At 42.1% G+C, this 144,179-nt stretch overlaps 1 protein-coding gene across 2 annotated transcripts; it reads left to right on the forward strand.

The window, feature by feature from the left end:
* The first annotated feature begins 31,802 nt into the window (after positions 1-31,802).
* Positions 31,803-99,151, forward strand: RAMP3 (receptor activity modifying protein 3). 2 transcript variants are annotated; one of them, XM_074146588.1, is made up of 5 exons: positions 31,809-32,002; positions 51,460-51,510; positions 54,199-54,331; positions 60,242-60,391; positions 96,726-98,073. In XM_074146588.1, exons 1-5 carry the CDS (start codon positions 31,951-31,953, stop codon positions 96,979-96,981), a joined length of 642 nt encoding a protein of 213 aa, XP_074002689.1. In that variant the 5' UTR covers positions 31,809-31,950; the 3' UTR covers positions 96,982-98,073. The 2 variants fall into 2 exon arrangements, with proteins under 2 accessions (XP_074002690.1, XP_074002689.1); XM_074146589.1 differs by lacking the exon at positions 60,242-60,391 and having other exon boundaries at positions 31,803-32,002; positions 96,726-99,151.
* The last annotated feature ends 45,028 nt before the right edge of the window (positions 99,152-144,179 follow it).

The following is a 144,179-nucleotide window of genomic DNA, read 5'->3' on the forward strand; positions in this document are numbered from 1 at the left end:
AAACATAGGAAGCACTTTTTTACTGTGAGAGTAACTGGCACAGGGTGCCAGGGGAGGTTGTGGAGTTTCCATCCCTGGAGGTATTCAAAAGCCATCTGGACACAGCCCTGAACAAGTGGCCCTGCTTGATCAGTGAGGTGGGACCAGATGACCTCCAGAAGTCTCTTCCAACTTCAACCGTTGTATGATTTTTTTCCCCAAGATTTTCAAGAATACAATAATTTAAGAATTTATAAGATAAAGTGGAACACAATATTTTACATCCTTAAAGCTAGTTATTTTATAAGTGTTTGTGTATTTAGTTTTTTTGCTGGTACACTTCTACAAAAGCCTTTTCTGTCTTTTTTTTGGTTTACATTTATTCTACATTAACCTATTCATAGTTGTGAAAATTATTTTAATGTGTCATTGCTATGCAAGTTATTTATCAAATGTAAGTCTACTTCCAGTATCAGTCCCAAAGAACTGTATTTGTATTATTTACACAAAAATACTTTTTTTCTAAAGCTACGCTTTTTAAACATCTTTTAACGTGTTGCTCAGCACTGAACTAATTACTAAAATATATAGCCTTAATAACAACAGCTAATAAAATAGGCAATTTATTCAATAAATATACATAAATTTCTTTCATTTGAAAATAATGTAATCAGAATAAGGAATGGAAAGTAGTAAACTCAGGTTGAATTGAAGATATAAGGGGAAATGTGAAATCCCTTGGGTGCTTTCCCTGGCAGAAGAAGGGGAAAATAGAGGCTGAAAGCAAGGAGGACTGACCAACACCATGTGCAATTTGCTTCAGATGTCTTTTTGGCTGGCCAACCAGAAAACCTGCCATTGGCTAAGGCTTCGCCTTAGAAGGTTATTTTTCTCAGTGTGGCAGAGGACTAATCTTTTCCTGAGTTTGATGTGATTTGGGCTTCTGTTGCAGCTTTTACTGTTTGGAACCAATTTTTCTGCATGGTTAAATTTATTCTTTTGAAATTCATGGTGCCTGTTACCTCAGCATCTCAGATTGGTAGATATGTGATGGCTCAAAAGCTGAAGGGCATGCCAGGAGCATTCAGTTCAGCTGCAAATAGTGGCAGTTCCTGCTTCAGTTTGGCATGAAGGTGTTCCTTGACTGAACAGGCAGATGGACTAAAATACTGGTTCTCAGATACACCAAACCTTACAGAAGGGATTGTGAGTAAAATCTAAGAGGGTTTTGAAGAGCATTCTGTTCTGACTGAGCCTGTGCCACTGGCAGAAGTTACAGTGAGCTTAAATAGATGAAGTAGTAAGAGTTTGCTATTTCAGGTCCTTTTGGGTGCATCTACTTTACTGTTTTAGTCAAAATGTAGAGTTCACACATTTTTTCAAGTGAATCTCCCAACTGTGCCCCCTTACTGCACTTCAGTTCCCGTTGTAGAACGGTCTTAAAGCACATGACTCGGATTGCACTGGGAAGAAACAAAGCTGGAAGACGTGTCTAGATGAATATCTCATGAGAGTATCTGATGCCAGCTGGCATTTGATCCATAGGATCAGGCTAGCACTAAGTAAAACTCCTGAAATGTGTGTAGTGTGGAGACTGGGACCTTACCTCCAGCTGTTTCAGCCATTGGGCCATGCTGCTCGGTGATGCAGTCTACATTTTAGGAGTGGATACATAAAACCTCAGCCCACAGAGGTAATCTGAGAGGTTGGTAATGTCTACTGGGAGGGGAGGAAGAATAAAGCAAGTCTGTTTGTAGGTGATATGGATCTATTTCCATGGGGGTTTTGGGGTAAAGAGCTTGCTTTAAGTGTTAAACCTTAAGTTTTTAAACAAAGGAATAATCTGCTTTCTTCATGCGTTTGGAGAAGCAGGACTTTGTGTACATTAGTTGTCAATGACATTAGCATTTAAAATTCGCTTTTCACATGAATGGCTGTGAATATTGGCTGACTGCTCCATGGCAGATACACCACAGCAGAACAATGAACAACAATGAAGATACAACAAAGAAGAACATTGTTAATACTTTTTCCATTGCTGTGTTTTCTTGTCCTGTATACCTTTAGCTCTCTTCTGGTTTGGATTTAAGATATTTAAAATAGTGACCTTATTACATTTTTAAGTATTTTTTTATTATTTTGATCAAGCCTCAGCGTCAGGACAGGCAGAAAAAGCTGCCCATAAACATACTTAGATATACCAAATACCAGAAATAAAAATAAGAGGAGAAACATATGAAAGAATACAAACTCAGGTATTGGAAGGTTTATTTTCTCCTTGTACTGGGAATTGCTATTGTTATTTTATTCACTTTTTCCATCATCTTGGTTAGCGTAAGCCAACTTTTTTATTTGTGAGAACTAGACACCGATTTCAGTGTCTGATTTGACCTTCTGGTACCTGTGGAGATGACTGGGGAGGCTTTGTTCCCCAGGGTGTTCTGCTTTTATGTGGCAGAAAGCTTTTTCTCTCTGCTGTTGGTAGCACAACTCCTCTGCTTGAGATACTCAAATGCCAGTGAAAATAAGAAGCTTCTCAGGAGCCTGCTCATGAGGTATACCGAGTCCTACCCTACTGCTCGTAGGGTTGATGGGGTGTTTGGTGATAATTTTTGAACCAGAGCACCTGATCCGTCTGATTTAAAGTAGAGGAAAGCAAGTGTTTATTTGTAATGTAATTTAAGGAAACATGTTGCAGCTGATCAAGATTTGGGGCTGGGTGTGTTTTTGAAAGTGGAGCACAAGGATAATGTTTTGTTGTCATTACTTGCGCGCTTGCTCAGGATCCTTTGGTGCCTCCATTCCCTTGGGCTCTGGCCTGTGTGGAACATCAGAGGACAGCTCCATGGCACCAGTCCTCTGCTGAAGCCAGAATGAATGAAGCCAGAAACTCACCAGCACAATTAGGCTGGGGGTGCCCTGCCTGCTTCCAGGAGGAAGCAGGAGCCTGTCAGAGGGGTGGGCTCCCCATTTTGCTTGCTATTCCATGCAGGGCTCTGTCTTATCAGAAGTAGCATTGTACTCAGATGTGGGCAGAGAACATTAAGACTTCTGTGCCCTTCCTAGACAGCATTTTTCTAGCTCCTTTTAAGGGTAATATTAAAACTTCAGACTTACCAAGCTATTGATTGGTTCCGGCTCAGTTACATTAATTTGCAGGGTTTACACTGCACTATCCTTAAGAAACAGTTACTTTAAAAAGGGTGAAAATGGTAACCTTAGAGATGCTTATGTATATGTACTGAGTTTAGTTGTCCTTGCATTTAAGCCTATTCATACTTTGATACAAATAATTTATTTTTCTTTTTTGAGTTTCTGGGTGAGTTAAGGAGAGAGAAGACCATTGTTTATTAAGCGTGGTACACAGTGTGTTTATTTTCATCCCATGTTCTTAACTTCCTCTGGCCAAATCTAAGGCAAAAGTAATGACAGATGTCATATATATGCCACCTCGGCCTCAAAAAGGCTGCCCATGAGTACCAAAGGGGATTATGTGTCAATGAGAGGGCTTTTTACAGCCAGCATCATGGCTGAAATCTTGTGCTCTTTTGGACTTGTGGTGAGTTCTTGCTGTAGCTCTATTCTTCATTACGTGAGAATAACTCCAGACACATCAGCTGAACTAAGAATATTACTGAGTCATTTACTGTTGGGACTTTAAAAATTTTTTTCCTAGTGTGCACACTCACTAAATAAATGTGTAAGATTATGCTACCTGAAGTAGACATCTGTATAAACCTAATGCCAGTCAGAGTCATAACTGAATATACCAAGGGGTCGGTATAGTTTTAATTAGGAGCATATTAGGCTAATAGTTAAGAATCATGTAATTGAATTAATTATATCAGTTTTCCAACCTATTCTGACATCACTCTGCACATCCAATTAGTGCTAAAACCTGAGCTAGAAACTACTAATGACTTCTATGTGTTAAAATTGAGAGCGTGTAGGTGGAAATTTTAAAACATTTTTCCTGCTGAGGTGTAACTTGTTTCTCTAGGCCTTTCAGTGCTGTGTATAAACAAACAAAGTAGTTCACTGCATTATTTAATTTAGAAGACACCGTTTATTCATCTAAAGTTGGAGACGTTTGAAAGTATCAGTGTATTTGACAATTAGACCCATAGCCTGTTTTGTTGTTTTAAAAGGTAATCTTAGGAATACCTAGTTTTATCCAGCAAGGATGACTAGAGTGAGTTATCCCTTTTGACATGAGGGGTTGGACAAAATTGTATGGTTTTGCAGGTAAACAGGGAGTTGAGGTTAAAATCTAGTTGTCTGAAAACTTAAAAAGCAACCATCGCCTTTCAAAAAGGAACGTGTGAAGTCACACACATTCACTTGGGTCACACCAACCCCCTGCAGCGCTACAGGCTTGGGGCAGAGGGGCTGGAGCTGCCCGGCAGAAAAGGACCTGGGGGTGTTGGTCGACTGTGGGCTGAACATGAGCCAGCAGTGTGCCCAGGTGGCCAAGAAGACCAACAGCATCCTGGCCTGTGTCAGGAACAGCGTGGTGAGTAGGACTCGGGAGGTGATGGTCCCCCTGTACTGGGCACTGGGGAGGCCCCACCTCCAGGGCTGTGTCCAGTTTTGGGCCCCTCACCACAAAAAAGACATTGAGGGGCTGGAGCGGGTCCAGAGAAGGGCAACGGAGCTGGTGAGGGGTCTGGAGAACAAGCCTTGTGAGGAGAGGCTGAGGGAGCTGGGGGTGTTCAGCCTGGAGAAAAGGAGGCTGAGGGGAGACCTTCTCGCTCTCTCCAACTCCCTGAAAGGAGGGTGTAGCCAGGGGGGGTCGGTCTCTTCTCCCAAGGAACAGGCGATGGGACAAGAGGAAACGGCCTCAAGTTGTGCCAGGGGAGGTTCAGATTGGAGATTAGGAAAAATGTTTACATGGAAAGGGTTCTTAAGCCTTGGAATGGGCTGCCCGGGGAAGTGGCTGAGGCACCATCCCTGGAGGGATTTAAAAGACGGGTTGACATAGTGCTGAGAGACATGGTTTAGTGATGTGTTGTTGTGGGGTTTTTATTGTTTTGTTTTTTTTTATCAGAGTTAGGTTGATAGTTGAACTAGATGATCTTAAAGGTCCTTTCAAACCTAGACGATTCTATGATTCTAAGTCCTGAACCCTAGGGTAAAAGTCAAGTCTTTTGGTTCCTTGTTCCCCTAGATAATCAGTTCTGTCCAAAAAAACCCCTTTCAAAGCTTCTTTTCAGAGCTAATTGCCCTTTGGTAAGCCTGTGCCTTCTTTTTCCTTCTTTATTGTCTTTACTGCTATTTTCTTCCCCTTCTCCCTTGACCCAAACCTGCACAAAGCAATATCCATGACAAGAGATGACAAAACGCTTGCATGTGTTTGGCATGTGCTTTTATTCTCATTGGGACATTTGCTGATCTGGTGTTGCCAGACTCTCTTGTTTTATGAAAAATATTTCTTTCAGCTCTGGAAAATACAGGAAGTGGTTATCTCTGCAGATCCACATATCCAAACTTTAGGAAAACGCTGAAGGACCAGGATTAAAAGCATTTGTTTCCTACCATTCAGTTTTATAAGCATCATTTTTAAATCTAGAAAATCCGGTGTCCAGACGAAGATATTTCTCCATCCCTTAAGAAACCTAAAAACCTCTTTTTGATTTCAAGAGCCCTTTCAAGGTAGGAGCAACTCTTTATATGTATCAGCTGAAGAATCGTTGGAAGCTCCATGCTGTTCTAACACAGTTTCCACTCAGCTGTGGTGGTAACAGATTACAGCAAATTGTCTTGCACTCAGTTTTCCCACAGGAAATCTTTGTGCTGTATTTGAATCAGGAAACATTTTATGAACACTTTTAATCCACAATGTGCCAAGAGGTAGGAATGGTGATGTATTCCATGGGAGATGTCTACAATCTCAGCTAGTGTGACTTTTATCTTCCTCTACACACCTGTTTCTTACCCCTAATATTTTCAGCAACATGTTTTTGCAGTAACATTTCAGTCTTTTGTTAGGCTGTGGCCTTGTGCTCTGAAAATGTTTAATAATCTTAATTTTGTCCCTCTTGACAGTAAACAGGTACACATTACTTACTCTTGTACTCATAAAATTCAGTCAGGAATAATCACACTTGAATGAATTTCAGGAATGAGAGATGCTTGGAAGCTTTTTATTGAAAATTGAATTGCTGTGCATTCATCTATGAATGCAGGTGAATACGCGAGCATACAGAATACTTTATGGTATTAGTAGATGGAGTCCAGAGCAATGTGGTTTCCCTCAACAATGTCAAAGCCACAGCGAAACTGAAAAAAAACCTCCTTGAGTAATGAGTACCACCTTCTGGCACTGAAGAATTACGGAAACACGGAATTGTCAGAGTTGGAAGGGACCTCTAGAGATCATCTAGTCCAACTCCCCTGCTAAAGCAGGGTTGCCCAGAGCACATCACTCAGGGCTGCATCCAGGTGGGTCTTGAAGATCTCCAGAGAAGGGGACTCCACAACCTCCCTGGGCAGCCTCTTCCAGGGCTCTGGCACCCTCACCGGAAAGAAGTTTCTCCTCATATTTAAATGGAACTTCCCATGTTCCAGCTTGTGCCCGTTGCCCCTCATCCTGTCACTGGGAACCACTGAAAAGAGTCCGGCTCCATCATCCTTCAACCCACCCTTCAGATACTTATAAGCATTAATAAGGTAATGAGGTAAGAAAAAGCTGAGTGGCCTTAGGAGTATCTCCTAGAGGTAATATCAAAAGCTTGCATCTTTTCTTGCATGTAGAATGTATTTTCTAGTGAAAATAGGGTTAAAAGGCAGGATACTGAAAGAGAATGATGACCAGAATTTGTGTAAGAAAAGGAGAAATGAGAAAACCAGGGGGGTGAAACCTGGGGTCGGGGTTGAGGACATGCCAGTAGAGGTGGGAAGCCATACCAGGAGGGAGAAGCACGAGGCCTGCAAGGGTCTACAGGTTTGTTAAGGAGCCTGTGAAAGCAGAGAGCCTCACAGCCAGTGAGGGAGAAAACTTAGTAGGCTTTCCTATGGGGCAGGTTCCTGAAGGAAGTGCAGTGTTTAATACATCATTACTCCATCCAAAATGATTCCTGCCAGATACATTTTTTTTTACTTTTAACACCCCTCTTTAGTCTTTCCATCCTACTATTCTGGTAGAAATCTGGTTTATATAGACTATAGTTATATATTCATAGATATATTCATGTCTATGAGTCTATACTTTGGCTATACTGTTCATGTACATTATAGCCAAATCTGGTATGCTTTTGTTTTGAGAAGAATTCCTTATAATTTTGCATAGGTATAATAATATACTGTGTTTAGCAACCTAGTTCACAGATCAGTGCCATCTGTTGTTAAGATTGCCTGACTTGCACCTAATAACTTGTGCTGCACTAACAGTTCACCGCTGAAAAGAATTTTTTCTTGTTTATTTTTATTACTTATCTTGTTGTAATGAACCCATCCTTTATCACAGTTAATGGTGTGCAGATGGATGTCATCATGCTACTTTGCTATTAAAACCATAAATAATAGAGAAAGTAATGATGTTATGATAGTAGCTGAGCAACTGCATCTCAGCTTTCTATTATACTTTCCTGTGTTTTTAGTGTGTGTGTTTATTTTTATGTCTTAAGGCAAGTTTATTCTTTACTGCAAAATTTCCAGGCTATGTAATTTCTGCGTTCTCATCACTATTTTTTCCAGTTACTTCAGTACTTTCTCAGCCAACACTTCTGTAATGCTTGACCCCATATGTTTTGTGTTCTGAGGCTGTTTAGAAAAGGAAGCCAAGGGACTGCAGATTTCCTAAGCCAGTTTTCTGCCCTTGACTTTGTTTGTATACATCATGGTTTTAGGCAGATACGGGCTAAAATGCCACCCTTACTGTAGCCGTGCAGCTTTTTGAGTGCCTTGGAACATGGGCAGAGCAAACTCCTGTCTGGCTGCAGGAGACTGCGTAGGCTTTCCCTGTTTGGAGACCTACATATTAGATCAAACTTCCCACAAAAGCAGGGCCTGGAACCAATTTCTCCTGCATTTTTATGAGTTTTAGCTTCCAACCCAGACTTAAATGTGCAGCTCCGTTCCTAAAAAAAAAGTACTGTATAAAATCATGTATTATAACGAATTATAGCTAAGGCTTTCTTCTTCTCCTCTTGTCTTCTTTATCAGGTTCTTCCCACACTTAAGGCGTTAGCTCCTCCATTTCTTGAAAAGTTGTTCATGACCAGTAGCCCAAAACATCCGACCCTGCTATTATGTCCAATATATATCACCTCAATAATGGATTAGATATAGTTTGCAGAGCTGACATATTGACGTATTAGCATTTAGCTTGCTGTAAAATATCAGTGAGCTCTTTGTAAGGTCTTTTAACACGCTATTAGCACTAGATGTAGCTGCAGCTTCTGGCTGTTTTCCGGCCTGTTCCCTTTATCAACAGGAAGCGGACAGCACAGGAACTAATGGGTGTAGATTGCAACAAAAGGAAAGTCGGGTTAGATTTGGGGAAAACCAGCTTTTGTGATAATGATATTGAAGTATTGAAAGAGACAGAAGGTTTTGAAGCCTTCATTTTTTGATGTCTTTTACAAATGTGCTATAAATATTGTGGTTCCTGCCTTTGGGTACCAGAGAGAGAATTGGATCTTCTGGATTCCAGCACTGTGATTTTATTGTATTTTAGGAGGAAAACTTCTGTCTTGTGGGTTTTTTCCACCTTTTTAAGCAGTTACAGTAGTTTACAGAGGGAAGGAGACAAGACAGCGTTCATTAGAAATAGTACAATACTGTGAGTGGTGTGTATGAGTCTGATAATCTGTCCTGTCCACATTGGTAGCCAGACTCTGTTTAAGCAAGTAATTTTCAAGAAATAGATTAGAAAGGTGTATGGGGTAAGACTTTCATATTGCTTAGTGTGGGCATTTTAAAACAATGTTCGAAAAGATCAATGTGACCACTTCTTTGGGATGCAGGGGTATTTGTCAGCTGATCAGAGCTGAGTTTTTCCACTGTGTTTTGACCTGGACATACCTGTGTCATAACAAAATTCTGCAGCAGTTCTCGCCTCGAGGGGAAAGTCTGAACTCTTCCCAGGTAACCGAGAAAGTATGTGCTTGGCAACATAAGTAAGGCAACTAATCATTGTGAAGGGCAAAATAATGACTCCTTTCTTTGATTTATCTTATGCCAAAGTTTACTTTCACATCATCGATGGCAAGTCTGAAATATGTTATTGAATATATTTGGTATCTATGGGGAGAGTAAAGCAGAGGAAGAAGGGGAGGATAAGTTCCCTCTTTGTAAAATGGGATGGCAAAGCTGTTTGAATCAGACCCTACAGGTGAGTCTAATAATTACTTACTAATGTCAGTAAGCACATTGTGTTCTATTTGGAATCATGGAAAGATCTTAGGGTATTTTGTTATATATTTGTTCATAATACATGAGCAAATCTTGGTCATTTAGAATAAACAGGTAAAGCTGCACTAAGGTGTTTCTGCTTGCAAACCTTTAGTGAGTTACTGAAGTGCTACTGCTCTTTCCTTCCTGTAGGGAAAGACTAGAAAACCCTTTGTTAAGCATTATGGGTTTTTTTCTGCCTGCTGGGCTTATTTATTTGGTTCTTAATGATGTTCATGGTGTAGACTGAGGCCCAGCTCTGTCATAACGAAGCAGCTTTTCAGTCAGACTCTGTTGTAACCCATGTTTTCAGAGCTATCACAGCAAGGCTTTTTCATCAAGAGGAAAAGGACTTCTGAGATGTTGCCCTAGAGCGTCTTTTCTGTACCGTGCTTGGGTGCAGCAAACATTTATTAGGTGTGTATATTAAGTTTATATTGCTAACAATCTCTGCTTTAAGCCTTTCCTAAGTGTTTAAAGCAAAATATACCTAGTTCCATTGAGCCACGTGTTTCATTATCCACTTGTCCCATCATAGCCCCAATGCAAACGTAACACTTGAGTCTTGAGAAGGCAGGCCAAAGCAGTTGGGTAAGATGGCAAAAGTTGAGTAAGTATAGCTGAGTGCTCCAAGATTGGTGCTGGTAGCCAGTGGGAAACCTATAGCTTAGACAACTTTGTGGTAATTCAAATGGTATGGTAATTTATGGTAATTTTAATGGTATGAAGCTGCGGCAAGGGAGGTTTAGATTAGATATTAGGAAGAATTACTTTACTGAAAGAGTGGTCAGGCACTGAAACAGCCTGCCCAGGGAGGTGGTGGAGTCACCATCCCTGGAGGTATTTAAGAAACGTGTAGACGTGGCTCTTCAGGGCATGCTCTAGTTGCCCGGGATTGTTGGTTTGTGGTGGGGTGTTGTGTGTGAGGTTGTGGGTGTGGGGTTTAGTTGGTGGGTGCTTTTTTTTTTTTTTTTTTTTTTGGGGGGGGGGATGGGATTTGTTGTTTGGTTGGTTTTGTGTGTTGTGTTTTTTTGTTTGTTTGTGGTTTTGTTTTTTTTTTAATGTGGTTGGACTCGATGATCTCAAAGGTCCCTTCCAACCACTAAGATTCTGTGATTCTGTGAAATAATACCAAATAAGCAAAATTTTTAGAAAATCAGTTTCCCACAGGGACATAAAATCCCTTGGTTCCCAAGTAAAAAAAAGAAAATGCATTGTATTATTTTTAACTGAGGGAGGCAGGGAAGAGTTTACTGAGGAAGACTGTAAGATGGCCATGTTGATTCAAAAACTCAGTTGTCATTGGCCCTGCACTGATCATGTTTTTGCACTAAAAGTAGAGATTAGTCTGGGAACTGCACTCTGGGATTCAGAAGAAGCTTAGAAGAAAGGCTTTTTGCATCTTCTCTTGTAAATGATTTGCTGCATGACTCAAGGCTGGTTGTGTGACCTTCTGGTTAGTTTATCTGCCAGCAAAATGCGTATAATACTAAATTGTAAGAATAATGTTAATAATTTTAATTTGAAGCCCTGACTGTAACAGGAATTTTCAGAGCAGAAAACTTAAGTATGTTGTATCCATGCCTCGATTTCATTCACTTTTTATTCTTATCTCAACATGTACTTTTCAGACCTGGAATTCCATCAGATTTTTAGACCTCAAGCTTTCTGGTCATCTACAAATGTACTATTTAAGAGTACAGAGACCACTCTACCCCAGGGTACAGGGTTCAGGGACAGAATCCTTGCAGGTTTTTTTTCTGATGCTGTACCAGACTGATTACTTCATTGGCTTCTAGCATTCTTTCAGAGTTTGAAACAGATCTGATAAAAAATGAGTATCTTTCTGGTTTAGCCACTGCATGGTACTGCACGGTTCTGGCATCCATCACCTTGACAGCTATTCTTTGGTTAGTCTAATTAAGTATCGGTTAGACCTCTAGGCTCATCAGTGGAAACAGTGATTCGTGTTTCCTGTGACATGATTGTTCCTTTTTCTCTCATGCAGTCTAAGTGGAAATTCACTTTTCTTAAATCTCCCCACTTAATTCTCTTCACTGTTTCTTATCTCTCTTTATAATTCTGTTTGGTTTGTTTCTTTCTATTAGATTTGCTAACAGGTTATGTTTACTTCTCAGCTTTCTGAACTGTTTCAAGCTTTTTGCTGATCGCCCTTTTTTTTTTTTTGTGTGTGATAGTTACTTTCCTCTCTTCCCCTCCCTGCCCTAATTGCTGCTTTCACTGTCCTCTGCTCAGTTCTCTTACCTGCATACTTTTCTCAGCTGCTCCGCTGCATAGGCACAAGGCCTGCGAACATCTGTTAAATAGAAAAATGTGCTGAGTGAACCTTACTGTCTAGCAGGTGAAGGAAACAGACCACACACGGAGTTACTTGTTCATGAACAGAAGCGCCTACTTCTTTGCGCTTTTTGTGAGCTACGTGATCTTGTTGCTCTGAATTCCTGTCATCGGTTAATTATCATTATTTACTCTCTGCGTGCAGCGCTCCTTGTTGGAAAAGCTGTTTCCATCAAAATCAAAAGTCCATTTGAAAACTAGATCCTGAGATACATATTTTTCCAAATGTGCACATTCACCAATAAACGTGGGAGTTAAAAAATAAAAATGAAAGAAAAAACTACCTATTTTTTTCCTATAATTTTACTAACATTGAGATGCTAAAACTTGTGCTTAACATAAAAGTTATTGACAGATAATTGGAATCAGTGACTAAACCCCCAAAACTTCTAGAGGCACTTATTCAAAAATTATTCTGGTTTTCTTAATTTCTTTGCTTTTCATCTTTTTTCATTTAGTATTATCATTGGACTAACCTTGATTTAGTCAGTTTTGAAAATTGATCAATTTTACATGGAGTCTCTTGTCCCTGTTACATTGATTTACAAACCACATATTATAGCTTTCCCATCACTCTTCTCCTTAAAAACCTTTCTTCTACAGGTTGCGTGTCATTTTTTTTTCCTTAATCTAAGCAGAGCCTTTCTTCAAGCTCAGAACCTCATGGCTTTCATCTTCAGAGTCTTTTATATTCTTCCAGTCAGACTCTTTGTTCAGAGAGTCATCTCGGCTTTTGTTCAAGTGCATATCATAAAAGAAAAATGGAAGTCACCTAGTCCAATTCCCTCACACTATTGTGGCATTGTTCCCTAGTTAGTATTTTTCAATACTTCGTCTATTTTTAAATATCAAAAGATACAAAGTTGTTAGTTATTTGTATTAGAAAATTATACAGTAGCTTGATAGCTCCATATCTTCTTCACACTCAACCATTTTTTCTAATTAATGCTATTTACATATTGTACTTCTAAATTTGCAAGAACTGCAAGAATCCTCTTCTTTTCCAATGTTTAAAAATATTCTTTCTCGACCTATAGCCACGACTTCATGTCTGCCTCTTATACTCATCTTTTTCAAATATCCGTGGTCTGTTTTTTGTCACCAGAATTACAGAATTGGTGGAACACTGGAACAGGTTGCCCAGGGAGGTGGTTGAGGCCCCTTCCCTTGAGATATTCAAGGTGAAGCTCGACGAGGCCCTGGGCAACCTGGTCTAGTTGGGGGTGTCCCTGCTGACTGCGGGGAGGTCGGACTAGATGACCTTTGGAGGTCCCTTCCGGCCTGGACCAATCTATGAATCTATGAATTAGTCTTTTTTGTGGCCTCTGTTTAAAGCTTTGTCTTTGTTAATTGTGATGGATTTGAACAATTCTCTCCTGCTGCAAATTTCGCTATTGTCTCTAGTACTTTTAGCTGTATGGTATTCAAGTTTAACACTTTTTACTTAGCAGTCCAATCCAATATCTGTGGAGGAGACTGGATTGCTGTGATCATCAAATTAAATCGACAATTCCCACAATGGGAATGAAAAATTAGTATGCGTGCTGCATTTTGAGATCCTCAACAATTTGCAAGAGAATGTGGAAGTGAAGAGTAAGATAATGATCCACTTCTGGGGGGGACCAAGACCCCAGGAGGAAGAAGAAGCTTCAGTAGGTCCTCCCTGCATGTGTGGTTTCCTCTCTATTTGCCTCCAGAATTTATGAACCTGGCAGGACTTGCCTTGAAAGATCCCTTGCCAACAGCTGTCTTGGGATCTGCCTGCAGAGCAGCCTGTTACAACGTAAGGGGTCGTTCTCTCCGGGGACTTGTGCACCCTTCTGTTGGATAAAGTCCCCCCCTTGTAAAAGTTGAGATTTCTACATCCAATCTAGGGGATAACACAGTTTGAAAAAAAGAGAGAGATTTTCTGATTTTTCTTTTGTAAACTTCAGAGAACTTCAGGACAGCTGGGACACATAAACCAGGAGTCCCCTTCCATTTCCAAGTTCTGCTGAACTGGATGAAGACACGGAATTTTGTGGTAGTTGTTGCCTCAAAGAACAGGCTTTGAAACCTATGCCTCTGTCAGAAGAGGACAAGGGACGGGGAGGTTTAAATCAGAGTGCTTTGATGTTTCTGCAAACATTGGGAATGTTCCCTCCTTCTCCCAGAGGCACATTAGAAAGTTAGAAGTTGGGACAATGTTAGGGGGCTCTTGGAGGAAGAAAGCTGGGTATGTTAAGTTGTCTTTAGATAAATGGATCCGATACCACTGGAGAGTCTGGTGAACCTTTCTGGAGTTCAAGGGAAAATACCAAATGTAGGGCCAGAGCAGGAGAGCAGGTTCAGAGGTCAGAGCAGGAGAGCAGAGCTGGGAGATGTGAGACTGCTATAGGACTAGAGCTGTAGACGTGTTGAAGGGACAGGGCATAAGCTTACATCAGGTCAGCTTGCAGTTCTGGATTTTTCTTCACTAACCCTCTGTACTCGGGTTAATTTAAAAAGAGTACCTGATGGACTCTACCTGCGCTGGACTGGGGATGAGGGGAAAAAGAAGCCTCAGAAGCTCCCAATGCATTTGAATATTTAAAAATTATGAGGGTTGTCCCTGCCATTGCTAATGACTTACTGTGTCCTAGAGAGCTGTAAGTGTGCCTGTTTCTTCCATTCTCATGCTGTTTACAGATGGGAGTTTTTAGGCTGCTGTCTGCTTTGATATCTCCATGTTGCCACATCTCTCTCTGTGATTTCATCATAGATATGAACATATGCAACTTTAAAAAACTGAAAAGATGGGATTTCATAAAACTCTTGATTTCTTTACTAGGTAAATGGTTAGCTTTCCCAGCCTTTAAATGCCCTCTGCACAGTCCTTGAATTTTAATGAACTGACCTCTTGAACCCAGATGTTTTGGCTTTTCACTTCTGAAGCAATTAATGTTCGTTACCAAACAGGGATGCTGAAATGCCTCTTTCTCTGAGGGACAATCTCTATTTGGAAACGTAATTCGTTGCAGCAGGACGTTAATTCTGCCCCTCTTTCCTCCACCTTTCTTACTTGTTCAGCAGTACAATAACACTTATAAAAGAAAAATACATTAGAACAGAACAGAACATCATAGAATGGAACAGAATTTTCCCCCGGGGCCGATTGGCACTGCTCCCCGGGGGTTTTTTGCCTTCCTCTGCAGCATCGAGCAGGACCACTTGTCAGGGCTCCTCCTCTCCCCTTTGGCCGGGTTCCTGCCTGCTGCTCGTGCACCACGAAGGTGGCCTCTGGTGCCCCGCAGCTGGGGGGAGGAAGGCTTTTTTCCCCCCGAGGTGGCCCAGCAAGCGTCCCCGGGGGTTTTTTGCCTTCCTCTGCAGCAGTGAGCAGGGCCCCTCGCCAGGGCTCCTTTGGGCCGTGTTGGCCGGGAGCCCGCTGCTCCTGCTGCACCAAGGTGGCCTCTGGTGCCCCGCAGTCGGGGGGAGGAAGCTTTCTAGAGTGCCAGGCGGGCCCCCAGGGTGGCCCCCGGGGGCTGCTTCTTGTCCTCTGTAGCCCTGAGCACAGCCCCTGGCCAGGGCTCCTGGGGGCCCTTTGGGCCGGGCTCTTGCCCGCTGCTCTGGCACCTCCCGGCCACCGCTCCTGCCCTGCCTCTCTCGGGCTCTCTTGCCCAGTGCAAGCTTGGAGCGGGAGCCAGCTCTGCCCTCCCCTTGGCTCCGTCTCCCCAGGGCTTCTGCCTTGGCCAAAACACCCTCTGCTGGGAAGGGCTCCGGCCTTGGGGCACCACCGGGAGCTGCCGCTTTGCCCCTCTCCCTGCCTGCAGTACAGGCACAGGGCAGGCACCAGAGCGCTCTTCATCCATCGCTGGCCAAGGAGAACAGCAGGGGAGCAAGTTTTGGAAGGAAAAACTCTGATTGTCATTGCTATGTGTCCTATTTGGAAAATACCTCATAGTACCACACACCTCTTCATCTTCTTCTTCTTCTTTTGTGTGTGGTCGGGCCCGATCCTCATTCTTCAGGTTCTCACCCTTCAGGAGACAGGGGCTGCTTGGCCTCCGTTCCTCCTCCTACTTTCTGCCGATCTGTGATTTGCCATTGCCAGGCGGCAAAGGACGTATTTCCAAACTAAACCGCAGAAGAGCACATCCGCCTGCTCCTGGCTACGCGCGCGCATTGCGTTAGTGCTTGTGAGCATCGGCTCAGAAATGGATTCGGGAAAATGCAAATAAAATCCTGTTTCCGCTTGTAACCTTTGTGTGATGTGTTTTTGGAGCTGTGTGATGTGTTTTTGGAGGCCTCACGATCACTCTCCCTTGCACTCATGGGGGACTTCAACTTCCCAGATATCTGCTGGGCCACTCTCTATCATCTTTGAAAGGTCATGGAGAACAGGAGAGGTGCCTGAAGACTGGAGGAAGGCCAACATCACTCCAGTCTTCAAAAAGGGCAAGAAGGAGGACCCTGGGAACTACGGACCAGTTAGTCTCACCTCCAGCCCTGGGAAGGTAATGGAGAGACTCATGCTAGATGCCCTCTCCAAACAAGTTGAAGAGCGGGGGGTTATTGGAAGTGGGCAACATGGGTTTACCAAGGGTAGATCATGTTTGACCAATCTGATCGCTTTCTACGATGCTATAACTGGTTGGTTGGATGAGGGGAGGGCAGCAGATGTCATCTACCTTGACTTCAGCAAGGCTTTTGACACAGTCTCCCATAGCATCCTCGTTGGGAAACTAAGGAAGTGTGGGCTGGATGAGGGGACAGCGAGGTGGATTGAGAACTGGCTGTGTGACAGGACCCAAAGGGTAATGATTAATGGAGCGGGTTCAAGCTGGAGGCCTGTAACCAGTGGTGTCCCCCGGGGGTCAATACTTGGTCCAGTCCTGTTCAACATATTCATCAGCGACCCGGACGAGGGGACCGAGCGTATCCTCAGCAAGTTTGCCGATGATACCAAACTGGGAGGGGTGGCTGACACCCCGGAGGGCCGCGCTGCCATCCAGCGAGACCTGGACAGGCTGGAGAGCTGGGCAAGGAAGAACCTCATGAGGTTCAACAGGGAAAAGTGTAGGGTCCTGCACGTGGGCAAGAAGAATGTCAGGCACCAATACAGGTTAGGTGTGGACCTGCTGGAGTCAAGTTCTGAAGAGAAAGACCTGGGAGTCCTGGTAGACAGCAAAATGACAATGAGCAAGCAGTGTGCTCTTGTGGCCAGGAAGGCCAACGGAATCCTGGGCTGCGTAGGGAAGAGTGTGGCCAGTAGGTCGAGGGAAGTCATTCTCCCCCTCTACTCTGCACTGGTGAGGCCACAACTGGAGCATTGCATCCAGCTCTGGGCTCCCCAATTCAAGAGGGACAGGGAACTACTGGAAAGAGTCCAGCGAAGGGCGACGAGGATGATTCAAGGATTGGAGCATCTCCCTTATGAAGAAAGGCTGAGAGAGCTGGGACTCTTTAGCCTGGAGAAGAGAAGGCTGAGGGGAGACCTTATCAATGCTTATAAGTATCTGAAGGGTGGGCTGAAGGAGGAGGGAGCCGGACTCTTTTCAGTGGTTGCCAGTGAGAGGACGAGGGGCAAGGGCACAAGCTGGAACAGAGGAGGTTCCACTCAAATATGAGAAGAAACTTCTTCACAGTGAGGGTGCCAGAGCCCTGGAAGAGGCTGCCCAGGGAGGGTGTGGAGTCCCCTTCTTTGGAGATTTTCAAGACCGGCCTGGATGCAGTCCTGAGTAACATGCTCTGACATGCTCTGGGCAATCCTGCTTCGGCAGGGGAGTTGGACTAGATGATCTCTATGGTCCCTTCCAACTCTAAAAATTCAGTGAAATTCAGTGAAAAACTCACGACCTTCCAGGCAAGCGTTGGTCTCCTTCTTGGAGTCATCGTGAGTGTAGGAAATAAGAGGGAATCCTTGCACTACGCTAAGGCCAGGGTTGTGCATGGCAAGCTCTGACCTAGGGCTGAGGGCTCCATCCAGGAGAGCCGCTCTCTGCAGGGCAGGTCCCAGGCCCATCCAGGAGTCAGGGGCAGAGACAGGCACGCCTACACCATCCCTCTGGCAGGGACTGAAGGCCCCAGGCTGAGCTGAGACACGTCCCCTGGGCTCTTGGCAGGAGACGGTGGGGCTGGGGGTCCCCGGGAGGCCAGTCCCAGCCATTGAACGTGTTGTGTGGAATGTGTTCAGGTACCTTAAGTGGCGGGGCCCAGAACCGCACACAAGACTCAAGGTGGGGAAGCACCAGCGCTAAATACAGCAGGAGAATCGCTTCTTTTGACCAGCGGGTCACGCTGTGTTTGATGCACCCCAGGAGCCCAGTGCTCTAATCCAGCCAGATCCACAGGAAGGACATGGACCTGGTGGAACAGGTCCAGCGGAGGGCCATGAAAATGATCAGAGGGCTGGAGCACCTCTCCTATGAAGACAGGCTGAGAAAGAGCCGGGGTTGTTCAGCCTGGAGAAGAGAAGGCTCCGGGGAGACCTTCTAGCAGCCTTCCAGTACCTGAAGGGGGCTACAGGAGAGATGGGGAGGGACCCTTTATCAGGGAGCGTAGAGACAGGTTGAGGAGTTACAGTATGAAATTGAATTGAGGGGAGATTTAGATGAGATGCTAGAAAAAGTTCTTTCCCGTGAGGGTGGTGAGACACTGGAACAGGTTGCCCAGAGAAGCTGTGGATGCCCCATCCCTGGAAGTGTTCAAGACCAGGCTGGATGGGGCTTTGAGCAACCTGGTCTGGTGGGAGGTGTCCCTGCCCATGGCAGGGGGGTTGGAACTCGATGCTCTTTAAGGTCCCTTCCAACTCCAACCATTCTCTGATTCTGTCATCCCTCTGCAAGGCCTCCTGTCCCTTGAGAAAGTCAACAGCACCTCCCAGCTTAGTATCATGAGGGAACTTACTGACAGTGCGTTCAACTCCTGCATCCAGATCATCGGTGAAAGGGTTGAACGGAAATGGCCTTAGAAATGAGCCCTGTGGAACAGCGCTGGTGACTGGTCACCAGCCAGATGGAGCCCCCCTCACTGCAACCCTCTGAGCCCTGCTCTGGGAACCCACCCATCCCACAGCTGGACAACTTCTCCAGACGGATGCTGTGAGGGACGGTACCAAAACCTTGCTGAAATCCAGAAGAACTCCATCCACTGGCTACCCGTCACCTACCAGGTGGGCGACTGTACCGTAGCAGGCTATCAAAGCGGTTCAACAGGACTTGCCCTTTGCGAACCCACGTTGACTCTGCCTCATGAGTGCATTATTCTTTCCATGTCTTTCTGGAGCATCCCGTAGGACCTCCTCCATCGTTTTTCCAGGAACTGAGCTTAGACCAACAGGCCTGCGGTTTCCTGACTCTTCCCTCACGCCCTTCTTCTCGACTGCGATAACGTTGGCCACCTTACAGTCAGCGGGGACCTCTCCAGACTCCCAAGACCTCCCAAGGCAGGTGGCTGAGAAGGTGCTGAAGTAACCTCCGCCACCCCCTTCACTGCTCTGGGGGGAATCCCATCAGGCTCCACGGAGCTATGAACGTTCAGCTGAGACAGCTGAGTCCTCACAATGTCAGCGTCCACAAAGGGAAAGTCCCTGTTCCCACAGCCCTACTCCTGCCACTCAGGGCACCAGGCAATGAGAGCCTCCTGGATGGGAGCTCTGCAGAGAGGCTACAGCACACGCGTCTCTGGGCTGCAGGCTTGCTTTCTGCCCTGGCCTCAGAGCAGAGGAACAGCCCCACGTTTGTCCTTGGGAGCTGAGTGGCAGAGGAGGTGGTGTGCGGGACGCCCAGCAGCTGTGCCCAGGGCATGGCCACCAAGGGGGTGCAGGGACAGCCCCCTGGGCACAGGCACTGCCTCGGGGCCAGCACCCCAAAGGCTTCCTCCCAAGGACGCTGGCCACAGGGCTGCGGGGTGGGGCTGTGCAGGGGGGGCCCCGTCACCCCCACGTCACAGTGCCACCACCCGGCAACGCAGCAGTCACAATGCCCCGGCCAGGATAAAAGGGAGCATCCTCCTGTGTCCCGCTGGCAGAGCTGGACTGAGGGCAGCCCGAAGACATCCAAGAGGAAGGCCTTGAGGAAGCACTGGAATTACCTGGCAGGGGCTGAGGGAGGAAGGCTGGAGACATGGTCAAAGCCCACCTGATGGAGCGATGGATGGATGGATGGAAATCCTTTTCAGCTGGAGAGCAGTGACAAGACCAAGGAAATGCCTTCTGGAGGAGCACTGGAGAACTCCCTGTCCTGATCCACGGAGCCAGGGGCAGTAGCCGTAAGACATAGGATGCAGAGGTGTTGCCAGGGGTCCCAGTGCTTTGGAGCACCCACTGGTGCGTTGCCAGGCATGGAAAGGGTTCTTGCCCCCAAGGTCGATCAGGCCAGGGGAACGCGGCCACTCTCGGAAGCCCCTGAGATGGCTCCAGGGTGATGGAGAACAGGGCTTGGGCATCTCCTGGGAGGAGGCAGGACCAGCCTGTGGGACGAGGAGGCAGGTCTTGCTCACTGAGGGAGGAAGACCAGAAGCTGGACAAGGCTCCTGGAGGTTCTCTGCTGCAAGGCCAGCTCCCAGAGGAGCCATGTTCAAAGCGCATCTAATGGATGGGAATCCTGTCTCAGCCTCTGAGGAACAGACACCAGCTCCATAGGAGATGAGAAGGATCAACACCTGGAGGTGCCTGAGGCTCTCAGGCCTTTTCAGCTGGATAATCAGTGGCAAGACCAAGAGAATGCCTTCTTGAGGAGCACTGCAGAGCTTTTCCTCCTCATCTCCTGCAGAGCCAGGGGCAGCGGCGGTAAGAAATGGGATGCAGAGACATTGCCAGGGGTCCCAGTGCTTTGGAGCACCCTCTGGTGCCCTGCCAGGCACGGGGAGGATTTTTGCCCCAAGGTCGATCAAACCGGGTGCCTTTGGCCACTCTCGGAAGCCCCTGAGATGGCTCCAGGGTGAGGGAGAACAGGGCTTGGGCATCTCCTGGGAGGAGGCAGGACCAGCCTGTGGGACGAGGAGGCAGGTCTTGCTCACATGCTCAGGGAACAGCCGATCGCCAGCGCTGGGGTCAGGAAGGAATTTTCCCCCGGGGCCGATTGGCACTGCTCCCCGGGGGTTTTTTGCCTTCCTCTGCAGCATCGAGCAGGACCACTTGTCAGGGCTCCTCCTCTCCCCTTTGGCCGGGTTCCTGCCTGCTGCTCGTGCACCACGAAGGTGGCCTCTGGTGCCCCGCAGCTGGGGGGAGGAAGGCTTTTTTCCCCCCGAGGTGGCCCAGCAAGCGTCCCCGGGGGTTTTTTGCCTTCCTCTGCAGCAGTGAGCAGGGCCCCTCGCCAGGGCTCCTTTGGGCCGTGTTGGCCGGGAGCCCGCTGCTCCTGCTGCACCAAGGTGGCCTCTGGTGCCCCGCAGTCGGGGGGAGGAAGCTTTCTAGAGTGCCAGGCGGGCCCCCAGGGTGGCCCCCGGGGGCTGCTTCTTGTCCTCTGTAGCCCTGAGCACAGCCCCTGGCCAGGGCTCCTGGGGGCCCTTTGGGCCGGGCTCTTGCCCGCTGCTCTGGCACCTCCCGGCCACCGCTCCTGCCCTGCCTCTCTCGGGCTCTCTTGCCCAGTGCAAGCTTGGAGCGGGAGCCAGCTCTGCCCTCCCCTTGGCTCCGTCTCCCCAGGGCTTCTGCCTTGGCCAAAACACCCTCTGCTGGGAAGGGCTCCGGCCTTGGGGCACCACCGGGAGCTGCCGCTTTGCCCCTCTCCCTGCCTGCAGTACAGGCACAGGGCAGGCACCAGAGCGCTTTTTGTGCATGTTATGGTTTGAGAAACCCATAACAATTTATTGTCATTTAGACAATTATTCTATCACCTGATGACCCCTCCCCACCTGGGAGGGGGAATCAGAGAAAATAAGGAAATACGAGAGTTGAAATATAAATAGATGTTTTAGGATAAGATTAAATAATTAACCATTATAATAAAGAACCAGTATCGATCCTGATACTAATATAAGATATAGAAGAATTATACTCAGCCGCTTATATCAGCAGGAAGCTGTGCACTCCCAGCAGGCACAGCCAGTGTGGGACCCTGCGAGTGCCGTGGCTTTCGGAGGAAGGGAAGGGCTCAGGGGTCCAGCACTGGGGCAAGGAGTTCTGTGGACCGCCACCATCAAGGGAGAGAGAGAACTCCTCAGCAAATTTTGTAATTTATATTGAATGTGACAGTCATGGTATGGCAGCTTGTTGGCAGCTTGTATTCCTTTACTTTTTTGTTGTTGTTTGTTTTCTGCAGTGGTTTGATATTTTGTGATGACGTATATAGAGGCAGCTGTGTATTGAACGTGTCTTGAAGCAAATTGATGTTCCAACTGAGCATTTTTCATACTGGAACACTGCTTTTTTTGGCTTACCTTGTGAAATTCACAATCTTTCTACCTGAAAGAAGGAACACAAGAAAGAGAAGTCTCACAGGAGCACACTTCTCCTGCAGGTCACAGCTCAGCTTGTCACACTCAGTAGCTTCAAAACAAGAGTTTGTCCTTCCTTATGTTTACTTCCCTTCCCTATCCTTCCTGTATGCTTACTCAGGCTGAAACTCCAGAATTCCCACGGCATGTATATTGAAGCAAATTGATGTGGCCCCATCACTTCATGACTGTACCGTGAAGTTCTTTAAGTACTGATGTTCAGTGCATCTGACTGAGCTTTTAAAGGGGTATGCAGAGGATGTAGTGAGGCTTGGCCAGTTCCTCTATTGGGATGTTGTGCTCCAGGTTAATATAAAATTAGGTGTATGGTGCCTTATTCCAGGATATCAGCACCGAATGAGCTCAAAATCTAGCTGCTCGACACAAGGGAAAACAAGAAAATAACTTTTAGTATATCCTTACATAATTTTTGGTCTAAATCTTTTCTTTCCCACATTGTTTTAAATAAAAAAACACTAAGCTTTTTTTTCAAAAATATATTTGCACAGCAGAGGGAGCTGAAATTTCAAAAAGTATATTCAGTGTATTGTTTCCTGTAATGATGAGAAATGTGGGTGGAATAACGCATGAGGTTTTACCATTGCATTTCTGGGAGGTGGTGGACATTTATCCCAAGCTGTTCAGTGAAATGAGTCAGAGGATTTTAAGTCAGTGGTCTTAATGGTCTTGCCTGGGAGCACCACCATGCAGAATGTAAGACAGCAGAGGAGCATGAGGAACATGCTGCTCAGCCATATATTTTGAAGCTGATTTTATTAAGCTACAGCTTACCTTGATGCTGTTTATGTTCAGAAATACTCATTTAATGTAACAATTTAAATGAGATACATATATGTGTAAGAGAAATTTTCCATTTACTCTTTTATATCTTGACAATTAAATAATCTTTCCAGATTTTTTTAAGTGTTAGGTTTTTTTTCTTTGTCTGTGTATTTTCATTGCTGTCACACTGGTTTCAGTCAAGCCTGAGATTCACTCCATCGGAGCTGCCAGTATAGAGGCGTGTGTACTTGCCCCTAACCCTTTTCTGTGAAAATGATCCAGGTTAACCTTCCATTCTCCCACCTCCATAGGATTAAACTATTTATGCTAAGTGCATTTTGATAAAACGGGGCAAAGGAGAGGCTCTATGTTTAGCTGGTCTGGTAGATCTGGAAGAAAATATAAACCAGTCTTATCTCTTGCCTTCCCAGAGCTAACGGCACCACGCACGCTCTAATGAAAAAGTCCCTCGATCAGTGTTTCTTTCCAGCAAACATGGGAATGATCAGGAAAGCCTCCAAAGAACAAAATGCCCCATTCTTTTCACTGTCCTTTGTCTGGGCTAGAAAAATGACCTACCTGGCAGCATCCCTACTCCATCCTGTCATTTTGGAGGCATCTCTGAAGATGTGCAGAGGAGCATGGGGTGGCTTCTCTGCTCTGCTGAGGGCAGAACCTCTTTTGAGCAATTTTGGGGGCCTAGCAGTCTAATTGCAGAGGGGGGCCAGCTTAACCTGCCACCTTTCAGGGCACGTCTGCTGCGTGGCCTCCCCTGGATAGGAGCAGCAGAGTAGAGCAAAGGGCAGAGGAGGTGAGGGCTTTGAAGGATCTTATAAATGAAGACAAGAAGTTTGAACAAAGAAATTTAAGCAGGAGGATTTTCTTAATGTAAAGAGCTGGTGAGAGCATGTGAATTGATGGCAAAAGTGGTTATTATGAACTGAATTAATAGGGGATGTGATAGAACAAGAGCTCTTGCTGCATGGACAGTCACACGTCGGGCAGGGGGAGAGGAAGGCATAAAAAAGATCAACACTTTGATTTGTGACCTTAAAGATGAGCTTAAATTTGTGAGCAGCATTTTGGAAAGAGAAATCACGACTTTTACATCAGACGCATGCTGTTTTTACATGTATTATTAAAAGAGATGGCTTTATAATCTATTATTTAATCATCGTAAATCATTCATTCTTCTGCTGTTTCTTTGCAGGCGACTGCAAGAGTGACATTTTAGGCTGTTACCACAGGGTGTCTCTCACTGGTAGAGTTTGGCATCCTATCCGATATGACCCATATCTTCTCTAGGCCGATAATTACTTTCTCTTATTAGGTCAAGATAATTCACTTCAAAGGCTTTCTTTGATTAAGAAAAATCCATTAATATGATCTCTGGATAATATTAATGCTTCTTTGCTTGAGTCTTCTCAGTGTTTGGACAGACATTTTTCTATAATCCATTAAGGAAGATCAGTGCCTTTTGAAGTTTACTTTAATGGACGTCCTTCTGTCAAACAGTTAATATTTGCTAGCTTCCGGAGTGAATTAATTGAGAAAAGTAAATCTATATGATATTATTGCAGGAAACATCGGTGCCCATCTCTTACACAGACCCATTTAATGTAAATGCATGGAAGTGTCCATCTGAGGAACAGTCTTGTTCTTGGGCTTTCTGAGCCCATTCCACAAACTGTCACAATGCTACCCAAAATGCTGATTTCATACTCAGCAAAACAGACAAATGAAAGAAATGTTCAGGAAATTGTGATCTTTTTGATCTTTTTATTAACTTCTTCCAGGAAAGGAAGAAATGTTACAAGAAATCTGTTAAAGGAAATGTATTCCTTTAAGAGATGGAATTGCTGTCTCAACCCATGAAAACAGCTTTCCTCACAAGCTCAATCATAGACATCTATTTTATTCAGAATTAGAATAGCAATATTCTGAAGAGTAGACAAAAAATAACAGAGATTGTTCCGGTAGAGGAACAGTTGGGACACGTGCACAAGACAGAGCAAGTTAAAAATATTTGGAGGTAATACTGTCTTTTAAAAGTAGTTGCCTCATTTATGGCATGCACAGGTATTTGGTTTTGGTTAAATGTTTATGCTTTTTTTTCCACCCCAACATGTGCTTTAAGCACTTTTGGGGGAGTATAATCATATTTTTGTTTTGGGTTATTCTGTTTGGGGCTGAGTTTGAAACCCCCATTTATTTGAACCTCTGATGGGTAATTGAGGCAAATGACATGCAACGCCAGTGAAAAAAACCCTTCCTTGTGTGTGTTCCACACTGCTTGACTTCACTACAAACTTTAAATCTTGGTTTGGCTTTTTGGGTGGGGTAGACTTCGGATTGTCTGATACCTCTCGCTTCCCCTAGTGCAGCGCTGTACTTTTTACGCTGGACTTTGCTTCAATTATTTGTGTTAACCTCGCCAACCACAAGCAGTAAATTCCACCTGAAATCATTGAGCTGCAACTAATTAATCAACTGGTTAATACAGTAGATGGAGATGGTGAGTGTATATGCGTGCTGGTGGAACACCACCTGCTGTGCCTGTCATCCACTTACTCACATCCTTCCTCTGATTTAGAAATCTCAGGAGGCAATGGTAAAGATAGCTCGCCTTTGGAATATTTTACATCTGTATCTACCAACAAAATAGCTGCCTATCTCACTTAATCTAAGTTATTTAAAGTACCCATGCTCACCTATATTAGTAGTTCACTTCCTTTCCGTGGAACAATTAAATGTCCAGTAAATTTAACTTGTTATGGGGACTAATGCTATCTCATTTTGTTGTTTCTGACCTTTTCTAAGTTGAAAACAAAAGGGGCAAAATTAAGAAGAGGTCCTGTGTAATATTTCACTGATACTTCCATGAGATGCAGTAATATTGTACTACTAGAGTTCAAAATGGTGAGAGATTCTTTCAGCAAAACAATTAAATATGAAGGTCTAGATATTCTGTTAAAGGTAATTATGAAGAATAAAACCTTCATGAACAGCGAACACTTGAAAAGAGAATCTTTTTTCTTTTCTTCTGTGTTTTATATTTTTATTTGAGGATAGATACTATTTCATGTAACTAACATAGACTTTACTTTTCTTAATAATAGCTGGAATTTCCTTAAAATGTAGGTTAAATCTCAGTGAATCAGAGATTGAGCCGCAGCCGTTTCAGCAGCACACGCTGCTGTTTGATGTAGAGTGAAGACAGCAAATACTACCAAGATGAATCTTCAACTTCCCACCCGTGTCCTGTTCTTATTTTTGTGCTGCTCCGGATGTTTGAGACACATCATTTTCTCAAATGAGAGCTGCGGTCATTTGGCACACTGAGCTACGCTCTGTCCTTTGGGGTCAGCAGAACCCGAGCAGATGCCGTCTTTTCTGTAAGTGCAATAAACCCACTTAAACTTTTAATTGACGCACTTGTAAATGCAAACAGTAGCTTCACTGCTACGTGAGGGAAATAATTGGTCTCCCTTATTGAAGTCATTTGGAGGGAATCCTGAAGCTTGTGAAAGTATGTACTCCAAGGGTGAAAAAACCCTCATGAATGCATGCATTTGAGAACCCTGGAAAGATCTGTGACAGTGATGGAAAACATGAGCAATGATGTGTCTCTGACACGTGACCTTTCTGTCCTCCCTCCCCCTTTTCCAATGGCAGTGACGATCAGTGATGTGCTTTAGGTACACCGCCAACGAATTTTCTCCAAGTTTCCCATTAAGAAGGAAAAGTATTTACCGTGCATCGCTTCTCGGTCAGGGAAAGGGAGGCAGCACTTGCAAAGCGAATGGATGAGACTGGGGAAGCTCTCTGGGTCTCGTCCTCGAGTAATGGCAGCCGGAGCCCTGCACCGTGGCAGGGCAAGGGAAACCGGGCAAGCGGAACACCCTTCGGCAATCTTTGTGCCGGGTCGACGTTTTATGCAATTTGTAGCAAATGCTGTGAGATGTGTCAGTGTAAAGAGGTGTTAAGCGATTTGTGCGTGAACTGGGGTTGCCTCGGGGCTTTAAAGACGGCAAGATGAAAATAGGATGATAGAAGTCTAATGGTGTGAATGTAACAGCGAGTTCAACTCAGCCTTAATGAAACCACGGGTTCTTTTAATTTTCTATTTTAGGAGAACTAGAGTAGGAATTAGGACTGGAGAAAATTAGAAATGTTATGTATTGCACTCATTTTATGCCTCCAAATAACCTTTTATTTACTATGGCAATATTTTCCATTTTATATAGTGCTGCATTTTTCCACGGAATGGAAATTTGTGGAATTTCCCACCTGAGAAGCATCTTAGGATCTACCTTGCTCAGCCCTAAAGACAGTTTTTCATACACCTAAGAAGGACAATTAATCTATTTTCACGCTAAGGAAATGCTGGCTGCTTCGTAGCTGCACAGATCAAAGCTCACCTGTGGAGTCAGAAATCCTGGGCTCAGACTGAACTCGAGCAGGCTTTGCTGCTTGCTGTTGCAGGTGGGTTTACGGTGGTGCCGTGTGCTGCTTCACCGATCTCTGCAGAGTTAGCTGAGTATCGAGGGTTATAAAATGACCCTTGAAGATGCTCTCAGATGGCTGCAAGAGTACTGATGACTCAATACTGTAAGATTTCAGACTTCAGCTCTGTAAGATTTTCTATCAAGAGAAATTGTAACAGCATTTTTATTTCTGAAAAGAGAAATATATGTGTGTTTTCCATCTCTCTTCTTGTACCTCTCTGCCTGATTTTCCAAGCTGAATTATTTCTCAGAGACACAACCATGTATGGAGACAGCCTACAATATTCCCTTGCTGGCATTTCCCAAGCTGCTCAGACAGCCTGTCATGAAAAAATAAATGCATTTTCTGAGTAAAAATTCAGGGCCTCTAGAACATAACTGACAGTGAAGCGTTTAAAACCCCGTAAATTAATTTTGACTTTATTTAGTCTAGAAGGAGTAGAGCCTTGCGCACATTTTGCTAATGTTTACATTAAAAATGAAGGCATGATTTGTTTCCCACGCCTGGGCCAAATTACGAAGACTTTCTGTTACGCTAAAGCTTCTGCCTGATGTGCAAAAAGAAGAATAGCCACACGCGACAGGAAGAGATCACAACGTGTCTGACACACAGTCACCAGCAGCCTTGGGATGCTCCTTTTGATAAGAGAAAAGCAGCTGGGAATCAGTGGGAGACCCCAGCTCTTACAGATTCATACTCATGTCCCTTGTCAAGTTTTCCATCCTAGAAATTAGTATGGAAACAAAATAATTGAATTTTCTGGTTCCTTCAGGGAAAGGCCACGTGTTGTGCCAGTGGAAGGGCTGTCATGTCATAGCTGGTTATGCAAAATTAAGCAATCTTAGAGGTGCTGAACACTCACAGCTTGTCACCTCTGAAATGGAGTGCAGTTTGAAACATGTACACACTGTTTAGATGCTTGGCTCTGATCACGGGAACCCTGCTGAGGTCGCAGAGCACATTCACACGTGGCTTTAAAAATGCAGTTTTAGAAGGCTGGCAAAATATTTGTGTGCTCCCCTAATCTATGTCTGCTCTTATGTAAAAAATGAAGATCTTTACATACGAAAATGTCCTTTTTTTCTCACCCTCTGGTTCAGTTTGTACAAGCATAAAGAATTTCAGGTTATCAAATTTGACTGACTTAAAATCAATTTGGTTTTTATGTGCAGTCAGTATACCACAGCGTGGCCTTTGAGTCACAGGAAGTCACAGGAAGAAGCCATTTTTTTTAATGATGTATTTTTTAGCACGTTTGTACATTTCCTATATTGATGGTAAAAAGACAGGAGAAGAGATTGGTGTGGAATTACACAAGCATAAAATAAGGGAGGAAATAATTTTAATGACCTGCAGATGCCTTTTAGTTTTTTAAATTTCTGGAGCAGGAAAGGCATGCTCCTAGGAGCACTGAATGGGAAAGATGACCTACTTTAGTTTAAAACCACAGATGGGCTGAACCTACTTTTTCAAACCTCACTTTAGCAAGAAATACCATTAAAATGTGGTCTTCATGTATCTTTTATACAAAATTGTTGTACTAGGAAAAGGAGAAGAAAACTTTCTGTCCAACACTGGGCAAAGTCTCTCCACACAGGCGAGTGGCTGCTCTGTCCGGGCTGATACTTGAGGCGGCAAGGGAAGGCAATGTTGCTTTCCATAGTCTAAAGTCTTTGGCATTTTAATAATTTTTTTTTTTTTAAGATTTTTTTTTAGTTTCTGTTGGATCAATTTAACCTCTGGAGCAGGAGAATTTATTACCTTATCTCGCACTGCCCTGAACACTCTAGTACTCATAATACTTGTCCTGGATGGCTTGCCTCCTTCCATCTCTTCTCATCTCAGACTCCTGGGAACTTTCCACACTGAAACAACTACCTACCTGTCTATTGCTATCAATTTTTTTTTTTTCAGTCAGGGGCTTATTAGCAGATTTAAGTTTTCTAAAACAATGCCTGAAATAATGCGATTGCGGCACTGTCTGCAGGGTACCTGAAAAAGGGTTAGTGTGATCGCTGGAGGTTGTATGTTTGGAAATTACAGCAGAGTATGGTTTTGAGGCTGTCGTTACTGCATGTTGTCGGGGATGAGATTCAGAACTTTGCACAGCAAAGGGCATTTACAGCATTTTTTATTTTAAAGGGAACTGGATTTCTACTACTGTGTAGAGACATGATGCTGCTAAGGCGGAGTTGCAGCATAGAAAGGTTTGCAGCCTTTCTAAAGTCAATTTGTGGGCATTACTGCAACAGAGAGGGAGAGGCAGTCTTAACGAGAAGCTTCAAACAGCCACAGTTTGAACCGTCCTGCTGATGGTTCTAACACTGTGACAGTTTTTTTCAAATGCATCTGTGAATCAGGCTTACTCACTTTAGATCACGTTGCTGAAGATAACACCTAGCACAGCTGGCTTGTGATTCAATACAACACTCTAAATTAGTGCCTTTACCTATAGATTTTAGCTATTGTTCTGCCTCAAAGATACTATTTGGACCTTCATACTACCTGCTACAAGCATAAAATAGGAAGTGCTTGCTGAATCTTGATAGACGGAACCTGTAACATTCACTTGTAAGATTTGTGAGTTTCTCATCTGAAACAGGTTAAGAAAAAAAAAATACAAGAAAAATTGTCAGCATTATCTCCATATCCTATGCGACAAAAAATGTTGCCTGTATACTGTATATTGTATAATATACTGCATCTTGTTTAATGTATAATCATAGAATCATAGAATTGTCCAGGTTGGAAGGGACCTTTATGATCATCAAGTCCAACCATCAACCCAACACTGCCAAAACCACCACTAACCCACGTCCCACAGCACCGTGTCTACACGTCTTTTGATATTGCATACAAAGCACAATACGCCCTGACCCTCCTGAAGATCAGTCTAAATTCTTGAAAATGCTAATTGTAACTTCAGATATTGCCAGTAAGAGAATCTATGAGGGCAATCAAGATCTTACTGTTAGGAAGGATGCTATAGCAAGTCTGCAGCATATGCGCCTTCACGCTTGCCACTTCACTGTAGTTCCTTCTGGCAGGGACAGCTTGCAAACACTCCTTGCAGAGCACAAGCGGCAGCCCCTCCGCTGAAGGATGATCTCCCTGAGCTATGGTTTATTTATGGTTTGTGGTATTTTGCAAGATTTGCTTTCAGCTAAGAGGAAAAAGCGGCACCCACACGATAAGGAGGTTCATTAATAACTGACGCGCTTAAACGTCTGCAAAGCTATTTCGACGCTGTGGATTCCCAGCCTTCTCTGTGGTTTCCCAAGTTTTCCATTTCCTTCAGCCTAGGTAACAGCATAAATCAGAGTTTGTGTATGGAGCAGTTGGCTTTCGAAGGCACGTGCAATATGTAGTTCTGCTACCGCTGGGGTCCCGCTCTCCGAACGAGTTTGGAAGCGCCGTGCTACACAAGTGTACCGGGTCAATGGGAACAACCTGACTAACACATAAAGTACACTTCGTTCTTGTGTATGGCATGAAAATATTTTTGAAATTTAAAGTTTTATGGTACGTTTGGCCTTTAACAATGGCAGTGACTCAATGTTACTGAGTTAACAGTTACTGAGGTGGAGTGTCCATGTACCTAGAAACATACTCTGGCGCTTTACCGCTGAGCAGTACAATTATTTTTAGCTAAGAAAAGGCTTCTTTAGCAGCTTCTCAGCCTGATGTTTCTTGCCGGAGATGGTAATTTCCTAGAGAGAGAGCTCCAGGAACGCAGCTTTTAAATACTGATGAAAATGAGGAGCTGTACCATTCTCTAAAGGGAGCCACGCGGAGATTAAACGGCAACACGAAAATACATTAAGCGGTTTCTTAGAGCTCCTGGCTGCTCGGCTCCGGCTCCGTGCGGGCTGAGGCTGGCTGCCCGCCCGCCTTCAGCGCTGCAGTAGGTGGGCTAACGCCCCGCTGCCGTGCGAGCCAAACGGGAAGAGCTGCAGCGGGCTCAGGCGGGGGGGGGGGCCCTCCGGCCCCTCGTCCCTTCACCCCCGCGGGGGGTGGGAGTCTGCTCCGGCTCCCGGGGAAGGGGACGGGGGGGGCGCCGGGGACCAGAACCTTCCTCCTCAAAACACCCTCCCGGCCCCGCGGGTCGGGGGAGGCGTCCCTCTCGCCTGGGGGGGACGGCAGCCCCTGTGTGCCCGCACAGGCACCCTCCCGCGCACACGTGCACGCTCACGTGCCCGTTCACACGCACACACATGCCCACGCGTGCACACACACACTCACACGTGTACTCTTCCCGCGCGTGCACTGCCCTCCCTCCTCCCCCCCCCCCCGGCCCGCCCGGCCGCAGGGTCCGCCCTCCCCCCCCCTCGGCGCTGGAGCACCCCGGGGGCGGGGGAGCTGCTCCCCTCCGCCCCCGCCGCCGCCGCCGCGGCCCCGGGGCTGGACGCCGAGGCATGAAGAGGAGCCTCCGCGGCGGGGGGGCTGAGGCGGACCCTGGCCCTGCGCGGCTGCGGACCGGCCGCCCCATGAGGGCTCCGTCCTCCGCGGGCCCTCGTCGCCGCCGCCGCCCACGCCGGGATGGAGGCGCCCGGCTGCCGCCGGCGGCAGCTCCCCGTCCTGCTGCTGTGGGGTGAGTGGCGGGGGGCTGGCCGGGGGCGGCCCGGCAGCGTGCGGCGGGTCTCGCCGCTACCGCCCCGGGACGCCGGCGGCTGCTCGCCGGGGGGGGGGTGGGTGGCGGGGACCGGCCGAGTATCCTGGCGGCGTGTGCGCGGCCCCCGCGGGCGGCGGTTTCTGCCGGTGAAGCTGGGGAGACGTGTGAGCTTCCCCCCCCCCCCCCGCTCCCTTTGCGAGAGCATCCCTTGGGGAGGGGGATTTTTTCCGGGGGTCCCTCGCGGGGATTGCCGGGGAGCAGGCAGGCAGGGCCTTGCGGGTGGGTCTGGCCGCGTCGTGGGGGGGCTGCGGGGGGCTGTCGTCCCCCGGGGCTTCTCCCTCCCGAGCAGAGCGGCGGCTTCGCGAAGCGGGCGTTTGGGCAGCGCGGGCCGGGCGGTGGGTCCAGCCCCCCCCGTCCTGCCGCCGGGGGGGAGCCCCGAAAGGCGGCACAGGGCGCTCAGCTCCCCAGGAAAAAAAAACATCTTACCGGTTTCTAGCTTTAGCCAGGCTTCCCCTCTCGGATCCCGAGTCCGGTACCGGGGAGGCGGGTTTGGCCGCTGGGGGAAGGTTTTCTGCGGCCGGCGAGGCGGTGATTCCCGTTAGAGGGGGTTGAGTTCCAGACGGGCGGTTGTAAAAGCGCAGATATCCTTCAGATCTTTCACTTAATATAAGAGTAACTACTGCTAGGAAAAGCGGGTTTTTTTTTCCTTGTCGGGTAGGTTGCGGACTCCCGGGTTTAACGCGTTGGGGCTGGGTCAGAAGTTGCTGGGACAAGTCAGTTCTGATCTTCTTCACTCAACAGTAAACCCAGACGCGTAGTCAAGTCCTCAGGAGTCACGGATGGGGGAGAATGGGAGAACGTCAGGCCTCATACTGAATTTCACTGAATTTCACTGAATTTTTTTTAGAGTTGGAAGGGACCATATAGATCATCTAGTCCAACTCCCCTGCTGAAGCAGGATTGCTTAGAGAATGCTACTCAGGGCTGCATCCAGGCAGGTCTTGAAGATCTCCAGAGAAGGGGACTCCACACCCTCCCTGGGCAGCCTGTTCCAGGGCTCTGGCACCCTCACCGGGAAGAAATTCTTCCTCATATTCGAGTGGAACCTCCTCTGTTCCAGCTTGTGCCCGTTGCCCCTTGTCCTGTCATTGGCAACCACTGAAAAGAGTCCGGCTCCATCCTCCTTCAGCCCACCCTTGAGATACTTATAGGCGTTAATAAGGTCTCCCCTCAGCCTTCTCTTCTCCAGGCTAAAGAGTCCCAGCTCTCTCAGCCTTTCCTCATAAGGGAGATGCTCCAATCCCTTAATCATCTTTTAGAAGATGATCATACGTTTAGAAGGTTTATCTGAGGACTTTATAACTTTGCTTGCTAACTTTATGCCCCTTCTCTTTACAACGCTGGTAAACGTTGGACATCTTCCTGTGAAAAGATCCACAAATAAACGCACAGTTGTACTGGTAGCGTTCAGTAGCATTGTCTTGACCTGGTCTGTCAAAAGAATGACATGTCGGTAAATTTTGTGATTCTCTGTGTCTTGAGGACTGCTGAAATCATACTTTTTTGCTATTTCTCAGCTGAAAAGGAATAAAAAAATGGCCAATACCTGTCTTGACACGTGAAAGATTTACGTGAAAGAACTTGGGGAACCAGGCAGTAATCTTTTTGTATGGAGAGATAATCCTGATGTTCTGTGACTTTTACAAAGCAAAATTGCTCACTGGAGATTTATTTTCAGAGAATGAGTGGAGTGAGGGACAGTGTCCCTGTAGCTCAGAAAGCTACAGAAAGACGTTTTTCACCAGAGACACACAGGTAAATCAATTGTGCTAGACATTTTTGACTGTGCTAGTTGCTTTCTTAATAGAATAACACAAAAAAATTTATTTTTAGGATATCTGTTTACTAATAATGTATTACTTCTGCTTGCAATTGGAAAGGGTGGATATAATCAAGAACTAATGATATTAGACTAATTTCCTAGTAGAAAAGACCCGAAAGTTTTATGATGTGGAGTTGAGGTCTTTAATAAGGAAAGCCTTAAGTGGGAGAAAACTGAAATTTTTATTTGAGTAATGCAAACACACTTCAGTTATTTCGGCAGGATTTTTGCTTGAATTGAATATGCTTTCCTCCCTTTTACCTAATGGCTTCTTTTGATTAACCAGAGACCCGTGACCTCTCTCGTTAAGGTAGAGCTCTTGCCAGGAGTCCTCTGTGTTGGCTTTCACTGAATCCAGTGGGAAGCCTGTCTGGGTGGGGACCAGGACCGTACTTCTGTAACCTCAGACCACTGCCTGCTGCATAGCTTTCTGTCTGGGGCTCTTGAAACGTTATCACTATGTGGAACCGTCTGCTGGGCTGTCCTTCCTTAGCGAGGATGGCAAAACCTTCGCTTGCTGGAAGCTCAGTGATTAGAGAAGTTGGATTTGCTGTGTGTATGGAGGAGTGTGTGTCTGTATTGGGGGTAAGGAATGTGTGAACTGAGGTACCCGGTACACAGGCACGTCGTCGGTAGTGTTTTCCCTATGAAATGCTGATAACATCCAGAATGGGGTGAGAGGGAGAGCTGGAAACACCAGCCGTCAGGTGAAATCCTCTGTGCCTTGCCTAGCAGAGCTGTAGATAGGTAGAAGATACCTACTTACTGCAAGAGCAAAGCCTCAGAAATAATGATGTATTTACCACAATGCCAGAGTCTTTTGTTTCATTTCTATGTATGGAAACTGAGGCAAGGAGAAATTTAAGGTCTTGACCAAGACTTTTAGCAGACTGACTAGGTCTTTTACACAAGTAGCTGCTGTTTCGGCATCCCTGTCCAAACATTTGCTCCTTAATCCTTTACATAACAAACACCTGCATTTCAGTGGTGCTTTTCGAGTATGAGTTGAAAGATGCTACCAGAGTAAAGCTGGATATTTTTTTAAATTCTAGAGGAATCTTTCTCAGTATATGTGTGTATCCCATAGAGAGAGAAATGCTGTGATTCTTATCTGGAGCAGTTTTTCTATGCAGATTTCAAAGACTGTCTGTAGTTGTTCACTTTTCATAATTTTGTTTCACAGCAGTTAGAGAAGCTTATCATTTTGTCCAGAGGTGAACAAGCAGACGGTTGGAAAGCTGGGAACAGAGCCGAACTCCAGGCTCCTGTTCTTACTTCCCATTTTAAAGACCATATCTCATCCTTCAAACAATCATGAAAAATCTGTGTATTAAAGGCTGTATTCTGTAAGGTCCCAAGCTCGCCTTGGTGGAACACAGCATCTGTAACTCCTGGGGAGTTTGGACTCTAAAGAGGAAGAAAAACAAGCAGGGAAACAATTTTATTGGGTTAAAGTTTGAAAATCAAATAAGAGTTTTTTCCATTGTTTTCTTATGAATATATCATGCTGTTCTGCAGCTGCAAAGGGAAAACCATTTCTTCCCATGAAGAAAGGGAAAACCATTGTGGGAGTCCTGAATTTAATAGACTTAGACGAGTGTGCGTGTAAAACAATAAACCTTTGGAAGGCAGAACATCTGATTTTGAGGAAGACCAGAGAGTTTTAACAAAAACACTTCTCTACCAAAACTTTGCTTCATTTTCTAAAGACACAATTTTCAACAGCAGGCAAACAGGAAGATGGTCAGCAGACCCTGTCAACATCCATCCTGAAAGCAAAGCACCAAGTGTAAACGCAACCTCTGTTCCAACTCTCTGTTAGATCCAGACATCCTTCCCACCATCCTTTACCCTTTCTCTGTCTCCTGATCCCTTTCTTGGGAAGATGTTGCCTTTTCCCTGAGGTCTGCACAGACAACAGGAGACAGGTTCGTACTATGTGCACTGGACAGGGTGAACCACAGTATTTTCTGTCCACGTTCCGTTGTCTGTGGTGGCTGCAGTAGAACTGCAGGTGGTAGCACAGATCATCAAATGCCATCTCCAGCTGGCGTGGTCCCTGCAACCAAGAGGAATGGCACTCGGTGTTTGAAGGTAACTCCAGACTGAGGGTGGGAAGGAAGAAAATGGACTTTCTGATTTACAGCAATGAGATCCAATCCTGGAAACCATTTAGCTAGTAAACTCTTGCTCTTAAATTAGTCAGATTTTCCTACCTACATAATATTTAGGGCTTTTTAATACCTTTGTGGTCTGAGGCCTTAGCTTTTAGCCACAGTTTGTAGCCAAACTGTGAAGCAAACTGTCTGAGGCTGCAAACTGAAGCTAGAAATATATACTGAGGGAGACAGGTACTGCTATAGGTACAGGTACACACGAACCACGAGATTTTAAGGAAGGGGTCTTGAGCGTGACGGGGTTGGTTCAAGGGGAGCTCTGAGAGGTTTTGCATATTAAGTTGTATTTAAACACTGCAGCACCGGCATTATTTGTGTGGTTTGTTGTTTCAGTTTCTCCCACCTCTCTACTGATAACAGAGATGATTCACGGCTTGGAGGCAAACGAATGAAATTCCAGTTACTCCTAGCAAGGAAAGAAATACCGCGAGGGGGTCCTTTACAAAAAAAAAAATTGCTGCCCTCTGTGTCTTTGCTATCGGAATTATTGCTTGAGAGAGAGGTATGAAGAAAACAAACCTTGTTCTCATTTAGGGCTCATAAAGAGATTAATTTTCACAAACATAATGAAGCCTGTTTTAATTCACACCTTTTTAGTTCAGCAAAAGCTGTCGCATGAACCATCTTATTTCAGAATAGAAGCGTAGAAGTGTATTATTTTGTGTTTTATGAAAACAGCCTGTGCTTTTTTCCTAAAATAAGAGTCTCTTCACAGCCAGGTTTGCATTGAGATAAACTGGAAAATATAAATTAAAAAAATGACGTTATTTTAATGTGGCTGTATATGTAGAACAACCTAAAAAGCTGCCTGAAGAACTTTTGAGTCGTCTGGGAGGAACGTGTGTGGGTATGAAGAAAAAAAGGAGAAGGAAAGCGGAATTGCAGAAAGCCAGCTTTTCCACAAGTTTTTAGGCTTGATCTCTGTTCGTATGCTGGCGTCCCTGAAACTAGTCTGAAAAGAGGAGGCAGCTTCGTTTTTCATTAAAGGCTTTAACAGAAAGTGCATTGGTGCTGTTAGAAATGCTCTGAAGGCTAGAGAGCGTCCCAGCCTTCATCTTGAGAGCAGCTTGATATGACCTACCATATTGTCCTGAACAAGGGGTATGTCTGCGTAACAGCTGGTGGCCTCAGTTTATCCCACAGAATACAGAATTTTTGTCTGTGTGAAGCCTGATTTATGGCCTTCTGCAGATGGGGTGTCACTTGCTCCACCTATGCTCCAAGCCAGGGAGACTGATGTGAAGAGGACAATGTGATAGGCACTGTTGGGGCGCTAGCACAGCACCGGGCTAACGAAAGCACATCTTGTTCACATCTAACCGGATCGAGCTGAGTAAGCAAAGGACTATGTAGAAGCACCGCACCCTACGCTAAATTATCTGTCTTATTACTTTCACACCCTAATAAATGTGACTAATTTGCCCTTATTTTGGAGAGTATGATCTGGGGAAAAATTCTTCAGGCGGTGCGAGAGGAAATACTGTAATTCACATTGGCCACTAATGACTGTCACTTCTTACGGGAATTCAGAGTTTTGTTTCCAAATGTTGGAAGCAACAGATTTGTTTTGCATCCCCTTTGTGCACAGAGAGATTGATGCTAAAGACTTTAATCTTGGAAAATATTATTGCATTTTTGTTGTCTTAAAATACATAGTTCAGAATTTGACAGGGTGTGCTGTTCTCAGTCTGTGTGGCTCTCTGGCCTTCTGTAGAAAGGAAAAGAGAGTTTGCAGCCATAGGATATTGCAAAGAGACTAGGAGATGCTGGGATGGAAATGGCACCTTATAGAAGTCATTCAAGTGCTCATCAATAGGATGCAAAGCCCAGGTTTCTTCCAAGACTTAAGCTCTTGGACTTCAGCTTTGGTCTGCAGTCTCTCTTGCTCACCCTCTGCACACAGAAGAATATCTTCAAGGCTGAGATGAAGGTGTCCTCCTGATGTGGCGGTGCAAAGGCCACGTGAGTGCTCGCAGTCAGTCTCATTGTCTGAAGAAATCCAGCCGTCTCTGGGGTACCCGGTCATGTTTGGCAGCATTGGAGTGGAGGGGCCCTTTGCTCGAAGGGTGTCTCATCCTTGGCATCAGAGCTTTGCTGCCTAGTAGCCACATGGGGCTGTGGAACAGTTTTTCTCTTCACAGTTGTTTTTGGCAAGTTGCTGCAAGTGTTGCACTGTCCTTCCGCGCTCCTTGAGTTCATGAGCTATTCCAGCCTTACTCCTCAAGGATCTCCATGTATCAAGAACATAACTTGTGCACTTTAATGTTACAAGGGATTTCTTTAAATGTATTTAGCAACACGTGATGCATACTTACTGCGATACAGCATTAAGCTTACGTGTTCAAGTGAAATAGGAAAAATAAATTTGTTTTGGCTTTCAATTTGGGGACGCTCAAAGCTAATATTTCCGTAGAAACATTGATTGTCATACAGTATGTGTGAAATCTCCTCTATTCCTTTTTTATTTTTAGAAAAGCAGATCAATATATAGTTTTGTTATAAGCTAAATACGTACTTTGAAATAATTCAAAGCTGGCACTTACTGCATCATATTAAAAAATCAAAGAAATCTCCTTCCTTATTTTTGAACAGTGGACATAGGCTGGACCTGCGTTCAGGTAAGCCACCTTTTGCCATTAGTTAATGTTGCTGCAGAACATATTTCCAGGGGTGTTTTTGGGGTGGGAAGTGTTCTGCCTTAAAATACTTTGTGATGTACAATGAAGTAGAGATAGTGTTGCTGGAATAGCCATTGGTCCAGTTTCTCTGTGACTAGCTCTAGTGTAAACCAGAAACACCAAGACGGAGCAATGTGAAGGAAAGGTCAAAGGAAAATTAAGGTCTATTTGTGTTTTTCTGCATTTTAAGATTTTTGGAAAGAAATGTTAATGCTCTGTTCTTGCATTTAATTAAATATTTTTAATAGTGGGGGGCGGAATCTCCCTCTGTGTAGTAATATAACATTTTAAGCCTGGTGCTTTCAGTGAGTTTTAATTAAAGTGGATTCCAACTCCTCTTTTTCTTACCCTTCTGGTGTAGCAGTACAGACCAGGTAGCATACGCATTACAGCACCCTAAGGATGTTTGATCCTGTACTGGTCTGCTGAAGATTTTGGCTGTTGCCAATATGCCTTAGACATATTGGGTTTTCTTTTCCTCCCAGCTACTTCATACTTTATAATGCAATGAGTTAAATAATAAGTGTTGGCAAAAGTAATCCAAAATAAACCTCCTGCAGGAAGTGGAGAATTCTTCATCACTTGCAGTCTCGAAATCTACACTGGAAATGTTTATGAAGAATGTCCTGTCTTTTGAGTAGGCATTATTGGTTTGGTGCAGAAATTATTGGAAGACTTTCTTTACCTTTCTCATACCTCTGCATGATCCGAGGGATTCCTTTTGGCCTTGGAGTGTATTACTCCACAGGCTTCTAAAATAAAGATGTTTGTAAGTTTGTGAGGAAAAGAATTGGCACATGCAAAATGAGAGGGAGGGAAGTCCTTGTTTTTCCCTTTCAACTGATTTCTTGCATGAGCCGAAAGTCCTGAGGAGGATTTTCCTCAGACTTCAGGGTGAAAAAAGTTCACCCCAGTATGGCAGCAAAGCTTTAGAAAATTTCAGCCCAAGAAGAAGCTCTCCAAAACTGTGAAAGCAGTCAGGTTTAGATAAACTGTTTTGCGGCTTCATTCATGGTGTTTGAGTTAAACAAACCCTTTTGTCCTACAGATCAATAGAGAATAACAAATATTGGTCAGATTATGTCTACACTTGCCTTTTAGTTCCCGATTTTTGGGTTGAAAGATCTCAATACACAATGAAGTGGCTGGAGGTACATGGAGCGCTCTTTTCTTTAAGCCAGGGTGAGTTAAAGCTTCACACTTACTCCTCAGGGCATCAGTAAAGAGTTACAAAAAGCCTCCCATATAAAAAGGCAGGGAGGTTGGTTTTATGCAAAACTAAGCAGCCAGCTCTAATGCTACTAATAAAAGTCCCAGTTACAAAAGAGAAGTGTTAGCCTAGGAGACAGTTGCACAGTAATAGTTAACTCTGATGCCTATTTTGAATAGTAGGACATAAATTTTTTTGCAGCTGGCTTTATGCAAATGTTTATTTGTATAACCCCCAAAAGGAGCTTTCACTTTATTCTTAAGTTATTGAAGGCATTTTTATTATTTATAGTGTGAAAGCTTGAGAAAAAGCCTCTGTGAAGAAGATTTGGATAGTGACCACAATAGGGTGGCTGTGCAGCAGGGAACTCCAGGCTACTCATCAACCATCCCGGAGCTCAAAAGTGTGCAGATCTGAAGGTCTTCATAGGACCCTGCTCTTCAGGGTTGGTCATGTTCATGTTTCACCTGGTTCCACAAATAGCGATGAAGGATTTTTTTCTGCACTCCCCAGCAATTCTCTTAGCTGAAGAAGAAATATGGTTTAACATTTTTCTGTACAGCGTTTACTTTTTTTGGTTTTTCCGTGCTTGTTAACTGGCACATTCCTAGCACAGTCTTCATTTCCCCATGCAAATGTAAGCACTGCTGCTCTGCTGTTGCTGAAAAGTCTTTTGGTCTTGGGCTGGTTGAGAAAACAAGGTCAGACATACTACCCTCTTCCTAAATTTTCTTATTAAAATACTGTCATGAAAGAAAAATAGGACAGAGATTACTAACGGCTGTAATGAAAACTTTAATTCAAAGGTTTTACTGTCTTGTAACTTTATGTATGCCTTTGTCGCTGTAAGTTTTTTATGGAACACTTACTAGTAAATGCTTTGTTTGTAGTATCTAAAAGATGCGTAGATGAGGTTTAGGGTTTAGGAGTGGACTTGGCAGTGCTAGGTTAACAGTTGGACTTGATAATCTTAAGGGTGTTTTTCAACCCAAACAATTTTATAATTCTATTACTCATGAGTAATTGTAATCCAAACTTTCAGTACAGTGTTAATGTTTGAAGATTGTAGATGGTGGAAGGAAGAAAGAGAAGTTTAAACCTTTCACTGTCGTATTCTCTTACTCTTTTAGTGGCTCATGCTATTTGAAAAACAAACAAAAAGAACTGTTTTAAGAAATGTTAAATGAAAAAAAAATACAGAAAGTGCAAACTGAGAAGCACTGGGTTCCCTGTGGGCAGCCAGGTGTGCCCTGTGTTGCCAGCTGGGCAGTGTGCCTTAGGAGGGGATACCTGGGAATTTGTGCTCCTCTGGGGTTCAGTCTTGCTCCTGAGGTCCACTGAGAGTAATGCTTTACTCCAGGATTGGCCTAAGTAATTTCCTATGCGAGTCTGGTACTGTGCAAAGTTTTTTTATGTGGATATCCATCCAGGGAAAATTGCGGTGCGCAGGGATCGTCCTGCCACGCCTGGCTGGCAAGGATTCCTTTTCACTGTTTATTCCTTGGAACACAGATGCTATCGTGATGAGCCAGGCACACCTACTATGAGCAGGAACATAGACAGCAGTTTAAGTAGACATATGAAGCTCTGAAATTTTGTTAGTGCTTTATTGGTCTTGTGGGTTCTTCATGGCAATATGTAATTTAAAATATTCTGTGAATTCATGTGAAAACACGACTCCACTGAAATTATGTTGACGTAATGACTCAACATGGTATGTAACAGCATTAGGAGCCTGCAAGAGGAGTATGTAGAATTGAGAGAAGGTGGATGTGCCGAGTGGGGATTTCTGTTGTCTGGTCAGAAAGGAGAAAAAACAAAACAAAACAAACCCCAAAAAACAAACACCCCCCCCCCCCCCCAAAACAAACAAACAAAAAACCAAAAAACATTTTCCCAGGCCTTCTGTGATGGCAATATCTTGATTTAAATGTTCTACCTGTCAAAGGAAGAAGAAACTTTTAATATCTTCAAGTATCCCATGGTTTTAAACACTTCCTCAGGAGGGAGTGTGCCGTGACCCTCGTCTGTGAAACCTTCACGGGTCATTTCCCCTTCCCAAGGTTATTTAAAAAAAAAAAAAAAAAAAAAAAAGAAAAAAAAGAAGTTGCTTGGTTTCTCTTTTAGGCTACTCCACAGGAGCAGATTAGAGTCCTTATTTGCCTTGAGGGACTGCTTTTTTTACACTCGTTCATAAGTGGATAGATACAAAGCCAGTATTGTGCTGACCTTTTGTTTCCTTATTATAGGGAAGCCTTATGTCACATCACATTTTCTTTTGTGTTTCTTTTTGACTAGTGACAGGCAGCTGGGTTACGATAATGAGCACATATTGGATCAAATATGAGCTTCCAGGTGATCGGGTGGTACAGCGTCAGACTGAGGTCCTGGTTGTGGATGACCAACTTCAGTGACTGTCACAGTTGATGTGCGGGCTGGGTGTGCGTGTCTCTCTGCAGTAATTGCAACCTGTCTGGCCTTTTGCGGGGAGTAAATCTGAACTGTGCTGCCTCATTTGTTGATGTATCTTTGCTATGACTTACACAACAGACACATTTCACAATTATCTTTTAGCCAGAGAGAGATCGTCATGTTCTTCAGTTGCTTTGGTAACACTTTATGAGAGGAATCGGTAGTGGAGAGACAGGGGTCCTGGCACAGGACTGCTGCTGTGGTCACACTGTACTCAGCGTGATGCTGGTTCCTGCTTGTAGCCTTAGACAAATGTCTTACTGGTTCTGTCATTATTTCCGTAGCTGATGTGAAATGGAGCCTGAGTAGCTGTGTGTCACTAGACTGTAATGAACCTGAAGAAGTGCAGATGTTTAGGGGGTGAAAAAGAGATGTTCACCTCCTCTTGCTAGAAGTGTATTTATCTGTAATCAAACATTAAGAGCTATAATCTGTTTGGTTTAGAAACTATATATTTGTATGACAACCACTGTATCCCAAGACCCAGAAGACCAGGTCTCACAGGCAGAAGTTAAATGACAACAAGGAGCACAAAGCCTTTGGAAGGCCTGCAGATACATCCCGAATAACAATCTTTTCCCTAATGTCTTGGAGAACATGTACAGAAGTGAATTCAGCCCGAGATGGTTTGGGTTTGTTAGGAAAGCTGTTCTGCTCATGTCCACTGGCTGTAGCAGCTCCCGAGGAGCATAGTTCTCTGGAACTCTCTTCCAGCCACCTTAAATCAGGTTGTGGTCCCCACATTGTTGCTGAGTATAATCTTTAAACAGTTGCTAATGCCACAAATTTCTTTCTACTCTAGAAACTAAGGAACTCCTCATATTCTTCAGTTTTGCTCTCTGGAAGGACCTCGAGTCGGGCTTTCCGTCAAGGAGCACGTTTGTCTGTAACACTCATCACTTCACTTCACTTATAACACTTCAAGCAATTGATTCCGCTCTTGGAATATCTGTGTCATCCACTGTCTGAAAGTCAGTGGCTGTGAAAAATAACATTTTGAATTTCAGTTGCACAGTGCTTCATCAAAAACATAACGGGATAGAAAAGAGGTGAAGAAAACGTTATGTGACATTTCAGGTTGAGTCACACAGCTTCTATTACAATACAGATCTTAGCATTTGGGCAATTGCTAAGTAATCCTGTCCCTAAGTGTGTTGTTGAACTGGTATGGTTAAATTAAATATTTATTTAATAAATAACTAACTGACATATAATAATTAAATAAATATTTAAATAGAACATACTGGTTATATATTTACTTAAATACAACATAGTAGTTTCAACCGAGTAGCAGAAAACCCATCCAGCACCTCTGGAAGTAGACATAGGCTGTTCAGAAATTGTGAAGTATTATTTATATGCTGCCTGCAGTGATTTAAGAACTTCATGAAGGAATGTAAAGGACAATTATTTGTATTCCTGCTCTGAAAAATTCCCAGTTGAAGTATGGATTCAGAATAATCGTCACATTTCTTTGCAGTCACTGGAAAGCTGGGGAACTCTGAACCAACGTGAGACTGAACAGTGGATGCCTTCAGTAATGCTCCCTGTTGAACCCTAACTGACGAAATGAAAAAGCTTAAACTGCTTCCTTTTGTGCTTTTCTTGCTTTGCAGGAAGAAGACTCTAATGTCCAAAATTGTTTGTTAACTGCCTGAAATTACCAATTCAAAAGCAATAATATAATGCCCCAAACTGTCATTAAAGTACAGCACTGAACAGCTCTTTTAGTTTTGAGTATTATGTTTCCATGGCTAATATACATCTTCCATATAGCTGACAAGAAAAAAAGTATTAAAAAGGATTCCGCCTCAAAACAGGAGATGATGCAAAGCTGACTTCTGTGTTACACTAGCTTTTTAGATAGGTTCTTGGACATAGGGATAGATCTGTCAACAGGTTTACCTTGCTCCTGCCTCTCCGTGTGCCGAGGCATGTTTTTTTTTTTTCTGGGCCAATTTTGAATGCAAGTAGTGTATTTATTGTAATCTCCTGTTTATTCCCAACATCCTTCCTTTGTGTTGGGTTCCTGTCATTGCTCAACTCCGTGAACTTCAGTTGCCTCATTTCCTTGGCTGCTTTCACGCTATGTGATGATGTTCTTACGTCCTGTCCCCCCCCCCCCCCGTCCTGCTCCTCTTATACGGCATCCTGGCCTGTATCAGGAATAGCGTGGCCAGCAGGAGTCGGGAGGTGATCCTACTGGGCACTGGTGAGGCCTCACCTGAGGGCTGTGTTCAGTTCTGGGCCCCTCACTACAGGAAGGACATTGAGGGGCTGGAGCGTGTCCAGAGGAGAGCCACCAAGCTGGTGAGGGGTCTGGAGAACAACTCATACGAGGAGAGGCTGAGGGAACTGGGGGTGTTCAGCCTGGAGAAGAGGAGGCTGAGGGGAGACCTCATTGCCCTCTACAGCTACCTGAAAGGAGGGGGTAGAGAGGTGGGTGTTGGCCTCTTCTCCCAAGGGAATAAAGACAGGACCAGAGGAAATGGCCTAAAGTTGCGCCAGTGGAGGTTTAGATTAGATATTAGGAAGAATTACTTTACTGAGAGAGTGGTCAGGCACTGGAACAGCCTGCCCAGGGAGGTGGTGGAGTCGCCATCCCTGGAGGTATTTAAGAAACGTGTAGACGTGGCTCTCCAGGGCATGCTCTAGTGCCCGAGATTGTTGGTTTGTGTCTGTTTGTGGTTGTTGTTTTGGGGTTTTTTTTGGTTGTTTTTTTTTCTTTTGTGGTTGGACTCAATGATCTCAAAGGTCCCTTCCAACCATTAAGATTCTGTGATAAAGTGTCAAAGGGACAGTTAGTAGCTGAGAACAAAAGTCGACCTGCTGAGCCATGTATATTGTAGTGAGGGTTATTTAAAGATGGGCTTTAGTTTTTCTACCAGTGGCATTACTGTTCCTTTTTGTACTTTTGCAATAGCTTGTAGACTTGAACCAGTGTGGTCATTCACGTTAGCTTTCTCTCTGAGGGTGGGCCACCTGAGAAGATATGTTTCATTTTCCCTATAGATACATGCATGCATTTCACTGTGTAACAGGTAGAGGTATCCAGCTGGACCAGTTTCTGAACGATCTTCATTAAGCCTGGGTGGAAGGCTGTGCTTTGCTGGCTGCTTGCTGACGTGCTCTCAGGACTCAGTGCATTAACAGTGCCCTGAGCTGGGTCCCCCTTTGCCCCCATGTATGGGCTGGGTCCCCCATCATGCTCTGAGCTACACCATAAGTGGTCCCGGATTACTGGCTGTTTTCCTGTATGTGCGCTGGACCTATGTACCGGGTCACCTTGTACCATCCCATCCCATCCCATCCCATCCCATCCCATCCCATCGCCTTGTCTCTTTCTGCTGCTGTCTGCACTCCCTGGTTCATCCCCTGCAACATTGGAGCTGTTGGTGGAGCCTGTTTCCCACCCGTGGCTCTGCCCATCCTGGGTGGCAGTGCTGAGGGCACCCCAGCTCATCACCAGTAATCTTTTTTTTTTTTTTTTTTTTTCCCCTGAATGTGTTTCAGACTTTTTCATAGCAGAAGTTTATGCTTTGCCCATCTATATAAGCAATTTCATGCTAAATTATAACTTTGTTATCTCTGTTGAAGGTTTAATGTCCTGGTGTGGTTAGCTGGAATAAGAATATGGCTCAGAGAAGCCATTTATCATTTAAAAAATAACCCGGAGCTGCAGTTTGTGGGTGTACAAAGTAGGCCTATAAGGCCAGTAAGGATAAAAGCTTAGATCCTTAAGCACAGTCTGTGGCAGGGGGAGGACCAGCCAGCTCCCTACAGCACTTGAGCAAGGTGTCTTGTGTGGCTGTTGAGCCATACATTGCTTCAAGCTTCCACAGCCCTGTAGGTAGCTGTCTGTGTTAAGACTCTTCTCTCTGAGTTGCAGGCGGTGGTAACTCAAGGTATGTCAGTCGGCTTCTTAGCGGGCTGAGATGGTCAAATCTCAGTAGGTACTTTTTTATACTAGCTAAGGATCAGCCCCTTTTCTCCTGACAGCTGGTATAGCAAACCTTGGCTTTTAGCTGGAAGGACAGAAATGGTAAGTTTTTTCACCTGTTTCTCATACTGTCAGGACCAGTTTCTGCACTCCCAGTTCTGTGGCCATACGCTGTCTTGGTCCACCTCTGCCCTTCCTGCCAGCAGTGTGCTCGAGGAGGTGATACAAAACTGTGCCCTAATATGATGCAAAATTGGAACAGAGAGATCACAGAATTCACGGAATGATATGGGGTTGGAAGGGACCTCTGGAGATCATCTAGTCCAACCCCCCCGCCAGAGCAGGTCCTCCCAGAGCAGGTTGCACAGGAACGTGTCCAGGCTCGTTTGGAATGTCTCCAGAGACAGAGATGCCACCACCTCTCTGGGCAACCTATTCCAGTGCTCTGCCACCCTCACAGGAAAGAAGTTCCTCCTCATGTTTACGTGGAACTTCTTATGTTCAAGTTTGTGCCCATTTCCTCTTGTCCTGTCACTGGGCACCACTGAAAAAAGACCGGCCCCATCCTCCTGACACCCATCCTTGAATTATTTATAAGCATTGATTGGATCCCCCCTCAGCCTTTTCTTCTTTAGACTAAAAAGACCCAAGTCCCTCAGCTTTTCCTCATATAAGAGAGATGCTCCAGTCCCCTCATCATCTTTGTAGCCCTCTGCTGTCCCCTCTCCAGCAGTTCCCTGTCCTTCTTGAACTGGGGAGCCCAGAACTGGACCCAGTGCTCCAGATGGGGCCTCCCCAGGGCAGAGCAGAGGGGGAGGATGACCTCCCTCCACCTGCTGGTCACACTCTTCCTGATGGCACCCCAGGATGCCATTGGCCTTCTTGGCCACAAGGGCACATTGTCGGCTCATGGGCATTCTATTGTCCACCAGGACTCCCAGGTCTTTCTCCTCAGAGCTGCTCTCCAGCAGGTCAGCCCCCAACCTGTCCTGGTGCAGGGGGTTATTCCTCCCCAGGTGCAGCACCCAACACTTGCCGTTGTTGAATTTCGTCAGGTTTCTCTCTGCCCAGCTCTCCAGCCTGTCCAGGTCTCGCTGTATGGCGGCACAGCCTTCTGGTGTGTCAGCCACCCCTCTCAGTTTTGTGTCATCATCACATGCCTTCATGTGCCTTTAAAAAGTGCTTACTGACAGTATTTGGCTGAAGCTAGGCATAGAGATTATGCAGGGAAAAAAGTGAGTTTGATAAAATATATTTGAGCAAACTGTTTTGTCTTACAGTCTTATTATCCAAAGGAGGAGGGCTCAGACATTTGTGGGACCTTTGTCAGCTTTCCCATCAAGTTTCCCATCAAGATACTCTGAAATGTCTATACATTCCTGCCAGAAAACCTGTAATGGTATAACTTGGGGTTTATAGAAGAGATTGGTGAATTTAACGTGATCTTTAATACTACTTATGCAACAGGTAACCTTATGTGACATTAAAATAACCAGAGAAACATTGGTAGACTTCTCTTAAGATTGACTTGTTCAGTATTTAGAAACAGATTTATAAAAGAATTGTGGGTAATAAGATTTGATCAATATGACTAAATGACATTAATAGAGTATTAATCTCTCTCCCATGTTTCCAGCAAATCATAGGTGCATGACTGCAGAGCAACAGTTGCCATTTCAAACTACAGTTTTTATTGCTTTCATGAACCGTATGTCAGAGCATTTCTTGCACAGAATCAGTAAAACTTCAGATTCTGCAGAGAGGCAGGTGTTTCTTTAGTGCATAACTTCCAGTATAGATATGATATCCTGATATATAGTTAAAGATTAGATGATGATGATTTCTGTAGGATTTTCCTTTAAAGGATTTTCTTTAAAAAGAGGTGTAGAAGTAGGGTCTTGACATGAGGTTTAACTTGAGGTCATTATGTATTTTTTTTTCTTATGAAAAGTATGATTGATAAAAATGTGGGTTTGAATCACAGCCATCACAGATTTTGAAGAATATACGTAGGATTACACTGTTGTAATTGCTGGTGAAAAGCTGCATACACCAGTCAGGTAAAACAAGAATTATTTGATATCTGTATTCTGTGAAAGCATTGGAGCCGCTCAAAAGGGTTACTACCCTGTCAGTAATTGCAGCATTCTGAAGAAATGTTCAGGCAAGGGTAAATAATATTCTAACATTTCCCTCATATACTTACACAAGGTTTTCAAAAGTATTTTTAAAAAGTGTTTGGAGGAACGTGCAGTAGGAAGAACACACAGAAATTCAAATACTGCTTCAGATTTCTGACGTATTTGCAGTACAAGGACTTTCAGTGCTACTTTTAAGCCGCTGGGAAAAAATACCAGTGAATAATAACAGTATAACAGAAAAATAATAATTGAGAAATATTTATCCATTTCGCAGAAAAACAGAAGTTTATATACTTGAAAAATTATATAGGACAGTTACCATCTCATGTATCCCAATAGGGAATTTACATATTGCTGTGGATCCCATTCTGAATTCCCTTTTTAATGTCAGAGGAATGCCTGTTTACAAAAGAAGAGTAGAGGGCAGATACTAAGAGGCTGCAGTGAAGGTCTAGGACCAGATTTTCTTTTTTTTTCATAGAGAACATTTAAAGTAGGTTGTTAATAAAAACTTGTTTTTTTCTTGGTTTTCTTATTTTCTGTTACTTTATCCTATTTTGCTTATCTTTTCTTCTTTCTCTTTCAAAAGGCTCTTCAAACGTATCTTTCCTCATCTTTCATTTGATGATGCTTTCCTTCACCTCTTGCTCTGGCTCCAAACTGGTTGGTCCCTTCGCCTCTGATTCCGCTAATGCTAGGGTCTGTCATACATGCTGCTACAGTAAATGGAGAAAAGTTAAAGGCCATTGAGGTGGTCCGTTATTAACATGATTTAACCTGCAGGCTACTAGTGCAGTCAAACAGAACCTGCTTTTCCCTCCCTTAAATGTTGGTTTATGTAGGAGTGTATGGCAACTGTTTATTTGGGGATCGTGGCAACACCTCCAGCACTGTGACCGCTTTCCTTCCTCTGTGTATCCTCTAAATGAGATGTGATGGCATCAGCCTTTCAAGAAATAGGCTGAACTTGCTCCTTCTTAAAAGAACTGCTGGAAAGGTCATACTTTTTGTATAAACTATCACAGCCAACAAGCTGTGGTCTCCTGAGTAAATCTTTATTATGAGTTGAATATCTGGGAATAAAGAAAACAAAGAGGGGTGGGCCTGACACCCCAGGTGGTGGTCTGGATTGTTGTTTTATCCTTCTCTGAAGGTGTCTGGACTCTTCTGTTTGAGGATAGGTGCAAAACATCCTGTGTTACTTTGTTATGAGCAGATCAGAAAATGCGAAAAGTGCATTTTCCTGTGAGCAGCGGGATTTGTGAGCACAAAGCTGTAAGCCTTTATTTGGTACTTGATTTATCACAGCTTCCCTGCCTGACACTGGGATAGTCACTCAACCTCTCGTCTGTAAAGCACGGACATGTTTTGTTCTCTTACTGGTTCTCTTTCATTGTAAATCCTGTCTTACTTGCCTCACCGTGGTCTTGTGAAGATTACTGCAGCAATATCTATGAAGGATCTAGAGATCAGTGATAGGAATTGATAGAATAAGAATTGGAGGTGCAATCTGTGGTCTTCAAGGGGAGCGTCTAGGACACCTATGTGTATCTAGACTTGATTCCTCAGAATCAAGTTTGGCTTCCTCGTAAAGTATGCACTTTTAATTTGAGCTTCAGTTTTCTGCAGTTGATAAGGTGCATTTTCAAGTGAGGATTAAAGAAAAAAAACTGCCCAGGGACTATAGTATATTTACTACTATAACAGTTAATAGTCTGGAAAGAAAAGTGCTCTATTTGTGAAAGAGAGAGCCTTCAGAGTGTATAATGGAGTTTCAGCTCTGTAAGTTTGGGTGCAACAGAATTTTCTGATACTGGATTCCTGCTCTTCACAGTTTCAGTACATTCTGGCTCATTAGTAACTAAGACAGAAGTTAATGCTTGTCTGGAAGAAAAAATATATTCCTTAGAAGGATTTAAATTCTTCTCAGATGTACGTACACAACAATTTGCAGTTAGCTCAGTTGAGAACTTGGCATATCTCAGTTAACGCACAGTCCATATCAATATGATTGGGACTGATACTCTGCTACATACATCTTGATTCATCTTACTGGAGCAACACATAGTGTATAAACAAGGAGGCACCCATCTGTGTGAAATGAGTAATTTCATTTCTGATGCAAGGTCAACACTATAAAGATGCCAGCAATTTTTTTTTTTCAGTGGTACATCAAAAATAATTGAACCCACGTCCCTCTTAGCTACATTTACAAAATCCTACATGTGGCTGGAGCTATGCAAACACAGTAGGCTTCTGTTAATTTAGTCCCTCTGGATGTACTGCAAATTGCTGATCAGAAAACTCCTGTTGGTATAGTCTGTGTCCATTTGGGTACTGTTCTGACATACCTCTGTTAGCGTACTGTCTGCGTGAGAAGCTTACGGGTTTTGAATGTAACGTTTTTCAAAATGTATGACTTTACTGTGCAAAAGGTGGAGACCATGAAACGCAGCATTACATTTCTAAATGAACAGAGTACACATTTATGATTCTGTGCTTGCTTAATTTTAATAGCAAAAGGATATTTTTTTTCTACGCTTTAGAATGTGCATTTCACCTACATTGTGAGTGAATGTGTTATCTTCTCCAACTTTTTCACACTCAAGAAGCTTAAAGTAAAAATTTCCCTGTCCCTAATCCTTAACGTTGGAAACTACAGGAAAGAGTGGTGTGGATGGACCCATAACAACTCTGCATGACTCAGCCATTTAAAGGATAGAGAAACAGAAATTTAAAAACGTAATGTTTTCTAAATGTTTATTTTCCCAGACACGTTCTTTAATAAAACCAAAACTAATGTTTGAATGAATGTTTTGAGTATTCTGTTGAAACCTAAATTATGCTGAAGCTTGCTTGTATCTGCACTAATTCTCTTTTATAATAGTATGGAGTTCTCTAACTCACCTCTGGTTTTTGGGTTTTTTTTTTCCTAGTTAACGGTCTAATGATGCTTGGATTCGGTCTAATGATGCTTGGATTCGCAGGTGAGATTTACTTCTAAAATTCAAACTTAAGTTTCTGTTTTATTAATGGCAGCATTGAGCCAGCTTTCATCCTATCTCATTTCAATTGGTCAACCATCACACATTTTTTACAACTGATCTTGTCCATTGACTGTATGAACAGAGAGTTTTGTAGTGTTTTGTAAAGGTCAGTCTCAATGTGATGGTAAAATTGCAGAATTATTCATAATTTTGAACCCCTTTGGTCAGGGATTTAGACAGAAACTCTTACATTATCAGATTGTTCTTGTCAAATGACTTTATCAGAGCTTTTTCTATAACTCTGTGAAATATTGAAGCTCTAAAGACAACCAACCAAAAATACCAAGGCCATGGAAAATCCTTTTAAACACCAGTCTGGGAAGGGGCTGGAATAAATTGTCAGCACACATGACGTAATGGAGGAGAAACTTGTATTCTGTTGGATTTATAGGGTTATAAATCAAGTGACAGCTGGCTATTCAGGTAAGGCAGCTTTGCCTAACTTCTGTCAAAGCATTGGTATAGGGTTTGAGTTGCCAGCTATGCAACTTCCATACCTGGTTTTGAATTCTGCCCAGCTTTAATGTTCATGTGCAGATCTAGCTGTGGAAAGTAGAACTGCTACAGCTGCCAGATGAGTTGGTGGGGATGCTTACGTAGACAGGGTCCGTGCTGTCACGTTAACTTCCCAAGGACAAAATTACACTGGCCTTGTTTTGTAGCTTTCATCATTTTTTCACTGGTCATTAATTGTAGTTGTGATTTTTATTGTTTTTTTCTGACATGGACGAAGGCTTAGTGTCAGCTCTGAGAGCTCTGACAGTGAGACATGACAAAGAAGGTAGGTAGAGTCAGATCTCAGCGAGTCATCCATATGCCTGGAGAGGTTTGTGGTCCATATGAAATAGTAGGCTTGGAGTCGCAGGTGTGGCGTAGGCTGTCCAGATATCAGCCTGCTGCCATTGGAAAGTATGTGAAAGCAAAGTAATTTCTTTGGTCAGATGTGACGGCTATCTCTCATTTGGCACATGGCATCACTGAGTCGTTGATTGCCCCAACTAAAGAGCTGGCTGCAACAGCAGGAGTTAAATTGCAAAGCATTCCTGCTTGGGCTTCAGAGGAGCCATCTCCTTTGTGGGTAAGACACTTAATGTGCACCTGAGCCTGTTTTACAATCACATGCCCCATTTCGAATGGAGATGTTCAGTTTCTTCTTGACAGCTGGTCATGACGTGAAGCCTGAAACCAGTCATTTTGCCTTAAGTTTTTTGGACCAAACAGTGAGGAACAGGGCCCTGTTGAGAGCGAGGGCTGCGCCTGACTTATTCTATTCAAGTGAAGGCTTGCATGCCTTTGACCTCACTTCGCCTGACAGTCACCATGTAAAATTAGAACTGCCAGCTCTTTCAGCAGTGATGGGATCCTGCTCTCAAAGTAACTAATAGAAGAAAAAGAAATACCTCCTCTTACTGTTGTAAATAGGGTCTGAGCGAAAATGTAGGTTCAGAAGAAAAAGGTGCAAGACCTGACTCTACTTAGACGTCTTTTTTCTATGATTAAAAAAGGACAAAGTGGTCTGTTCTCCTTGGCTTTATTCTTAAAAAAAAGCTGTTCCTCCAGAGTTCTCAGGAGGCTTGCCTGACACCCCCTAAGAGGTTTGTTAGGGTTGCAGTTTTGTTCAGGTGAATCCTTCTCTCAGATTTGTACTGCTGTAAAGAGAAGAAATCACAGTTGTTTTTTTTTTTTCTGACTAATTTAATTTAGGCATTTGTATTAAATATGTTGACATGCATATTCTTACAGGTAATTTTTAACGTTTTACAAAATGTATGCATTTTGTATATAGAAGAGCAATCAAAACAGGGCAATTGTAAACATAAGGCAAGACATTTAACTACTTAGTCAAAACGAAGTGTTTCAGCCTTATTAAAATCAAATGCTTTAGTTAGTCTGAATAGATTTTTTTCAGACTTCAAATTTTATAAGAAATGTCAAAATACTATCTTTGTATTCCAATGAAGGCGTGGGCTGAATGAGAAAAACCTTTGACTTTGACTCTAAATATTGTGGAGTTGCCATTACAGATTGCAAAAGATAGATGGTTACTCAAGTCAAGGTTAACTCTTTCATTGCAAGTAGCTGTATGCGTGTAACATCAACATCAGATAATGGTAGATAGTTCCTTTTATTATATACTAAAGATATACTACAGAAAGAAGCTTAATTGTGACTGTGGGATTTTGAACCCTTTAGCTGGGAAGATACACAAATGTTTCTGACATCCAAGTTCATTTACAGTCACATGGTTCAATGGGACACATCTGTATAGGCTTGAGAAGTGCTTCCTACACTGAAGTATATGATCAGTAACTCCAATTAGCTTTTAACTATAAATGCAAATGGGCAATAATAAGTTAGTATTAGTAGAGGCTAAGATTAGAAAAGTGACTAGGTAGGTTCCTCTGTGCTCTGTCTAAAAGATGATACTATATATGGTAACCTATAGTATGTGATATTATGTTTTTAATAAATTTACATAAAGGTATATTTTATCTAGAAAGTTGAATGTTAGGTTTGCAACATAATAGGTGACAAGCAGAATTATGGGAAGGAGTTTGTGAGTGATGGGTTTGTCTGCTTCTTCTAAATCCCTGTTTGAGATTTAAGGTGCTTTCTGATTTTACCTAGGTGCACGTCAACAGACTAATCTCTGCAATGAATCTCTCATGTTAGAAAAGTTGCCTGCCTGTGGAAAATCCTTTGAAGAGATGATGAAGAAAGTGGACTCTAAAAAGTGGTGCAACCTGACAGATTTTATCACGTAAGAGTTAGTTTTCGTTTTCATTGTTCTCATCTTATAGCGGTGTTTGTCCTTTAAAAACAGGGTCACCTCAAATACCAAAAACACTGTAATACCTGCATCCCTAATGTATCCCTCATGCATGTAGAAGATTTGTGTTCCAGATAAATTGAAATCCTCCTGTATTTGGTTGCCAGTTGCAGAGGGCCAAGCTGTAGTTCTAAAGTCCCTGCAGTATGGCCACACATACACAGAGAGACCCAGCTCCTAACTCAGAGTGCACAATATAGAGCACTTTAATGAAAACTAAGCAGTGAGCTACCCAATACTAGCTGCTATTGTTTTTACCTCAGACAGTCGTGTTTGTATTTAATTGATATTTCTGTGCATTTTAGGCAAATGTTACTTAAATGAGTTTTTTTTACTGTGAAACCACTGAAGCAATGTGCTTGTAGAATCACACTATTCTGGTTTTTTCTGTTGGTAGCAATGCAGTTCCCTCCTCTGATTTCCTTCTTTCATTAAGATGACAGGAATGTTTCCTCATACACTGTTTTAGAAATCCACCTCTTGTGTCAAACTGCCCTGTCCAAAGGTAAAATAATTTGCCCTATTGGAACTGCTGCAGTTTGTTTCTCTGCCTGCCAGATAACACGGAGAGACTCAGCAGCACCCGTTTTGTTTGGATGTCTAAAATACTGCAAGAGTAACAGTAGTGAGGGTGGCAGCATTATTTTCTTATCTCTATTCCTGTTCTGTAGTTGCTGGGAGGTATTTAAACATCTCTCTCTAAAGCTGCACACTTCAAAGTCTCCTCTGGAGGAAACTCACAGGGCATGTGTAAGTGATGGCAGTTTTGGCTTTGTGGAGCATCTGCTTCTTCAGAGTGTGTCTGCTCATGCATAATGCTTAGTTTTCGGAAGCGCTGAGTACCCTCTGCACCAACTGAAATCAGAGGAAACTGCAGGTGTTCAGCACTTCAGAAAACGAGACTCAAGTGAATTGGCTCTGGTGTGGTACAAGCCAGTCTGAAGCAGAACATCTTCCTGGATCTGAATCCGCGCTGGTGCTGTTTTTGAGGCTCTGAGGCAGAGGAGCCACAAGCTAGCTGTCACCACACCTGTCATGTAATAGCGTCATTTAGCCCCGGATATGTTCTTGTCTCATATCATCATTGGTCTTGTCTCCTATTTAGTATCACCCCATGCGATGCATGTTGATAATGTTTCATAATCTGAGAGCATATTAACAATTTAGATGCTATTCCTTCTTAGAGCTCTAATTTGCACACCTTAGATGACTTTACAACTATGCAACCTTTAAAAAGATAGTTTCTTAAAACCGATGCACTGGAGTGAAAGAGACACTCCAACCGTGGGGAAGAGCAGAGGAGGTAAGCTTGCAGAAATTTCATTCAAATCTGACAAAGAAACGTGTGTATACAAAGGAAAAGAAAATCCTTGCAATGCAGATACTGCTAAATTTATTTAACAAATATCTGTACGTTATGGGGCAATAATTTTAATTTTGCAACTCATCTAGGTATAGGTTGTTTTACTTATTGTGAAGGAAGCACTGTAATTTTGCTCCATTTGATCTTCATTACAATTATATTTTAATCACAAAATAGAATTCTTTGCTGATATCTCGTTCATATTGGTAAGTGTCCTGCAGCGACTCCGCTTGCAGCAGAGAAAGGCACCTACAGGAGTCCAAATATGCAGGTGAAGAAGCAGGCAGCTTTTCACAAACCTTGCACTAAAATTTCTTCAAGAGTTTAAATATTTTGGTGCAAGATTATTCCAAGATTTGGAAGTAACTGAAGTCTCTGAGTTCTCTTCACTTTCAGTTAGAGTGAAGAATCCATGTTGCTTTTATCGTTTCTGATTGCATTTACTATTTGGTGTCATTTTCATTCCCTGTACAAGAAAATTCTTGCCTGTCTAGGAGATTGTTTTGTCTGAAGAAATCAGTCAGTCTGAGGCTTTGCTCATTTTTCCCCATATGCAGTACCAGAAAAAGAATTCCAGCCTCTTCCAAAAGAAGTCTTTTACATTTTTACATCTTACCGTTTTGTAAAACTTAGTTCTCTCAGATTTCAAGCTCTAGCTTAGGAGAGGGTAGAGGGCGAAATTTGTTTTGGAATTTATTTCCTGAATCAAGTATTAATCAAGAATTATCAGTCTGATTACAAACTTATCTTAAGGGTTCATTGCACTGAAGAAACAGCACATTTATGTCTACCTTTAAGAATTTTACTCTTTTGGGAACCGATAATGTGATTTGACGTCATGCTTTATATAAGAAGCATATAGGCTAATTTCTTCCAACTTATTGGAGGAATCCTGACAGATGGCACTGAAACACTCCTTTATTTGGAGTATTCTAACAAATTAATTCAAAAACCGGGATTTCTGGCCACGGTCACTTACAATTCAGATATTTAAACCTGGTAGTATTAGTTTAGCCTGATTTTACATCTAGCCTCCAGCAGTAAAAATTAGTCAACCTGGATCAGATAGAGGGTTTAAACTGAGAGATTTGTATGAAGGAATCTGTTTCTTCATACAGTAATTTCTGCATGATACTTTTCAGTTGCAAAGATCTTGCAAAATTTGGCTTTGTATCTTATATTAAAATGTAACTGTTTATGGAAAAGTGCTTCTTTTCTAAATGCGTTGTTTTCTGGAGGAGTTTTAGCTCTCCAGGGTAAATGGCTGTCCTCGGTTACGGGATTGTAAATAGCCATTATCTACATTGCTTCACTCTTTGACCAAACACAAAATTGTGAAAGAGATTTCAGTGACTTCAATTTGCTGTAGCTTAATTATACTGTAAGATTTTCTGTCAGTTCCTTTACTTGTTTCTTAACTTTAATCTTAACAAACTAATTTTCTTTAAAAAGCAGCCTTTTGACTGATTTTGAACAGTCAAGTTCTCTCATGTTTGGCAACCGGTACTGGAAACCAATAGAAGAGCTTTTTCTTGCACAGCCGATATTGATCTTGCTGGAAATGTCTAATGATCACATATAAACCATAAAATTTCAGGTAAAGTTTTACGGAAGCAATATCAAGAGAAAGTTTCCCTATTATTTTTCACATTTTTCTGTGAGGATTCATATAGAAATTAGGATACAAATACTCTGCGTCCCAAGGTATTTGAAGGCTTAAATATGATGAGGCATCAAAGTGGCATTTTAAAATATTTTAAGTTGTTTAGATGTCGTGGGTTTCAGTGGTTATTGCTTGGAGACTGGAATATGAAGGGCAACCTGAAACACCTTACAAGAAAGGTATAAACTTCAAAAAACAGCTGGTGACATTCCTTGACAAAAGAGGAGGGAATCAGCTGTTCACAGTTTTGTTGATGCTTTTAGGCTATTCAGAGGGAGCCCTGGAAATGAAAATGCGACTCAGTGGTTTAAATGACAGGAAATTATGACATATGGCAATTGAACAAGTAGAAACTGAAGTGTGGGTGAAAGCTATGGGGAGTTATCAAAAGCAAATATACTTTTCATTTGCCAGAAGACTGGAAATTACAGAAAGCTTTTTATTCTTAATGTGTAGTATTTCTGTTATTTTATATATATTTCATAATAGCATTTAAATTATATATTTTTGTATTTTATATATATTATATTTCTGTATTATTTTTTTAGGATTTATCGACTACAGCTAAATATGTAAACTTTGCTGCTATCCCCAAACCTAAGCCCATTATTCATGGTCAGATTCTTTTCACCATGCTCTGTGTGATAAATGCTGGTCTGGTTACAATGAGACTGTAATCAAGAGGCCAGGTATGACTAATTACTGAAGCAAGTGGCCAGGTGAAGATGGGAGTACCCAGAGCTGTCTTACATGAACCTGAAAAAATGTTGCTTGTTGTAGTTGCGTAGATTACTTTCTATTCTTAGCTAATGAAAGGATTTTATAAATACTTCTAACTAGATCCTGGAAACAATTTATCTAGAACAGTCTCTAAACAAATCCCCGTGTCTCTCCCAGCCCTAACCCCTATGGAAATATGGGACTGAAATGTATTCATGCTGGTTCTCAGTGGCTCGTTAAGCTTTTGGTCTACTCCTAAGCACTGGTATCTCCTCTCTCTTCTGCGTCCCTGTTTTCCAAACGTTTTTGAGTGTAGTTACTAGCATTTCAGTAATTTAGAGGTCAGAAAGATATCTATAGCCATCTGGTCTGCACTGTCAACTAATACAGGCCATACAATCTGCCCGCTAACCGCTATCTTAAACCCTGTAAAAGTGAGTGAGTATCTTATGGGAAGGCATCAACTCTTCATTTAAAAAGATATCAAATTAGTATTGATCTATTACATCTGTAGACACATTGTTCCAAAGGGTTCACTGTTCACAGTCAGAGGAAAATGTGTCTTATTTCTCATCTGTTTGCCTGACTCCAGTTCCCAGTGATTATACCTTCTTATGTATTTCCCTGATACGGTAAAATTCCTTCTGTTGTCAGAAATTCAGAAATCCTTTTTTCCCAATTAAATACAACCAAGTCACTTTTAAGTGATCTCTCAATCACTTTTTTTTTTTTTGGTATAAATTAAGATCAAAGTTTTATGGCCTGTCATGATAATACATGTATTTCAGACTTCTTGAACCCTTTGCAAGTTTTGGCAGCTTTTCTTTTGGAGAGCAGATTCCAGTCTATAATTTAATATTTCACCCAGAAGTAGTTTGCGTAGTATTATGTACAGACTCCCTATTTTTTCCTCTAATCCTACTGGTATTAGATTACTAATTCAGCACTTTTCTTCTGCCAAAATATTTGTGTATTGCATTAACCCTCCTAGCTACCTGGTAATTCCAAGAGGACATGGTCTACAAGCTGTACGTGATTTTAAGTCCTTCTCAGAGAGACTTTTAAGCGTGATGTACATTGTTTGTTTCTGGATCTATCATCTTGCTTTCACCAGTGTTAAAAGGCACGTGATTTAGATAAGCCCTCATTTGTAAGTCATCCAAAACAGTCTGTGTAACTGCACTTACATCTTCTACTTCTTCTTCACCATTTACTATGCTGTTAGCATACTTAAGCAAAAATCATTTGCCTCACTTGATTGATTAAGATATTGGCCAAAACTTTTGCAATTGCCCTCTGTGAATGGCAATTGCTTTTTTATAGTTCCATTTATTTTTAATTCAAGGGCTACCATGATTTTTAATAAGTTTTTTACCAAAATGTTTTAAACAAAGTTTGATAGAACACTCAGTCTTTAAACATGAATGAATGAAACAGTGATTATAAGGAAACGTGGTATCTGCTCATGGAAAAGTCCCAAAAGATTAATTTGAAAAAATCCATAAGAATGTCGTTTGGAGTCCATATATGCATTACTGGTTTATTGGCTTCTGTGAGAGCAAACACTATAGAGGTAAGAAATGCAGATCTATGGCATGTCAATACAAAAAGCTTTATTACCAATGTGTACCAAAAAAGACACATATGTAAAGAGCTTTGATTAATTAGAAAGTTTTAGTTAGTATGTCATATCAAGTCTTGTTAGGTTAACTTTAATCTTTGCTATTGCTTACTGATTTGTATTCTTGCGCATCTTGTCACTCCAACAATCCTCTCTTAAACTGAGTCTCCACACAGGTAGGTCACCTTGGAGTTGTCTAAGGAGCGTGTCCCTGGACTAATTTCTCACCTAAGCAAAGTGTGGAGTACTTTTCTTTAGCTGAATCAATACATGAAATAACAGTTGATAACTTAATATCCAAAACATGGTGCTTATATGCAATTTCCAGTGTGTGAGTCCTTTAAACGTTTCCTGAAGGGACAGACTAGCCTCAGTAACATTTACTTACTGTTGAGCTGAAATGCAGGATTTGATCGTTAGCTTTGGTTTAGTCAAGTGTCATCTATTTCAGTGTAAGGCATTCTGTTATTTCAGGCCAATACTACTGTTGCAGCAGTCACATAACCTGCTACCCTGGGAGCTCCCGGCTGATCATTCTGTGTTTGCCAGCCAAGGAATAGCTTTGGATCAAGAAGCCAAGGGTGAAATAGCAATTTGTGTTTTGGAAGAGACTTCTAGCAAATCGTATGTAACACATCTGACTTTTCTGTTTCAGAAAAATAATTGATTGTTACAGATGGCTTCATTCAATCCCTACATTTCTTTTTACCTCATCAAGCCTGTCTTCGTGGTCCAGAGAGCCCCTAATTTGCTGTGAGGCAGTGGTTGTGTGGCACTGCTGTATGGCAGCTGGAGCTGTTTTTTCCGAAGCTTTAAATTTGAGTCCTTAGCAGAGTAGTAGAGGGCAAAATTTTTCTTTAACTGTGTCTGAAGCTGATTCATTGCAAGTATGTGTGTACCTGGTGGAATTCTCTGCTTTACTGTGAGCATGGTCCAAGGTCTCTCCCCATGCTGAACAACTGTTTTATTTTCTGTACAGCCTCAGTGTAGTATTCCCAGAACCCTTTACATCAAAGATGAATTATATGAACAGAAGCAGTAGGCTTCAGTCCTATTGAAGGTGAGGAAGGAGTCCACCCATGTTCTGTACAGATGTTGAAGATTTGAAAAAGGAATAAGGAAAAAAGATGTCTATGACTAGAGCCAAATTTGATCTAATCTTCTGGAAAAATAATCCTAAAGCTGTTGCTCAATTTTAAAGTCAACGGGAGTTTTGCCTGTTACAATTTGGCCAAACTAAACTAAACTAATCATAAAAGTGCCTAGTTTTCAAAGAAACATAGTAAAATATTCAAGAAAAGAAAGCCAGATGACATTAAAATCAATGGGAAGACAAACTGTGGAAGAAACATGTGCAATCTAAGATGAAATTATATTTCCCTAGCTCTTAAAGCTTGGAGCTAATAACATCTGCTGGCTGAGTGTGTATGTAAGAGCCCTCCAAACTAAGTCATTTTCTTGGTCAGTTGTTTTTTCATCTTCACCATTGACTGCTGCAGGAAGACTGATCTAGATGGTGACTGGTGATTGCATCCAGCTGCTAATGTCAAAACATCTGTAGAATAAGAATGTACTGTGAAAATCTCAGACAAACCACTGTGTGTGTTTTGCATCTAAGGTGAGGCACTGATTCGCGTGAGCTAATTCGTTCCCACAGTAACACATCTCACAATTAGAAAGCAAGTACCTTTGGCTCATTCTTTTCAACATTATCAGAAAAGCCTCAGTTCTGGATTTTTTCATGTGATTTTCTCACACGAAACACAAACTGGAGCTGCCTGGAGCTGGAACTTTGAGTGAAGTTCCCGCTGACTGGAAAAGGGGAAACATAACCCCCATCTTCAAAAAGAGAAAAAAAGAAGACCTGGGGAACTACAGGCCGGTCAGTCTCACCTCTGTGCCCAGCAAGATCATGGAACAGATCCTCCTGGAATCTCTGCTAAGGCAACTGGAAAATAAGGAGGTGATTGGTGACAGACAACATGGCTTCACCAAGGGCAAGTCATGCCTGGCAAACTTGGTGGCCTTTTACAATATTGCCACAACATTGGTATACAAGGGCAGAGCAACAGACGTCATCTACCTGGACTTATGGAAAGCGTTCAACACTGTCCCGCACAACATCCTGGTCTCCAAATTGGAAAGTCATAGATTTGATGGATGGACCACTCAGTAGGTGGCATCACTCAAGGGGTTGCAGTCAATGGCTCAATGTCCAAGTGGAAGCCAATGATGAGTGGTCTTCCTCAGGGATCGGTACTGGGATCAGTGCTGTTCAACATCTTTGTTGGTGACATGGACAGTGGGATGGAGTGCACCCTCAGCAAGTTTGCCGCCGACACCAAGCTGTGTGGTGCTGGAGGGAAGGGATACCAGGTCCCAGAGGGACCTGGACAGGCTGGAGAGGTGGGTCTGTGCAAACCTCATGAAGTTCAACCAAGCCAAGTGCACGGTCCTGCACCTGGGACACAGCAATCCCAGGCACAAATACAGGTTGGGCGGAGAATGGCTGGAGAGCAGCCCTGCGGAGAAGGACTTGGGAGTGCTCGCGGATGAGAAGCTCAACATGAGCCGGCAGTGCGCGCTGGCAGCTCAGAAAGCCAACCACATCCTGGGCTGCATCAAGAGAAGTGTGGCCAGCAGGTCGCAGCAGGTGATTCTGCCCCTCTACTCTGCGCTCGTGAGACCCCACCCAGAGTACTGTGTCCAGCTTTGGAGTCTTCAACACAGAAAGGACATGGACCTGTTGGAGCAGGTCCAGCGGAGGGCCATGAAAATGATCAGAGGGCTGGAGCACCTCTCCTATGAAGACAGGCTGAGGGAGCTGGGGTTGTTCGGCCTGGAGAAGAGAAGGCTCCGGGGAGACCTTCTAGCAGCCTTCCAGTACCTGAAGGGGGCTACAGGAGAGATGGGGAGGAACTCTTTATCAAGGAATGTAGTGATAGGATGAGGGGTATTGGTTTTAAATTGAAAGAGGGGAGATTTAGACGAGATACTAGAAAGAAATTCTTTACTGTGAGGGTGGTGAGAGCCTGGCCCAGGTTGCCCAGAGAAGCTGTGGCTGCCCCATCCCTGGAGGGGTTCAAGGCCAGGCTGGATGGGGCTTTGAGCAACCTGGTCTGGTGGGAGGTGTCCCTGCCCAGGGCAGGGGGGTTGGAACTCAATGATCTTTAAGGTCCCTTCCGACTCTAAGCATTCTATGATTCTATGGTCCCGGTAGACAGACTAGTACCTTGATTATGCTTTATCTTGGACAAAATCATGGTAAAATGCTGCAAATCACAAATGCGTTTGCACAACAAAAGCTCATTGTATTGTTGCCTGGTCTCCAGTTTATCTTCTGAAATGTTTTGGCGTAACATTCTTTATGTGTCTGAAGAGTAATTCCCTTCTTTCCCTGAAGATTTACTGGGGAAGAGAACCAAAATTCCTTATTTAGCCTGCTGTAACCCCTCCCAGTTTTGTCAGTCCAGATTTTTTAGAAGAAAATACTATTTGTCAGCTTCCTCTGTGAAGGAAGGTTGAAGAAACCTGCACTTTATGTGGCATCATATCAGTGTAATTTATTTACCATTAAGTGTTTGGTGCAGTATAATAAAACAAGGACTGCTGTGATAAATGCTAGCTTTTTCTTCTTCTTTAATAGGATGGTATTCCTTTGGGTTTCCCATACAGATACGGTCATTGCTTTTTTTAAAACTCTCAGTGAAATGCAGATAATGGTGATATTTCATCCTTTCTACCTGTGTATTTCTTTCACCTCTTCAAAAACTTACAGTAATTTTGTATTAAAAAAAATCCTTCTAAAAACTTCCAGAGGTCATGGCAGCAGTGGCAAAACCAGGCTGGTAATGATTACCCCCAAGAACCTACTATTTTTCTTCTATGACTCATGCTTTTCTTTTCAAAAGCAAAGCAGCTTATAAATCAGTTAGGTGTAAGCAAGTAAAACAATGGAAAAGAATGTCATATTTGAATAGTTTTGTTGCCATCGTGCTGGTAGCTGACAACAGCAATTTTTCATGCAGAAATAATAATGTTTGCAATCTATTATTTTAAAAATTGAAAATAAAAGCACCCTACAGTTTATAAAGTCTCACCAGATTGCCAGATACGGGGCTGTGCTGCAAATATGTACATTCTCCTGCTGTTTGGGATCAGCCATTCTAGCCACAGAGTTGCTGTGAAGTTAATGCAAAGGCGCAGCTTTTCCCTAAATGAGACTATATTAGAAAATCTTTAAGAGGAACTGCATTTCAGGTGAATCTCCATTACTTTCATATGAAATATATTAGCTTTGTTTTATATTGTGTAGATAAAAGTGTCCCCTGATGAATGTGAATAAAGGGGTGGGTTTGAATTCAGAGATCAGGATGCCATATCAGGCAAGAATACTCCAACACCACATAATTGCTTTTCTTCTGATAGGTGCAGAGGCTGCAATATGGTTTCTATAATGCAGTTATAATTTTTCTCCTTTACTACGTAGGAGAGGGAAGGGCATTTTATACAATTCATGACTGTGAGAAAGAAATCTATATTTGATAATTCCAGATGAAGGACTGAATCACAGAATCACAGAATGATATGGGGTTGGAAGGGACCTCTGGAGATCTCATTTCTAGTATTTTTTTCTCTCTTTAGTGCAAAGATAGGGCAAAGCACTCCTAAATCTGTGTCTGCTATGACCATCTTAGATAATGCAGAAATGTGGTGAAAAAAATTCGTGAACATTGAATTTTTAATGAATTATTTTAAGTATGACTTCTGAATTTTAATGATGTATTAAGGACACCAGCATTTATAAATTCTGTGAAGACCTACGGACCATTTGGCTTATAAATGCAAAGCCATCACTTTGTTCTTCAGCGTATTGTAGAAATAGCTATGCTACAAACTAGCAAAGCTTTATCAGCTTTTCATCTAGTGAGATTTCATGGGTTTTCATTTAAAATACTGGAAAGTCTTGCTTTTCACAAAGAAAACCTTGCTTTGAAGAGCCTCCTTGAAACTAGTAAACAAGATTAAGGAGAAATTGGCCAATCTTTCGGGAGGCTGTTGAATTAAATGCACAAAATTCCAAGAACTCAGATTTGGTGAAGTGAGACAATGTTATTTGTTATTTATACCACAACACGTTGTAACTGCAGTCTACAAAAGCCTGAACTGAGGGATACCATTGCTGAGGAATGGGGAGAAGACAATAGGGGTTTGTTCTTCATCAAGGATAACTATTTCTTTCTTGTTAAACCACTGGAGATTCTGGATCTGCTACTGATAAAATGATGATAACTAGTGTGCTTTTGCAGCCCATTCTCCATCTCTTCAAGGTTTTTAAGAGCTCAGACCTTCCTGTTCTTCAGTTTACAGATAATTTTGCAATTCTTTATGAAAGTTCTTACCAGTGTGAGGAAAGAGGGGGATCTTCTGAGCTTACTACTAAGTAGGAAAAAGTTTCACCTTTTCATTACCAATAGCTGAAAACTCTTCAATTTTTAATATCAGATTTCAGTTTTTCAAGTCCTTGTTTCAACAAGTTTTGCCATCTGTTACATTTATTTGTCATGAGTCATTGTTTTCAAAAGGAGAGTGAAATCTAGCATTTGCCAAAAAGTCACCAATGTAAATATCGGTAATTGCTTCTTACAGTTCTGGAAGAGTTTTCAACTCCAGTGAAGTTAAGGTCACCAGAAGACACCAGTGACAATATTTTAACAAGGGTGCTGTGAGTCAAATTGATGTGTACCACAGTAGATACATTTTGGCGGATGGCTGGTAGGTTGCATCCACAATATGGGATCAGTGTGTCAGTGCTCACTTTACCAAGTCAAACAACAAATGGTTCAAGGTAGAAGAACATAATAATCTTAATGTGTAAAATCACTTGCAAAAAATAATGTAAGCAATTTAAAGGTGACGTTAGAAAGCACTCCACTGTTAAATCTCCTGACTGTCAGCTGATAAGCCCTTTCAACACCTTTCATGCCCTCTTCGAATTTCACTGTGGCAAGATCAGGAATAGAAAACAATCTTCATGGAGCTTATTATTAAAGATTTTATTTCAAAATAAGCAATACATAAGACTTCTAAAGTTACTTAGTGGTAAAATAATATGTCATAACTGATAGATTGGTATCAGTTATGCAATGCAAATGTCACGGACTATATTTTAGAGGCAGTGAAAATGCAAAAGAAGATAAATGTATTACAAAAATGAATACTTAATAAGAACTTTTGTGGTTCTTCTGTTTTGGTTTGCAAGACAGTTTCTGCATTCTTGTTTTTGGAATGATCAACAACGAACATATAATAACCCAGATTAATTTAGCAGAGGCAAAAAAATAGATTTTCTTGATTCAAGCTAGACGTGGTATCATGTGGTTAACTGTTGACAGCATGATGAGGTAGGAATTAATACTCATTTGTTCTGTATTCAGGGTCTTGTTTCAATTACAGAAGTTTATTACATAATGATACTTAAAAAAAAGTATTTTACATGGTTAGTTGACAAGGCTCTGGCATTTCTATTTACCCATGCAAAACAGTATATAATTCAATGTTGGAAATTATATCCAAGACAACAAATGCAGTGTTCTGCACTCTTAAAGATATTAGTCATCTTCTTCAGCCTACTGTGTAATTTGCAAAGGACAGACATATATGTTGCTAGTTGCATTGATAAACTTGATGGCAATGTATGAAATAATTATAGTACTTATGAAAAATAATAGAGATACAGCAGCTTTGTGAAGTTAAAGATTTTTTCTGTGATAAGAGCTGAATATCTAAGGGGTGGAAAGAACAAAGGTTGCCAGGGCATAGAGCACAGGTGAACAATTAAGAGCGTCATTCTTTTCAGCTTCCATTAAACTGTTGTTTTACATTTCTCTTGGGTATACAAATGTCCTTCAGACATTTCAATGGCTGCTAAAATGTACCATTTCATATTAAGGTGACTATCAGTTAATATCATAGATGGGGTTTGGGAGGGGAAATGTTAAAATGGATGTTATGGCATCTAGAACTGAGTTCTGTGTCTGCCTCCATTATGGAGCCTGTGGGACTGGGAATTATCACTGAGGCCCTCAGTCTGATTTTTGTCTGCAACAAGGTAGCTTAAGAAGTAAATGATCTTAATATGGTCTATGTTATGTGCAATTTATCATGTTGAACTGTAATCTATCATGGATTTTTGCACCATATTACCAAACACATATGTAGGCTGGCATGTAGTATACAGTTGCAAAGTATTCATGTTTTTACTCATGAAAAAAAATAGGTACAAAAACGTACAGCACTATTGCTGTGCATGGGAAAAAATAGTTGTTTTTTTTTACCATCAGTGTGAAAATAATGCAGTGTTTTCATCATCCAAAGAGGAATTAGATAAAGGCTCAGAAAGTAAAACCAGTACTTGGTTAGTCACAGTGCTTAAAAATTGACATACCTCATAATAGCTTTCCTAGGGCAAAGGTTTGCGATCTTTGACAGGTGATGTGCCTTTCTCAAATTAAGGTGGAGCTTAGGGGGACCCAAGAAGAAGGTGCGTAAACTCAGCAGAGCCAGAAGCTGAGAACCAGCTGCCTCTCTCAGGTGACACCCTCAAGGTGCTGGGTCCCCGTGCTTCTGAATGTCATCCAAAATCTCCTGCCATAGTATTTTTTGCACCTGCTTAGGAGGGTGCTTACTTGTCCTTAAGCAACTCCAGGGAGTGTTGCAGCACTCGAGTCTTCCATAAACAGTTGTGGAGAGATGGAGTAGTGCCCTTTGGGTCCACCATTTGCTTCTGTTGTCTGTGTGAGATGTCAGAACAGACTCGGTAGGCCACAAAGCACGACAAGAAGTCACGGAGACGGCGTATGTCTTTACCTCCATGAGTAAGAGGGGAAGACGTAAGAAAGGAAAAAGTCCATATTCTTTGTGGACATCTGGTGTGCAGGCTGTACTGTCAAAGTCATGTTAAAACATAATCATAGACTTTATCAAGTCAAGCAGGACTTCTGTACATGTCGCTTCCCCTGTCAGATCTTTATGCTGTACCTTAAATTCTTTTCTAATATTGTTACTGTTCCTCTCATTCTGTGGTTAATTTTTCATCAATTTTGATCTCATTTGGGAACTGTCTGTAGACATTGAAATTTTAAAGATTAAGTTTATTATTCAAAACTACAAAAATCACTTGTTCATTAACTAGTAATTGACATGATCAGAAGTTTAAGTTCTGTGATTAGTTGCCTGATTTTTGACTCCCATTACTTATGTTCTGCTTGGAACAGAAAACAACTGCCACTCTTTTCCCAAAGCAAATGGATTTTGTAATTACAGGAATTTTAGCAGTGTATATAAAACCTATTTTTCAAAAATAATTAGAAAAAAATCTGATCAGAAAAATTTCTTGGCATGCTCATAAAAGTGAAGTAAGGAGGGATAAGGAAATTATGATGGGAAGTTCAACTTAGAAGCAGATGGATTGGTTTTCAATTTTATGTATTTTTCACTCTGTACACATGCTGCAATGAGTGTTTCTCAAAGGGTGAGCCTGATTGACCCATGATTTCTATTTCACAGCTGGATATCATCAGATATTTTTCTCTCCCTTGTTTCCACTTTAAGAAATGATACTGTGGTGTTATAAAAGGCTTGTGCTACTTTGGACTAAGTGGAATCTAATAACAGCTTCCACTCAGCAGATGACACTTTAATATCCTTTTAAAAATGGAATCTGAAGGAGTTGTTTATAGATGTAAGCTAGAATGATCATCCGTTGATGGCTCTTCTGTTATTTCTTTCCCTGGGAGTTTTTGTCTGCTGGTCAGAAAAATGACTGTGCTCCCAGGTGCCTGTTTTGAATAGCTGTCCGGAGGCCCAGCTGTGCGGTACTGATGTGGATTAGAGCCACATTTTCTCCGCTTATATGTCGGCTTCGTTCACCTAGATGAAAAAAAAAGCCTTGACCTGCTGGGAGGATACAGAGAGCGTGCTGCGAATGACCAGCTCAGAGCAGCTCTGGGCTGGGGACTGACTCTTCCCTCCTGACTCTGGCTCCTCCCCGGGTGTTAGAGGATTGGAGTGAAGCTGGGTGAGCATTTCGTTTTGGAAGCAGTGGTGGAATAATGGTTTTAGCATAGAGTTGAAACATTTTGAGAAAAGTGGTGTCAAATAAGCTGTTATTCACAGCAGATTTTACAAGGTGAATGAACAAAGTGGCTGATATATTTGGGAGAAAGCAGAGTTGCCTCAACAGGTGACTGATGCTAGTGACTAACTTGAATACCTGCATGCGCCAAGTGCATTTGAACTTGGGCTGGCTTGGAGGGAAGATTGTGCAAACCAATGGTGATGGTAATACTTTTGGGAAGGAGTTGATCTTAGACGGATTCAAGGTTATCATATGCATGTTTCTCCATCGCTGACAGTGGAATATTTTGAGTGTAATTCTTGGCTAGCTTGCTTTTTCTGTGATGCCTTTTTTTTTTGCTACACAGAACAGGTATGGGATTCATCTGTCCAATATACTATTTGTCCTGGACTCTCTTCTTAGTCAGTGGAAACTTAAGGAAGGTATCTTAAAAAAGATCATATACATTGTGCCCTACAATTCTTCCAGTGTCTCCACTGACTATAAAGGCAGCCTCATTTCTAAGCATGCAGAAGTTTGCTTTGAAATCTAATCTGAAAAGAAATAGTGGGAATGCACCTCCAGATGGTGTTATTAGCTTCTCAGGGCTCTCATCTCCTCCTTCAAAGGCTAACCATGAAGGATATGCTTTAGAAAATGCTAATGGTTTTCTTAATGAGACTGAAGGAAGGGGCAAGTGGGAAAGAAAACAGCAGATCTTAGTCTGGTTTTGCCTTTACCGTGATATATTGGGAAAAAATCTGAATTGGACAGAGAAATAGAGAAATTGTAATTGATTGATTGTAATAGAGAAAAAGCAGATGATGCATCAGAGATTGTGCATCTGTGATTTTCAGCACTGAGAAGTATTTACTAGAAATCAAAAGATGGGCTGATCATTTGGGTCTGAATTTTGGAGTATTTCCTGCTTCTCTTCATGTGTTCTAGTACAAGGATTAAAATTTTAGTTGTGACACAAAAAAAAATGTGATGTGTTTGAACGCTTGCCCCAGAAACATACTGTCTCCTGTCATGAGAAGCCTAAGGAGATGAAGGGTTTTCACTAGTTTACCAACCTGACAAATGTTTGAAATTTGATCCATAAGTAAGAAGTTTTAAATTTTAGATTTCACTTTCAGAGACACAAGCTTGATTTGTTTGACTGTAAGGGGTAGGTATGTAATGATTCATGCTACTTGTAGTCAACTGATGACACTTGATAGGTATGTGTGTAGTCTGATAGAAAGTACACTTCTGTAAGCCCAGGGTGTTCCCTCGTATGTTGTCTGGCCAACTGTTTTCTTCCCTAGGTGATATTTCAATTGTGGAGCTGGTTGGAATTGTCATACATTAACCCTGTCAATTTTGGAACCATACCTCATTTTTTTTTGGCCTTTTCTGTGTTTTCTGGTGCTTGTACTTTAAATATGAGGTGTCTTGTGGATTTGTTTTTGGAAGGTTTAAAACAATTTTCTAAAGAAAATGCTGTGAATTCAGATACTGCTTTGAACCAGAGGGGAGAATTTATATTAAAGATATCATGGGTTAACCCTGGTGGGCAGCTAAGCACCACACAGCCACTCACTCACTTCTCCCTCTCTCCACCCTAGCAGGGCAGGGAAGGAAGAAAGAAAGAATGTAAGCAAGAAAACTTGGGGGTCAAGATAAAACAAACAAAAAAAATTGTTTAAAAAATGAAGGGTGAGTGTGGAAAGAGAGAGAAGAAAACAAGACGAGTGATGCAAAGGCAATCACTCATCGCTTTCTGTGGGCAGACCAATGCCCAACCAGTTCCCAAGCAAACAGATGGCTAAACTCCCTAACCCCCCCTCTTTTCCCTTTTATTTCTGGGCGTGAAGTTATATGGTATGGAATATTGATGTTATATGGTATGGAATATCTCTTTGGTTAATTTGGGTCCCCTCCCAGCCTATTGCACACCCACCAATCTATTCACTGGGGGGTGGGGGGGGCGCAGAGTGGGAAACAGAGAATGCCTTGTGTGCTAACGCTGTTTAGCAAAAGCTAGAGTATTAGTGTGTTATCAGTACTGTTTTCATCAAAATTCTAACACACACCACCATATGAGCTGCTATGAGGAAAATTAACTCTATTCTGGCCATCCCAGTACAATCTTCACCCCTTATTCTATCCAACTATCCAATATATCCTCATTACAGAATCACAGAATCACAGAATCACCTAGGTTGGAAGGGACCTTTTAAGATCATCTAGTCCAACCAATGAAAAAAAAAAAAAACAAACCACAAAAAAAACCACACACACACCCCACACCCCACACCACCCAACACTAATCCATATCCCCGAGCACCATGTCAGCTCCTCTCTTGAATACCTCCAGGGATGGTGCCTCAACCATCTCCCTGGGCAGCCCATTCCAATGCCTGATAACCCTTTCAGTAAAGAAATATTTCCTAATATCTAACCTGAACTTCCCCTGGCGCAACTTGAGGCCATTGCCCCTTGTCCTATCATCTGTAACTTGGGAGAAGAGACCAACCCCCGCCTCTCTACAGCCTCCTTTCAGGGAGTTGTAGAGAGCGAGAAGGTCTCCCCTCAGTCTCCTCCTCCCCAGACTGAACACCCCCAGCTCCCTCAGCCTCTCTTCGTAAGACTTGTGCTCCAGACCCCTCACCAGCTTCGTTGCCCTTCTCTGGACCTGCTCCAGCCCCTCAATGTCTTTCATGTGGTAGGGGGCCCAAAACTGGACGCAGTACTCGAGGTGGGGTCTCACCAGTGCCGAGTACAGGGGGACGATCACCTCTCGGGTCCTACTCGCCACACTGTTCTTGATACAGGCCAGGATGCTGTTGGCCTTTTTGGCCACCTGGGCACACTGCTGGCTCATGTTCAGCCCACAGTCGACCAACACCCCCAGGTCCTTTTCTGCCGGGCAGCTCCAGCCCCTCTGCCCCCAGCCTGTAGCGCTGCCTGGGGTTGTTGTGACCCAAGGGCAGGACCCGGCACTTGGCCTTATTGAACCTCATCCCATTGGTCTCAGCCCATCCAGCCAGCCTGTCTAGATCCCTCTGCAAAGCCTCTCTACCCTCCAGCAGATCAACACTGCCACCCAACTTGGTATCATCTGCAAATTTGCTGAGGGTGCACTCGATCCCCTCGTCCAGATCATTGATAAAGATGTTGAAGAGAACCGGCCCCAACACCGAGCCCTGTGGGACACCACTCGTGACCGGTCGCCAACTGGACTTCACTCCATTCACCACCACTCTCTGGGCCCGGCCCTCCAGCCAGTTTTTAACCCAGCGGAGAGTATACCCATCTAAGCCATGAGCATCCAGTTTCTCCAGCAGAATACTGTGGGACACTGTGTCAAAGGCCTTGCTAAAGTCTAGGTAGATAACATCCACAGCCTTTCCTTCATCCACCAAGCGGGTCACTTTGTCATAGAAGGAGATCAGGTTTGTCAAGCAGGACCTGCCCCTCATGAACCCGTGCTGGCTGGGCCTGATCGCCTGGGCGTCCTTCATGTGTTGCATAATGGCACTCAGGATGACCTGTTCCATCACCTTCCCAGGCACCGAGGTCAGGCTGACAGGCCTGTAGTTCCCTGGATCATCCTTCCGAGCCTTCTTGTGGATGGGCGTCACATTTGCTAGGCGCCAGTCGGCTGGGACCTCCCCAGTTTGCCACGACTGTTGGTAGATGATGGAAAGTGGCTCTGCAAGCACTTCTGCCAGCTCCCTCAGAACCCTCGGGTGAATCCCATCTGGGCCCATAGACTTGTTTATGTCGAGGTTCTGGAGCAAGTCCCTCACCATCTCCTTTAGAATTACAGGGGCTTCATCCTGCTCCCTGCCCCTAACTGCTAGCTCAGGGGTCTGGGTCCTCGGGGGACACCCTACTCCACTGCTAAAGACTGAGGCAAAGAAGGCATTCAGTACCTCAGCCTGCTCCTCATCCTTTGTCACTATGTTACCTCCCATATCCAGGAGAGAGTGGAGGTTCTCCCGAGTCCTCCTCTTGCTATTAATATATTTATAGAAATTCTTTTTATTGTTTTTAACATCCAGGGCCAGGTTCAGTTCTAGCTGAGCTTTGGCCTTTCTAATCTTTTCCCTGCATAACTTTACTACACCTTTGTAATCTTCCCAAGTAGCCCGTCCTTTTTTCCAAAGGACATAAACTTTCCTTTTTTCCCTGAGCTGTGACCTTATCTCTTTGTTCAGCCAGGCCGGTCTCTTCCCTCGACAGCTCGCTTTCCTGCGTTCAGGGATGGCCTGCTCCTGCGCTTTTAAGACTTCCTCCTTGAAAAATGTCCAGCCTTCCTGGACTCCTTTGCCCTTCAGGGCTGCCTCCCCCCAGCAGCTCCCTTCCCATCCTTTGATTCATACAGATATACCTTCGCTTGGTCTACAAGTCATCCCTGTGAAATGTCCATAACGTGTCCATAGCATGTCCACTGTGTTAATTTAGTCCATGAGTTGGGTTCTCTCTATTATGGGATCGCTCTGAACAGGAGAGGTGTTGGGCTGGGTTACCAAAACCAGCTTAGGTTAAGTCACTGCTGCACTTCTTCAGCTTTTGCAAGGCTCTTTCTCTGCTGCTTTAGGTGGTTCCTGCTGTGGTACTTCCTAAAATAGACAACTCAAATAATGGGTTGTTTTCCCCCAAGTTTAATTCTCCTTGAGGTACATGTAGGATTTCCTCATTGTCCTGCATTACCCACCAACTATACCAAGTCCGTGAGCAAAAGCAATCCCACACGTAGGTTTGCATTTTCCCAAAGGAGAATCAAACCGTCCTGTCTTTCCCAGCCAGTTCCCCATATGCGTTCCAGGTACCTTATCTCCTTTTACAGTATGCAAGGGTTTTGTTTGGTCAGGGCCTGGTGAGTTACCTGAGCCTCTGGTATTAACTCGCCAAGTGCCTTCTGCTGAGTTTGCATCCTGCTGCTTATATGTCCCAGAGCCTGTCCCTTTCAGTACGGTCTTTAACAGTCCATTGTATCTTTCAGTCTTTTGAGTGGCTAGTTGTGTGATAGGGAATGTGGTACACCCAATCCATGTTCCTTGACCCAGGTGCTAATGAGGTTGTTTCGGAAATGAGTCCCATTGTCTGACTTAATTCTTTCTGGGGTGCCATGTTGCCACAGAACTTGCTTTTCAAAGCCCAGAATGGGGTTTAGAGCGGTGGTTTGGGTTACAGGGTATGTTTCCAACCACCCGGTTGTTACTTTTACTACGGTAAGCAGATGATGTTTGCCTTGGTGGGTTTGTGGCAGTGTGGTATCAGTGTGTGAGGCCTCCTCTTACTTGTATTGCAGCCACCGTCCTTTAAACCGGAGAGGCTTTACTCATATGGCTCATTTGATTATGGTGCATGTTTCACATTCATGAATAACCTGTGCAATGGCTTTAGTGGTTAGTTCCACCCCTTAATCTTGAGCCCAAATGTGCGTTCCACCTCTTTCAGGATGTCCTAATGTTACATGGGCCCACCGAGCTATAAATAGTTCTCGCTTATGTTCCCAGCACTGGAGCAACCAGGTAGAAATTCTCTCACCTGGCTGATGGGCAAAATCTTTTTGCCTGTGTTGGAGCTTGGTCATGGTTAGGAACCATGGATAATTTTTGCATCTTTTATGACTTATCTCTCTTTCCTCACCTGTCCTGCTGCTGAGTAGGCTGCCTCTTCTGATTATTCATCTATCCCCCTCTCATGAGGAGCTGCTTCTCCTCTTACTAGCCGAGCTGACCTCTGCTGCTTCTGTTTCTTCTTGACTGCAGAAGCAACTATTACAGTTGAGGGTTAGGTCTCTGGTTTAGTCTCAGTACCCATTTGTGTGGCCTCATAACAGAAGACCTTCTTGCCCCTTTGAAGGCACTCAACAGCAGCTCAATAGACATGGTCAGGCCCCGACACAGCTTTAGAAATCACTGTGTTACGTAGAAAGTGTTACCAAGCTTGCATCAGACAACAGGAACATGAGGCACTAAGGAGGAGTGGACAAGATTGATGAGTGTTGGAAGCACAGGCCTTAATTCTTGGCAAAGTTGTTTGGAAGCTCTATTCAAAGTGCAGATGTTGAAGATCAGGATTAAGGGATAGGCACACTGATGTAGCCACTAGGCATTTCATGGGTCTTGGAAAGCAAACTAGAAAGGGGAAGGTAAACAGCCATATTAAAACATCTCTTTGAAAGCAAAACCTGTGTGGTTCTGTAAAGATTCTGATATTTATTTTTTATTATTTGCATGTCATCATTGCAGGTGTGCATGTGAGAGTCTGAAATACAGCATTATCTTGAAGATCTGTGCTATCTTAGAAGAAAAACTCTTCAGCCTTTGAGGAGATGTGAATACTTAGGAGGCTGCTGAAACAGGCGGTATCTTGAGTGCCTTTCTAAAGCAAGTCTTGATTTACTGTTTTCTCTGAAGAGAGAATTGCATCCCAAGCTTTTTGTTTAACATAGTGTTGCCTCTGCTGCCATCTCTGCAGCTGCTGTGATTGTACCGCTGCTCACAAGGCCTTTGGAAGTAGACTGGGAAATGTTCATGTTAGAGGTCAACATTGGTGACAGCCTGGTTTGCAGTGATCATTTCCTGATGGATTTCACAGTCTTGAGGGATATGGGCCAGTTGAAGTGTAGAGGCAGGTCCCCGAATTTTAGGAGAGCAAACTTTCATTTGTTTAAGGAATTAGTGAATAGGACACCCTGGGAAACTGCCTGCAGGTGTAAAGGAGCAAAACAGAGCTGGTAGCTCTTTAAGGACATTTTTTTTAGAGCATAAGAGCTCTCAATCCCTATATGTAAAAAATCAGGCAAGGAAGGCAGGATACCAGCACGGCTAAGTAAAGATCTCCTGGTCAAAAGAAAGGGTAAGAAGGAACTGCACAGGCAAGGATGTGTATTCTGGGAAGAATAAAGGGAGGCTGCACAGATGTATAGGAATGTGATCAGGCATAGCTGGAGCTGAATTTGGCAAAGGATGTGAAGAATAGTGTAGAGAAAAGAGAGATTAAAGAAATGTTCACACACACACCTGCTGATAAATAAGACAGGAAAACTGATGGCAACCGACACGGACCTATTTTGTCTTTTTAATTTTTATGGGGACATTAGTCGTCACTGCAATCAGTCTTTTATCCCCATACAAACTAGAAGAAGGTTATGTCTATCGTGTGAACGAAAAAGCTGTTCTCTAGTAGCAGCTCCTTCAGCTCTCTGAAGGAGGTTTGGTTTGCTGGCAGAAGAGCTTTACTTTTTAGGTCCTGACAAGCAGAAATGTGTTACCTGCTCCCCATGAAAAGTTGGAGACTGTTAAATGTTAAGTGAGAGAACAGGCAATTCTGTTCCCCGTTGTATGCATTGGCTGTTCCCTTTCATTAGAGATGTCTAACAAAATTGCAGCATCTAATACCTTGAATAAAATAACAATTCTGTGTAATGTCCTTGCTGCTGAACTGAAAATTTATTGCTTGCATGCACTGAAGATATTATCTACTGATAAAATTTTCCCATTTTAGAGACAGCAAAATAGAGCTAGAACATTATTTTTTTGAGAGAACTGTCCTTATGAAATATTTCTTCTCCTCAAAAAGCATGTTATGTCACACAGGTTTGGAAGTACCTAGTGTTTTTACAAAATTTAGCATTCAGACCCATTCTGCTTCAGAGTAATACTCTAATATGAATTAATTAAGCTGATTTTTGGGGGAAGTGTGTTTTTTGTTTGTTTTTCTTAAAGAAGAATCACTGCTGAACAGTATTGAATTGTTCAGTATAATGCCCTTGTATCAAGATAACTGTCCTCACTTAGGATGTTTAAGGGAATTAAATTCTCTGAGCCACTGAGCTATCTTCTGCTTTTATACAGTTTCTCCATTCAGCACACTGTTAAGTTGTATTTTTTTTCTCTACTAACTGTTCGCAAGCAAATACCTGTTTGTGCATGGAAGGTCCTCAGCCACCTTTTATGGCATTTCAGCTGAGAGGTGAAGAGCAATGCTGAGCAGGAAATCAGTGTCAAATGTAAGAGTTCATTTGTGATTGGGGTGGTGGTATTTGAGGATGCAGTGTCACCAGCCAATTTGTAAACTTGACACAACTGAGGTTTTCTACACACAAGCAGTGCTTTGTGCAGTCAGAATACTCCAGGAAGGAAAACAACTATTTTGTAACAATAAGAATTCAAAATTTAGCCTTCATGGACATTGTTCAGAGTCCTATAATTTTGTTATCTCTGATTCAGCTTATTTGAAGATATCAAGGAACATGTCAACCCCCCTTTCCCTCAGTTGTTAGATTCATTGACATTCAGCTTTATTTTTCTTGAAAGAAGCTGAAGGGTCTATAGAAATTTTGGAACAAAGAAGCTCAGTAATCCTGTACAAATGTTGCTATGGCATTCCTTAGACTTCCATTGATATTGCTTTGAATATAAATGGGATAGGACTTGGTCAACAAGGGCACTTACCATTTGTCTAGATGCTGTGGGTCTTGCTATTCTGTTTCCCAGATGTGCTGACTCACAAAGTGACTACTCACTTTGCAGAAGCGTAAAATTACTAGTAAGTTTATTAATAAATCATGATGTTCACTATTGGCTACAGTTCTGCAAGTGAGATCCCCATTCTTCAAATGAGAGAAAACAAGTTTTCTTCTCATTTATATGATTTATTGCTTTTGGAGTTGAGTAGGGACCTGTGCCTTGAGTTTCAGAAGAAAAGGAGTCTTGTGGTGGACGTGTCCACACAAAAGCTCCAGCACCGGCTGCAGTGTAATGTCAGCTCAGCTGCCTTCCTATAAAACCAGGTAGATCGGGAGCGATACTGGTCCACTCCACAGGAGAATGAGCAAAGCTGTCTGCAAAAACGCGATAACATGAGCTTATTCTGAGGTAAGGATAAACTGTTAGACCACGCGGCCAGCGGCAGCGGCAGGTAGCCCCAGCAGGGTCAGAGCGCGTGCCGGGTACGCGTGAGAGCAAGGGTGGGTATATTAGCGCACAGCGGGTGGGAGCAGCCATCAGTTGTCGATCCCCTCCTGGCTCTAGACGAGAACATGGCCCCGACACGTGCAAAATGCCCCACAAGGAAGAATGTGGAAACTCAGACGGAGCTCCCTCAAAAACACGTGTCTGTGCAGGTCTCCGGCTGCAGTGAATGCCTCAGCCTGGTGTGTGTTCCTAATGGAGCCAGAGACACCGCGTGTGTGCGATGTGATCAAATAAACCACCTACTCAGGCAGGTGGTTGAACTGAAGGAAGAGGTGGATAGGCTTAGAAGTATTAGAGACAGTGAAAGCGAAATAGATTGGTGGAGCCCTACACTGAGGCGTAGGAGTGGGGCAGAGGCTCTGCAGGATGTGGATGATCTCCCTTCTGCTTGTCACCAGGCAGAAGAAAGGAACCTAAGGGACAATGAGGAATGGAGGCAGGTCCCTCCTCGGAAGGGCAAGCAAAACTCCTGCCAGCCCCCCTCACCTTCCCAGTTGCACTTACAAAATAGTTACGGTGCTTTGGAAATCGAGGGCCAGGCATATGAGGATGAAGACAAAGATCTAGACAGTGAGCTACCCAGAGTCAGCCAGCCACCCCCACGCCTGAGGACTTCAGCAATAAAAAAAAAGAGGAAGGTAATTGTGGTGGGTGACTCTCTTTTGCGGGGAACAGAAGGCCCCATTTGCAGACCAGATCCTTCCCACAGAGAAGTCTGCTGCCTCCCTGGGGCCAGGATTAAGGATATAAAGAAAAATCTCCCTACCCTGGTCCGCCCCTCGGATTACTATCCATTACTGGTATTTCAAGTAGGCAGCGATCAGGTAGCTAACAGTAGTCCAAGGGCCCTGAAGAAAGACTTTAGGGCCCTTGGATAGCTGGTTAGGGGATCAGGAGCACAAATTGTGTTCTCCTCCATCCCACTACTTGCAGGAGTTGATGAGGGTATAAACAGGAAGAGCCAGCAGATTAACTCCTGGCTCCAAGGCTGGTGTCACCGTCAGAACTTTGGTTTCTTTCATCATGGGATGATCTATAGGACATCAGACCTGGTGGCAACTGGTAGGGCAAGCCTTACCCAAAGGGGAAGAGGAATACTGGGACAAGAATTAGCAGGGCTCATTGAAAGGGCTTTAAACTAGGGTTGAAGGGGGATGGGGATGAAAGCAGGATTACTAAAGAGGAGCCTGGGAGCAGATTATCATAGAATCATAGAATCATAGAATGGCTAGAGTTGGAAAGGACCTTAAAGATCATCTAGTTCCAACCCCCCTGCCATGGGCAGGGACACCTCCCACTAGACCAGGTTGCTTAAAGCCCCATCCAGCCTGGCCTTGAACACTTCCAGGGATGGGGCATCCACAACTTCCCTGGGCAACCTGTTCCAGTGCCTCACCACCCTCACTGTAAAGAATTTCTTCCTTATATCTAATCTAAATCTCTTCTCTTCCAATTTAAAACCATTGCCCCTTGTCCTGTCACCACTCTTCCTGACAAAGAGTCCCTCTTCAGCTCTTCTGTAGGCTCCCTTCAGGTATTGATAGGCTGTTATAAGGTCTCCCCGGAGCCTTCTCTTCTCCAGGCTGAACAACCCCAGCTCTCTCAGTCTGTCTTCATAGGAGAGGTGCTCCATCCCTCTGATCATCCTCGTGGCCCTCCGCTGGACCCGTTCCAACAGGTCCATGTCCTTTCTGTGTTGAGGACTCCAAAGCTGGACACAGTACTCCAGGAGGGGTCTCACGAGCGCAGAGTAGAGGGGCAGAATCACCTCGCGAGACCTGCTGGCCACACTTCTCCTGATGCAGCCCAGGACACGGTTGGCTCTCTGGGCTGCCAGTGCACACTGCCTGCTCATGTTGAGCTTCTCATCCATAAGCACTTCCAAGTCCTTCTCCTCGGGGCTGCTCTCCAGCCATTCTCCACCCAACTTGTATTTGTGCCTGGGGTTGCCACGTCCCAGGTGCAGGACCCTGCACTTGGCTTGGTTGAACTTCATGCAATTTGCACGAGCCCACCTCTCCAGCCTGTCTAGGTCCCTCTGGATGGCATCCCTTCCCTCCAGCGTGTCAACTGCGCCACCGAGCTTGGTGTCATCAGCAAACTTGCTGAGGGTGCACTCTATCCCACTGTCCATGTCACCGACAAAGATGTTAAACAGTACTGGTCCCAGTACCGACCCCTGCGGAACACCACTCGTTACTGGCCGCCACCTGGACATTGAGCCATTGATTGTAACCCTTTGGATGCGGCCATCCAGCCAGTTCCCTATCCACCGAGTGGTCCATCCATCGAATCCATGAGTTTCCAATTTTGAGACCAGGATGTCGTGCGGGACAGTGTCAAATGCTTTGCATAAGTCCAGGTAAATGACGTCAGTCGCTCTGCCCTTGTCTACCAAGTCTGTGGCAGTATTGTAAAAGGCCACCAAATTTGTCAGGCACGATTTGCCCTTGGTGAAGCCATGTTGGCTGTTTCCAATCACTTCTTTATTCTCCATGTGCCTTAGCAAGGATTTCAGGAGGATCTGCTCCATGATCTTGCCAGGCACAGAGGTGAGACTGACCGGCCTGTAGTTTCCCGGGTCTTCTTTGTTTCCTTTTTTGAATATTGGAGTTATGTTCCCTTTTTTCCAGTCAGTGGGAACTTCACCAGACTGCCACGATTTCTCAAATATGATGGAGAGGGGCTTAGCAACTTCGTCCGCCAGTTCTCTCAGGACCCGTGGATGGATTTCATCAGGTCCCATGGACTTATGCACCTTCAGGTTCTTTAAGAGGTCTCGAACCTCGTCTTCTTGTACTGTGGGTGCTTCTTCATTCCCAGAGCCCCTGTTCCTGCCCTCCGTGACTTGGGCAGTGTGGTTAGAGCCCTTGCCAGTGAAGACTGAGGCAAAGAAGTCATTCAGTAGCTCAGCCTTATCCACATCCTGGGTGACCAGGTCTCCCGTTTCCTTCCGGAGGGGACCCACAGCTTCCCTCGTCTTATTTTTATCCCTGATATATCTATAGAAGTTCTTCTTGTTATTTTTCACATCCCTGGCTAGATTTAGTTCTGCCTGGGCTTTCGCTTGCCTGATCAGGTTTCTGGTGACTCGGACAGCTTCTCTGTATTCTTCCCAGTCTACCTTTCCCTGCTTCCACCCTCTATAGGCCTCCTTTTTGGTCCTGAGTTTGTCCAGCAGTTCCTTGTTCATCCACGCCGGCCTACTGGCTATTTTGCCCGATTTCTTCTTTTTTGGGATGCACCTCTCCTGAGCTTGGAGGAGGCAATCCTTAAATACCACCCAGCTTTTTTGGGCCCCTCTCCCTTCCAGTTCTTTTTCCCACGCTACCTTACCAATCAGATCTCTCAGGAGATCAAAGTCTGCTCTTTTGAAGTCCAGGGTAGCCAGCTTGCTGCGCACCCTCCTTGCTGCCTTATGAATCTTGAATTCTATCATCTCATGGTCACTGCAGCCGAGGCTACCCTTGAACTTGACATTCCCGACCAGCCCCTCCTTGTTGGTGAGGACAAGGTCCAGCACTGCTCCTTTCCTCGTTGGTTCCTCTATTATTTGCAGAAGAAAGTTGTCGTCGACACATTCTAAGAACTTCCTGGATTTCCTGTGCTCTGCTGTGTTGTCCTTCCAACAGATGTCGGGGTGGTTGAAGTCCCCCATGAGGACCAGAGCGTGTGAGCGCGATGCTGCCCCTATCTGTTTGTAGAGGGCCACATCCTCGCTGTCACTTTGATCTGGTGGCCTGTAGCAGACTCCTACTGTAACATCACCTGCCCCCGTGCTCCCTTTAATCCTGACCCATAAGCTCTCTGTCTTGTCTTCACCCATCCCCAGGTGAAGCTCCATACATTCCAGCTGGTCCTTGACATAGAGGGCAACACCCCCTCCCCTTCTGCCCAGCCTGTCCTTCCTGAAGAGCTTGTAACCTTCCATTCGAACACTCCAGTCGTAAGAGCCATCCCACCACGTCTCGGTGATGCCAATAATGTCGTAGCCCTGGAGGCGTGCGCACATCTCTAACTCCTCTTGTTTGTTCCCCATGCTGCGTGCATTTGTGTAAAGGCACTTCAGCTGGGTGCCTAAAGGGGCCGACTTATTAGCTGAGATGGCAGGTTGAAGGCTCTCTTTGAGTTTTTTTCTGCTCAACCTACGCTTAACCCCCTCCCCCTTCGATCCTAGTTTAAAGCCCTTTCAACAAGCCCCGCCAACTCACTTGCCAGTATCTTTCTCCCCTTCTGAGACAGGTGTACTCCATCTGTTGCTATCCGACTCGGTGCCATATAAAATTCCCTGAGTTCAGAATACCCAAAATTTCGGTGATGGCACCAGTTTCTGAGCCACTTGTTTATCGCAGTTGCCTTTTTATTTCTTTCAAGATTTCCTCCTGCAACTAAGGGTATTGCTGAAAAAATTACCTGTGCCCCTGATCCCTCAACCAGTTTTCCCAGTGTCTTAAAGTCCTTTATGATTGTTTTTAATTTCCTGGATGTATTATATACATCATCACTGCCTACCTGAAAAACTACAAGGGGGTAATAGTCAGAAGGGTTGACTAGAGCAGGAACTTTGTCCAACACGTCCCTGACCCGTGCCCCAGGGAGGCAGCAGACTTCCCTGTGAAGCGGGTCAGGACGGCATATTGGTCCCTCTGCCCCCTTCAATAGAGAGTCACCCACAACGATGACCCTTCTGCTTTTCCTTCTTGAACTAGTTGTGATGCCAGGTTTGCGGCGACGTGGTCTTTCTGGCACATCCTGCCTAGTTGTACCATCCTCCTCTCCAACAGTCAATTCCTCCTGCAGGATTCCATACCGGTTCTGCAGGGGTAACTGGGGAGGTGGGAGAGGCAGGGAGGGGATTCGCCTGCTTCGCCGACTAGGGACCTGTTTCCATTCCCCCTCTTCTCTGAGATCCCCTTCTACTGTCGGGCGAGAGATGGGGAGAGGGTCCTCTGGCTTATGTGGGGCCTCAACATGTTCTTTTATTTTCAGGGAGTGGGCCCACCAGTCAATCTCCCTCTCACATTCCCTGATACTCCTCAACCTTTCCACTTCCTCCTTCAGCTCAACCACCAGGCTGAGGAGGTCATTCACCTGTTCACATCTGACACAGGTGTCATCACCACTACCCTCCATGGCAAGGGCCAGGCCTCGGCACTCCCTGCAGCCCGAGGCCTGGACACCCACGTGTTTGCGTGGGGCCTCTGTCTGGGTGCCCACAGCTTTCTTGGCAATAGCCTTTGACCTAGTTCTAGCCATGGCTGGATGTGTGCAAGCAAGAGGCAGTGGAAAGGTCAGTTGGAGCGAGGAATTGAACTTACCTTGCACAACGGCAGAGGCTCAGGACCCAGCTGTACAAGTTGCAGCGGCGTTAGGCACCGACCAGGACACCCACCCAGCAACTGGTTGTTGCTCGGTGGGCAGAAGCTAGCTTCTGCCCTCCCCGGGGCTTCTTATAGGATGGCGGTGTGATGGGCCGCGGGAGGCGCTGGCTCCGCCCAGGCTTAGTCAGCAGCCGGCCCACCAGCTGTCAGCCCCCACCACGTGGAGGAGGCTTTGCCCGGCGACAAAAAAGCCCCAAAAAGAGCTTTCCCTCGGCCTTTTCAGCTACAGATCGCTACTCCCAGCGCAGTCTTACCTGCCCTGGAGCTGGTCTCCGTCGCAATGACCGTTAGGTACGTTAATGGCTTGTTTAAATGTGCCGCGGGAGGCGCTGGCTCCGCCCAGGCTTAGTCAGCAGCCGGCCCACCAGCTGTCAGCCCCCACCACGTGGAGGAGGCTTTGCCCGGCGACAAAAAAGCCCCAAAAAGAGCTTTCCCTCGGCCTTTTCAGCTACAGATCGCTACTCCCAGCGCAGTCTTACCTGCCCTGGAGCTGGTCTCCGTCGCAATTACCAGTGCTGGTGGGTAAAAGTGCTAGCAAGGTCTTGTGGCCTGTTGCCTCAGTAGAGGTAGAGGATCGTAACCCATGTGGTGATGACATGAGGGACAGTGATAGGCTGGCAACCACAGAAGGGTCTGAGCATGGTCAGGGAGGTGTTGGGCCTCACCCCCCCCTAAAAGTGGCAAGAAAACTAGCCCAGCTAAAGTGCATTTACACAAATGCACGTAGTATGGGCAACAAACAGGAGGAGCTGGAAGCCATTGTGTGGCATGAAAGCTATGATGTAGTTGCCATCACGGAAACGTGGTGGGATGAATCAAATGACTGGAGTGCTGCAATGGATGGCTACAAGCTCTTCAGAAGGGACAGGCAAGGAAGGAGAGGAGGAGGAGTGGCCCTGTATGTTAGGGAGGAATATGAATGTGTGGAGATAAATGAGGGTAATAGTAAAGTTGAGTCCCTGTGGGTACGAATCAAGGGGAGGACCAGCAAGGCTGATATTGTGGTGGGAGTCTATTACAGGCCACCCAACCAGGATGCAGAGGTTGATGAAATGTTCTATAAGCAGCTAGCAGGTGTCTCGAGATCACTTGCACTTGTCCTGGTGGGTGACTTCAACCTACCAGATATCAGCTGGGCACTCCATACAGCTGAGAGGGAACAGTCTAGGAGATTCCTGGAGTGTGTCAGGGATAACCTCCTGACACAGCTGGGGATGGAGCCAACTAGGGAAGGAGCACTGCTGGATCTGCTGTTTGTAAACAGAGAGGAACTTGTGGGGGATGTGACGGTTGGAGGCCATCTGGGGTACAGTGATCATGAAATGATAGAGTTTCTGATTCTCAGGGAAGCGAGAAGGGGAGCCAGCAGGACTGCCATCATGGACTTCTGGAGGGCAGACTTTGGTCTTTTCAAGAGTCTGCTTGACAGAGTCCCTTGGGAGGCAGCCCTGAAGGGCAAAGGAGTCCAGGAAGGCTGGACGTTTTTCAAGGAGGAAGTCTTAAAAGTGCAGGAGCAGGCCGTCCCTGTGCACTGTAAAATGAGCTGTCGGGGGAAGAGACCGGCCTGGCTGAACAAAGAGATAAGGTCACAGCTCAGGGAAAAAAGGAAAGTTTATGTCCTTTGGAAAAAAGGACGGGCTACTTGGGAAGATTACAAAGGTGTAGTAAAGTTATGCAGGGAAAAGATTAGAAAGGCCAAAGCTCAGCTAGAACTGAACCTGGCCCTGGATGTTAAAAACAATAAAAAGAATTTCTATAAATATATTAATAGCAAGAGGAGGACTCGGGAGAACCTCCACTCTCTCCTGGATATGGGAGGTAACATAGTGACAAAGGATGAGGAGAAGGCTGAGGTACTGAATGCCTTCTTTGCCTCGGTCTTTAGCAGTGGAGTAGGGTGTCCCCCGAGTACCCAGACCCCTGAGCTAGCAGTTAGGGGCGGGGAGCAGGATGAAGCCCCCGTAATTCTAAAGGAGATGGTGAGGGACTTGTTCCAGAACCTCGACATAAACAAGTCTATGGGCCCAGATGGGATTCACCCGAGGGTTCTGAGGGAGCTGGCAGAAGTGCTTGCAGAGCCACTTTCCATCATCTGCCAACGGTCGTGGCAAACTGGGGAGGTCCCAGCCGACTGGCGCCTAGCAAATGTGACGCCCATCCACAAGAAGGGTTGGAAGGATGATCCAGGGAACTACAGGCCTGTCAGCCTGACCTCGGTGCCTGGGAAGGTGATGGAACAGATCATCCTGAGTGCCATTATGCAGGACATGAAGAACACCCAGGCGATCAGGCCCAGCCAGCACGGGTTCACGAGGGGCAGGTCCTGCTTGACAAACCTGATCTCATTCTATGACAAAGTGACCCGCTTGGTGGATGAAGGAAAGGCTGTGGATGTTATCTACCTAGACTTTAGCAAGGCCTTTGATACAGTGTCCCACAGTATTCTCCTGGAGAAACCGGATGCTCATGGCTTAGATGGGTATACCCTCCGCTGGGTTAAAAACTGGCTGGAGGGCCGGGCCCAGAGAGTGGTGGTGAATGGAATGAAGTCCAGTTGGCGACCGGTCACGAGTGGTGCCCCACAGGGCTCGGTACTGGGGCCGGTTCTCTTCAACATCTTTATCAATGATCTGGACGAGGGGATCGAATGCACCCTCAGCAAATTTGCAGACGACACCAAGTTGGGTAGGAGTGTTGATCTGCTGGAGGGTAGAGAGGCTTTGCAGAGGGATCTCGACAGGCTGGCTGGATGGGCTGAGACCAACGGGATGAGGTTCTATAAGGCCAAGTGCCGGGTCCTGCCCTTGGGTCACAACAACCCCAGGCAGCGCTACAGGCTGGGGGCAGAGTGGCTGGAGCTGCCTGGCAGAAAAGGACCTGGGGGTGTTGGTCGACTGTGGGCTGAACATGAGCCAGCAGTGTGCCCAGGTGGCCAAAAAGGCCAACAGCATCCTGGCCTGGGTCAGGAACAGTGTGGTGAGTAGGACCCGAGAGGTGATCGTCCCCCTGTACTGGGCACTGGTGAGACCCCACCTCGAGTACTGTGTCCAGTTTTGGGCCCCCTACCACAGGAAAGACATTGAGGGGCTGGAGCAGGTCCAGAGAAGGGCAACGAAGCTGGTGAGGGGTCTGGAGCACAAGTCTTATGAAGAGAGGCTGAGGGAGCTGGGGTTGTTCAGTCTGGGGAGGAGGAGACTGAGGGGAGACCTTCTCGCTCTCTACAAGTACCTGAAAGGAGGCTGTAGAGAGGCGGGGGTCGGTCTCTTCTCCCAAGTTACAGATGATAGGACAAGGGGTAATGGCCTCAAGTTGCGCCAGGGGAAGTTCAGGTTAGATATTAGGAAATATTTCTTTACTGAAAGGGTTATCAGGCATTGGAATGGGCTGCCCAGGGAGATGGTTGAGGCACCATCCCTGGAGGTATTCAAGAGAGGAGTTGACATGGTGCTCGGGGATATGGATTAGTGTTGGGTGGTGTGGTGGGGGGTGTGTGTGTGGGTTTTTTTGTTGTGTTTTTTTTGTGTTTTTTTTTTTTTTTCATTGGTTGGACTAGATGATCTTAAAGGGTCCCTTCCAACCTAGGTGATTCGGTGATTCTGTGATTCTGTTTCTAATATTCAGGCTGGCTAATTGAAAGTTACTGTGGTATAATTGTATTACACTGCATTGATTTAATGGCTTACTGATCTACAGATTGAATTAGCATCTCTTTATTTGTGGTTCATTTACCATAGGAATAAAGGTTATGGACTAATGTTGTATAATTATAAGGGAAATTGCTGTTTTAGAGATGCCTAAGTTTTTTCCAGAGAATAATTAGTAAAAAATTATTATCTTGCTGCTTGGCCAGATTAATACACTTCAATCCCTTGCCACTTAATGGTATTGAACATAAGAGTTTTTTGACACCATTATGTGGGCTGTTTACAGGGAGGCTTTTTTTACTGCTGTTCCCACGTGAACACCACCTGCTTTATCTGGGTCTGAAAGCAATGATTAAATAGCAATAAAACATTACTGTTGAGGAATTCCATTCTAGGTCTGTGGTTTAGCTGTAATTTTGTTTTTCCTGTTGTTGAATTTGAAGGTTTGTATTTTTCAGTGTGTTCAGTGATTTGGCTGGAGAAGGAACTCTGTTCCTACAGAACACTACGTTTCATTAGACTGAAGTTTAGCAGAACATTGCTGCAGCTTAGCAATGACCACTCCCACATATTTTTGCCAGTAAAGCAGTTAATGTCCATGCTCATCTAGATTTTCATCTCTATTTTGAAATGTATTAATAATAGTAGGATTAATATGTTTGATTTAATAGTAGGATTAATTCTCAAAGGAGTAGGAGCTAGTTCATTGCTGCAGAGTTTGATGGAAAGGAGCACTTTTTTTTTTTTTTGCAAATCAGCAGGCATTTTTCTGGGGACTGCAATGTTAGGGAAGGTATCTTTGTGGGTTTTGTATGAATTTGCTTTGCTGTTGAGACTTTGCTATTCAAGAGAGTTGACTAACCAGGGCGCCAGACAAACTGCAAACTCTGCTGCTGCTTATGCAGGTTTCTGTTTTTTAAGCTGCTCCCATGCATCATTTTGCTTACTTTAAAGCTAGCAGCACAGTATGTCTTTCCAAAAGCACAGCTTGCTTCTGCATTGTGGGGGAAAAAAAAAAAAAGCCAATAGCCCTTGGAGAGAGTAGAAAACGGTATCAGTTGGTAACACCCACCACAGCAGTACTTCACGTAATCTTAGGACAAACAGATCTTGTGAGAAGTCTGACATGTTCTGAAAGTACAGAACAGCCTAGCTAACCGTGAGCAAATACAAAACCTGCTTTTTGCCTGTCAAGGACCGTGTTCCCTTTTTGCAGTCGCTGGAGAGGTGATGCGTGGTCATAGATGAGTTGATGGTGATGAGATTCCAAAGGTGACAGCAAGCCTGGTGCATGAGTATTGCCAAGAGCAAAAATTTACCTCTCACTGGGGAGTAAACTATTACCAGGTGTCTGTGCATTTTTCTTTATTTAAGACTGGAATCAGTGCCCTGAGTTTATTCCAAAAGATCAGCTTCTTTAGAGCACATAAATGCTATTGGTCTCTTAACAACATTCCTGTTTCCATCTATATAAGGAACAGTGAGATTTCTTTTTGTGTAGCTGAGTTGAACTCAAGTATCTGGTCTATTGTTAAATGGAATTATTTATTTCCTGACTTACTCTTTTCAGCTATGAAATTTACATTTTCCCAGACATCAAAGATCTTTGACAAGGTCATCATTTTAATGAGAAACTGTGGAAGGAAGAAACAGTGGGTATGAAAATCTAGTTTAAAGTAGTTAGAAAAGTATTGTGAATTCTTAACTCTGTTTTACCTCCTCGCCTTTATGGACTTATTTGCAGCATGTCTCAAAAGTATGATTTCAAGTTATCAGGATATGCAAGCCTACATACCATAAATTTCTTTCAGTGAGCTTTGCAGGATCTGTGCAGAATTGGCAAGCCATTCATTGAATGTGGACAGGGGTTTGATCTTCGGATGAAAAATACAAAGCAAGATGAAAGCAAAATGTAACGAGTCCCACCTCCATTTTGTATCCGATTTCTAGTATTGTCATGTAGTTCACTTGCTGTGCAATGCTCCAGAAGCTTTGTCTTCTGGTAGCCCGTTATCAGAGCTCCGCTGAAGCGTGTCGGGGGTCTCATCTGGCCTGCGTGCTGAGGTTTGCTTTTTGTGGAAACAAAGGGAGAGAGGAGGTGCGTAACGGCAAACTAGTTTGTAACTGAGCTCCCCTTAACCTGGGAACTGCGTTACAGTCTTCAGTAATACAAACGAAATTGAGATTTACGTCAAACCTTGCATGAACTCTCTGGAAGCAGAGCCTCTTGCTCAGAACTGAGGTACAGGGTGTCTTTTATACTTTGAATTGAAGATGGTAGTTCATATATTCTTTATTTGCAACTGTGCAGCTCAGATCTCGGTCACTCATGGATCTCCTTCAGGTTGTTGCAGTTTTGTGTATATCCTCAGATAATTACTGAGATGTTACTTTGGGATTTGTTTCCTGTCCCGGAGTTCATTGTGGACAGCATTTTCCTTCCCTGTGTAAGTCAGTCAGGTGCAGAGTAAAGAGCAGAAAGAAGTCCAGGGCATTTTTCCATTGCCCCTCTGTTGGGTTTTGGTGGACCTGGTGCTCAGCTGTCCAAGTAGTCCCTGAAGACTGAGCTTTTCTGGAGCTCCACTTCCTATAGAAGACAGACATTTTCTGGCCCGGTTTCTTAATAAATTAATTCATATGTAGGCGCGTTATGTGTGTATGTGTGTGTAGCTGAAACTGGAGATTTACAAGGAGAGGGTTGTTTTCAGTACCCTGGTTGCAGGATAAGAATCAGAGTCCTCGTAAGCAGTGTGGGTTGTATCTAGAGCATGGTCCTGAGCCCAGGAGACCCATTCTGTATTCCCAGTTCTGCCATGAACTACTCTACTGTGGGCATATTATGATTCCATATTATGGTTGAGTTTTCTCACCTAGAAAACAATGAGGATGTTTGCTTCCATTGCAAATTAATGAATGAAAGGTATTAGGTGCCATGTAGGCATTATTAGCAATTTTTTTTTTTCTATATCCGTTAGAAAAATACAAACCACTAAAATGTTTGCGTGTAGAAGTCAGTGTCTGAAATAGCAGTCTTGGGTGGGGTTTTTTTGTATTACCATCCCTTATTTAGAAATCAGTTTTATTTTAGCTAGCATTTCATAACTGCTCTCTGACTTTGAAACCAAAACTATGCAGTCATCCATACTGGTTTTATTTGTTTATTCATTTTTCAACGGTCTCTCACTGTCACTGCAGGGATACTTACATGTGTGAGTTTTTGAGTACAGATGTTGTAAAGCGATATGGAAAATATGCCACATTTGTCTGGCTCTTTTATAGCAGAAATTGTGAAGAGAAGGCTTTCCTCGCTTTGGTTAACCTGCTACATACAGTTTGAGCAGCACAGCAAACAGGACGGAGAATGAGAAGCAGATAGCTACTGTGGGCTTCGTTTTAACACTTACAAGACAATCAATCAGATAATGCAGGCGGTGTTGTTATGTACTTGGGAAGTTATCTGACATCTAAACTGGATGCTAGCTATTTGTATACGACACGCATGGTCGCTATTAAAGTAGTCATTAGAGACCATATTTTTATTACACAGTATTTTTGTGAGGTTGGGCAATGCTACTTTAGCCTCATTTTACAGACAAATAAGGAACAGAGATGTCTAACTGATGAGAACATGCAGATTGAGTTGGCAACACCTCTTCTTCATGAGCATCTGCAGGGCAAACCGCCACAGTTCCTTGTGCTCCTCCAGCATCATGCTGTACAGCATGATGATTCAGAAACCAATTCAAGAAGAGTGCATCTTGTGGTGCTGGAGCAGGAGGAATACAGCAGAGTGTAGAAACCTTGTCATCTGTGCTAATTTAAACCGCCCTTGCTTTTTGGTTATACGACCTGAATTCCCAAATAGTTTTGGAATGATTTGTAGCTAAAATTCAGCTACAGAGACTTTGCTAGTCACCAAAAGAAGAGAGAAGAAAAAAAGATTTACCTATATCTCCCAGGGAATTAGTGTGTGTCCAGTCATCTTTTTCTACTCGCTGCAAAATAACATGCATGGTTGCAGGGGCTTTTAGTGACTCTCTAGGAATTTCACTAGTTTTAAAAATTGGTCTCTAAACAACTGCTGTAGATCTCATAATGGCTCATGTCCCTCCAGACCCATACTACACACTTAAGCTCTGCTCATAAAATAAAATTAAGCACAAAGAAACCCTTCACACAAGGCAGAAGAAACAGAAAAGTGAGAAAATACATTGGAATTACTGTTATCTTCATTAGCTGTAGTATCATAGTTTTCTAAAATGAAAGGTACAACATAGTAAAAGGTACATTTTTGATTAATCCTCTTTCTCGTCCACGTACTGTCTCATTCTATTTCCAAATACCGTTTTTGGGGGGGGGGGTGGTGTTAAGCTTTCTTCTCAAGTTTGGGAATTAGAGGCATCTTTTTTAGCTCACAGCACTAAAGTCTGTTTTAAAAATTTGCTTTCTTTCAACTTTCAGTGAATAACAAATGGTCTTTCTTTCCTCCTTGCCGTTCTCTCTGTTTTTCATCAAATGTCAGTGTTACTGCAATAGCTGCTGGTGTTGCACCTGAGCAAAGAGCAGGCATCAGACTTCTTAAAATAGCACCGAATCCTCGGTCCTGTTGGTGGTGTTACATGTTAAACTCATCCTGAATTGAGGTAGCACGGTTGGTGCTGCAAACCTGGGAACATCCGTTTACTAAGGAACTGCTTAACAAGCGACATTACTGTGTCTCAGGAGCTTACGCAGAAATGAGCCGTGGTTGTAACTGTGGTCTCTTATCAGCTGCTCTGTCATCAAAGTTGTAATTCAAGTCAACTTTAGAAACTTAGAGCAGTGATCATTTAAAAGCAGTGAGTCACAGATGACCCTATTCTTATGATAAAGAAATGTACAATTGTAAGCCAGAAATGCAAAGCATCTGATGTGTGTGTTAATTAATATAGCAGCTTAATATCATAGAATCATAGAAGATTAATGTAGTAATTTCTGTTGCTCATTGGAGATGGATATTAGGTATACAAACTGCTGCTTACATCTACAATAGTTCTTTATGTTTACCTTTCCTTGCTGTATCTTGAGGAAATTAACAACAATTTAGCAACAGTTGTATATTTTAGGGTTTTCAGTGAGATTTATTCAACTATTTTTCATTTTCCACACAGCTGTTGATGTAAAGCCAAGGGCGTGTTTTGTAATTATTTCAAAGGACACCAGAATGTGTTTATTTCAACCCAAGTGAGTAAATCTGTCAAAATGACCATTATTTAGTGGCATGAGAATAAACTATACTTTATAATTTTGTCATTAAATCAGCAAGGGTTTTTTTGACTTTCTCCCCCTACACATTAATTTCCTTCCTTACGTTCTGTATTGCATTATTTTCATCTGGCTGAATTCTGTATTGGAGCTGCACAATAGCAGATCTGATCTGAACAGGGAGATGGAAGTGTGTCTGTGAGAATAGTCTTCTTGATAGAAGATACGTGATTAAAGGAATGATGAGATACAGCCACAAATCCGTTTGGAGAGATGTTGAATGAAAAAGCTCATAAATATTCCACCATATTTGTAGGCTCACAGCTGATTATAAAATTAAAGCCTTCCTTTTAACATGATGGTGAAACCTCAGGAGGTAATAATCTTAAGGTTTGGATCTTTATTTGAATTTCATCCAGACTGTTACACCCTTAAATTCTATAAAATCTGGCTGGATATCATACAAGAATAGTTTTGGGTGTGTTTGTTGCTGGGTTTTTTTGTTTGGGTTTTTTTGTGGGTTTTTTTTTGGTAAAGTTGTTCGATACTCCCTGCCTCCACTTCATCTGGAAATGCTGTAAGAAGAGCCTTTCTCATCATATGATAGTTATAATTATTATTATTACAACATCTCTCTTTCCAGACTGCCTGGAGGTTACAAGGATGGTCATTCACTTTGAACTCCACTTTAATATATCACTATGTATAAAGAAATATCTTGGTTGAACCATCTGTGGAAAAAAAGAGGTTTAAAACGTCTTTATTTATTAAAATATGCCACATAAATTGTAGTATCCTGTAACAGTGACTCTAGATTCTTGTCCAGGATTGTAAAGTAGCAGAAGAAGTGAGTGTCCCTGGAGTATTTATTACATGATTTATATTGACTTGTTTACAGTCGTTTACTAGAGAGAATTTTCCCTGTATTTTCTGTATAGTTAGTGGACTCAAAATAACAAAAATTAACTCATAGTGTATGTACCATACTGAAGCCTTCCATAATTATATCACTAGCCATGAAGCTGATTTATGTAAAATAGGACAGTGAAAGTCTGATGATTGTTTTGTTTTTTGTTTTTTTTAATTCCTGACCCATCTCATTAAGCAATGGCAAAACATCCCTGACTGCATGTGTGCAGAGTGTCTCTGGGGTGTTCTGTCCATGAGTGCTGGAGAAGTGGCAAAATTCTCTTACTGGAACTGCCAGTGAGTCTACTGGCTGCAGCCAGGGAATGCCTTAAAAGTTTGTCTTCAGTAACATGATATGTGGTACTCAGCTTTTTGAGAATTGTTTGATTTTTTTTTTGAAGGTGGATGAGATGTAATACATCCAGCTGTTTATTTAAATAGTTTGAGTGGGTGCTCCATGAAACATTATCCCATTAAGACACATGTGTGCACTAGCATCTCTGATAATACCAGCCCATTGTTCAGGTTCTTCGTTATATGTGAATATAAGTAAACACATTTTCTCATGGTCAAAATAACTCACAAAATAATATTTTCACAGTTTTTTACAAAAACTGACAACATGGTTGTTATTATCTGTTTTAGTGGAAATATAAAGTACAGGAGAAAAATTGGTTGTGCTCTGAAAATATTGTTCTGGAATATTGAAAATTGTCATTCAAGACAAATGTGTTGCAGCTCAGAGATTGCTCCAAAGAGGAATTACGTATTTTTAGTATTCTCTGAAAGTGAGTATTTTCAGTAATATTCAGTATGACCAAGTAGCTGGTTCCTCAATAAAACTTACAATGATTCTCCTGAGCATATCAGGGGAAGCCGTATCTTTATATGAATTTAGTTGCTTAGGCTATGCTTAGTTTTTGTTTTTCAGTACTGGCCTATTGAACTGAGTTGAAACGTAACTCTTCTGAGTATTAACTAACCAGGGTCCTTGTAGTTAGCCTGAATGAGATGAGAATGTGACTCAGCACAGAGAATAATAATCTGCCCACACCTCCTTATAATACAAGAGGCGAAAGAGCTTGTGCTACTGTACTGCTCTCCAATTACTTGTCCTGGGAATAAGTAGAAAATGCCGTTTCCCATTCTTTTCTTTCACAAAGTGTGTAATTTTTATGCATTTGTGTTGAAGTACCTCTAGTCAGAGGCCAGGGCATCGTTGTGATAAGCATTTTATTATACAGAATGAAAAGGTTTCCTACTCTAGCCTTTGCGACTTGAATAAAGAGAATTGCATAAGGCATAGGAGAAATAAGCGTAGGAGAATCAAACTGGAATTAAATATCTATTAACCCATACCTCTGTCTTAAAAAAGCCCAACAATTTGCAAAAACATCCATGCTACAGTAATGAGGATTCAGTTGTTCCCATCAGCAGCTGTTACACAGTACCATGCCAAGGGTTTTTTTTTAATGTGAACTTTCTGTTGCAGTGCATAAACTCTAAATGACTAAATTACATAAATAATTAAGTGAATCGAGCTTTACTGACAGGCATGTGATTCTCAAGTAGCTGAGATTTTTTTATCTACATTCTCACAATTATGTGAAAAAACAATTTTAGTGCAGGTAGCTTTTGTTGAGGGAGAAGGTATTAAGGGAAAATTAGGGATTCAGTCTTTCAAATACAATATCATTTGAAATGCAAAATTTGTGGGAAGTGTTTTTGTTTACAAATTGAGGTGGCAGTGGCAGCGGGGAGCTGAAGCAACCATTGATGGGGCAAGCTTGCTCACCAGAACATGGCACAGAGCGGGGCTGGAGCAGAGCCCAATGCTCTCTGGAGTGCTGCCTGGTGTCTGTGCTGACCTGTCTGGGCAACTGGATGCTAGCTCTGCTGTCCCTGCATTGTAGTCTGTCAAAACTTGTAGGCATGTCTTTAGATGTACTATTCTTCAAGTCCTCTGGGACTGTCTCTCCCATATTCAGCTAGACTTCTTCAGCTTCTAATTTAATTCAAGGCCATAAAGAATGGATGCTACCAGGTCGCATGGAAGAATGGCACTATTAAAATAACAAACAGCTAATATTTGTATCTTATTTTTAGCTTATTTCCTGTTGTTTCCCTGCAGCTGCTGAGGTTGTCACAAAAGCTTCCTTTCTAGTTGCTTTGGTTAACATATACATACATTGTGCGTATATGCCTCTGCTTGCCAGAGCGTGTGGGTGTGGACTTGTCAGATCATCCAGTGTATTTGCTTATAAATAAAGTGGTATCAACTCAAACTCCCAGAGAATGAGAAGTGTGAGGACGTTGCAGAAGAGTCTTTTTGGGAGGCTTTTTCTTCTTCTGTGAACGTAGCCCTGAGAATGTAGATGCTCTGCAGCCTGGATTCCCGACAATGTGCTTGCAGCATGGGCAGCAGACATTTCCCTTGACAGACAGGCCATAGATAGTGGACTTCATTCTTCACCCAAATGCTGAGTGTCTCTCCTCCAGTACTTCACAGCAAAGGATTGAGTCAGCATTAGTCCCCTGTGGTACTTAATGTCAGAATGGGTAATTCATGAGGAGTTACCTTATTTATATGTACTGAAAGGGAGGGTAGGCCCTTCAGATAATAGCGCAGGATGCTATCCCTTGAGATGTCATGTGGTCTCTTGCTCTCTCCTTTCTATTTTTAATTTCCCTTTGAAGTGAGCTTATTGAGTCACACAGAACTGAGAGAAATATTTAAAAATGCCACAGACAATAATTCAGCTTCCTTGTTTCTTGACCTATTTATGTACTGACCAGACATTCTTTGTCTTCTTCATTTCCGATCTTCCCCATTTTCCATTCACTTCCTGAATTTCTTTGACTCATGATAACACCACAATCCCCATCCAATTACTCATTTAAGCTTATCGTTTCCTTTTTTTTCCTGTGAGGTAGGCAATTCTCATAAATATGTTATCCCTGGAGAGGTAAATTTCAGCACATGCTGTGTTGAAATCAAGTGTTGGGCATTACAAGGGGTTCCCAGTCTTTCATGAGCATTGCGAACATGTGTAATTAGGAATTTAGTTTTTATCCTGCTGGACATTTGCTGGAGCTGGGAACAAGGTAAAGATTGTCAAAAGCTAACTTTATCCGTTTTTATTTTCCCATTACTTTCTCACTGCCCGAGGGTACAACAGAACTGAAATTGTTACACAGTAATGCCTGTTGTGACTTGGTCCCATTGTCATGTCATCATTTTCACCACATTATGTTCAATGATAGATGAGTCATGAATTATCCATATTTTGCGCAAAATGTCCTGTTATTGGCACATTTATGTGTATTTTTTTTTAAAGATACTGTAGATGTCTCTACTGAGGGGGTTCTAATTCTACTTAAGTGGCATTAGGAGGCTGTAGTAATGGCACCCAAAAGACAGGATTTTGAACGCTGTCCATCCAGGGTCTCAGGATTTCACATGAAATGTCCCACTTGTTATTCATACGTGTGAGTCAGATCTCCTTCTGGCTCACTGTGTTGTATTTGGTACCCACAGCCGCCATTAAAGGTCCTTCAGCAGAGTAGCTACGTGATACACCCAGTCTGATAGAATCTATATGGCACTCTGTGTAGCTTTCTCTAAGTGTAATATGCATATGTGTTATATTTTAATTTCTCTTAATTTTCTTCTTCTCCTAGCTATTATGACAACTTTACTCAGTGCACAGAACGTGAAGCCAACAACGCGAGTTGCTTTTGGCCAAACCCCCTCACAGAAGGCTTTATCACTGGAATTCATAAACAGTTCTTTTCAAACTGTACTTCAGAAAAGGTTCACTGGGAAGATCCACCGGATGAAATTCTCATAACTCTGATCTTGATTCCAGTCATGTTGACATGTGCCATGATAACACTGGTAGTATGGTGCAGCAAGAGAAGTGATATCCTGGTGTAAGTTGTTCTTCTGGGCTTTCATTTTCTCTATTTCCTTCTTCCGGACGAAGAGAGAAACTCAACATAAAGATTTCAGATCTGCCAAAAAGAAACCTGTGAGATACTGAGACAGAGACAATGCTCCTGTGAACAAAGAGCTGCTTGCTGCTGCCAAAAGTCACTGCTTCTCAGCTTGGCCATTGGTGTTGCTGGTGCAAATCTCTCTACTTCCTTTGGACCTCATTGTCATGGAATTCACAGGCAGCTTCCAGAAACAGGAGAGTCTGCAGGCAAATGGACCTGTTAGCTGCAAAAGGGGTAAAGTTATTTTCCCATGGGTAAGGCTGGTTGGTAAACTAAGTTTTGCAAAACTGTATGTAGGTGTATGTACACGTGGTGTAACATTGACTGTGGGGCAGATGATATCTCTTGAGGTTTTGTGCAGGACACTTGAGTTTTTCATCTTGTGTCTTGGATAGATCACTGGCAAAGGAACTGAACATGGATGTAATCAACTGACAGCTTTTCCTGGAAGCTAGTCAGAAACATTATCAAGAACTGGAAGTTTTGTTCTGGCAAAGGAGCAGTTTATGTGTCCAGTGACTATCCCCATGGCAAAAATATCATGCCAAGTTATAAAATACTTTATAAAACGCCTTTAAGCATGGCTACTTGGAATTGTATGGCTTACAAACAAACTCTGGGAAGATATACAGGTCTTATTTTACAGAGCTGGAAAATGTGAGATTAAATTGGTTGATTATAAATATACTAAGGAGTAACGAAGAAATTTTCATATGCCAGACTCTTTATTTTTCCTCTTTTATAGTTATTGTTCTTGACAACTTGTGTTCACTATATACTCCCCGCTCTCACTTCAATTTGTGCAAGTGATATCCTACAAATAAATATAAAGGTGTTATGTTGATTGAGGTGCCTTTCGGAGTATAATTTTGTACATAAACAATTCTTTGTCCCGTGAAGAGTGTGGGAGCTAAAGTATGAACATCAAAGCTTGGAACAGACATAGGAGAAAAGACAAAACATTCTACACAGAAATCTTATTCTACAAAGCTATTCCTATGTAACAATTTTAAATAAAGATCATATGCCCAAAATAAAATAGCTTACGTGTTTGTGTTGTAAACCTTCCTTCTCTGTCATTTCATAAAATGCCTTTCTGTTGAATGTTCTCCTATATTAAGTGAGTACTATCTGTTACAAGTGACTCTTCATTTTTCCATACCTTATGCACACAAATAAAATACAGGTTGAATGGCCAAGTAATGGTGTTTCATACCTCTGCTAGTTAGATTTTCTCCTTTAAGATTCTGGCCTAGTGTTTGAGATTTAAATCTGTGTGCATGAGAATCATTTCCAGGCTTGAATCAAATCAGAAGTGTGCCCTTTCCTAGAGTTGTTTATATGTAGATAGGTAAAGAACACCTGTACTGGTTTGTTTTCACATCTTTTCACGAGAGTTGAAGGCACTGGCTTGTTTTTTCATTACCCTAATATTAGAATGATTCATTTTCTAAGATGTTTCCTGTGTGTTTTTCCAAAGATACTTCTTTTTCTCTAAATGCTAGCAAAAAATTGCTCTTTGTTAAAAAGAAGAATGACATATGAATTAAGGATTTTGGTTTAGTTTTCTACTTTATTATTTTCTGCATTAAAATGTTTTAGTCCACCAAAACTAGTGTGAAGTAAAAAAAAAAACAAACAAAAACCCAACAAACCCAATCATTTGATCCAAAAGATTGTTTGGTTAAGGATTTTTTTGTGGCCAAACCCAAATAATTTTATTTTCTGCATGGAATTTCATTTTAATCCTCATTTTACTTTAAAATTCAATAAACTTCAAAGCAAATTTCAAAACTTTAGTTTGGAAACCACATAGCAAACATTTTTTGTTTTCAAAAACACGTTCATTTCAATCTAATTGCCATATTTGGTGCAAATTCTCAACCAATTCTGGCTCATTTGAAACTGTGTTCACTAGATCAACAGGTCATCTGAGAGGTATCACCAGTTTAATTCATTATAAAACAGATTGGTCTGTGTACTAAATGGAGAAGAAACTGTCACCTTGATGACATCATATTACTAAATGTGTATTGTGGTCTTTAAGCAAATGCTGTCTTTAAACAGATTAAGTTTAATTTGAAAATAAAATCCAGTGTGAATTTTTCAAATAGTCCAAGAAATGTAAGATTCCAAGAATAAAAGATAGTGGATTTTCCTTCATGTGCTGTGGGGGCGAGGGAAGGATTGTGTTGCTGCTATGTGCTTTGGATGTGAAAATTTAGTATTTTTAGAGTGTCTTCCCCATCCAAACTATGATCTTTGACTTTTTTAATACTTGATAGAAGGGGAGAGAAGTTGAAACAGTGTGTGGGAAATGACACTGCTAATTTAATGCATCCTCAGTGGTTAAATCTGGAGAAACATTTGTAGCGTTTTAAGGAAAAAAGCAACCTCAGTGTCCAGGTTTTAACAGCTGTGTACATTAAAAGGGAACCAGAATGGTAACTGTTGGATCTTTTGACATAACTTGTACTATGTGTTAGTGGGAGTTAGTTGTTATTTTCTGCTGCATGGAGCTTGCTACCTTTCCCCTAAAGCCTGTTTCCATTGCCAAGAAAATCACATCTGGGACCGGGAATCTGGCTCGTTTTGTAATTGTGAATTAATTCTATGTTATAACAGATTCTCAGAGGAAAATAGACAGAAATTCAAATAGAAAGCAAATAACTGGCTCAAAATCCTTCCTACAATTGGAAGAGTGGTTGATCCCAAGTAATGGCAAGGCCAGAAGATATGTGACAGGCTTGCTAAGCAGCTGCCTGACATTGCTTAATTGCTGTGAGTTGTGGGATTTTTTTTTTTTTCATTCCAGAATAACTGGGAAAGTGTGTATTTCCATGGGGTATAAGAGCTTCAGCAAAGACCTTCACAAAAGACAATGATGACTAGCAGGAGTAACGTAAAGGCCGACAGGGCTGCCATAACTTTCAAGAAAGATATCAAGGCTGAAGACCAAAGGAAGAAAGAGTTCTTGAAGTGCAAGGAAAAAGATGGTCAAGAACAAAAAAGTATTCGTGACTTCTTTCCAAGAAGAAGACCTCACCATAAGCAGGGTAGCAGCAAATGTCCCTTGGTGCATTGGTGAGGAACAGTGAGGAAATCCTGCGTGCTCTCTACGTCTCTGGGAAGTTCATGCAGAGGGAACCAAAAGCCTTTCTTTCACCTCCGGCATCCCCACAACCGAATGAATGTATTGGGTATAAATGCTCTTCTTTACGTAGTCTGAATGTCCAGATGAATTTACAGGGACACCCAGGAGCTGTGCCCAGTGCATGGCCACCAAGGGCAGGGACAGCCCCCTGGGCCTCCTGGGCACAGGGACTACATCGGGGCCAGCCCCCAAAGGCTTCCTCCCAAGGATGTTGGGTGGAGGGGCTGCACAGGGGGGCCCCGTCACCCCCACGTCACAATGCCACCACCCGGCAACCAGCAGTCACAATGCCCCGGCCAGGATAAAAGGGAGCATCCTCCTGTGTCCCGCTGGCAGAGCTGGACTGAGGGCAGCCCGAAGACATCCAAGAGGAAGGCCTTGAGGAAGCACTGGAATTACCTGGCAGGGGCTGAGGGAGGAAGGCTGGAGACACGGTCAAAGCCCACCTGATGGAGCGATGGATGGATGGATGGAAATCCTTTTCAGCTGGAGAGCAGTGACAAGACCAAGGAAATGCCTTCTGGAGGAGCACTGGAGAACTCCCTGTCCTGATCCACGGAGCCAGGGGCAGTAGCCGTAAGACATAGGATGCAGAGGTGTTGCCAGGGGTCCCAGTGCTTTGGAGCACCCACTGGTGCGTTGCCAGGCATGGAAAGGGTTCTTGCCCCCAAGGTCGATCAGGCCAGGGGAACGCGGCCACTCTCGGAAGCCCCTGAGATGGCTCCAGGGTGATGGAGAACAGGGCTTGGGCATCTCCTGGGAGGAGGCAGGACCAGCCTGTGGGACGAGGAGGCAGGTCTTGCTCACATGCTCAGGGAACAGCCGATCGCCAGCGCTGGGGTCAGGAAGGAATTTTCCCCCGGGGCCGATTGGCACTGCTCCCCGGGGGTTTTTTGCCTTCCTCTGCAGCATCGAGCAGGACCACTTGTTAGGGCTCCTCCTCTCCCCTTTGGCCGGGTTCCTGCCTGCTGCTCGTGCACCACGAAGGTGGCCTCTGGTGCCCCGCAGCTGGGGGGAGGAAGGCTTTTTTCCCCCCGAGGTGGCCCAGCAAGCGTCCCCGGGGGTTTTTTGCCTTCCTCTGCAGCAGTGAGCAGGGCCCCTCGCCAGGGCTCCTTTGGGCCGTGTTGGCCGGGAGCCCGCTGCTCCTGCTGCACCAAGGTGGCCTCTGGTGCCCCGCAGTCGGGGGGAGGAAGCTTTCTAGAGTGCCAGGCGGGCCCCCAGGGTGGCCCCCGGGGGCTGCTTCTTGTCCTCTGTAGCCCTGAGCACAGCCCCTGGCCAGGGCTCCTGGGGGCCCTTTGGGCCGGGCTCTTGCCCGCTGCTCTGGCACCTCCCGGCCACCGCTCCTGCCCTGCCTCTCTCGGGCTCTCTTGCCCAGTGCAAGCTTGGAGCGGGAGCCAGCTCTGCCCTCCCCTTGGCTCCGTCTCCCCAGGGCTTCTGCCTTGGCCAAAACACCCTCTGCTGGGAAGGGCTCCGGCCTTGGGGCACCACCAGGAGCTGCCGCTTTGCCCCTCTCCCTGCCTGCAGTACAGGCACAGGGCAGGCACCAGAGCGCTCTTCATCCATCACTGGCTGAGAAGCACAGTGGCAGAGCAACTTTTGGAAGGGAAAAAGTGTCCTTAGCATTGGTATGTGGCATACTTTTGAAAATACTCCACAGCAACACACAGCTGTTTTTCTTCTGCTACTTCTGTGTGTGTTCGTTAACGATGCTCATTCTTCAAGTTCTCCCTCTTCTGGAAACATGGACTGCTTGGCCTGTGTTCATGCTGCTACTTTCTGGGGCAAATGCCTCTTACACACTGACAGGAATCGGGCATCAACCATCTCCCTAGGAAATCTGTTCCAGGGTTTGACCACTCCTTTGGTAAAGAAATGTTTCCTCATGTCTAGTCTGAACTTTGAGCCATTGCCACATGTCCTGACACTGGATCCCAAGGAAAGAGATCAGGACTTTCCACTTTCCCACCTCAAGAAAGTATTCAAAGCAATGAGGTTGTTTCTCAGCCTCCTTCTCTCCAAACTAGACAATCCCATGTCCTCAGCCGTTCCTCAGAGGACATGTCTTCCAGCCCTTTCACCACCTTTGTTGCCCTTCTCAGGATGCATTCAAATACCTTAACCTTTTAAAATGGTGGGGCTCAATTTATGGGATTGTATTCCTATATGGAATGGGATGGGAATTAGTACAGCTATAGTGAATTATTTCAGGATGTGCTATTTCAGCACGCGTTTGCCTTGTGAGGGCCCTTTGCAAAGAGGAAAGCAAAGGGCAGGGTAATCAGTGGGATAATCAGCGGGATTATCGGGGGGATAATCACCTTTTTTGAACAGCTGGTGATGCTCTGTTTGAAGCACCCCAGGATGCAGTTTGCCCTCTTGGCTGCCAGGTCACACTGATGACTCCTGTCGAGCCTCCAGTCAACCAGCACCCCAGGCCTGTTTTGCAGGGCTGCTCTCCAGCCACTCACAGTTTATACTTGTGGCTGGCGTTATTCCATCTCATGTGCAAAATTCAGCAATGCTTGATTGAACTCTGGCTTGAATCCGCAACCCTGGTAAGGCTAAGCGGAGATTTGAAAATAGGCCTTAGGCTTTACAGAGCTTTTTGAACTGGGAGGAGTCTCTGTGTTTCAAGTTGGCCTTGAAAGATTTTGACCTGAATTTACAGTGTCTGAGCTCCAAAGAGAAAACAAAAGGTTGCATTTTTTTTACCTCACAGGTGTTTTGGGAAGATAAGGGCAATTAATGACTGCCATTGCTTCCGAATACAATAAGAATGAAGGTCTGTAGGTGCTTGGACAGAAATACCCAAGAGCATGCAGTGTTACCTTAACAGTGAAAAGCACTTCACAAGTTACTTAAAGAATACTGGGTATGTAGAACACATTTGCAATAATCTAACAATTCAAAACAACAGCAGTTAAAAAATCAATGGGAAACAGATGCAGGGGGAATTTTCAGGATTCAGTCCATTTGGCTAATTGATTTTCTTTGTTGTTATTTTTCTTTGCTTGGCAGTTATTCTTTTTAAACAATAGAGGGACTAGACGGGAGAAATAAAGAGCCTATGCCTGTTAAAGCACAGCCCTATATGTTTGAAAAATGCCATTGTATTTCCCCTCTATGATTCACATTAGCACAGGTCTTTTGTCATCTGCTCAGAGCAGCAGGAGAATGCAATTTTTGTCTGACAGTTTCAGTAGTATTAAAGATGCAGATTGACAACAGTGGAAGCTTTTTAGCACATATAGCTGCTTAAAACTGAAGTATGTTGACTGGCTTGGAAACCAATTGGAAACTATCTTGGAAAGCACAGCAAGGAACTGCATATGTGTATATACAGACAGTGAGTGGGAACACACAGGTAATTTCACTGGCACAACTTTAAATCCTAGGAAGTTATGATACATTTAATTGCTTACTTCATACAAACACGTCAGGTTAGTCATTCAAAAATAACTGAAGAAAGCCTAACTCTGTCAATCATGTCTATAAAAGACTACCTTATTTCTCCCTTTCCTTTAACAGGACTGTAACATAGCTGCAAGGGGATGTGCTGCTATTTTCCAGCTGGGCTAGTAGTTTGTGTGTACTTTATGGAGAGTCATCTCCATGACTGTGTGTGTACGATTGTGTGTGAATGGTATATCTGCTCAATATTTGATGCACTAACACTGTCTATACAAAACAACCAAGGTTATGTGTGTGCTTGTCACTGCAAAGAGGAAATCCCACCAGTTTACCTGTGTGATAAGCCGTTGGAGACACCTATGCCATTTTAGCATGTTTCAGCCACTAGCAAGAACACAGAGCCAAGCATCATTAGAACCCGTATTTACTCTGGGGAGACCAAGTGATACAAGCCTTGAAGCGTGCCTGTGTCTGAACAGACTCCTATAACAGCATTACCTACAGATCTTGTCAGATAGAGCTGTAGAGAGCTGTTAGGTATTTTATATTTGGTCAACTGCTGTAAAAGCAAATATATATAATTTATCAGAATTGAGGAAAATGGTAGTTTTGTGAGGAACTTGAATATGAGCCAGTTTTGAAAGCAATGTCACATTAAATTATTCCCATTCCAAGTGACTGGAAGGAGGCTTGGATTTGAGTGAGCTGTAGGTGTAACCAGTGGTGTCCCCCAGGGGTCAATACTCAGCCCAGTCTTGTTCAACATAGACATCAATGACCTGGATGAGTGTATCCTCAGCAGTTTCACTGATGATGCCAAACTGGGAGGCTGGATGACACTGCAGAGGGCTGTGCTGCCATTCAGCGTGACCTGGACAGGCTGGAGAGTTGGGCAGAGAAGAACCTAATGAGGTTCAACAAGGGCAAGTGTAGGGTCCTGCACCTGGGGAGGAAGAATGCCAGGCACCAATATAGGTTAGGGGTGGACCTGTTGGAAAGCAGTTCTGAGGAGAAGGATCTGGGCGTCCTGGTGGATAGTAAATTATCCATGAGCCAGCAATGTGCCCTTGTGGCCAAGAGGGCCAGTGGAATCCTGGGTTGCGTAGGGAAGAGTGGCCAGTAGGTGGAGGGAGGTCATTCTCCCCCTCTACTCTGCACTGGTGAGGCCACAACTGGAATACTGCATCCAGTTCTGGGCTCCCCAGTTCAAGAGAGACAGGGAACTGCTGAAGAGAGTCCAGTGTAGGGCAACAAAGATGATGGAGGGATTGGAGCATCTCCCTGATGAGGAAAGGCTGAGAGAGCTGGGACTCTTCAGCCTGGAGAAGAGAAGGCTGAGGGGAGACCTTATCGATGTTTACAAATACCTAAAGGGTGGGTTGAAGGAGGATGGAGCTGGACTCTTTTCAGCGGTTTCCAGTGACAGGACAAGGGGCAACGGGCACAAGCTGGAACATAGGAAGTTCCATTCAAATATGAGAAAAACACTTCTTCCCGGTGAGGGTGCCAGAGCCCTGGAAGAGGCTGCCCAGGGAGGTTGTGGAGTCCCCTTCTTTGGAGATTTTCAAGACCCGCCTGGATGCAGTCCTGAGTAATGTGCAATCCTGCTTTAGCAGGGGAGTTGGACTAGATGATCTCTAGAGGTCCTTTCCAACTCTGACAATTCCGTGATTCCGTGAAACTATATATTCATTTCTAAATAAAATGATGCATGCAAAGTTATACATTAATTTTTAAGTGAGTCTTCACCATTTGAATGAATTTTAACCTGAATGAAGAGAGAAGGGTAAAGAAGAAATAGAAATTAAAATGCCCAAATATTCTATGAATTATTAAGAATTTTATTTGTTTATCATTGCTTTGGTTTACTCTGCAATGTAGATTTTGTATAAAAGTACATTACTTTCTTTAAGGTCAAACATATACTTTTTCAAAGGCAACTTTGGAAATGAAAGCGCCTTGCTTTCTGTTTAGTAAATGGTGAGATATCACCGTTATCTGCAGCTTAGTCTTTTGGGACATCTCTAGATGAAGATTTCGGAGATAGTTGTGGTAGGGCCATGGTTTCCGAGTCATCAGAACTGAAAAAAACTTATGGGTCTTATTAGTCCTAATGGGTCACTGCAATAGGAGTGCTTCATTCAGCTTGGTGCTATCTGGAGTTAATCTGCAGACTTGAAAGCCTTACTTGGAAAGACTTGAGTTTGCTGGGTTTTGACAAAGACAATAATTTCTAAGGATAACTATTAATAAGTTTATAGAAATTTTACAGGATCAGCAACTTAGAGACCTATGTACCTTTGCTGAGATTTTGAATAAGTGAATTCCCATGAACTTGAGTCTCTAAGAAGAGAGATTTGCTGAGAGTATAATATTGATGAGGTTGCAATGAATTTTCCTGTCAGCAGTGAGTGAATCCCAGCTCTTTGGGACTGCCTAATTTGTCCCAGATTATTTTAAAGTGAAGAGCTATGCCAACAAAATTTACCCTTTTTAGGAATTAATCTGGCCATTAAAACTACTTTTTAAAACCCATGGAGAAACATCAGTATTTGACAGTCATGTTGGCAGAATATTTGCAGACTCATTTTTTTCTGTCGTTCAACAATGTCATTTTTCTAGCAAAAATAGCTTATTTTTGGAGTACTTTCTTTAGCAGAGTAGCAGAACTAGCAGTCCAAATTGAAAAACACCTTTCTAATACCTAATTCTGTAATACTTAATGCAAAATGCTCTGATAAATCTATGTCATAGTTTCAGCTGGGATGGAGTTAACTTTCTTGCTGGCAGCTGGGATAGTGCTGTGTTTTGGATTTGGGATAACAGTAGTGTTGACAGCACACTGGTGGTTTTGGTTGTTGCCAGGCAGTCAAGACCTTTTCTGCTCCTCACACTGCCCCATGAGTGAGTAGAATGGGAGCGCACAAAAAGTTGGGAGGAGACACAACCGGGACATCTAACCCCAGCTGGCCAAAGAGATATTCCATACCATGTGGCATCATGCTCAGGATATAAAACTGGGGGAAGAAGAAGGAAAGGGGGGACATTTGGAGTGATGGTGTTTGTCTTCCCAAAAAACTATTACGTGTGATGGAGCCCTGCTTTCCTGGAGATGGCTGGACACCAGCCTGCTGATGGGAAGCAGTGAATAAATGCCTTGTTTTGCTTGATTTGTGTGCTCAGCTTTTGCTTTACCTGTTAAACCAGGCAGCTGCCCTGTCCTAGTGGCTGGTTAAACAAACCATGACAATCTACTATATAAACTTTGTTTTCCCGAAATGAGTATAAAACCAATAAGCATAATTTTAGTTCTTCAATTGTGGTGATTGATCACTGCATCCTCTCCAACTGCATGCTGTATATAATCTGAAATAATTATGAAATAAGGTTGAATAATTTTGATTTAACTGCAAAAAGTGAAGGAAAATGGCTCTGGCTGGCTACATACAGTGAATTTGGCAGACTATGGGACTGAAAGGTACACTGTTTTCTGTAACATGCAGCATTGCCAATTTATTGTTTAGGGTGACAGTTTAGAAACAGCGACATAAAGGATAGTAATAGGCCACAAATATTTCTGATACTGCAGAAGTATACTAATAAAACTGGATGGGTTTCCTAAGCAAAAAGCAACATTATACTATTTGCTTAGATACCTCAAGGATCCAGTACAATAGTTTATGCCAGTTGAGGTTTTTATTAAAAATAAACAACCAAACCCTGGTAAAGAGCAAGAATACCATTAGATGACTGCTTGAAAGAGCAAAGACCTAGATCTGTATCAGCTTCTGAATTTTCCTAAATATAAACAGTGTTTGATTTGAGTTTATCATCAAATGCTTTTGCCATGCTGTAATAAGTAATAAGCATTATTAATGCAGCATGTAGTAATAACTCACATAGAGCCTCCTTTGCCTAAGATACTGCCCTGGTTTGGCCTCAAGTGGCAACAAAGCAGGAATATACAACCACAATTATGATACCACCACTCGCCAACCAGAGACGGGATGCCCCAGTCTGCTCCGCTCCTCTGGGGTGACTTCCTCTGCCCTCCTGCCCCGGCAGCTCCCGGGTACCCCTGGGCACAGCTCCCATGGGATGGGATACCTGTGTCCCTGCTAAAGCCTGGGGAGAATTAACCCTATCCCTGCCGGAACCGGGACCAATACATATCAGGCTTTTCCAAAACTCCACTAAAACATATTTACACTTTGTGAATCTGGGGTTCTGGGAATATCAGGGATTGCTATGTCAATAGTTCTGGTTTCTAGAAGTTTTAAGAACATTAAATTCAATAGAGTAAACACAGCTAATCAAGTAAAATTTATAAAGCAGAGTGCAGCTTAAATAATGTGGATTCCAGAGACCATGATGCAGTGAATTCTAAATTAAGAAACCTGCATTGCTCATCTTGTGGGGCTTTTTTCTTTCTTCACAAATATCCCTGCTCACATTCTCTTAGTGTTATCTATTGTATTACAGTCTCAGCTTCTGAATGTCTATTGATTTGAAATCTGAAAACCAAAGGATCCAACTCTAGCCTGAGATCTGAGTCTTTAGGCCAGTAACGACAATGGCAAAATTTACCTGAAAGACTGTCTATGTAAATGTGATAATACTCTTCAATTATACTGCTGCTCAGTCCATAAAAGTTCCAGAGTTAGATACAGACTGAAAAAGGATCAACATTCATCTAGACTTTCAAATCGAGCTATCTGAATATATCAGCAGCTGTGGAAAGTACATGGGAGAATTACAATAACTCTTTTATCAGTACTTAGCCGTTAGGCTCTACAGCATTAAAAATAGTTAATAATAATAATAATAATAATAGTTTTTTCTCTGTAATGAACTTGTACAATTAGACCAAAATATGTCACACCATTACAATTTTCTACTGACATTTTCTACTGACACTATTTTTAAAAAATCTATGTGATTGGTTATCTTAAAGAAAAGAAAGAAAGAAGTGGATAAAAAGTACCCAGATGAAGCCAAAGTTGTAGACATTGAGAACTTAGATAAAATATCTGATTTCTGTTAACTCAGCATGAGAAGATTATGGAAAGAAATAATCTATGTCTCACTGTAAATGCTTGAATCCTACTAAACATGTACTGATAGTCTTTTAACAATCTAATTAAAGATGTCTTCTCCAAGGACCATGAAAAACTTGAAAATAAAGGTTAGGATCTTGCTTAGACAGCACACTGTGTAACATTTCATGGACAAAATGGAAAGATTTAATAAAGTCTACTGCAAGGTGTATGTAATATGGCTGAAGTTGAAAAGAAAAGGTAAAGAAAGAATACATTGAGACCCACTTATGGATTTATACACTAAAAAAAAATAATTGCTAACAGGAGACACTAAATGTGCTTGTGTATAAATTAATCATGTACAATAGGCATCCTGAGATCTAACCATAAATCCCTCCTCAAGTAGTCATTTCTATAACTAACATGAATTTCTGTGCACTGAATGAGTATCTTCCATATTACTGAAGACCATTGCTCCAAACCAATATACAGTACTGGAAAGATGTCATGATATGGGACTGTAATAAAACCCCGGAGTCTTCCACAGTATAAGAAGATTGACATATAAAATCAATAATGCATAAAGCTTCTGTAGGTGTTTTCTGCATGCATCTTTATACAGTTGGCTCTGGTCTATCCTTCTGAAAATTCTCCAAAATTCCACCTAGTGAGACATTGCAGTAATGCAACAAGTAAGGGTTGGTTTGGTTGGGTTTTTTTTAAACCAATTTTATCTTCTTAAAAACTCTCACAATAGTCAAAGCAATTTATCTGAACTTTAATGCGTTCTTTCTTTCCTGATAAGTCTCTTTGCAGAGTCCTGTGCCCTCATACTGAACAAGTTTGGTGGGGTTTTTTTTTAAAGTCTAGGGTAGTATGATTGAGAGGAGATGATTGCTGTGGCTGGAGTACATCAGCTGCATAGTACTTTTTGAAAGCAGACAGTTGAAACAGGGGTTGGTCAAGAATTGCAGTTACTCTGTACTTGAAAATCAAGTTACCTTTAACTCACTAACTAAATCTCACTTTAAGCTCTCAAATGTGAAAGTTTTTATTTCACTGGGTTAGAGGTGAGATATTTTACAGGTTCAAACTGTGCTTTACATTTGCTAAGTGTATAGTATTCATAGTTTTCTCTCAATAGACTTCATGGTGAGAGATCAGAGTTGGACTCCTTTCCTCTCAGAGCAGTAACAGGGAAAACCACCTCTCTGGCAGGAAACACAAGGTGTTTTCAAAAGTTTTCTTACTCTGGATGCTAAATGTGCAGATTAGAATCATAGAATTGCCTGGGTTGGAAGGGACCTTTTAGATCATCTAGTCCAACCATCAACCTAACTCTGCTAAAAACCATTACAAAAACATATCTCTATGTCTACTTGTCTTTTAGATATCTCCAGGGTTGGTGACTCAACCACTTCCCTGGGCAGCTTGTTCCAGTGCTTAATAATCCTTTCAGTGTGAAAATTTTTCCTAATATCCAATCTAAACCTCCCCTGGCACCACTTGAGGCCATTTCCTCTTGTCCTATTGTCCTCTAAGGTTCTTCCTTGGGAGAACCACCTTGGACAACCCCCTCACTGTAACCTCCTTTTGGTAGTTGTAGAGAGCGATAAGGTCTCCTCTCAGCCTCATTTTCTAAACAACTCCAGTTCCCTCAGCAGCTCCTCAAAACTCCTGCTCTCTAGACCCCAGGAGAATGCAATGGGACACTGTATCAAAGGCCTTACTAAAGTCCAGGTAAATAACATCCACACCCTTTCCCTCATCCACCAAGCGGGTCACTTTGTCATAGAAGGAGATCGGGTTTGTCAAGCAGGACCTGCCCCTCATGAACCCGTGCTGGCTGGGCCTGATCGCCTGGGTGTTCTTCATGTGCTGCATAATGGCACTCAGGATGATCTCTTCCATGACCTTCCCAGGCACCAAGGTCAGACTGAAAGGCCTGTAGTTCCCCGGATCATCCCGCCAGCCCTTCTTGTGGATGGGCGTCACATTTGCTAGACACCAGTCTCCTGGGACCTCCCTGGTTTGCCATTTTTTTTGCCCCTGTTTGATTAATATCATCCTGATATTCATGATGAGAAGGTTCTGGGAGAAGCGTAATAAGAAGTAGAGAAGTGTATCCTTTGGCAGTCATCTTACATTCTCTTCTTATGAACAGCCAAAGAAATACACTTCTGGATCTGATCATTCTTGGTCATCTAGCACACTTCATCTCAAATGCCTTTGAGGCCAATGATGGAGATACTTTTTGGTCTGGAGTTTTCAAAGAACAAGAACTTTCCTTTTGGACCTCAGTGTGTGACTGAGGGTCTTAACACCCTCCTTTAAAGAGGTTAATCTTTATTTTAGCTCAATGGCTTTAAACAAATGTTAAACATTAGCTCCACCACTGCATTTCTCCACTCTCAGTGCAGACTACCACTCTTACAAACTTTTGACCTCCAGAAATATACCAGTCTGCATTTAAGGTCCTTTTAAAATGTTAAAATGTTGCAATGTTTTAAAATGTTAAAATGTTGAAAATATTATCTATACCCCTTTATCTTGACTTCTAGATAGGTTAGGAAGATGTACATAGGGAGAAGTAAAAAGAAATGGCCGCATATGTTCTCGAGGAAAAAAAAAGATGACAAAATTGCTAGCTGCTGTAAAACCTGAAGTTTTACAACAGCTGTAGCAAGTGTGGTGTCAAAAGCCATATGATCAATATAAGTACTCATTTAAATTTATATTCTATTGGTAAATTTAATGTATGCAAACATAATTATACACTGATGTTTTCTCTTGTTTTCCAGATTTCCCCGGTGTACTAAAGTAAATACTCTGCAGATGTTTTGTAACACAAATAGGGACAAGTAGGATGAATTTGTCGTACTCATATTCTGTTGTGCCCAAAGCTCTTATTATAATCAAAGTGTTCAGAGGAGAAAGGCCAATGTACTCACCAATGGGACCACTCAGCCCACAGACAAGAACAGAAGCGGCATTCTCTTTGTTTACTATACGCTATTCTAGCTCATGGGGATAGTTAATTGGAGGGAAAAATGTGGTTGTTAATCTTCCCTTTCTGTAATGTACTATTCAGAAAAAAAGTATTGAAATAAAAAAAAAAAAAAGTATGTTATTTCTTATGAAGCAGTGGTTTTAGTGTTCAAGGAACAGCCAAGGGAATAGATGCCTAGCTGAGTTTGGTAGAGTTTATAAATGGCCAGCCATACAGTATGGTGAGCATCCAACAAACGTTGGCACTTTTGCAATACGCTTCATTGACATGGAGAATGAATCTGCCGCTTATGGCCAATTGTTATCACTTGTGATTCATGTACTAGGATTTCCAACTCATCTCTTACGTATGACGTGAAGTATTGTCTTTCACTGATAGCCCAGACAGTAAATACCCTAGATCAAAACTGAGTGTGACAATAAGAGTAAAATCTCCTCTAGAGCCCATACAAAATTTTTTATGTTCCAGTCACGAGGAAGACTCCTACCATCAGATGTGAACTGCTTCTTATTCACCACAGCATGAAGAAGACATGCGAGCAGTGTGGAAACCCCAGCCCCATGGTGACACATGAGGTATTGGTATTGCCATTCCCTCAGCAGAGCTGCGTTGCTTGACTGCTTACTCAGGGCAGCATGCAGGGTTTTGGGAGGTGGCCTTTTAAAAAAGGGAAAATCGTAGACTCATAGAATCACAGAATGGTTAGAGTTGGAAGATCATCGAGTTCCAACCCCCCCTGCCATGGGCAGGGACACCTCTCACTAGACCAGGTTGCTCAAAGCCCCATCCAACCTGGCCTTGAACACTTCCAGGGATGGGGCAGCCACAGCTTCTCTGGGCAACCTGTTCCGGTGTCTCACCACCCTCACAGGAAAGAAATTCTTTCTAGGATATAATCTAAATCTCCCCTCTTTCAGTTTAAAACCATTACCCCTTGTCCTATCGCTATACTCCCTGATAAAGAGTCCCTCCCCACCTCTCCTGTAGGTCCCCTTCAGGTACTGGAAGGCTGCTAGAAGGAGCCTTCTCTTTTCCAGGCTGAACAACCCCAACTCTCTCAGCCTGTCTTCATAGGAGAGGTGCTCCAGACCTCTGATTGTTTTCACGGCCCTCTGGACTCACTCCAACAGACAGACAGATAGCGAAGTCAGCATACACAAGCTATGAAAAAAGGAGGATTTTGTTGGCTACTCATGTAACCTGAATATTAATAGCTGAGAGTGAACAGTGTTGTCTCCCCTGCATCCTGGGGCTCTGTGGCCTTGTCCCTTTTGCCCTGGGGGACCTGGCAGCGGTGCCCAGACAGACTTGCCAGGGGCAGGATGGCTCAGAAGGAGCACTGTGGGTGTGGGTTGCGAGTAGTCACCTTGGGGCCTCCCTGCTCGCTTGGGAGCTGCTTTAACCTCAGCCCTGTCTCAGCCTGCACCATGTCATGGCCATGCCATACCCAGCAATGTCCTTCTTGCCAGCACGGCTTCCTGGCCAGGTCTTGCCCTGGGCTTATCCCCACAGCGTGCTGGCTGCAGCTGTGCCCTATGCCACCTCACCTGGTTGGGTGCTGCAGGAATGCCTGCTGCCTTGCTCCCCAACACCTGGACACTAAGGAAATGCTGATTAACATATTATGCCCACTTTCACACCTCAAAAGAACATCATATGAAGTCATTATTTTCAAAAGCCTGTGATTGCTGACAACCATGACATGCTCTGTCTAATTCCCATTGCATTAAATAAACCACTACAAATCAGGGTGAAAGGATGCATTACCAATACATAACTTAAGAGCAATCTCCAGGGCTAATGTCACTTCATGTTTGTAAACTAATGGCAATAAGAGCAGTAGAGTTAAATCACCTGATTAACCTGGGAATGTTTTAATTGAACTGAAGCCAGAGAGCAAACTCAAGTTGCATGTCTACCAAAACGCAATCTATCAGTCAGTACTTCTACGGTGGCATGTAACCCCCTGACCTGGGAAGTTTGTTTACTTTGGCTCAAAATTTCAGTGTCTGCAATAGCTTCCGTTGCTTGCTGTACAAGCTTGTACATTTCCACGGTTCTTTCCAGACTTGTTCTTAAATGACTTAATGAACTACTCACATACTAGTGAAGTCAATGGAGGTTTTGATTCACTGACCTACCTTTGGCTGAATCATGCCAGAACCATGACATTTATACAAAGAAAAAATTGGATTCAGCTCTGAAACTGATGGAAGAGAAGGAGAAATGCCAGAATAAAGTTTGACTTTGAGCGATGTTGCATTTTTGATTCAGCATTAATAAGACCTATTTGGACTTTTGAGTGCCATCACAAATGAAGCCTCAAATACTGTGGGGAATTTTTGCCCATTTTAGTGGCTGAAGAACATCAAAAGGCAAGTGGATATTGACAGCTGCAGAAGAACTTTCAAATCAGATACTTGCTTCTTGCACAAGTCTTTGACATTGTGGAAATGATTAATGTGTGTTGTACCAGTCATTAGCCAGACACTAGAGTCTTGAAAAGTTTTGTCTTTGAAGAAGGAAATACAATGGAATTTAGAAGTCAAAGAAAAGAGAGTGCTGAAAAAATTATCTGAAACTGAATCTCAGTTTATTTACCCATATAATATCTTACCTTATACCTTTACAGATAGTAACAGAAAATACACCTGAAGTCACAGATACAGAAGTCTGTGTCAAACATTTCTCCTTTTTTAAGACACACTACAAGGTCCTGTTACATTTCCGCCACTAAACATAATGTAGCTGAGACAGGCACAAGTCTTCCAAAATGAAAGATAATTTTTGGCAGTAACCCATATATGAGAACAGCAGCAGCAACTATGAAGCATGCTGCAAGCCACACATTTCATGAGACTGATGATCTAGGTCAAAAGTTAATGACTGCTGCTAATGTCGCTAATGCATACAGTTCATTAGGATCCCACCAGAGACTGCTCATATCAGAGCAATCCTTTCAGTAAATCCCAGGGTCATGTGATCAGTGTCCTCTGTCTTATTTCCACTCTCTGGGGTGAAAAAAGTGCCTGAGAAAAGAAGAAATGGAAATATATATAGCCTTGTGTTATGTGTTTCTCTCTTCAGTAGTTAGCAGAGTTTCTGGCTGCAGTAGATCAGAAGCATGCAGTGGCTACCCTGCTCTATTTATATTCCTCTTTCGAGGCTAGCATTAGACAGGGACTTATCTAAGCAGTTGACAAGGACAATGCAATTCTAAAAAAACTACTTGGTGGTATAGGGTCACTTTTACTTCAGCTGGCTTATTCATAGGAAAGTTGGGTCATTTTTATTTCAAGTGGCTTGTATTTTTGGGGGGGTCCAAAGAAACTGTAGAATCCCAGGGGAGTTCACTTTGACCATACCTTAGCTTAGGCTTTTTTGGGTTGATTTCTCTGAACATTCAAATCACTCCACTTAAGTGTGCTTAATGTGAATGTCCTTGGCTCCTACCCTGGTTTGGGCTCTTTGCACTGATGCTGAAGTGCAAACCAGGCACTCCCCAGGTTTCCTGTGTACCAGTTTGTCCATATAGACCAGGATGGAGGGTTGGCCTGGTGGATATGTTTGCCTCATTAATCACTGTGGTGCCTGAAAGCTACTTCTCTTTAATGTGTGTAATAGAATTATTAAGTTCAGGGGAGTGAGTTGATGCTCTCTGAAAAAGGTGCCGATACAGTCAATACTGAGGGCATTAAGGATGACACCCAGGTTATACACCCATGGCAAAAATCTGAACAGGGGAACCTACCACTTTCTATTGACTTGGCAAGTCTGCACAGTGGGAGTCACTCATGCAGATGCAGATGTTATTAGATGCATACAAATGCTCTGTGAAGATATCTGATTATATCACTGAGTACTCTTCTAAAATTATTTCTTATATAAAGAAAAAATAAAAGTGGCCATAGAACATTTATCAAGCTCGCCTGCTTTCACATCATTCATGTAAACTGGTATGGCTACTGGGAAGCACAATCTACAATTATTTAGCTAGAAACCACAGTCAGAAATTAGAGTCCTGATGTACTATACATAGGTATGTATGAGTGTGTATATATATATAGATGTACACACACTAAAGTCACGGTTACAAATATTGGAGAATTTTGAGACATTTGTGAACCAAGGTGATGCAAACATAACTGTGAGGGGATGGAAATTTGCACAAAAAAAATAAGTAATTAATTATTTGTGTGGCTATTATTATGATTATTTTTAAATAAAAGTGTGAGGAAGTAAAGCAAGATTTTTGCTACTTACCAGGTATATAAGCTATAGTACCAGAGAGTTGCACAGCACAACGACACTGAAAATAAATTCATTTTACTGGGGAATGTTTATTACTGATCAAAAGATGAGAATTATGCAGTGACACTTTTTGAGAGTTAGTCTTTATGAGTTCTGAAGATGTCATAGATCAGTAATCTTAACTGAATGGAAACAAAAGCACACAGTCGATTTGGTGGTAATTAAAATAGTCGTAATTTGTTTGATTTTGTTCAAAATACAGTTCCCTTCAGTTAGAAGGAAGTACATTCACATTGTTGGTAGTAAAATCTCCGTTCGTATTTCTGCCCAAGTTTTTTAAACCACTGACAAGAGAGCTGTGTCAAGGAATACATCACAGGTTTTGTATGAAATGCAATAGATGCTATGAGAAATCTTGGGTTTTCTAATTAGATTTTATTATTTACCACATTTTCCCTGGTGTGTAACCTAAGAGCTGGAAATATTAGGTAAATCTGATAGTTACAAAATTCTAATCTAGAGAACTTCTTTACATGAAATATGGTTAAATTGTGGAGCTTACAGGCCCAGGAAGCTGTTGGGATCAAAATTTTAGTGACAGAAAAATATAGATTGACTTACAGTATGGAAATCAAGAATATTAATGTTATGAATGCTTACAGGAGTTCTTGCTAGTTTTGGATACCATATAGGTTTCTGCCTTGAAAGCTAAAAAAAAAAAACCACATAATGCAGAGAGTGGTTGTGGAGGAGCAGCAGATAATTGTGTTTATGCTTCTTGTTCTTGATGTATAACTTTCAACTTTCATTTGGTTTCTAAAATCCACATACTGCCTGCTGAAGATTAAGAATGCATTTCAGGAGAAGTACAAGCTTTACTGAGTGTGACCTTGGAGCTGAAAACAATAAATTGCCATTTACCCCAGAGAGGATTGTATTGGAAACTGAAGTGACATTTTCCCTAAAGGAGCTAGATTGGCTCACTGGCCACAGCTGAACCTCCAAGTGATTTCTGTGAGGAGAAAGGAAAGAGCAGAGAAGGGGAGAAGAGTTCTTAGCAAGTGCAGCCTCCAACATTCCCCTACTTTTCTAAAGGTAAAGCTACCGACAGAAAAAAAAAATCTGTCTCCTGGACACATACAAGCTTGAGCTAGCTGTGAGTAGCTAGCTGAGGCATACTGGGGGAATAGTTACCTTCCCCGTGCAGAGCTGTTCAGCTTTGTCAAATCAGTTTGAAATTTACTGCTACACAATGAGCAGATTACAAAGAAGCTAATTTCCAAAAAGCTTTGATGTGTTTGCAGTGTAACTGAGATGCCAGTCTAAGGCTAGAATGAGGATGGGATGGCTCTGGTGACCATTAAGTACCATTAAGCAGCTACTACTTATTTAGACCTCTAACTACTCTTAAGTGCTCTCTGCACTAAGCAATGTGCTTTGTTGTTTGAAAACATGGGATGACTAGAAATTATATAATTAGTTGCAAAAGTGTAAACAATATTGAATATATAAGGAAGGGACTGAGCCCAGCCTAGTAAAAAAAGAAGAATAGTAAATGGTAAGGTAGGTGAATTACTGCATGTTGTACTGTAAGCAATTTACTGAGCAGCTCAGGGTTTTGTCATCCCATCTGTCTTAGATGTTTGTGAAAAAATGCATCTGCTTGTTATTCAGACCGTTCCTTTCAGTGGGACTTCTAATACAAATTAAAGTATTAAAAAGAACAAGCATTTGTTTTAAGTTGACGACATATCTGGCATCTAGGATTATAAGCAAGTTGCCAAAACCTCTTTTAATAGGTTTGAAATTATTTATGTGTGATTGCAATATCACTGGTTAAATCCTGCATTTGGGCTACAAAACTTTGAAATTGCTTCTTCTAATTCTTGCTTCTCTATTTTCTGTCCTGTTTCAGTCAGAACCATCCCATAGGCCTTATCAAAAGTCTTTTCAGAGATTTTGGTGATCTTTGGGATGTCATCTTACTCTTAATGTTCTCACAAGGGTTTGGTTTTGACACTGATGGAAATTTTACAAATGGACTGTGAATGAGATTATGGAGAAGAAGGAATTTTCCACATGAAGCAATACTGCTTGGTGCTTGGTACTCCTTACCCTTTCCTAAGTTTTAACTTGTAATTGTTACTAATTGTTCCACTTTGGAGGAAAAATAGTTGGTGCTTTCTTGCTTGTTTTGCTCGGAAGGGATCAGTTGCCTCAGTGCTCAGGACTATCTTGATATAGATGATTCTACAAGAAAGACATGACCTGTTAGAGAGGGTCCAGTGGCGGGCCACGAGGATGCTCAGAGGGCTGGAACACCTTTCCTATGAAGAAAGGCTGAGACAGTTGGGGTTGTTCAGCCTGGAGAAAAGAAGAGGGGAGACTGTATTTTGGCCCTTCAATATATAAAGGGGGTTTATGAGAAAAACAGGGAAAGAATTTTTACCAGGGCATGTAGTGACAAGAGGCAACAGTTTTAAACTGGAAAAGGGTAGGTTTAGATCCAGAGAAGTTGTGGATGTCCCATTATTGAAAGTGTTCAAAGTCAGGTTGGACGGGGCTTTGAGCAACCTGATACACTGCAAGAGATTTTGTTATCTAAAACAATGTTTAGAAAGGTAACATACTTAAACGCAAACCCTGTATTACTGTGAATCGGGTATTTGCTCTCCTTTTAAGCTTTTTCTCCACCATTTTCAAAACTTCTCAGTAAGAAAACTGATTTTTTTGTCATGGATTGTGAGAATAATTTCTTTATTGCCTAGTCACAGGCTTGCTTACATAACCTAATCTACATGATCCTCTGTTCCCATTAAATTCATACTTTCCTGAATTTCCTTGTGATCTTTCTTATAAATCTATTCATGGTGTAAATTGTAGGGAAATCAAGATCAAAAAATTGATTCTTAAAGTGATTTTGTAAGCGGCCACAACTAGGGCCACAACTAACCTGAAATTTCCAGAGACTGGGAGTTTGATTCATCATCAAGTTACTCCCATTTTATTCTGCTGTAATTCTACTGATTCAACCAAACAACCCTGAAGTAAAGCTTAGTGGTGATGAATTGTACCTTTGTGTTTTTTTCTTTCTGAATGTAAAAGTTACATAGTAAATAATTTTTGCTGCTCCCAGAAAAGCTATGAGGGGAAACATACCTTTTCTGAATATTAAAGGAGAAAACCTGGAAGCAGTTAAAAGAAAGGTATTAGAGTGTAGAGCATTGGATTGGATAACTCAGTGAATTATTTGCTTTGCAGTACTTCTGTTGATGTTCTTGCCTCTCTCAGGACCCCTTTGGAAATAAATGAATATCTGTCTTGGGAAAGAGGCACATGAAGCAGAGCTAGGGAAGTGATCATAATTAAATGCATTCAGATCTGTAATTTGGGTATATTTTGTTCCCATAAGCAAAGAGGGACCTTCCAAATTAAACCTTTGTGGTCTGTGATTTCCTACTACCTTAAATTGGCCAGCTTCTCAGAGTTTGGATACTCAGTGCCTCCTAAAACTAGGGTCCTTTAAGGCTAATTGTGAAGTCAAGCCTCCTGCCCCTAGCTCTGGTGCCTGATTCCCAGGACCACCTTCCCTCAAGTGTTCATTACATATTCCAACTAATCTTTCAACTTTGGAAATTTTCCATTTGTTTTACTACTTCCAATCCTTTCATTCCATCTTGAATACATGCACGTTCTTTATGTTCTAGTTCAGCTTCCTCTTGTTAATTAGTTTTAAATTTTGCAAGTAAACTTCAGGCACTTTAGTCTTGATGTCTTTATGTTTCTAGTAACTGCCACACTCATTTGGCTTACCCGAAGACCACACTGTGATTTTGTAGGCCTGTGTACTGAGGTGGTCCACCAAGTGAGAAGAATTGTATTTTACTAGTTGGCTGTATGGACTCAGACAGTTATGTAAGGAACATAAAAGTTCCCTTGGACTATTCACAATCATTGATAAAAACTTCATAATTTAAAAAATAATAAACGTAATATTTAAGTGGGACTGAATGACAGATAGTTTAATGACACATTCTTTTCTTTGCAATTTATAAGAACCCTGTGATATGTCTTTGCCAACGTAATCTTCTATGAATCAGTAAAGGTATGACAACTTAAGTCAAGATAATAGTGCTAGCTAAATAATGATAACTGTTATGTACAGATAACAGCAGTTACAATGATTGTGATGGACACTTTACTGGATATTTTTCACTGCTATACATGAAACTGCTAATATCCACATTTATGTTGCAAACTGTTACAGGGGAAAAAAATATTAGTCACTTCTGCCAAAAATTGAAATGGAAACCTTACAGGGCATGCATCCTATTTTTCCATTAGGCTTTAGGCTAAAATATGCCCCAAACTTCTGTTGCATGCTGAAGGTTTTTATAGGTTTGTTCATGTGCCAGTTCTTCACAGCATATTAGTTGCTTGTTGAGGAATCTGTCTTCAGCATTTTATACGCATGTGTGGTCCAGAATTCTGGAATTTGCAGTTCAGGATCTGCTACAGAACTTAACTGTGTCTTTTCCCTGGGAGGAAGCTTTTCAGAATACAGACCTTTTCCTGACAAGTGTAAAGACATTGTTAGCTTCTACATCAGGACAGGCATATAAACCAAAAATTATTTGAACTTTGGAAAAATCTATTTTGCTTGACACAGACTACAACTTTTTCCTGCATCAGATAAATCCTAAATCCTGTGTAGGGGATTGTGAGTATATATGCTATTTACAGATGGATTACTCCATGTTATAGTCTGCCATATGCTGTCTTCCTCTTGCATCAAAAGAAGGTAATGGTTTTTCTGTAATAACGATGTGTCAGGTCTTGCATAGCTTCTGAGATGCATTCTTTATCTGTATCTTAGTTTCATTCCTAGGATTGTACTTGAATTATAACTTCGAGTAATTACTTGGAAAAACATGTACTTGCTCTATCCTCCCCAAAATGAATATACACCCAGTATTTGCCTGTGCATATTTAGTCTGTAAGAAATTGCTGCAACGTTCAAGAGGAGCTAAGTGATGAGCAAAGACAGTGCAGTAGTTTATCAACTTGTTGAAACGTTGATTTAACAGAGATGTCAAAAGACCAATCAGTAGCTCATCTGATGAAAAACTTTAAGTAACCTTGGATTAGCCACTTAAGTTTGCTAGCTCTGACTTGGTTGCATTGCAAATGTATGGTTCTAAGCAATGACATTATTATAGTAAATACAGATATGAAGAACATTGTCAGATTAGAAGAGCAATGGAAAGAACCTGAGTCAAGAACATAACAGAAATCCAGATCAAACCCATTAGATTATAGAGGTAATAAAGAACATAGTACATGGCATCTCATTATGGAGTATGAGGCCATACGGCAACAATGTAAAAGCAATGGGAAAAGATATTAAAGAAGAAAGGGGAAATCGTGCAATTTATAGAAGCTTATTCCAAAGCTATATAGAAGCTATATTCCAAAGCAATGCAAATGAAGTAACAGCTTAGCTCAGTAATTTGCGGGAAGATTATACAAATTCTCACAGTGACTGTGTGATCCTGAATGGGACAAATACTGCTTTAGTTTCTCCTAACCTAACTGATAAAAGTATTTTTAAAATACTAAAGAACTTAGTAATACTAAGAACTTAGGGCATGTAGATGAAAAGGGGTGATCTCTCATCCCTCTGAATTTGAGTCTACCTGAATTGTTTATTTTTGTTCCAAAAAGGAAACATGCTCATATATATGTCCATTGTGAACCTTCCAGACTTTCTGAATGCACTTAACTGCAGCACATACACATTATCTCATAGTTATTCAGTCACTTTGGGGAACATGGGGGTAGCACAACAAATCCCAGGAGGTTCAGAATAAAAGCACCAAAAAAGTCTTCCGTGTAACGGTAACACAGCATTGCCACAATAAAATTTCCAATGGGTTTCATTAAAATGGAAATGACAGCTGTGCAGCTGTAAGGAAACATGTCAAAAAGAAAATCAATACTTAGAGAGGCTAATAGCAAACTTACTTGTTTCTTTTAGCACAAAGTTCGAAAAGAAATGAGGCCTCTATCTCAGTGTGAAAACTAATTCTAAAGGGATTAAACCTCTGGTAAAATTGAATCATTTCAGCTTTATTCAGTGTTTTAACTATAGTTCTCCTGCAGATAAGGATAGCAACATCCCATTTGATTGATTGCCTGTTCGAAATACTCAGTTTTTCTGTATGTCTGATAGTGTGGTCTCCTCAAAAAGTCACAGTGCATAGTCCTGTGCTACCCACAGGAGCTAGTTTACCACAGGGGGGAAATTTATGTCCTAATAGACTTAGCAGGGAAGTAAGGAAACAAAAGAACCCTTATTTCAATATATTATCTCCCTCATCAGGCTCAAACAAGTACTTTCTTTTTTTATTACTCCTGCAGTATAAGTTCGATAGATAGTGCACTACCTCCAAGACCATTGCTCTCTTGCACAAATACTGCAAAGATAAGCATTTGCCATGCTGTTGCTCTGTTTCAACAAATGTGAACAAAACCAAAGTCTTGTGAACTAAAACCACCTTTAAATCATAGTCTGGCTGAAATAATTCTTAAACAGGCATCACCTATAGGTAACTATGAAATGACTATATTCCTGCTGTAATGTGTGAGAGTGAATTATACTTATTGTTTTTATTGCTGTAAGCAAAGAAATGCCATGCAACCATGTATTTTGTGGCTCTCACTTTTTCTTTAAATACAAAAGGAAACTACTTGCAAAACAGAAGGTGAAACTCTGTTGGGGGAATTAGTGAAAGCAAATAGTAACTGGAGGCAAGAGGGCTTTCCCTTTGTGTTGTTTATTTTATAGGAGATGACCAGCAAAGAAGACTATGCAAAAGACCAAATTACATTCTGATAATTTGGCCGATACCTTCAGAACAAGCTGAATTATTCTCAGTTATGTGAGGAGCAGAGTGTATAAGAAAACATTCAATTAGCTTTCTTACAGCAAAAAGGCATATACTTTCAGCTATACCTACATCTACTATCTAGAAGTTTCCATCATGTTTCTTCCTAGGTGGCATGATTTCATATCACTGCATTTGCAGTCCCTTTTTACTTTTTCGGGTAGAACTGTGACACCATGAAGTCATTACTTTGCTGTAAATGAGAACTAAATTTACGCTAAACGTGGATATTGCAGGATATAGTTAGAGTCTATGGTGACTCCAACCAGATGTAGCTTTAGTGATGTGGTGGAAATCTGATTAACCTCCTTTGAGCAGCATATGAAGTCAGCTGACTGTATCAGGACATATGACACATTAAAAACAAGACTATTTTGAGGCCTTTTTTTTTTAGACTCTGTCTAAATTGTTCTCTGATGAGAATGTAAGATTGTCTTAGGTCAATCTTAGAATATCATTACCACTTAAGATTAGTACAGAAATTGAATTGGCATAGGAGGAATCTTCTTTTTCTGAGTAGCACTTTCTATTTGAATCCAAATGCATGTCCTGTCTAAATTATCTTTCCTCTCCTATTAAAGGATTTGGCCAGACGTTGCATTTATTGATTATTGCTCCATATTTCCAGTCTTTAAAATTAGAAACATTGTTTTCCTGCTCCTCTCTAGGGAAAACATATCTGTATTGAACAGTTGCTGTAATTAGTGTTTCCACTTTCAACAGTACATGAAGAGTACTTATAGGCAGCTCTGTTCAGAAGTAAAGAGATCCTGCTATTGCCGTAGTCTGGATATACATGGTATGAAATACCACATGAGCTCTGTTTTTTGACATATAAAATGTGTAAGCATGTGATCCCATTAAAGAAGTAGAATACCTTATGGATTAATGGCCTTTGGATTTTATGGTAAGAATTGCTTGAATTGTCAGCAAATCTATGAGTGCTAGTACAGAAGCCTGATGATAAAATATAATCAATGTCAGTCATTGGCACCACCGTCAGATGTTGATATCAGTAGTAATTGTCAACGTCTGTCATTGATATTGGTCATGTCGTCAATGTTGGTCATTGACATCAACATCAGTGACTGTTGTCAATGACTGTCATCAACATGGGTTGTTGTTGTTGTCAATGTCGGTTGTTGATGTTGTCATCGTTGTCTATGTCAGTTGTCAATGTCAATGTCAGTCATTGAAGATGGTCATCAAAGTTAGTCATTGACATCGAGCTTGCTTATCGACATCAGTCATCAACAACAGTTGTTGATGTCGATGTCAGTTGTTGATATTGGTCATCATCATTGTTGAGGTCAACTGTTAATGTCAGTTGTCAACGTAGACATCAGTTGTTGAAATTAGTCCATGACTTCAACCTTGGTCTTTGGCGTTGGTTGTCGACATCAGTTGTGGACATCAATGTTGGTCATTGACAATGGTCATCAACATCGATGTCAATCATCGACATTGATGTTGGTTGTCGACTGTCAGCTGTTGATGTTAACATCAGCCGTCATTGCCAGTTGTCGACATCAGCTGTTGATGTCAGTCTTTGACATCGATGGTCAAAGTCGACATCTGTCATGAACGTTGGTTGTTGACGTTGGTCATCAGTGTTGACATCAGTCATCAAAAATTACTTCGTTCATCAATGTCAGTTGTCAATGTCAGTTGGTCTTCAACATCAACATCAGTCCTTGTCGTCAGTGGTCAACATCAGTCAGCGGCATTGATATCAGTCGTTGATGTCAATTAAGTTTGTCATTGATGTTGATGTCAGTTGTCATCATCAGTTGTCAACGTCAATGTTGGTCATTGACATCAGTCATTACCGTTGGTTGTCAATGTTGGTTGCTGATATCTGTCATCAGTGTCAATGTTGGTCTTTGATTTTGACTTCTATCACCAACGGCGGTTGTCAACATCGGTCCTCGACGTCAATGTTGGCCATCAACATTGTTTCTTGTTGTCATTCTTTGACATTGGTCATCAATCTCAGTTGTTGACCTTGGTTGTTGACATCAGTCATTGGTGTCATTGACTTTGGTCATCAACTTTAATCGTCGATGTCAGTCATCGACATTGGTCACTGATGTCGGTTGTTGTCATCAGAGGTCAACTTTGGTTGTCAACATTGATGTCATTCATCTACGTCATTCCCTGACGTTGGTCATTGACATTGGACAATGTCAATGTCATTGACGTTGGACATTGACAACATAGGTTGTCGATGTTGACTTTGGTCGCTGACCTCAGGCTTTGATGTTGACATTGGTTGTCAATGTTGGTTGTCAGCATCGGTTGTCGACTTTGATGTTGGTTGTCAACGTCAGTCTTTGACATTTGTCATCAGGATCAATGTCGGTCAATAAGCACAAACTCTCCTCCTTACAGCTTGAAACTTGCTTCATAGGCCTAGCAATACAAAAGCATGGTCACATTAGGAGCTGATTTTAATACGTAAGTCTAATTGTAAAATGCAAGGAATCTTGACAAATTACTTTGTGCTTTCTAGTTAGTAGTTCTTGAACATTCATTAAGTGTATTCTATTTAAGAATTATAGTGACTATTAGAACTAGAACAAAATCTTATTTTCAGCATCCATATTTTAAGTTCAGAATGTAACTTCTTAGAAAAGTTCATGCTTTTTAGCTGTAATTTCTGATATTTTGTCAACCAAGACTTTCAAGTAACTACATCTAAACTTTAAGTTATCTAAAAATGTGATTACGTATTTGGTCCTGGGCAACCTGCTCTAGCTGATTAAATTTTGAGCAAGAGGGCTGGACTAGACAATATTCAGAGGTACCTTCCAACCATGGCGATGCTCTGATTCTGTGATTCTAGCCCTCATTTCAAGTGTAAGCTTTCACGTAATTTCACATATGTATCCAAATAGTGTAGGTACCCCCAGTTAGATTGGTTTAGGGAAAATCTTGGAGTAAATTAATTGGTTAATTTTATTTACCTTTTTTTCAGGCTTGGTTTATGGAGCTATAAAAAAAACGATCCTCAACTATGTAGAAAAGAAGGCTTATTTAAACAAAAGAAAACAAATTATGTCAATTAAGAAACTGGCGTTGATATTCTAGCTATACCAAATGAAACTATTTCAGATGTAGTATGGACACATTATCTACCTCTAAATCCTTAATCTACCTCTAAAATAGCTATGTTCTATGTCTGAGAATTTACTTAGTTGCTTGACTCCTTTGTATTTTTTTAGAAATTAACTCCTCTGCTCTAGTAAGATGACTTCTCATTTAATACCTTCCTTCTGGGACACATCTATGTATATTGCTCAAGGAACGATTTAATGAATTACAGAATTTCCATAATTTTCTATGAGAAGAAATTACTGGATTAGTCTAGGAAGTGTTAGAACTGAGTGAACCATGCTCTGCAATTGCACACAAACCCAGGATCAGTTATTAGAACAACACAGTCAAATCATTAACATACTTTTAAAGTATATCTGAGAATTAGAACAACATTTGCATCTGTACTGCATATTTCATATTTGCAGTCCAGATTTAACTCCCTTTTTTATTGTTTTGATCCAGTAAAATGTTTTCCCTTCAAAAACTGGTCCAAAGGTAACATTGTGGTTATTTCCTCTTGAGAGTATTTGACATCTGGCTTGGTTCAAATGCTTAAACTGTCCAAAGCTAAAACTTCAAAACATAAAAGGGAAGCACCATTTCAAATTTTATGCTTTCAGGAGATATTCACAGTCAGACAGATTCCTTATAAAATCATGTTCACTTCATTGGCAACAAGTCCTCAGGGAAAAGGAAACCTATTTCAAAGGCTGCAGCACGTGGTCATCTATGGTTCCTGCATACATATGCCAGCATTGCACCTACAAGTGTTGAGCTATGACAGCAAAAGTGAAAGAAAGCTAATGAGTTGAAAGGCTACTCAAAACTTGTCTGCAGTGCAAGCAAAATCAAATTTTTCTGAGTCAAGGATATTAACCTACAGTGTGGCTCTGGCATCATCACCCTTGTTAAGGGAAGGGAAATGGCTAGAGCTAAAATGGAAACCTGGACAAACTTCTTGAAGATCTAAACATGGTGGACTTGCTGCCATGGGATCAAAATGTGGTGTGGAGGTAGTAACCACTGCTCTTGGAGCACCAAGAACCTTAGTATCTGTCCTCTTAAACACTCACACACTTTTTGAGTTTTGGAAATGGCAAAACTGGCAGAACAGCATGCTTTCCTACAATATATAGAAGCTACCTGTCTCTCTAGCTGTGCATAAGAGCAATTCAGCTAAAAATGAACCCTGAGGTAAATGCAGGTCATGCTCACCAGATGAAACTTGTGCTCTAGAATTAAAGATTAAAGTTTTAAGTCTCTGTAAACTTGATAGAAGCCAGCATGTATTTTCCATTAGCTGAAAAATTATCCATGTATATATTTTAAGCAGAAACTGCTTGGAGAGTTAATCTTCACATTATAAAATATGGGTAACGTACAATTGTACATAGCGGTCAGGGCCACAGTGTTGTAAGCAATGAACTTGCAGCGTATTAAGTAATTGTTCCTGTCTTGAAGATGTTAAAGTCTAAAGGAGATAAAGACAGTGAAAAACAGAGACTACTAAAGGACACAAGGAGCCAGAGAATGAAAATGAAAGAAAAGCTCAAAGTTAATAGTAATCATGAAAAAAGTAATGGAATTTTTTTTGGCAATTTATTGCAGTCCCAGCATCTCAAATTGCTTTACAGACATCAAGCAACTTTACACCAAGATGAAGAGGATCTTGTCTCAGAAAGTACCCAGATTTTGTTTCTAACTCTTCAACCATCTTCCCGTGAAACATTCAATATGCATCTTGTTTGAAAATTCTCAGGTTTTTGCCCATAAACTGCATATTGTTTATTGCTAATAGTCCTGAGCATTGAAACTGTGGTTGACAGATGAGAGCTGTGTTTTACATGAATAGATCCTTCTGGATGGAAGTCAGTGGAGGTCATTAGAAGCTTATCAGAAGCTTACAATGTGAAGAACAGGGCATTTTGCCGCTTAGAGTTTGTAGTTTGCTTCATAACCCAAAGGCAGATGGAAAGATTTTAAACACAAAATGGTCAACGCTTCCAGCCAGGCTCTTAGTTGATGTAAATTACTTCCAAGGATGGGAATGATTTACGACTGCTGATGACCTGTCCCAGACCGTGAACAGCTCTTGTTTTGATTAGTGCTCGGTCTGAGTGTGCTCAGCTGTATAAAGTAGGCTTTAGGACTGGTGGCTTTCTCTCCTAGTGCTAACAGTCTTACTTAAATTTATTTAGCTTGAAAAGTATTTTGAAGAACGCTTTTATCAAGTAGAAACTGCTGTCTTAACAAGAGAGGGACCAGATAGGAAATTGTCCTAGTAGTCTTCAGGTTATACTGGAATTGTGTATGTATATTTCTTGGTTTACGTAATTTGAAACGCTTGCAATTCTGGCTAGAGAAATACACCTTCCGGTGATTCACAAAATATAAGAAAAATGAAAGCTCAAAGTCATAAATCCTAGCAAATCCCAAAGCAAAGCAGGATATTTTGCCTTATATCTACTGAATCTGTAAAGACTTTTCTTTCAGAATGACTTTGGAGCACACTGAGGATGTACCATTATGTATCAATTAAGAGGTAAGACTTCCCTTCAGCAAGGTGTGAGTTCCTTTCCAAAACATTATGTTAGTTATTCTTATTATAAAAAGTATAGCAGTTTGACATGAAACCTGATATGTTTATGAAGTGAAAAGTAACATTGCCTGAGTAAAGAATCTGAAATAGGGCCAAAATCAGCAGTTACCATAAACAAATTCATAAATATTAGACCTCATGAGCTTATGACAGGTAAAAAGTGACATGCCAGTAAGTACATTACTGATATATATATACACAGAAAGATTTCCAACGTTTCTGAAGTGTTTATAATCTGTTGGGTTTTATTTAAAAAAAGAAAAAAAAAAAAAAAAGTAGAAGCCAGGAGACAAACCTTGTATGAAATTTCACATAGGTGTGAGTAGCCATTTTGGGCCTCATCCAAACCTCTTTGAGTCTGTGGACTTCAATCAGCTTTGACACTTAGGAGGTTTTTTTGCACCTTATTTCAAGCACAGAAACTTGTTGTATCTCTGCTCCATGTTCTCTAAAGTATGCCTTTCCAGGACTTTTCTATGGGATTTCCAGAGATCTATCAGTGCTCTCAGCTCCTCGAGATGGGCAAATCTCAGGAAAATGCTCCCACCAACATCAATATATTTTAATCCAAATACATCTTTGCCTGCAACAGCCAGCTTGTACAGTGAACGTAATTCAGAGCTCCACACGTTGGGTAAGTGAATATATGGTATGAATACAGTAAGCAAATAAATTGCATCACATTACAGTATCAGTGCTGTGCTGTTAACAAATGCATAAGCTCATGTTTGTGTGCTGCCTATTGTGTATATGGGGACCTAGTTGGCTTCTGTGTTCTCTCACTAATGTAATGAGGAAATGTTTGTAAGGAGTACTTTGCCAGTGATTAGGTCTCAAGAGTCTCAGTAGGTCTCTAGTGTTTCAGACCATTCAGGTGTGGTACCTCTCCTGTTTCATCTGTTTCTAGTTTGGGATATGAAGGATTTGGTTTATTTAGCTGACTGTTTACATCACAATAACTGAATCAAAATTATACATATAGAAAACTGGCTTTGAAATGGAAAAAGCAGGAAATTAGCTGTCTTTCTGTCCATTTTCCACTAAAAAGAATGGGTAAAAGTAAATCTTGTGGTCCAATCCTGCAAGGTGACTTTCAATATCCCATGACATCAAGCTGTGAAAGGCTTACAGGAAGGGACAAGTTCCTTGCCTGGTGACTTAGCTAGTGTAGTTGTGTGTGCCTCTTCATTGCCTATGCAAAGTTCATCAGGGCTTTAACAAGGAGTTATAATTTCTCGTGTTTTATTGTTTCAATGTGCTGCAGGCAATACTTTAATCATTGAAGTGGCTGGATGAGGTGGATGAATAGAGAAAAAAAAAATAAATTCTTTGCAATCTTTATGTAACTTTTCAAACCAGAACAGTTTATACTCTTTGCTGCTGCCTGATTCACTGACCTGCTAGATTGCGTTTTGTATTTTTAGAAAAGAAGGGATGCAATAGGCAAAAAATCCATGGGCTCCTCTATACAGGCTTCAGATTTTTCTGGGACACAAGTTATATGCCATCTTGCTTTCTGAAATGAGTTTCACGTGACACTTACACAAGTGGTCCTCTAAACTGTGCCAGAATTCCTATAAACAAAATACCTCACTCAGTTTTGTAAACAATTCTCTTAAAACATTTATATTCTATTCTTTCTAGAGTTTAATTTCCTTAGCAAAGTTTAGTCAAATCTGCATAGCAACTGGCAACAACTCCGTATGCACCTTATACCATTTCTTTGCTGCTGTCAAGCTTTTCTGATCTATTTACAACCATTTGTTGGGATTATACTGCTCTGGGCAATCTGTGTTTTGGAACATCAATTCCATACAATTCCATACAATCCTCCTCATTCTTTGCCTTTTTACTGCCCTCTGGTATGCAGTTTTTCTATTTGTGCTACCTTTTTAGTGGATAAGGTGAATTAGTATTTAGCAAGAACAAGTAATGAAATTAATACACTTGCATTGGTATTTAATTTATATTTAATTCTTTTTTTCCTTTACGTAAATAGGCAAAGCTTTCAGCAATTTGGGTTAACCGGTAACCGTGGTTAAGTATTATTTGCCAATGAAAGTTCAGGGTGGGGTTAGTTTATTTTTAAAATTCACTGGTCTAGAAAATCTGATACCTACTATTTTCATTAACTATCAATGGTAAAATTATTACAGGATTAATGACTGAATGAAGCCCTTGTGAATCCTAAAAAAATATAGCTGTGCTGCATATAGAAGTAGCTGATGATTTCAAGAGTTGCATGCATTTTATTGCAGGGAAGAGTAGATGGTAATGTTACTGCTGCTTTTTTTCCTACAGCTGAGCAGTTTTGTATCAGTTATTCTGCTCCACAGCTTCTTTCTGGTACAAAATCTGCAATTTAGGATGGTGTGGTTCATTGTTTTCTTTACCTCCTATGCTTACTTCCAATACATTTAAACCTAATAAATTCCGTGTAGTCCTCCGTATAAATTTTAGCAAGGAGCAAGGATCATTAAAAATGCTATACATTCTCCTCCATCCTTTTCTCCTGAATGTCTGTTGAAATCATGGAGGATTAAAGCAGAAGTGTCAGCAACTCAGTGTGGAACAGGTGTTGCCTTAGTGGGGCATGACAGCTCTTGTGTTTGGTGTATGGGAAATATTAAATATAACTTCATGTTCATCAGACACATTCATCAGCCACAGTGTTCTCTCCATTTAGGATATCAGATACTTGGTTTACTGCATTACTTGCTCTCAAATGAGAAACGCTGACTATTTGCTACCTTTTGATTTTAGTCCAGTGTCCCAACTAAAAGTTAGTTAATGATAACCACAGTCCCTGTCAGTCTTGATGTTACATCCAACGACCTTGCTTAAATTTGAAGTGTGAATGTTGGAAATTAACCTTCATCCCCCAATAAATTAGCATGTGGCATTCAAAAATAGAACTCTGTTGTCAGGAAAAGACACATTCAAAGCTGAAATTGGAACAAACTGAAATCACACAACCATCACTGAAGCAATTAACACCTAGTATTTTCAAAAGTAGCTAGTATCTCTGAGTATTGCGTTTATTTGGTGGATCCTGTTTAAGATCTCTTTAAAAGATTTCATCTTCTGTGGCTCAATGCCAGGCAATTTAGAAGAAACACAATTGAAAATCCTAGCTCCGCAAGTTACCTAAATGGCATGACTGCACATATCACTTGCTGCATACAATATCTTTGTTCTTTTGCATTTATATTCTTTATATATATTTCATTGATATGTCTCAGAATGACAGAAAGAGAAATGTCTGCCAAATTTCCTTTTGCCCCTCTAATAGAAAGTTAGTCAGAACTATCTAAAATATGGGAAAAGGAGGCTAAAAATCAGCTCCAGCTTCTGGCATGAAAATCCAGACATTGTAAAATCTGTCATATCTCCTGGATGAAAGCACATTATAGATGTGAGGTATAACACACTGTATGAGGAACTTTTGAAATATCAAAGACCGGCAATTAATTTCTTTGTGAAGCCTGGAATAAGCTGTGCTAAAAACAGGCAGAAAACTGTTTTCAACTGTTTGGAACTACTTAGATACAAGACAGATGGAAAAATACTGGAATTCTGTTTCTGATTGAGCAGAGGCAGAGACTTCGAACTATGAAACAAATACAAATTTGATATTGAATAAGTTTCAGGTATGAGCAATTCCATCTGGTTAAGTAACAATTTAGCATATCTCTGCAAATAACCACAGCAAGACTTCCTAAACATCACTACGTTTGTGATTGTACAGTCAATTACTAGGTTTACTTGACAACGGTTTGGGATGAGAACTCAATGCACCTTCAAACAAATAGTTTTTTAAATAGTTTAACCAGTTTGGATTTCAGGAACTTGAAAGTGCTTTCCTGTGTGTAGAGATCAAAAGTAAGCGATGTTCACACAGTCAGACATCAGCTGGAGGGAAGAGTACAGTGTTAGGGAATAAACAGCATGGAGGAAGTCAACAATTTATGGCTTTGAGGATTAAATTTTATTGTCTTTTTAATACAGCTAAATGCAAATGCTGTGATCATTTACCTGACTAGGACCTACCTGAATGTTTAGCTCTTTTTATAGATCTCCTCAAATCTAGATATGGTGATATCTTGAGGCAGTGAATTCAACATAATTAACATACAATGTGCAATAAGGTATTTTTCCTACACACGTTGACTTCTACTATATGTGTCTTTGGCTCTGAATTATAAGAAAAAATGATCCTTGGTGAAAAATTTACCATCCTAATACAGCTATTATATCTCCTGTGTCTGTTCTTATTTATCTCATCCTAAAACTGTACAGTCTCTATGTCTTTAGCCCCTCCTCACAGGGAGTCATTCTAGCCCTCTAACCATTTTCCATACACATCTCTGACTTCTTTCTTTCTACCATAAAATGTGTATCATTGCAAAGCTGTTAGAACCAGGTGCCAACTTGCACAATTCACTTATACATGAAATTTAGTGTTTATTTTTAAGTTTAGCCATTCTCTTTAGTCAGCTATGCTGTACCAGACGTAAACTCTGGGCTTCATAGTTTATTCAGAACTAGAGAGTACCAGAAAACAATAGGAACCTGGGACTATAATCTGACAGGTATGTTCCCCTTCATTAAATGGCTGAGACGTAGGAGTAGTATCACAGCATGCCCTTCCATGGGTGTTGTTTATCCTCCATGCTGAGTTTTGTGTGTATCCCCCTCTCTTCTGTTTCTATAAATAGATTCATTTGAATACAAGGAAATCCACTGCCTAGCAGCTCCCTGTCAGCCTTTCTGAGGACTTTGTCCCAAGATTAGCTTAAATGGCAGCCTGCAAAATCAAGGTAGAATCACTCTAAGTAGAGAGTGATCATAGGCTCTGATGATGTAAGACATGGTCACAGAAGTCTTCCCATTTGGACTGTTTGCTCAAGTAAATCGTATTTATATGAGTATGGCTTGCCAGGTCAGAATGATGCACTAAGAGTTACATGGTATTACCTTAGCTGATGTAACTTTCTTTGTTCTTAGTTTTTTTATTCAACAATTTTTTAGAAGGTCTGTACCTTGAAAAGTGCTTTAAGCGCTAGGAGAGTAAGCCTAGCACCATCAGTATTAAAGGAAGCCCTCGCAAAGACCAAAGTTGGGAGCGGTACTGCAAGGAGACATTTAGGAGCTATTACCTTAAGTGTGTAGTGGCAGTACCACCATTTCTGCCTAGGAGTTGCAGTAACCAGCCCTCAGGTTCTTCAGCTTGACACTTCTTATCCTGCATCTATGAAGTTAAGAAATACTGCCCAGATGAAGTATTTCTCAAGAAAATTTATTCTCACATTAAGAGATGCACTGCACAGATTTTTTTTTTTTTTTTTTTTGCTGTTCTGGTCTAGGAGGAAGCACATATAAATTATGAATCAAAAAGCGATATTGGCTCTAGGCCAAGGGAATCTCATAAGGCAATAGGGAGAAGGCAGGTTAAATTAAAAACTTTAGGCATTTATTAAAAATCATCCCTCACATTCATTTGATTGACTGGAAGCAGGGACTTGTAAAGGTCAGACACTGCAGATAAGTCATTCTTTATGGTCCAGCTGATACAAACTGACAAGTCTTTTCACACCTGTAGGGAAGTGTTTCTTAATAAAAAGAGAAATTTCTAAATTAATTTACAATCAGGAGATGCCTTATTTTTCCTGTGTCCCTGCTCATCTTAAAGCTAGAGAAACTTCATTTAAGCTATATTATCTTGTTGCTGTCAGCATGGGTGTTTTCTTTGGTTTCAAAATGTATTAAAGTGTAGTCCTTCATATTTTCCTCTGTTCCATCTTTTTTTACTTGGTTTCCTTTCCTATACTTAAGCACTTGCCTTTTTTAGAGCTGGATAGATAATACTAGACAAGAAACATCTTGTTATAGTTCATTTTAGTAGACATTCCATTATTGTTGAAAAACCACTCTAAATTCCTTTTAAAAGAAACCAGCAAAATGCAATCTTATCTTAAAATAAAACTGAAAACCAGAACAAAAAAAAAAAAAAAAGAAAAAGCAAAGCTTAAAGAATTATCATGTCCCAAAGATGGGATTTGTAACTTTTGTTGATGTTGGCTTATGAAAACTTTTAAGAGTTCATGGGAGTGTTTGTTCTTTTTTATTGCTGCTTTTTTTGATGTTTGCTAGATATGAAAGAATGACAAGAAAGAATTCTTTATTATTGTTCCTCGTTCAGAGTCACTGAAGAGTTAATTCAGGTAACCTAATTTGAATCACCCCTTTGAAGTTAGTATTGCTTTAATGAAAATAGTTAAATAAAACCAGAGGTCCTGGTGTAAAGCTGATACTTCAGTGTTGCTGTGTAAAGGTGTTAGTCAAGGTACCTTCTTGTCTTTGAGTTGTTACTTCCCTCAACCGTGTGGTGAGGATATGCTGAGCATATTTGATCTTAAGGCTCATTACTGAAATGAAATATTCAAAGTAGTTGCTTTCCCTATGTTTTTTAGGATATAATGAAATTATTTGATCAGATGTTTTGTAGTCTGCACTCTGAATGTTTGAATTTGTAATGGAGACTCTGCCATGTCTAAGGGTTTGTGGCAAATCAGTTTGTGTTTTCAAAAAATGATATGTTTGTTTTGCAGAAACCACCTTTTTTTTTTTTTTTTTTTTTCTGGAGCTGAGAAGGATAGGTGCTACCTTGCCTTTTGCACTGCAGTCAAATAACAGTCCCTTTTTCAGGTGGGAGGAAAAAAGTAGTTATGTGATATTCCCTCTGATAGAATAAAACGAGGTTTTCCTGACACTGTATCAGAATTCCCTCTTACTGGTGTAGCTGGACGTTTACCTCACAGCAGAGGATCTACATAAAGTGTAGGTCACTGCATATCAGAGCTTTTTTGGGGAGAGAAACATCTCATTGTGCATGATAAATAAACTATGCATAATTCCTATACATTTTGAATGATGCCCTGTGTACAGTAATCATATAGAATGATCTTACCATCAGTGAAGTTCCTCATGAAGGACTTAAATTATACCTTATCCACAGAAGTCTTGAAATGTTAGGGAATTTACAGAAAACTAGAATTATTGTTATCTCAGCACCCACATGGAACTACCCAGAAATTAAAGACAGGTAAACCTATTGTGGTTTCCAAATGAAAATAGCGGAATGTCCCAAACAAATTTTGATTAAGAAGACTTAGAAGATGCAAATCAATTAGTCAACTCAAGAAGAAGAGTTTATCTAGATGTGATAAAGCTGATAGAAAAATATAGCATTTTCTAAGAGCAGGTGGTCTGGGGCTAGGAAGCATACTAAAAGCTGTTATTATTGTTGTGGTGTCACTCTGTTACTCAAGCAGTGAGGGAAGACCTGTGGTACTCAGTGGCCTCACACATGACTAGCACTGTACCTACTGAAGAAAAGGTTGTGGGATGGTGGGGGGGAAAGAGAGAAATCTATGTCAATTTTGATAAGGTAGCTACGGTCCAAGGGCTTTGAATTGCACTAGTTTTCTGTTGCTCTGCTGGCTTGAATAGAGCTATTTTATAACATAAAGATCATCTCGCTGTATGTGCTTATTGGAAAGAGTGAACTTGCTGTGTTTTTACATAAAAGTTGCTTTGTTAATCATACTGTTTACAAAACTATCATTCCAAGGCTGAAAAATAGTTTTCTAAAATAATAAATCATTACTTCAGTTACCTGAAAATGAAACATTTAGCATGAGCCTTAAAAATAAGCTACTTTGTGTTTTGTTTTGTTTTTTTTTTTTCTTTTTAAATGTTGAAGAATTTGGGGAAGAGAACTAAAGTGGAGTTAAATGGTCTACTGCTATTGTCAATTGATGACATTATTTGACTGCTGTTTCCACTCTACAGAGTTAGTATTACGACCTTTTCAGGTTCTTAATAATTAAACTCTGCCTTCTTTAAACTCAATCTTATCGAAAAGTAAAGTCAAGCCACTTACAAACTTTTTAATCTGCAAGTGAGCAAATTATAGCTTAATTTCTGACACATGATGACTGTGTGTATCCCTTTAAATTGCATGCATATTTCACAGGGAATACTGAGTCATTGACAAAATTTAAAACAAAGACTACAAACAGATAAGCCAAAACTTTAAGCTAAGAAAGCCTCTCCTAGGATTTCACAACACAGGTTGAATGTTACCATCATGTGTGGACCAGTCACAACAGTGAACAAAGCCACTGCAACATTTGTTGTATCAATGTCAGACACATGAGCTTCTTCTTTGTCTCTGATTTCTGTGGATACAGGTGTAAGAAGACCAAAGCTACAAGTTTGGGAACACTGATTTATCTTCTGAGCCAGTAAAGGACTGTGTCTGAATGTATTATGTCCCTCATCGTAGGGGAGGGTACTCAACAGTGACAGAAAAGGCTTCACTATTATTACTGCAATACCAAAGGGCAAGATACTAAAAAAATAGAAAAGATCCTTTCCAGCAGTTACCACAGTACAGGCAGGCTTGTGAAAGAAGTGAGAAGTGAGAAAAAAAGCTGCACTTTCTGCTCCTATTCCAGGCTCCCCTGGAATAGGGAAATTTACTCCCTTGGGATTTACACTCCAACGAGAATAATAACACACAACAATGGCAATGTCGCGCTCTCGTGTTTTGGGAACTGGAAGCTGTGGGGGTTCCCATGAAATTAAGGAAACAAAGCCTCTTTTTCCTCTAATAGTTTTTGCTTTTTTGGGGGGGGGCAGGGGGGCATGTGTGTCACTAAATCAACTGAACTATATAAATAAAACATTGAAACCTATTGACACGAACAAAGAAATCTAAAACTGGTGTAAGCAACAGATAGGCTGTTATAAACTGATTTATTGTTCCCGATTTCCCTAGGGAACTTGTTTCCCTGACTAATAGTAGGGCAAGTTTTTGACAACAAGCTGCAGAGCCTTAGTAATGATCCAGTTGAATGGAAACAGCAATGGCCTAGCGCGTGTGAGTCATCTTGGACCTTGACCTCCCAGTTGAGGTGTGTGCACCATTAGACCTGGGTGACAATGGCTGGGCAGCACTAGTTATTGGGACAGATGGGACAATTGTCTTGCCTTTTTTCATCTAGAAAGGTAGGAAAGTGAAAACATCTGAGTGGAAAACTAATTGCTGAACTATCTCCTCTGCTCCCCCTCCCAGACTATTCTGGAGGTATTTTGGAAGAAAAGAAAAAGCAGATGGAAGGGTGTATTGAAATTTATCCAGGGAAAAGACGTTTTCTAACTAGCTCTATCAGGAATATCAATACCTGCTTCACCTAACAAGCATGCTAGTATTTAAGGTTTTCCTTTGTCAAGGGATGTTAGTCAATGCCCCTCAGAGTTAACCATTAAGCTTATTATTTCTCATTGTCTGAAAAAAAAATATCATAATTTCTTCCCTAGAGAAGCTGCCAAAGGGTGGAGTAGGCACTGAGTAAGATAAAATCCAAAATTTGGTTTTTAAGTGGGATGGGTATTGCAGGCAAACAGTGATGATACCAGAACTTCAGAAAGGTGCATACATACTTAAGGACATTCAGGACAATACAACATTGTTTCAGGACATACTTTCTAAAAGTTCATATTAAGGCTTTTGACGTGCCATTTTTTTATAACTATGTAAAAGAGTTGGCTGAAAACAAGAAGTTCTGGCATTCATATGTGAATAATATGGTGGTTTTTTTAAGTAGACTGGGAATTTTTGAATTGAGAATTTCACATATAGCAATCACTACTTGGGTAGGTAGATATCTCGGTTGTAATTTTTAACTGAAGATTTCCACATTACAAATTTTCTTTTTCTGACTTGTTTGTTTTAGTTGGACCAGCACAAAGCATGGCCATTAAAGGATTGAGTGCCTGAATGATTATTCTGGCACTATGCTTATACTCTCTGATTTATTTTTTTAATTCCACTTAGAAAATTTTAATTTAATAGAAAAAAGTATTTCATAAGGCAGTGAATAAGACACAGCTGATCTATGTTTTCAAGTAGATTACTGCAGATGCTTAGTAGTTGTACAAACATTTCTGCAGATTACCGAACTACCTACTGAACTCTTCACATGGGCTTCACATTTCTCAGATTTTTTTTTTTTATTTGATGGTCCTGTCTGAATTTCAAAGAGCATCTATTGCTTTCTTTCTTCACATTTTTTCTTCTTCTAGTATAGAGGCATTTACTTTGCTTTAAGAAAAGCAAACAGGCAAAGGTTTGTTTTGTCAAGATGGCTCTGGACAGCCTGGATGTCTGGTAGGCAAGCCCGGGTCTCTGTGTTGCATGGTTTCTCATGCTGTGTTTAATTATTGTCTGCTAAGGTTGAATGTGTGATGTGTTGTAGGAAGTCGTCTATTTAGCCCATACAGAAGTCACAAAGGTATATACTTCAACAAAATCTACCTATCAGTCTCTGGTAGGATTTTCTGTCAGCGCTGAAAATTATGTGTTTACTACGGTAACTTATTAAATTGAAACTACTTATGTGACTGGCAGGGCAACATTCATGTTGCCATCAGAGTTTTATACTGGCTTGCTTTTTCGTTTTGTAGTTGGGTGGGGTTTTTTGTTTGTTTGGTTGTTGTTTTAGTCCTGTCCCATCCCCCCCCCGGTTCATATCAATTTATGTATGTGAACTTAAATCTCTGGTACCTGAGGTATCTTGTAAATCAACCTCCTCCATGCATGCTCCAGCTTTTTTTTTTCCCATACGCTCTTACTTCATTTCTGTTTCTCTCTTTCTATGAACTCATGGAGCTGATGTATCAAACTGATGCTGTCCTGATGGTTTCCAAGGGCTGAAACCCAGGATATTTAGTCAAGCTTAATTTCTGTATACAGTTGTCTGTATAATGTCAGGATTTGATTGGCAGCAGCAAGGGTTAGATTCAAATCTTAAACTCTTATAGGGGAAAAGAGGCGTCACTGAAACCTGGGAAAATTGTAATAATCTTTCTGGGGCTCCACAAGATAATTTTTACCACTTTAATATATGAATCAAATTTCTAACAAGCAATGTTTTTACAGAAGGGAGGAAAGGAAAACTCTAAAGTAGATAAACAGTTATTCCTACAGCGTAAAAAAATAATATCACTACTTTCTGCATAGGCAGCTGCTAGACCATCTGATTGCTTACTCTCTCCTGCTGTTTCAGACTGTCAGTCTTTCTGGGTAGCAAAGTCTGATTTCAGTTGCGTTTAACTATTGGATGGAACTATTTTCTCTTGGCTGCAATTCATTCCTCATTGTCCTTGCTCCTTCCAGTAACTTCACCAGCTGTGCTAACAAATGTTATTATCTCAAGTCTTACACTTTATTACATTTAGAAATACAATGCTGAGAATGGAACACTGGTGAATCTTAACTCCTTCTCCTTCTTTGCATATGGATCTCTTGCAATGCAGAAACCTCCAACTTTTCCACCAGTTTTTGGCCCCTCCCAAAGTTCCAGTCTTTACACTCAGATGTTACTTGCGAAATCCAAGTGTGACCACTCATTCCAGGAAGATTGAATGGGCTTAGCTTTTTGTGTAATCATAAAATCCCTCTACTGTATAATGTAACTGCAGCCTTCATGGAGCTATTTAATTATAACAGTAATACACACATAAACCAACTGCTTTAGGCCTGATCATTTGTCCTTTCTATTTCTCTCTCTGAACTGCTCCCCTTTCCTTGGGATTGGGTCAGAGTTTCAGCACATGAATAGAAAATAAATCCTTCTGGAAGAGATGTGCAATTCATCCTTCAAGAGCCAGAGATATATGTTTTCCTCCAGACCAAGTGTAAAAATTGATCAGACCTTGTGCTGCATCTGCCTGGTTTCATTAGTGTGAAGAGATTAGTCAAGGACACAAGAGTTTTAGCATAAATTTCATTAACTGGTTGAGACATCAGCAGTATATGGAAAGCTCTTTGCACATGGAAAAAGTGTTTGCAGTCCTGAGTCTCAGGTGACCCACAAGAAGCTCCTTCTGAAAATATTTGCTCTTTCTTTCCTTCTATGGAGAGCAAAGGTATATATGCACCCTGCGTGGAAGCAAACAATCGTGTTGCTGGGAAGAAAAAAAGCCATCCCAAGTAGTGCAGAGAAGACAGTGATAAAAGGGAGAAAGGAGTGGAAAGGTACTAGGAATCAGCTTGGAAAGAAACACTTAAGTATGAAAAGTTTGCCTTTTTTAATTTTAAGGAGGCTGTTAAGATTGCTGTCTGAGGAAAATTAGAGGGAAAAGGAACACTATAATACTGAGGTCTTTGAGGGGGGATGGGACTCCTTGTGCATTCAAGCTGGCTAAATATAGCTAGGACAATGTTTTCCCTAGTATGATGAAAGTAATTTCTTGGTTATTGGGTACTTCACATACAAGTAAGAGAGAGGAAAAACACGCACAGTAACAGGAAAGGGCAGAGTTCCCAGTTCTTGTTATTTTTCATATAGCTAAATTTATGATCTACTGATCTTACATGAATGTATGAGAACTTAATAGAACCTAGAAGGAAAAAGACTCTAACCCTTTCTGCTGCTGCTGCTTCAAAGGACAATCTTCCCTGTTTGGTGTTACTCCAGCCTATAAGCTCAGAAGCAGGCAAATGAGAATGACAGATAACAAGAATGACAGCTTAGTCTTATTTTTAAGTCACATCTTCTAAGGTTTTGCATGTGATAGTTTAGAATTTGAGGTCAGCAATAGTGCAAAGGCTTTATAAAGCACAGAATGTCTGTTGTCACATATGAATCTCTCTTTAAAAAAAGCCTCTTTTTAAAGCTGGTGAAATCCCTTTAGGTGAGATGCTTTCAAGGGAAAGTGATAAAGCCTTTTTAATATAGAAGTAGAAAGGTTCATTGTATAGGAGTGGATGAACAATCAGGCAGTGAGTCTTTGAATACACTGCAAATGTTTTATGGAGGTGACAGAATGCTCAGTGAAAAAGGAGGTAAGAGTAACTTTTCAAGACTTAAGGATACACTTTTATTGCACAGTAAGCCCCATCTGACTTATTTCCATATTATGAGGACCTTAAAGCAGGCCATGAGCACCCAGAGTGCCGAAGCCACTGTCTCCCTCCTTGTGGGGTCAGTATGGTGGGACCAGCCTCACTGAGGCTTACGTGTAGTAAGAGCTGACCAGCATCTGAGGCAAGATGTGTGCCTGTACGTGTCCTGCTTTTCAGCTAGCAGGTACAATAAGGCAACACTGGCAGCACCAATACATTCATAAGTTAAAGGTCTTAAGGCATTTTATGGTGTTAATATAACAAGAAAAATTCTCTGAAGGAAGGAACTGGGGAAATAGAAACCATGGGTTAAGAAATGCTTCCCAAGTGAGCCTGTGAGCGACCCAAGGCAGAAAAGCAACCAGTCACTGCGTAAGGCTCATGCAAGTGTTGCTCTTGCCTGCAGTCTGCTCCAGAGGGTGTGAGACCACCCAAAACCAGGCCATCTCACAGTCAGCCAGTTCTGCAGGGCTGTTGGGAAGCTTGCAGGGACAAGTGTTTGTGGGAAGCAAATGAAATGGAATGAGGCAGGTGAGCAATAGGAAAGAGGCCTGGAATGAAAAGATAAGTGGGAAGTACTGGGGATCAAACTGCAAGGAGAAGATAGGAAGGAAGGGAAAAAGAAAAGCTATGCTAAGTGGAACTGTGTGGTTTGGAAAGGCAAGAAATCGGGGTGGGCAGGAGCATTGCTGTTGATCTTGCTCTTCAGTTCTTTCCCAGGTTGTCAGGTCACTTTCTCTATGTCCCTTCTTAAACAAATGCCAGTTCATCCCTTTGTGTTCTCTCCACACCTCCCCAGATTATCCTTCCTTTTGCCTCCAGTTGACGGGCTTCTTTGGTTCCTAACTCCTAGCCTGTGTAGGAAGCTGAAAAACTGTGTAGGAAAAACTGAGTTTCTCATTTTTTCTGTGTTCCAGGAATGTGTTTGTCACCATCTTTACTGAACATGTTTCCATGCATGGGAACTGATTCTCTTTCCACACACAGAGAGAGGTATATTATTTAGAAAGTCATGTTACCTGTGGACAAGGCAAAGGACTCAGTTTCAACACATCAGTCCTTGTTCTGAAAAGGAGGAAAGATAGCATCGCCTGTGTGAAGAAGTCTCAGCTGACACTATCAATTGACTTTGTACAGCAGAGTGTAAAATCTCAGACTCACATGGCATTGCCAACTGAAAATTTATGTCCTTCCTCAAAAAGTGAGGATGAGACACTAATAATACTCACAGGCTTTGGAAGGAAGTGGCTCTGTATCAAACTCTGGAGGATTTCAATGTTAGAAGTTGTTCGTAATGTCCAAATAATGGGATTGAACTAATGTTTGTACAATGCTTTGTTCTCTTTGAACAAAAGCTATCATAGAAGTCCTTTGCAGTAGGCTGTTTGATTCCAGGCACCTCAGCAAGATGTGTAGCATTCCTGAAATAAGTGTATGATACAGTATAATTCTGTAATATCTTTCCAAATACCAGGCTAAGAACTACTTCTGTGGGTAACTGAGCAGAACATTAGCTTTTTTAAGATTAGAATATAGGCCAAAAATTATTATTCATTTTGTATAAAAAGTGTTATTCATACACCCATGGACAAAAAAGAGCAATAAGCAAAACAAAGTGAACTGGAAACACATTGTTTTTCCTTATTGCTTCTTGGGCTGCGCCTGACAATGGGAGCGTTAAACAGCAAACAAAAGGCTCTGTTGTGCACTTCTCTTTCCATTTGCCGGCTCCCTCCAAACTTCTGGGAATTAAAGCACTGCACTTGTGTTTCCCTTCTTTAAATCAAAATGAGATAAGACCCAAGACAGGGTGAACTCTGCTGGTTTCAGTTTGATAACATTTCCTGAACAGACTGGCCTATTTTCTTAGTTGTGCATTTCCACTAGGATTGCGTGAACCTAGTAATATTACAAGAGTTGTCTTGAGCTGAGAAAACCTTTGTTTCCCAGAAGGGATCCTTAAAAAGGGTGTGGTGTCTTTTTCTTATTGTTTCCATATGTGTCCACAGAGGCTGACTTATTAGGTGGGTTAGGAATGAAATAATGATCTACATGAATCATCGATATGTCAGTTCCACTGCAGACCAGTGAGCATGTGATCTGACCAGATACATATCCAAAAAGTCTAGCTCTGCATAGTACCTAATCACTTCACAAAAAAAATCATGAGGAGAGTATAGCATGGCCAAAGTGATCATAAAGTAGAAAAAATTAAATAAGAAAGGGAAAGTAAGGAAAAGGCACTTGAAAGTGTAAATAGAATCTTTGTTTAAATTACTGCTTTCAGATGACACTGAAAAAAAAATAATTGCACATTTTTCATGTCTCTTCTCCTGTCACTTCCATGGGAGCCCAATTTTTTCCCCAAAGAAGTCCCTTCAGTACTGTGCAGGCTTTCCTTCATTGCATTGTTTTGTTTTGCCTTTTTACTTGCTTTCAGAGATGGCTTTCAGCCTTCTGTAATGACAGTTGTGATACCAGCTATATAGACACCTTCACTAGCTGTTTTATACTCTGCTTGCAAAAAGTTTTGCAATCAGTGGATTAGGGAAAAATAAAGAACATAAATGGCACAGTGAATAATAACGTCAGAGACTTGAAGCCCTAATCACCCATAGATATGGCTCAAAGCTGCTGACTCTTGCTGGCA

The sequence above is a fragment of the Numenius arquata genome, chromosome 4 (assembly GCF_964106895.1).
Source record: "Numenius arquata chromosome 4, bNumArq3.hap1.1, whole genome shotgun sequence".
NCBI classification, from domain to species: domain Eukaryota; kingdom Metazoa; phylum Chordata; class Aves; order Charadriiformes; family Scolopacidae; genus Numenius; species Numenius arquata.

Bases quoted from the DNA above. Each gene is read 5' to 3' on its own strand.
- RAMP3 (XM_074146588.1), top strand. From the start codon at position 31,951: ATGGAGGCGCCCGGCTGCCGCCGGCGGCAGCTCCCCGTCCTGCTGCTG. The intron at 32,003-51,459 runs GTGAGTGGCGGG...TTTTTTTCCTAG, and splicing joins CCCCGTCCTGCTGCTGTGGG to TTAACGGTCTAATGATGCTT. The intron at 60,392-96,725 runs GTATGTAACACA...TTCTTCTCCTAG, and splicing joins GAAGAGACTTCTAGCAAATC to CTATTATGACAACTTTACTC.